Source organism: Triturus cristatus, chromosome 11 (assembly GCF_964204655.1).
Source record: "Triturus cristatus chromosome 11, aTriCri1.1, whole genome shotgun sequence".
Lineage (NCBI taxonomy): Eukaryota > Metazoa > Chordata > Amphibia > Caudata > Salamandridae > Triturus > Triturus cristatus.
Genome location: NC_140594.1, coordinates 81,298,534 through 81,442,712, shown reverse-complemented (window position 1 = coordinate 81,442,712; position 144,179 = coordinate 81,298,534). Strand labels below are relative to the sequence as shown.

Below are 144,179 nucleotides of genomic sequence, written 5' to 3'. Positions count from 1 at the left end.
TGCCTCGGCGAGACCTAAAAAACTTACAGTGGGCTTAGAGCCCGCCCATTGACTCCGATTGGTTGGCTTTGTCTCTCTCATTTGCTTGTTTCTAATTCAATTGGTTGCCTTTAATTTGTGTTTGACCATGGCAAATAAAATGAAAAAAAAAAAGCGAACATGTAATTTTGTAGGCACGTGCATGCATGATGCACGCGACTACAAAGTGAGAGAAAACGGCATTTTTCAGGTCAAAGCTACCAGACAGGTTGCAAAAAGACATCTTGTGGGCATTCTGAAAGCTTCCCTGGGAATGCATTCTGCCCATTGCTTACCATTGGCTTTGTGGTTTGTAGCTCACATTTTTTGTCTTTCTATTTCCTGGCTTTATTTGTTTTAGGTTGTCCAGCATGTCTTCCTCCCTCCAGTGGAGCAAACAAATCTTGTTCAACATCGCTACTTGTATTCTTCCACGACTCCTTACTTCCTGTATACAGGCCTTCAAATTTTGTTCTTATCTTGTCACAATTGCTGTGCGCTCAAAGACAGAGGTCAAATTAGTAGAAACAAATATTTCAATATGATCAAAACAAATCGGTACACTACGGTGATGCCATTTCCACACATTATCTTTTGTGCATTGTCTAGTTCTATCAGTGCCACTCTAGTCTCCACTCTACAACACCCTCCTCCACTCTATGCCCCAATACCCCACGACACAACACTCACCACACTCCACACCACTCTGTGCCACTTCACTCTATGACACTCTGGCTCCCCATCAACAAGAGGATAACCTTCAAACTCCTCACCCACGTACACAAGGCACTCCACAACACCGGGCCAGCGTACCTCAACAGCCGACTCAGCCTCTACACCGCCAGCTCCGCTCCGCAGACCGCGCCCTCACCACCGTCCCCCGCATCCGAAGAGTGACGGGCGCTGGCAGATCATTCTCCCACCTCACCGCCAAGACATGGAACAGCCTCCCCATCCGCCTGCGGCAGACCGAAGACCTCCTAACCTTCAGGAGACTCCTCAAGACCTGGCTCTTCGAACAGTAGCAGCGTCCCCCCCACCCCAGTGCCTTGAGACCCTCACGGGTATGTAGTGCGCTTTATAAATGCTATGATTGATTGATTGACACTCTACCCCACGACACAACACTCCCCTACACCACACTCCACACCACTCTGTGCCACTTCACTCTGACACTCTACCCCACGACACAACACTCCCCTACACCACACCACTCTTTGCCACTTCACTCCAGGCCACTATACTCCACGACACAACACTCCCCTCCATCACACTCCACACCTCTCTGTGCCACTTCACTCCAGGCCACTAAACTCCACGACACAACACTCCCCTCCACCACACTCCACACCTCTCCGTGCCACTTCACTCCAGGCCACTATACTCCACGACACAACACTCCCCTCCACCACACTCCACACCTCTCCGTGCCACTTCACTCCAGGCCACTATACTCCACTTTATGATACTCTACTCTATGCCACTCCTCTCCATGACACCCCCTACTCTATGCTACTCTACTCCACTCTGTGACACTTTACTCCATTCTGTGCTATGCCATTCCACTCTGCTTCACTCCACTAGATGGCACTCCACTCGAATCCACTCCACTTTACAACACTTTACTCCACTGTACGCCCCTCAACTTTATTCCCCTCCATTCTTGACACTCTACTTTACTCCACTCTACATCACTCTACTCCACCCTACAACTCTCCACTCTACTCTACTAGAGTACACTCTGACACTCTAAGACACTCCACTCTACTCCACTTTACTCTAGGCCACACCATTCAACTGTACGCCTCTCCTTTCTACTTCACTCTATGCTACTCCAATCTACAACTCTACCCACTCCACGCCACTCAGCAACACTCTATGCCACTCTACGACACTCCACTCTATTACACTCCACTCTATTATATTCTACTACACTTTATTGCACTCTATGCCCCTCCACAATACTCTACTTCACTCTACTCCATGACACTCGCCTCCACTCGTTGTCCCTCCACTCTATGCCACTCTCCTCTACGCCACTAACGTTTAGCCACGCTGAGCAGCAGTCACGCTGGTGTACACCATGGCTAAAACACAGTGGCAAAGCCAATGGATCCAAAAGTCAAGAACTATTGGCTTTGCCAAGGCCTGTTAATAAGGGTCCCTGCTGAGGTCATGAACCCAAAACCATTGTCTACCCCAAAACCATACTGAAGCTTGTGAATGTAGCGACGCTCTGTGTTTATGCGTGGAGATGCATGCTCTGGGCAGGGCCATAAGTGCAGCTCCTTCAGTGGAATGGACACGAGCGAGGCGTCGAAGTTCAATAGCTTTGTACAAGGAGCGCACAGAATACCCAGCAGTTACGTTTCCAGCAACATCTCAACGCCATGAGCCATCCGCATAATCCGCAGGTTCACGGTTGGGTACTGGCGTTTCAGTGATATGAATGCGGGTTTTCGTTACATGCCCAGTGACCACGAGGCAATCTTAGGGCTCACCCTGGTGATAGGTGGGCGTCGAAGAGGCTGGGCTCAGAGTGGGACAAGTGGCTAAGGTTATGTGAGGCGACGACCGCAGAATCCCGCATCAGGATGATCTGGCAACAGGCAATTGTTGCGTTTTGGTGGTAAGGAGTAAAGCAGCATCGGAGTGAAGAACATTGTGAGAAATTGGGTTGTTGGTTAAGGGGGTTACACCCTACTCAAGCAACAGCCACAATTCTTGTCAGTGTGAACCACAAAAGCCACTAAATTAACCCGTGCTAAACCCTCTGGTACCTTGGCACGAAAAGAGTCAGAATTAACTTCGAGACAATGTGTAAAGTATTTATGCAGCACACGAACAGTAATAAAGTGAAAACACAGCACAAGAAAAACAAATACATTTTTTGACAAAAAAAGAATAAAAATCCAATCAGTAGAACTGGAGATATGCACTTTTAAAGTCTTGGGTAAAAATAGTGCCTGAAAGCACAACGCACCAACTGTTGTTATCTGGTTGCCCCGTACCGAAACAGAGTCACAAGTTCAAGCTGACCGCAATGGAGCTTGGGCCGGACACAGGGGCCAGGGTAGGCTCGCTGAGAATTGTACCTAATGTCCTGAATGTGGGGTATTGTGGTGGTTCCAAGGAGCGATGTAGGGTCCCGGGGTGGGTTGGGTCGCACAGTGTTGGTTCCTATGAGGAGGTATGAGGCAAGGTCCGTGTCGAGTTGCATCATGCTCCATCAGTTCCAATCAGTGCTTGAAATGGAAAATTAGAAGTGAAGTTACTCTGTTTCAGAGTACCTGCTTGTTTCTGAGAAGTGTCAGTACACTCCAATTGAAAGTATTGCGTTTCCCTTGAGAAGTGCCGGTACTCTCCCTCTCAAAATACAAAAGTGCCGGTACTCCTTACCGGACAGTACCGGCCCATGTAAAGCTCTGGTTCTGATAGGGAGCAGCATGGGCTGCGATGCGAGATCCTGGGTCGGGTTGCGTCGCTCTGCATTGGTTATGATGAGCCACTGCACAGGCTGCGTTGGGTTGGGTTGTGCTGCATCAGTTCAGCTGGGCTGGCAGAGCACATTTATCCCCACCTTCAAGGGTCCAGGAATGGGGAGGCACCCCTTTGGAGGGGGGAGCCTACGACTCACAGTAGGCAGAGTCCAGATGAACAGTTCAAGGGTGTTGAAGCTTGTTGCGTCCCTGTAGCTCAGAACAGAAGCCCAGCCAATTAGCCATTGGAGGCACTCCGGTGGTCCTGGGTTCAAGGTGCAGGCCCAGTCCATCTTTCTAAGGTAGCAGGGCCTTTTAAATGCGACACACCCTGCCTTATGGGCTATTTAGGGCCTACACTAGGGGTGACTTACATGAATTAAAAAGGAAAGTTTGGGCCTAGCAATAGGTTTATTTACCAGGACGAAATGATAAATTTGAAACTGCATACACAGGCTGCAATGGCAGGCCTGAGACATGTTTTTAAAGGGCTACCTAAGTGGATGGCACAATAAGTGCTTTGGGCCCATTAGTAGCATTTAATTTAGAGGTCCTAGATACATGTTGTACCACTTTACAAGGGACTTACATGTAAAGTAGATGTGCCAGTTGGGTGTGAACCAAGTTCACCACATTTTAAGGAGAGAGCACTTTAGCACTGGTCAGCAGTGGTAAAGTGCACAGAGTCCCAAAAGTCTACAAAAGCGGGTTCAGAAAACAGGATGGTGAAGGCAAACATTTGGGGATGACCCTTCAGAGAGGGCCAAGTCCAACAAACACCCATAATCAAAGTTGAGCCCAACGCAATGTTCTCAGCGGTTTCCACAAGGTGGGAAGCGGCCTCCACAGAGCACAAACATGGGAGGAGCCCCGCCCCTGCAGGATCGAGAGAGGAGGAATAATCTGCAGCCCTTTTCTGAGCCCCATGATTGTGCACGAGTCCGCCAAAGGTGCACCTGCTTCTTTAAGTGCAATACAATGTAAAAGGGTTTACTGCAGTCTGGGAGCCCAATTGCATGTCCCTGCTCTACCTGCACATGGTGCCCACCTCCTCTGACCAATGCAAGTGCTCCAGGTGTCTTTCTTTACAAAATTCAGGCCTGCGAAGCCGGACCCATTGCTGACAGTGTCCAGCCATCCCCAAGAAATTGCATATCCAAGAGACAATTATTGGGTGGGGTAACTTACGTATAGCTTCTATCCCATCAGATGACAGGTGACGCTGACTAGCAAAAAATGTGTGACATAAACTGTGCACTTGAGAAAGACCACATTGTAATCTCCCTTTTGAAGCCCTATGTCCTTCATTGGCCAACTCAGTTAACATATATTGGGAGGTGCATGTGTGAGGGAGTGAATATGTGTGTGTATGTATTTGCCTGTGGGCGGGGGATGCCCGGAGGGGTGCCCATACCTGCACCTACTGCCACTTCTGAGTGTGAGATGGGGCATGGCAGTTCTCACGGGGCTGGGCTCAATATATCCCCGGGCCACCCAATCTCCACCTCTCTGGTCCCCCTCCCCACACAGGGGGGTGGGAGGGTCTGACCCCCGGGGGTTCCCCTGATTCACCACCATCCCCTCCCCAAGGGACGGCTGTCCCGGGGAGGACAGACATGCTCTGGTTAGTTGCTGCCGCTACTGCTAGTTGTTGAGTTGTAGTTGTGTTTTGCTTTGGTTAATGTATTACTTGATTTTTACTTTGCTCCAGGAATATACTCTCGCAACACAACATGCCTGCGCAATCACGCGCTGCAACTCGGACAAACATGGTTGGGATTTCTTCTGCCACTACCTGATGCAGGTGGCGTTGGCCTCATTTTCTGGAATGCTGCATTGACGTTCAGATCTCACAGATGGCTGTACTGGGCTGTATGCATTTGACTTATATGTTGCTGGCATGTACACCATCCTGTTATATTGTATACTGTGCGGTTGCTGAATAAAAAATAGGTTTGAAAAAAATATATATATAGAATCCACCTGGCATTGACTTAGAGTAATAAATGCAATCAACAAATTATCAGTATATTCCCCTGAGGAGACTTGTACAATCAGTTTATTCAGATCCTCAGAGGCACACAGGAATCACATTCAGTAAGAGACTTCTTTGACTCACAGAGAGCAGGCTTAACCTCTTCATGATATGGAAGAACATTCAAGAAAACACCATCATTAGTACAGAAAACAGAACGGATCGACTTACAAAGCAAGGCCCATCCTAACAGAGTTGTAGGGGATGAGACACTAAGTAAAAAGGCACTTTTGTTGGAGATGGGACCTAAGGTTACAGGAACGGAGGATGAACTGTGATGAGGAACCTTCTGGAGATGCCACCTGCATAAATGGACAAGTCCAAGAGAGATATAGATGGAAATTCAGAGGATATGAGGGCAGAGTGGTTAGCCCTGGTATCAATAAAACATGAAGTAGATTTCCTGTTAACAGTGCTCTTCACAAAGGAGCCATTCTGATCAACGGGACCATAGTATCCAGGATGCCGTCGGCGCCTCGTGGGCTGTCCTGATGCCGTCGGCACCTCGTGGGCTGTCCTGATGCCGTCAGCGCCTCGTGGGCTGTCCTAGTAATCTGGTTCCTGATCTTGGGTAATCTGGACACATCTGGGAGGGTTGGATTGTGCATGGGCACCAGGAGCAAACTCCGACACTCCCTTTTCCAGTGTCCCAACTGTCCACAATTAAAATATGATCTACTCGGGGAGCTTGGTCACTTCCACATGTGCCAACCCGGTTAGCCCGCCCTGCTCCTTTTCTATCCCGTGGCCTCCATCGTTTAATTCCGGATCTCTCTAGTTTCTTCCTCTTCCCAGTACTGTTTGCTGCATTTGTTTCACTTGCAGTTACAATCGTTTAGAGCCTTTTTATGCTCAGGGCTGAAATCCAATGGTTTGCTACAGCAACTAATTCAGTGAAACCCTTTGGTTGCCAGCCAATGCTCATTGTTTTCAACTGATTCTGCACATTCGGTGACAATCTCTGTACAAAGGCAGCGCCCACACCCTTCTGAGCTCTCTCTTTGAGGGGATACTAATGGTCGAACACATCCTTTAGCCTGTTTCAATGATCTTCCGTAGGCCACCCTTGTTCTGCTCTCAATGTGAAATGTCAGCCCAATCAGTTTAACTGGGCATACTGCCATCACTGTAGTTGCTAAAGCTTCTTTCTTTCGCATTATTCACAGCATCGTCCTCTTCGGGTCCCTCTCCCAGCCTGTTACTTTTCTGCACAAATCAGTCCCTCGCTTCATTCAGAACCACCAATCACAAAAAATTGATTCACATCTGATCAAATTCAGGTGGGACACTTCAAATCAAGCGAGCCATGCCTGATGTTACTTATTAGGGTTTTTGGCACATTGGAGAGCTCTCTCTATGTTCACTAAGACTGATGGGGACTATGTGATATGCATGATTCTTTTTCCTCTGGGCAAACATTGGATTAGGGGGCTCCTCCCCCCGCTTCGTTAGATGGTGGGGAGCTTCTATCATTCAATCACTCTATTGCTCGCACAGTGCGCCACATGCTGTGTTGCGCCTGGCATGAGCGAACCCCAAGGCCAGTTTGTGGGGTGACAAAGTCAGTCGCTTGCCTGGCACGCCGCGTACTGTCTACTTTCATTTGTTTCATTTCGCTTGCTGTCACAGTCACCGCGCTCACTTGAGCAGTACCTTCGTCTGTTCTCCCTGCCGGCGGAGCAGCTAGCGCTGCCCTGTTTTTGAGTGCGGCCGTAGGCGCACCACTGGCCCTTTCGACCAGCATGGGGATGTATGTGGGACTGTGAGACATCCAGCTTTTTGGGTTCTTCTGTCCATGTTGGTTTCTGGAATGATACGTCAGAAGGACGCAGGGCAGTGGGGATACACGCCCTAACATTGTAATTGTATTTATATAGCGCTTACTACATCATACCAGGTGTCGAATCTCTTTTCGGCGAGAACCAGAACCCAAAAGGATTAGTGGTGAATTAGTCTAGGGAAATATGAGTTCATTTCAGCGTCGGACATGTGAGTCTGTTAGTTGGATTGAAAAGGATAATGGAGGGATAGAAGAGGGAAGATTCTAGAGAGTGTTTATTGATATATCTTTGTCTCTCAAATGACTGACCGCGTATTTGAGTTTCTCCTGGTCCTCAGTTCATATTTTTGTTAGCTCACTCAGCCCAATTAAGAAACACTGGGCATTGCCCTGGATCTATTTTATTCTTAAGGTTCCATTAGTGTTTTCTTTAAATTAGCCACTCTTTCTAATTCAACAGTCCAATTTTCCGGAAAATAATTGTTTCCAGCCCTCACTGGGGAGTCCCATCCACTGTTTCAAGAATCTGCACGTTATTTTTCCATGTTGAGGGCTTTTCTTTCTTATATGTTTTATCTCACATCTCTGTTACTCTTTCACACTCAGGAACACACACAGGGACCTGGCAGCCTTGCGCTGCAGCTCATCCTGTGGAGAGAGGAAGGGTCATGGAAAGATGGAAACGGGGGTTCCTCACCTGGTTTCGTCCAACTGATCTCGTGGAAGGAGGAGGGGGCGTCTCTCTCACCCGTTGACCCCCCCCCCCCTGCTTTCAGCTTTCTTTTAGTTTACTCGAGCGAAGAAACCGATATGGCAGGACCAATGAGCTTCTTTCACACTCAGATTCATCCCAGGGCGTATGTGCTTGGGTTCCTGACACTCCTGCCTATCTTCGCCTTTCTGCACTTTTCTGGATCCCCCACACCCCCTCGCTCTTTACCATGGAAAACAATCACTTCACCTCCAGGGACGCCTCCCTTTTCCATACACCCACCCAGGCTATTGGGCATCACCTACCTGGACGACATCAGAGCGCTTCCAAAGCCACACATATAGCAACAACAATCACAATCACAGTCACAGTCAAACACAGAACAATCCCCGTCACAGTCAAACATAGAACAATCACAGGACAATAACAGTCACAGTCAAACACAGAACAATCACAGGACAATAACAGTCACAGTCAAACACAGAACAATCACAGTCAATCACAACCATAGTCAAACACAGAACAATCACAGTCACAGTCAAACACAGAACAATCACAGTCAATCACAACCACAGTAAAACACAGAACAATCACAGGACAGTCACAGTCAAACACAAACAATCACAGTCAATCACAACCACAGTCAAACACAGAACAATCACTGGACAATCACAGTCACAGTCAAACACAGAACAATCACAGTCAATCACAACCATAGTCAAACACAGAACAATCACAGTCACAGTCAAACACAGAACAATCACAGTCAATCACAACCACAGTAAAACACAGAACAATCACAGGACAGTCACAGTCAAACACAAACAATCACAGTCAATCACAACCACAGTCAAACACAGAACAATCACTGGACAGTCACAGTCAAACACAGAACAATCACAGTCAATCACAACCACAGTCAAACACAGGACAATCACAGGACAATCACAGTCAATCACAACCACAGTCAAACACAGAACAATCACAGGACAATCACAGTCACAGTCAAACACAGAACAATCACAACCGCAGTCAAACACAGAACAATCACAGGACAATCACAGTCACAGTCAAACACAGAACAATCACAGTCAATCACAACCACAGTCAAACACAGAACAATCACAACCACAGTCAAACACAGAACAATCACAGGACAATCACAGTCACAGTCAAACACAAGACAATCACAGTCAATCACAACCACAGTCAAACACAGAACAATTACAACCACAGTCAATCACAGAACAATAAAAGTCAGCGTATTACGATTGTTTGAGCTGGGCTATGCTGTCCGGCCCAATTCTTGAATCGGGTGCTGAGCTGCACTCCACCCCAGTTCCCATGGAGAATATAACCCTTACCTTTGGCACGTGGGGGTCATCGTGCGGAGTCTGGTCCAACCCCCTCTGTCCTTCAGGCCCAGAGTAAGCACATTCCGGTCCAACGCACCAGAATTGTTAAATAAAACTCACTCTCTCAGCTTACTCAAAGTCTGGAAAATGTTTAGTAACAAAGACAAAGAAAATAGTAATCCCCAAACAAACCAATGTAGCTTTGCTCTCCCAATGTTATTGAGCAAATGATGCTAACATGTCTCAAAATCGCATTTCTTTTATACATTTTCTTCACATAGACAAAGGAAGGAGTCACATGACAGAAAACAAAACTACTCATAATAGTAGGTGCACCTTGTTCTCATGAAAAACATTCGAAAGACCTTGAAACCAAGATAGACTCCAGAAGCTTCTCCGTTGAGGGAACAGGAATCTAACTTTCTCGCTTACAAGTGCGAGGGTGAAAGCGGGACGAGAAGGACTGCGCGTAGGAGTACGTTGTACATTAGATGGCAGATTTACAAGCCCCCTGCGCCACCAGTACATCACTTTTTGTGACGTATTGGTGGCGTATTTTACTGCTCCATATTTACAAGGACAGAAATATGGCCCCTTTACAGGCAGCACTTTGGGGCGTTCCATGGTGATGCCGTGGGTGTTCCCACGCATCACCCATGGAACAAGACACATTTCCAGATGTATAAGGAATCGTAAATCTGGAAATGCGTCTGAATGCTACGCCTCCCCGAGGGGAGGCATAGAGAGGCACAACAAGGAGAATTCTTTTTATTTCTCCTCATTTTTTCCTCTTTCAATGCGGGCTGCATTCTACAGCACGCATTGAAAGAGGAAAATGCCTGTAGTGATTGTTTTTGTGCAGGAAGGAATCCCTTCCTGTACAAAAACAATCTCCCCATGACGCAGGCATCCTTGCACCATGGTGTAAGGGTGCCTGCGCCGGCGCATGGCAGCTGTTTGTGTACCAGCGCAGGGGAGAGCAGAGGAATGTGACATATTATTATAAATATGTTGCATTCCTGTGCTTTAGAGTTGCCGCAGCGTGGCGCAGCCAAAGGGCTTGCGTTGCCGCGCTGCGGCATTTCCTCGTAAATCCGCCCCGTAGTTTCAAAACTACAAGGCTGATGCAAAGCCGCATTGTGATAACTATTTGTACACAATTGAAAAATAGGTACCCCTATATAATTTTAGGTCTAAGAGGAGGGGGAACACCAAATACTAGAATAGAACCTCTTATCCAACCTATATTACTTTAGCTGTGGCCTCCTATGGCTCATTGCCTAAACCAATCCCCACCTACAGTGTAACACACAGGGAATTATTTCAAAAATGTAAATTTTATTGTTTTTCTTTTTTCATATATACACAGTTATTTTTTTAAAGAATTTTTTAAATATAAGAAATATATACAAAAATACGCTGCAGTTACTTATTCATAAAACACACTATTTACAATTGCGTATCATTATTGCACAAATACATGGGAAATTGTCAGATTATGGATAGCCATGTCCACAATATGATAAGTCTCAGTTTTTAGATTCAAATAATGAACATCAAATTCAAAGGTAACCCCACATTAAAACTACACACCTGCGTTCTCACCTATCACACCATCACATTCATTCTATCATTCATACACAAGACAGTACCGTCCTGTAGGAGATCCTCTGAGACCTTTTCTGAAGGACCTATTGTCAGAGACTAATCAGGTTATTTTTAATGGTACACTCGTATCCAATCAATTTATTCCATTGTGAATGTCTCTGAGAGGAATCCCCATTTCTATGTTGCTGGTCTACGCACGTTTCGGTGGACCATCTACTCTGCCACCTTCATCAGGACCAAAAGTAGAGTAATATAAATCTCACATGGGGTGGGCGGGGGGTTATCTTATTGTAATCACTGCAAATGTTATGCTGTGAATTCGACCAACTCCTTCTTATTTTTATAACGCGAGAGGGCCTCTGAGTCCGTAAGGACACAATGATGGCGTTACCATCTAGCAAACTACTGGTATTTCCTCTATGGGTTCCAATACGAGGCTGTAGTTGTAATCATGTATGTACCTTTTATGTCTCTTTTACTGATGTCTATTTAATCAAGTATCTGTACCGAAGTTGCACGGAGACTAGAAAGACACTCTGGCTTCCGGCCCGCACTCTCACCTTGTTCCAACGGTAATAGCTATTTGTACATTCACAAGGGTTTCTGTAATTCGGTCTCAACAAGGTCCCCACACGCCACACTGTTCTAAGTGCAGCACCTCGCGATTTATGTGCTTCGGCTACAATATAAATGACACATGGGAGCTACCCTGCTGCTCCTTGAAGCTAGGACCAGCACTATATCAACTATCACAAATAAATACAATTAAAGCTAAGCTATCACCTCAAAACTTTCAAGACTGGGGCACAACATTCAGACAACCCATTGTTATATTTCATCCTTTACCTGTTGTTATGCACACCATGCTATTGTATGTTCCACATTCTGGTTCCACTCAGAATCCTTGGTTAGAACTGTTTGTATCTGAAGGGTCGGTTGCACTGAGCCTCAATGATGATCAGACTGCTCTATGTTGCTGTGCTGCAATTGATATTAAAATCTTAAATATATTATTCTGGATTGAATATTTCTTACAATTGGCGACGAGCTGAGGATCACTACACTCAACAAGGAGCTGCAGCACAGAAGTGTTCCTGAACCCAAAATTGGTACTGAAGGATTTTACAAGCTGTTTCTACAAAGGAAAAGAAGGAAGAAATATTTAGTTCTACAAGGAAGACCGGATCAGCGTACGCCCAACTGCATGGTCGTGCTGACTTTTGGAAAGATTAGCGCTTTCAAAGCGCACGGTAAGCGTTTACTATTGTGCGAGCGCATATTTCAAAAGTAATCACCTGGGGCGGGCACGCTGAGTCTCTGCGAGTCCTGGAATTTATCAAGAGCGCGCTGTTCTTTCTTCATCTACGGAGTTCCCTGGAATGTTTTCTTTTCACAAGTACGTGTTCACGCAACGTCACGAATTATAATACGTGTGACGATTAGACGTGATACACGTAACGTGGCGGCCATCTTAAGAGTCCTTGACAACGTGCATAGCAACCATCATGCGCTGATTTATTCATAACTCAAAAACAAATCTCATTGCCTACAGCGCACGATTTCAACTTTAATAACAAGTGTGTACATCCCGTTTGGACTTCAAGTAAGTGGAAGTTACTGAAGCTAACACACATGTACATCCAATTTGGACTTCAAGTAAGTGGAAGTTACTTAAGCTAGAATGGAGTGTGGGAATTCATTATAAGGAAATATAAGTTTAAAAATACTCAGATCCTTCTTTTTAAAAAAAAACATAAGTTACCTGAGTGTCATTTACCTTACTTCTTTAAACAAAATGCAATTTGAACCTTCTGCTAAATTTTTACACTCTAAAGGTGATCCTCCATTACCATGGTCAAGATGGAAGGAGGAATTCATTAATTACATAAACGCTATTGACGGTGAGAGAATGGGTGCAGAAAGAAAAAAAAGTATTTTCTTACTTTGCCTAGGATCAGAGGAACAGATGATTTTCAGAGCATTACCCCAAATTGTTATTGCAGAGGGTGGAGAAGCAACTAATGTTTACAATGAGGCTTTACTCCGGATGGAGAAATGATTTAAACCCACAAGCAAAATAGCTCTGAATAGATTCAAGTTTTATATGAGGATACAAGAGGAAAACAAGTCATTTGATGATTTTTTAACATCTTTGCGAACTTTAAGTGTACATTGTAATTTTGGAAACATGAGTGACGAAATGATAAGGAACCAAATTACCGTCCATGTGAAGTGTTAAAAAACTCAAGAACAGTTATGGGTGATGGGTGATCCTAAATTATCAGAAGCTATTTCCACTGCCAAAGCTTTCGAACAGTCAGAAAAATTGATGCATACTGTAAGGAGTGTTAATAACAAGTCGGATAAATCTGAAGAAGTCTGTGCAGTCAGACGTCCTGATGATGTTAAGAATGACTCTACTAACTCGAATATCAATCCTTCTCACAATCCTAACTAATAATTTTAAGAGATTTGATAAAAATGACAAGGGTTTTGTTTGTTACAGGTGTGGCAGCAAAACTCACATGGCTTCATTCGGAGTGTGCCCAGCTATCAACAGAGAATGTAGGAAGTGTGGAAGGTTAGAACATTTTTCTAATATGTGTAGAGATCAAAGGAAGTTTATTCCTCAAAATTGAGGTAGGGTTTCTTGTACGTTAGAGGGACCTGGAGTTATGAGATGTAACGGTGAAGCTGGTAATGCTTCACAAAACAAGGGCTTTGTTGTATCATTAGTTGAAAGTGTTTTAAATGTTAAAGATTCGGAACATATGCCTGTTAGGAGCCCTCCTATGTGTGTTGTTGAGATATCAGATGTAGATTTAAGTCTCATGGCTGATTCTGGTTCTCCATGGACTGTTATTTCTAAACAATATTTTTACGAAAATCTTAGCTTAGTATTTGATATAAATAAGATATAACACCAGAAAGCTACGATGGGTCTAATTGACATGGTAGGATATTTCAACACCATGTTACGTTTCAAAAGCAGAATGGCAAATATAAAGTTGTATGTTTCTGTCAAAGGGATAAATGTACTCGGTTGGAGGGATCAATGGAAGCTTGGCATAATGTTAAATCCTAGGTTAAAAGAGCCAGTCATTTTGGATGAAACTATGTGTCTTAATAGCATTTCGTTTACAGGTTGTGAAGACATGGAAGGATTCATAAAAGACAGTTACAAAGAAGTATTTACTGATTCCTTAGGAAAACTCAAGGAATACTCACATCATATTAAACTCAAGAGTAATGTTACTCCTGTCAGGCAAAAGATTGGATCAGTACCCATTAATGTTAGAGAGGAGTTAAATAACATGTTAACTGACCTTGTATAAGAGGGGATCATTGAACCAATTGACTCCTCTGAATGGGTCTCTCCCATTGTTTTAGTTCGCATACCTGACAAAAAACTGAGATTATGTGTTGACTTGAGAGCACTAAATTGAGAAATTGTTGTGGATTGTCACCCCCTGCCCAACATAAATGAGGTAGTTTCCATGTTAGAGGGTGCCAAAGTATTTTCAACTTTCGATTTGAGGTCAGCGTACCATAAAGTTCCTCTTACCGAAGAATCCAAAATGTTAACTGCTTTTATTACTCCACAGGGTTTATACCAATATACCAGAATGCTGTTTGGCCTAGCCTCGGTGGCATCAGTGTTTCAAAGAGTCATGTACAACATCTTCAGGGATGTAGACAATTTCGTCAAGTGTTTTCAAGACGATATATATTAATATTTTCTGCCACTGAGGAGGAACATCTTAAACATTTGTCAGAGGTTTGTTCTGGATTAAAACAAAATGGCTTGACACTTAAGGCGCATAAATGAAAAATGTTTAAAAAAAACTGTTGAATATTTAGGTCACACTCTTACAGGTGATGGTGTAAAATCCAATGTTGATGGCATCATAAATGCTCCTGCTCCAATTAACAAGTAGCAATTGTTGTCCTTTGCGGACATGTGTGAGTGTTACAGCAAGTTCGTGACTAACTTTGCCACGAAAATGGAGCCGTTGAGGAAACTTTTGAGGCACAAAGCTATGTTTGACTGGGGTAAAGAGCCGCAAGAAGCATTCACTATCATCAAAGAAGATATTGTGAATGCCCCCACTTCAAAACCATTCTGTATGAACAAACACTGTGTTATAACTGTGGATGCCAGCTTATACGGAATAGGGGGTGTTTTGTCACAGAAATGTGGCAATGAGGAATGGAATGTGTGTTTTGCTTCGAGAACTTTAAATGAAACAGAGAGAAGGTATGTTGTCATTGAAAAAGAGTTACTTGCATGTGTATGGGCAATTGAACACTATAGGAATTATGTATGGGGAAGCAATTTCACATTAAGGACGGATCAGAAACCTTTGGTTAATATACTCTCACGTGGGGGTGGGTGGAATTCTACTGCGAGTATTGCAAGATTAACTTCAAGATTACAAGAATACTGTTTTAAAAGTGAGTTTGTTCCAGGTAAAAAAAAGTTACAGCTGATTTCATGTATCGTCATCCATGTGAGGTACATCTGTCTAAAAAGGGAGATGATTCCGAAATTGTTACTACTATTCAGGATGTGGTTGTAGGGGCTTTTGCAGAAATTTCAGAGGAGAAATGGAGGTCCAGTGAAGAGGAAGATTCAGTATGGCAAACTGTTAAGAGGTACAATTTGTAAATGTAAATCAAATCACCCAAGATCTGTTGCCAACTTCTTGATGGTTAAAGATATCCCCTCCAGAGAACCATATTTGGACTTGATTCACAGTCCACATGATAGGGCATTATATTTTAAATTCAGGGTTGGGGTCTTACCTTTATGTCAGTTTACCTCTACCTGGAAACCACCACTGCAAACTGTACCCTATTGCCCATTCTGCGAGCTAAAAATCGAATCTGTCGCACACTTTCTATTTGAGTGTCGAGTCTATATGGCCCCTAGACGGAGGTGGTTGAAGCCTCTTTGTAGGAGCCTGGGAACTCGCTCACATCTGGAAGCTATAAGAATACTGCTCTCAGATACAAGACCCTTTTTTGCCATTTGTTTGGCTAAATTCCTAGGCTGGGCTTGGCGCATAAGATCTGCTAAACAACTGACGATACAGTAAAGTGTCCCTTTTTCATTTTTCATAAATTTTAAGATTATCCCGTGTAAATATGCAATGTTTTTAATGGTAATATGAATTGTAAATTGCTTTGTTTCGACCATTGTTTTTATGCTGTCATGTTTTGCTTTTATGATATGTTTCTATATCGAAATAAAGCTTTACTACTACTACTACAATTTGGAGGGTTGGCCAAGGAAAAAGAATATCAGTGAAGAACTTATGCCCATGTTCAATGTTGCAGAAGAGTTAGAATTAGAAGGAGATATTGGTTACAAAAATGGTAAGTGTGTGCCACCGTTTGGGGTGCATGATTTAATTCTTAAATTAGCTCATAATTCTCACCCAGGAATGTCTGCTATGAAACGTTTCATAAGATCTTACTTCTGGTGGCCAGGGATGGATTGCATGGCGGATCGCACAGTGAGAGAATGTGATGTTTGTATTTCCAGTGAAAAAATGCTTAAACTTAATGTTCCTCCTCTTAAGAGTACAGAGTGGCCAGAAGAACCTTGGAAGAAATTGGCCTTTGATATTTCTGGCCCATTTATGAATCTTCCATCTGATTCACGATATGCTTTAGTTTTAGTTGATTACCATTCAAAATGGCCAGAGGTCAGGTTTGTTCCTGTTTCTACCACTGATAGAGTTTTGGAGTTTTTCAAAGAAATTTTTGCAAGGGAAGGTTGTCCCTCAACCATTGTGAAAGACCATGAGGTACAACTTATTTCAACAGAAATGGAAGAATATCTTAATTGCCGCAACATAAAACATGTTACCACACCGCTGTATGCACCACATGAAAATGGTCAAGTGGAACGCTTCAACCGGGTGTTGAAGGGTTTCATTTCTGATTTTCTCAAACAGAGAGGTGATTGGAGAAATTTATTGAGGGAAAGATTATGGATGTATAGAATTACTCCCCATTCCACTACAGAAGTTAGTCCTTTACGCCTTTTGAAGGGCAGGGATCCTGCTTCGAATATATGCCCATGGTGGTTTAAAGAGAAATGCAAGAATAATATATGGAATGAGCATAATCTGCTTAATACTGGTGAAAGAGTTAAAGAAAAACAAAGTAAGCACAAAGTGTGGTATGATACAAGGTTGAATACCAAGGAGCATAACTTCAAAGTTGGAGACTGGGTGAGATTTAAAAAAACAGGTTTTATTGGTAAGTGTATGAGCAAATTTGGTAAACCCATAAAGATTACTAAGATTTTTAGAAATAGTCTGATCACTCATGATGGGAAGTTATGGAATGTCAGACGTGTTGCTAAGTGTCCTGAAGGTTTTAGGACCACAACAGAATCCAAAAAGGTTAGCAATTCTGATCTTAATTCCAATTTGGAGATGCGTACCACGTAACGTTAGGTACCACAAAATGTCACTGAATCTACATTTCCTCGCAATGACTCTGTTGCTTCTAGAGTTAAGGTTTCTAGTCACTCAAGATTTTTATCAGTAAAATTATTAGATTTTGTAACATAGTTATTGGTTCTCCCTTTCCCTTTGTTCCATATTATTTGATATCTTTTCCATAAAAGGGAGATATGTTATATTTCATCCTTTACCTGTTGTTATGCACACCACGTTATTGTATGTTTCACATTCTGGTTCCACTCAGAATCCTTGGTTACAACTGTTTGTATCTGAAGGGTCAGTTGCACTGAGCCTCAAAGATGATCAGACTGCTCTATGTTGCTGTGCTGCAATTGATAGTAAAATCTTAAATAAATTATTCTGGATTGAATATTTCTTACACCCAGGCGCTCATAGGAGGCTGAATTCTGCAATTCTGGGGAAGCTGATTGTATAGGTGTGGGCAGAACTTCCTTAAACAAGGGTGCCAAACCTAGGAAGGGGGCCCTTAAATTGATCTCACAGGAGCAGGTGCATTGTGGATTCATCTAATAAGGAACAAAAAAATGAGGCAGTCAAGTAGTAGATACCACATAACAGTAGTAGTAGAGCCATATGTAGCAACTCTACAAGACTTTGAGAATATCCCATCTGTCCAAGTGATGACGTCAGAGCAACATTCCCAAACAACCTGTTAAGTAGCTACCTGATGGTACTAGTGGGCTGGGGTGGGAAGGTCCTCTAAAAGGGTTACTGGATATAGACATACAGGATGTTTGACACTCTTTGATGGAGTGTGCCACAGATGTTGCAGTCACACCCCATGGGATGCTTGTTTGTGAGGCTGTGGGGGGGTGTCCACCCACATGTCAGGATCAGCACACCAGTCATAGTCCGCTCCCGTTCACATTTCATAGAAAGAGATATTAGGTAGATCTTACAAGGTTCATGGGCATTGGGAGAGGGATTGGGAACTGTGGAAGACAGGGCTGTGGAAATTAGGCATCCACAAAAGAGTAGACAGCATAACAGACTTGCCAAAGATTTACGGATTTGTATAGCGCGAACTCGACTTGAAGGTATTGGAGTGCTTTACATGAGCACCAGTTTCATTACAGAAGGACACATGCATTTTGGTAGGCACGGGGAGATTACGTGATTTTCCCAGAATCACAAAATGTTGAGCTGAGACTCGAGCCTGGCTTCCCAGCTTCAAAGTCAGCAGCTCTAGGTGTAAGGCCACATCATCTCCCCCGCTCCTCAATCAATCAATCAATCAATCAATTAAACATTTGTAGAGCGCACTACATACCTGTGAGGGTCTCAAGGTGCTGGGAGGGGGGTGGGCGCTACTGATCGTACAGCCAGGTTTTGAGTTGCCTCCTGAAGGTCAGCAGGTCTTGGGTCTGTCGTAGGCTCAGTCGGAGGGTGTTCCAGGTCTTGGTGGCGAGGTGGGAGAAGGATCTCCCGCCAGTGGTTGTTCTTCGGATGCACGGGACGGTGGCGAGTGCGAGGTCGGCGGAGCAGAGCTGGCGGTTGGGGATGTAGAAGGAAAGTCGTCTTGAGGTAGGCTGGGCCAGTCTTGTGGGGTGCCTTGTGTGCGTGGATGAGGAGCTTGAAGGATATCCTCTTGTTGACGGGGAACCAGTGCAGGTTAAAACACAGTAACAATATGAACAGGATTATGCAGCTTGATGTGACAATTCTCATTTCAAGCATTGAACTGGCAGCCGACACGTGTTTCATTTCATAGAAACTTTTTTAAGGCTTTAATCATTGTTTGCAAGGACAACCAAACAGTATATATGTCGAATGCGGAACGACTGCGCCGTGAGGGAGTCTTGATTTTAAAAGGGAGAAACGAATCCCCACGACAAGACTTGGACATGTTTATTTCACTGTTTGGTTGTCCTTGTCACATCAAGCTGCATAATCCTGTTCATATTGTTACTGTGTTTTAACTTTGTAACTCAATATTCTGACAAGTATTCATATTAAATTGATACGGCAAGAACGATATTGATGTCCTGCTGGTATTTTGATCTGATTTATTCAAATAACTTTATGAATCAACATAAAATTGAATAGGAGTGCCGAGGTTGATTTCTGTCTTATGTTTTCACTGGGTCCGATTGGGCTTCGATGTTTATACACCTTGGGCGGTGGGGTGCGGCTCTCTTAACCTCGAGGGGCACCAGTACTTGTTTGGTCATATTGAATGCACAAGGGGAATCGATGTGCTACCAATTATTCCACCACTGGATTTGTAAATATTGTTACTTTCAAATGCCTGTTGTACAAACACCTCTTGTGTTTGATTATTAGACTATAATGTTGCTCTATAGCAACCTGGGCCACCACAGGGTCAACTGTCTCGCCTTTTATTTCACTAATGGTTCATGTTTAGAAACTATCACTTTTGCGAAGTGCTCCTCAGTGCAGTGCTATAAGCTGACATATTGAAGTCAGAGCTTTCACATGATAAGGAAATATACTTTTTGAATCATATTTTACGTGATGTTTTTTGTATGATTACATAGCAAACATTTTTAGGACTCGGCTCGAGCCAAGACAGACCATGGCTCGGCTCAGGCTAGGCTTTCCCTGTTAATTTGTGGGGTCGCCCGCCTCTAATCCAATGCTTCCAAATGATGTCTCCCTATGCCTTGTGCTATTATCTCCCTATGCCTTCACATTATTTCTCCCTATGCTGTTTCTTCCCATCATGTCTCCTAGTCATATCTCTCTCGGTTCTCTCTATGTCCTCGTGTCTCTTTCGGCCTTTGCATCACATCTCCTGTGCCTTCACGTCATGTCTCCTCAAGCCTTTGTGTCCCCTCTGTGGCACGTCGCCGATGTCTCCACACTATGGGCCTCATTTACGAGGCCCCTTGCAGCACTTTTATGCTGTCAGAGAGTCACATTGTTGATGCTCCGGTGCCGCAATATGCAGCAGCATATTTAAAAGGCAGCATAAAGCCACTTTAAGTGGCTTTTCAAGGCCTTATAAATATGTGCCCCGTTCACGCAGAACACTGCATGAAAGGGGCATTCCATGGGTGTTGCTGTGGGTGTTCCCAACCAAACACTCATGAAATCTGAAGCATTCCCATATTTTATGAGGAATCATAAATCTAGGAATGCGTCAGAATCCTACGCCTCCCCATGGGTGGTGTTAGAGAGGCACAACGAGGAGATATATTCTTATTTCTGCTCGTTATTTGCTCTTTTCAGTGTGCTCCATTCTGCAGCACACATAGAATGAGGGAAACACCTCTCGTGATTGTTTTTGTGCAGGAAGGTGTCCCTTCCTGAATATAAACAATAACCCCAACAATGTAGACACCCTTTCACCATGCTGCAAGGGTGCCGGCGTTGGCGCATGGCAGCCCATTGTGCGCCCGCGCAGGGGGAAAGTTCAGTAATGCGCTGTATCTCATAGATACGGGGCATTCCTTCCCTTTTCTTTTGATGCAGGGCAGTGCAACACATCCTTGTAAATGAGGCCCTATGTCTCCCTATGTCTTCGTGTCTCCTTCGGTCTTTGCATCATATCTTCGGTGCCTTGACGTCATGTCTCCTCAAGCCTTCATGTCTTCTTTGTGGCACATGACACTGTGTGTCAGATTTATCAAGGTTTAGCGTCGCCCTTGTGCAAAGTGAGATTTATCAAGCCACTCAAGGCCCCCTTGCATGGCCCTGCAAGACTTGATGAATCTAGAGTAAGGCACTGCAGTGCAAATCGCTGCCTCGCATTGCTCTGCCCCAGGGAGGTGTTCAATGGGTGGCGTGTGGGCGTTCCCACGCTCCACCCATGTATTTTGGCGCATTCCCAGATTTACCATAAGTGACAAACCAGGGAATGCATCAAAATGCTACGCCTCCCTAGGTGAGTACACATACAAAGAGGAAAATGCCTCACAGGATTGGTTTTGCCCAGGAAGGGTGCGTGCATTGGTGCTAGGCAGCACATTGTGCGCCAGTGCAAGGAAAGGACAAGAATGCACCATATTAATTAAAATACAGCGCATTCCTGCTCTTTCACACAGCGCAGCAAGGTGGCTTGCTGCATGGAGTATAGATAAATCCGCCCCTATGTCTCTCTGTCTTTCCATCATGTCCCTCTATTTCTTTGTGGTACTTTCCTATGCATTCACGTCTATCAATATATTTCAATCATGTCTCCTATGCCTTCATATCATGTCTCTCTATGTCTTCACCTTACATCTCCTTATTTCATTGTGCTACATTCCCTACATTATCACGTCATTACTCACTGTGGCTTTGCACCTGCTTATACCTTTGCATCATGTCTCCTATTCCTTCATGTCACTTCTCACTATGTCTTTGTGTCACATCTCTATTTCTTCGCGGTGTGTTTCCTACACCATCATATTATGCCAGGGCTCGAGTGGAGGATAGACATGGGTAGACAACGTCTACTCACTATTTTCCAAGGGTAGATACCGTCTACTCTGCTATTAAGCTGGCGACGTTCAGCGGAGTGCCACGTTCCTTTTCTACTTCTCCTGGAATTCACAGAAATATGCTGAACTCATCCTGTAGTCGTTTTCTGACACATTCAGCAGCGCCTGCACATTGCCTGCTTTTGTTCCAAGCAGCAACATGCAGGCAGGGAGAGGGCTTATCAGATTCCAGCTTCACCCATAACAAAAGCCAGAGTTAAGGGGCCATGAGGCCTCTTTTTGTTGGAGTATCCTGGCTGGAAGCTATCGGGCCTCACACCTAAATGCAATGGAGGGGATACAAAGGCTCACATCTTATCACTTCACAGGTACTTAAGGGAGAAATGCTTTTGACTTTGTTCAGTCCCTGTATATAGGAGATTTGCGTACACTGTAAGAATGTCAGATGTGTTGTTCGCCCCAGTATTTACACCAATAATAATACCACTATTTTGTTTGATTTTTTTATGGCGCTTTAGCAATCCTCACCCCAATGCAGGGTGTCAGAGCGCTTTACATCACACGTGCAGATTATACATTGACAATAAATCATATGTGTGTAGATCAATGTGTAAATGTGATACCTAAGACAGTGAGGGTTTAAGGTTTTGCAGCCACATGTCCTTCATACCTGACTGTGCCATATTAGAAATATTAGAATTCATGAACTTTAAGTAACAAAAGGATCTCTGTGTTTAAAACAGTAACACACGTACCCATTTACATTAAATACAAATGTGCCCTCTGTGTGTTACATAATGTGCTTTACAGGAGACATATTAACCCTCTATGCTGCTTTGATTCAAAACTAGGATTAGGCAAAACATATATCTCTCCAGCAAATAGATTATCCTCCTGAGTTATTTAAACTTTTTGAGCGGACGAACACCCGAGGGTGTCTTGGTGCTGAATTTAAATGCAAACACAACTGAATGATGGCCTAACTCTTGAAAAGCCAGGTTTTAAGACTCTATCTAAAAGATAATAAGGAATATGCTTATCCAATGTGCAACAGGAGAGAGTTCCAAAGTTTTGCAGTTCCGTAACTCAGGTATCGACCACCCCAATTGGAAATACGGAACCTGGGCACAGTCATGAACCTAGCTTCAGTGGAACGAAGCTGTCTACAGGGGTGGTACCGCTTGGAAAGATTTCTTAAAAAATGGGTCCTGTGTTGGTAAGTGCTTTGTAAGCTAAGCACAAGGGGGCAGTTTCCCTGCGCCAGCCTTCAAAACCCTTGCACCACCATCGATGCACCTATTTACAATACGGCACACCATGGCACAAGGATTCACAGATGCGTCATAAATTCTGACGCATCTGTTGGCACAAAGGTCACACATTGCTGGAGTTGTGTCGCAAGCACGATGAAACTCCAGCAATGCATGTTGAAGCCTATACTTATTGTACTGCGTTACTCCTTACGCCTGCTTCAAGCAGGCATATGTTTTTGACGCAGTGGCGTCCTACATGTGGCACAGTGAAATCTACAAGATTTCACTGCATCACTTTTTACAAGGTGTTCCTGCGTGGGAACACCCAGCCTCCATACATTATACCCGGCGCAGGTATAATGTGACGCATGGCTTTACAACGTGACGCAGCTCCCTAGAAGCATCACATTGTAAATTGGCCACATATTTTACGCTGCCGCTGCGTGACGCAACGGCAGCATAAAAGTGTCGCAAGGGGCTTGAAAATCTGCCCTAAGGTCTTGTGATATTTGCCACCGGAAGCCAATGCTGCTTCCGAATTTCTTTGGAAACTGATTGCTATTTGGCCAGATTCAATAGGACACTTGGGGTTGCATTTTGTATCATCTGCAACTTTTTTAGGTTTTGACTTTGTATGTTTTGATACAGACCGTTGCAGTAATCCAGCTTTTATAATACAAGTGCAGTCACAACCTTCCTCCTAGAGTTGGTCGGGATGCAAGAAAGAATTTTTTTTATTATATATAATTTAGAAAAAGGAGGAAGAGACAATGGAATTTATTTGATTTGAGTAGGACAGTTTATTATCAAGAACAACTCCTAGGTCAGGGGAGCTAGTTCCGACACATAGATGTTAAAAAGTGACAGACTAAGAGAGGAACCCTGTGGAACCCCACAAGGCAGCAGATAAGGCGACGATTTAAAATGGTCAAGTGCAACTGATTGAGTTCTGTCCCACAAGAAAGAAGATAGCAGGGAGAGTTCAGAAACTTTCATGGCGTGATTTTTAGGCGCAGTTTCAGAAGGTTATAGTCTAAAGTGTCGAACGCTGCTGATAAATCAAGGAGAATTAGGGCAGCGTCCATCACTACCCTAATCTCATTGGTGGCCTTGATTAATGCAGTCTCCGTGCTATGTTCAGGACGTAATCCAAATTGAGAGGAATCAAGCAAGTCATTGTCATGCATGAATTGGGTCAGCTGGAGGTTCATCAGTTTCTCAACTAATTTTGCAGGCAGATGCAGCCTGCATATAGGACGATAGTTGCTAGAATTGGAGGCGTCCAAATTAGGGGGTAGATTTACAAGAAACTGATGCATCTGTAGAGATGCGTCAGTTTCCCTGCACCAGCCTGCGAAACCCTTGTGCCACCATGGTTGCGCCGAATTTGCAATATGGCACACCATGGTTCAAGGATTGACAGATGCGTCAGGAATTCTAAAGCATCTGTTGGCGCAAAAGTCACGCAATGCTGGAGTCGTGTCGCAAGCACGATGCAACTCCAGCAATGCATGTTGAGGCCTATTCTCACTGCACTGCGTCACTCCTTACACCTGCTTCAAGCAGGCATAAGGTTTTGAAGCAGTGGCATCCTAGAAGTGGTGCAGTGAAATCTTGTAGATTTCACTGTGTCACTTTTATGAGGCTTTTCTGCCTGAGAACGCCCACCATGCATACATATTACCTGACGCAAGTATAATGTGACGCAGGGCTTTACAACGTAACGCCTCTCCCTAGATGTGTCACATTATAAACTGGCCGCATTTTTTACGTTGCCGCTGCTTCACAAAAGTGACGCAATGGCAGAAAAAACGTGGATTTTAAGAGTGAATAAATATTGCTAGCAAAAGTGCTTTTAGACCCCAGGGGACGATTTAGAAGAAGGTCAGTAAAAGTTTTTTTCGGGTTAGTTTCTAAAAGTGAAATAAAGCGCTTCACAATAAGGGTTCAAGGCTGAGGTGAATTTAGCTCTGAGTTTTTCTTGGTAAATGATGGCAAGGCCTCCCCTCCTCTCAAGAAGTCTATCAAGACTAAAAGGCAGGAAACCAGAAGGTGCCGCTGTCACAAAGTCAGGGTCAGCCGCGGAGTCAGCCCAAGTTTCAGTAAGAAATAATACACCCAGCTGGTCATTTAAATGCATATTTATGTTTTGCTAAGGACCTGACATTGATTAGACCACAGTGAAGGTCCAACATCACTATAGTTGCTGGTGAGCTTTTAGCTAGCCTTGTGTTCGCGCTCCGGCAGGCCCTTACCATCTGCTCTTCTTGCATCTGGAAGCTGCACTTACAACTCTGAGACTGTTGTGGGTATACACCACCTAGATTAAAGCGGCAGCAGTTGCGGCTAAACGCCTTACAATTGAGGTCTAAAAGCTCCTTACTTGAGTACCTTATAGCATCTCTTCCTTCCGAACCAGGGTTCCTGGTGCTAGGTGTGTTCCGGCAGGGGACGGGTGCAGGCGGGCTTACCTTTGGCACCCGTTCGCCCTCCATTAAGGGGGCGTATCCAGAATAAGCGCTATAAGTGCGACTGTTAAAATGAGGGGAGCAAACAGTAGGTGCAAAACTGGGGTCCAGCCACTCCACGGACCATCACAGGCTCTCCTGTTTTAGAACCGCTACTGGAAAAACAAGACAAACTAAATAAAAAGTGCCCAAGGAAATCATAAAAGCAGTTAAAGTAGGGACTTGCTCCCTTCTAAGATGGCGCTCAAAAAGACCTACGGGAGTCAGGTACCTCCCAAAATCGGCAACCCAGTTGCCTACAAGGAAAGTAAATGAGCGATCCAAACGATCCAATTGTGCTCACATAGAGCTCACCTTTTGAGCCGTTACCTTACCATTATTATTAATCCCTGATATTTAGCTGGCACACAAACTCAGCAGCAGGTTTCTTAACCCCATTAGATATTTTCAAATACAGACATTGCAGCTGATTAAGCAGAACAGATTTACTGCCAAGTTTCTCCTTGTTGCCAATTTCTTTGTGGCAGGGTTAAAAAAAAAAAAAATGTATAAATTGAGGCCCAAATTTTACATCGGGGTTCAGTCAATATTTTGGCACAATCCCAATACTAAATCTAATTTGTTAAATATTGTAATGCGTTCAAATGTACTCATGATACACATGCTAAACATATGTGAGGTCTTAAGACCTAATGTCACTTCCTGTGAGGTCACGAGTTGTGATGACACCTGCAATATCACGTGCAGTGATATCACTTCCTGTGATGTTATTTCCTGTGGTCACACGCGGTAATGTCACTTCCTGTGATGTCACACGCTGTGATGTCACACCCATTCCGCTTAACTTGGTGAGTCCTCTCATTTCTAGGACTTCAGCCCTTCATCATGCTCCCTTTGCTTTCAGGTAATATTTTCCTGCGCCTTCACGTCATGTTCCCCTAGATTTCACATGATGTAGAGAGCCACCGGGGCACTCTATTACATTGTTGCAGTTCTACACATTACACGCAACCCTCGGGGCAGGGCGGGCTCGACCCGAGGGGATAAATAAACGGCCGGAGACCGCTCAGGGTCTTCCGGCCAAGAGAGTGCAAGTAATAGTCTCATGTGCCTTATTCCAGTGCTGCTGCGGCCTAAACACTTCCAGGCCCCGCCGCGCTACATTGGCGACGAGGCCGGTCGCACCCCACGCGTGCCAGCCTTCCTGATCGGCTCCTGGGAGCGTGCGGTGCCCACCTGTGTGGTCCTGCTCCCTCTGCTGTTGTGCTGCTGGAAGTGCCCTGCGAGGAGCTTGCGGTGTCCACCCGCTTCGCTCCGGTCTGCCCGGCATCTGCTGCTCCCGACGGCCCGTCCATCTGCGGCCTCGGTTAAAGCAGCATCTACCCGCATCGGATCGCTGTGGCCTGCGCCCGCCCATGAGTCTCCCTACCCAACGGGAGCACGTTCAGCCGGCGGTGCTTGCAGAGGCCTGCGACCACATGGGTAAGTGCCCGCTGCGCGAGTGCTCCGACACCTCGCTGTAACCTGGTCGCCCTGCATGCCCCCGCCTCCACAGAGCAGCTGTTCATCGTGCCAGCTCCCGCCCTCCTCGTGCTCCACCGCCGCGTGTGAGCTCCCCGGCCTGATACTGCTCTGCTCGCCCGCTCCTGAAGGCGAGGCCCCGTGCCTGGGCTGCCCCTTCCACTGCCTGAACCGGCTACCGCACACGTGCTACATCCTGCGCGCTCCCCCCCCCGGATCCTTGACTGGGGGCTGCCTGATGCCCAGACATCAAAGAGTGCACACTAGCTTTCCAAGGGGCGAAAGGAAAGGGGATACCTGCGCAAAGGCATATTTAAGAGCAGAAGACACATGAGGGAAGGTGCTGCCAATTCAGTAGTTCCAAGGACACACGTGCAACAGACATCAGTGCAGCACGTCTACAGGAAGAAGTGAAGGGGAGGACAGCTGCAGGCACTGGTGAGCGGGACAATAGAAAGGAAAAACACTTGGGATAAAGCCACACAAGCCTGCAGACAGTCTCATCTCTCTCTCTCTCTTTCTCTCTCTCTCACACATAGCTGCGCAAGAGGATCACCAGCCCGCCCTGAACGCACGCGGAGCCAACAGACGGCCCGCGAATCTGGAACACGTGCTAACGCACACGCCCCAGCGCTAGTAGTCCACGCGCAGGCCAACCCCCTGCACCGACGCGCCATCGTACAGCCACAATGAGCGTCCAACAGGCGGCTGTGGCTGCCGCCCAGCAAGACGGAGGACGCAATCCTGGTGGAGGTACCAATCCGCCACCCCCAGGATATAATCACACTGCAGTCGCTCCTCTGCCCCCCTTCAGTGAGGCCTCTGACCCAGCCACTGCTGTGCCAAGATGGAAAGCGTAGGTTGGACGACTCAACCACTATTTCAAGGGAACGAGAGAAACCGACGGCACCGTTAAACGCTCGCTCCTCATCTACTATGGAGGTGCGGAGATATATGACCTCTTTGAGACGCTCCCCAACACGGGCAATGATGACGACTACGACGCGGCTGTCGCTGCACTCAACAGGCACTTCGACCCGCAACTCAACCCCGATTTTGAGAAGTTAAAGTTCAAAAGGGCGTGGCAGTTGGACTCAGTCAGTCGACATGTTCTACGCACGGCTGCGCAGGCTGGCCAGCACGTGCACATTCACTCATCAGAGGGAAGAGATAAGGGACCAGATCATCCTGGGATGTCGTTCAAAACTCCTGAGGAAGCTGCTCCTTCGGCAACCCAGAATCTCGCTGGATGAGATCTTGGTCCTAGCTCGCTCCCACGAACTGTCGGACGTCCGAGCGCAGGAGATGGAGGCTGCTCTGCACACGCCGGTCGCCACATCGTCCGCATCCCGACATTCGTCGATCAAAGAAGAAAAGTCGAAGCCATCCAACAACGCCCCTCGGCGGCTCGCCATTCACCCAGACCGCAACCGCCACCAGTGGGACCGTGTGGATACTGCAGACAGGACCACCCCACGACGGCTGTCTGCGGGGCAAAAGGGAAGACATGCTCCCGGTGCAGAATGCTAAACCACTATGCCAAAGTATGCTGTGGTGGGCGTTTCAGACAAATGTCGTCAAGATCTAGGGGCATGCCACAACGGGTCCTCCAAATCTCCCTGGACGATCTGCCAATGGTCGCAGACAATCAGCCGCAGGGGCGACGGCCCATGTACAAAGACGAAGATGACGAGGTGTTTGTGGTGTCATACATTGGCAGAACAGACCGTCGCCGAAGACCACCTCCCGTGTGCTCGGGCCCTGTCGAAGGCACAGAAGTATGAGCCCTCGTCGACACTGGAGCGTCTGTCAACGTGATGGACTCGACACAATACACCCGCCTGTCACCTCGTCCCCCGCTAACACCCTCTACAGCCCGAATATACACATATGGAGGGACTGAGCCGCTTCCTCTCCGCGGGGTCATGCAAGCCAAAGTCATGAGCAGGAACAACTCAACAGAAACCCGGTTCTACATCACGGAGGGACAAAAAGGGACCCTGCTGAGCTGCCACACGGCAGAGGATCTAGGGCTCGTATTCTTTGTGAATCAGGTCCATGAATCACACGCGGAAGCAATACTGCAGGTGTTCCCGGCTCTCTTTGAAGGACTAGGAAAGCTCAAAGGCAAAAGGTTTAAACTTCACATCGACCCCTTAGTCAGACCAGTAGCCCTCAGACACCGGAGAGTGCCATTCCACCTTCGCCCGCAGGTGGAGGAAGAACTAAAGAAACTCAAGGAACGAGATGTAATCGAGAAGGTTTCTGGCCCAACCCCCTGGGTTTCTCCGCTGGTCGTAGCACCTAAACCCAAGCAACCTGGAGCCATCCGGCTCTGCGTCGATATGAGCCTGCCAAACACCGCCGTGAGAGAACGCCATATCATGCCCACGATGGACGACATAGTGGCCTACTTGAATGGAGCCAAGTGGTTCTCCAAGTTACATCTCAACGCTGGCTATCTTCAGCTGGAACTGGAGCCGGAAAGCCAGTATATCACAACCTTTTCAACGCACATTGGACTCCGAAGATACAAACAGCTCAGTTTTGGGTTGTCGTCGGCAGCCGAAGTTTTTCAAAACGCCATCCGGGAAGCGCTGACCAGGTGGCAGGGAGTAATCAACCTGAGTGACGACATCTTGGTATTCTCGAGCATGCTGGAAGACCATCACCTTCACCTCCGAGCTGCTCTGCAGAGACTCACAGACTGTGGCCTGACCCTGCACAAGTCCAAATGCTCATTCTATCAAGAGACAGTCGACTTCTTTGGGTACACCTTCACCCGGGATGGATTGCTAGTAGATCCCAAGAAGGCGCTGCCATCCGTGCCGCCAGCATGCCGAAGAATCCAACGGAGGTGAGGAGTTTCCTCGGTATGGCCACGTACTGTGGGCGGTTCATCCCGAGCCTTGCTGCCATATCAGAACCTCTTCGGACCCTCACATGCCAGGATCCCAGATGGGAGTGGACGGTGGCGGCCAACAAGGCGTTCAACGACATTGAAGTGGGACTACTTGACAAGACAGTGATGGCCTACTTCCATCCACAGAGGCGCACAGAGCTAGTTGTAGACGCAAGTCCGGTAGGCCTAGGAGCGGTCCTCCTGCAAGAACATGGTCCGGAGATCTGGAAGCCTGTTGCCATTGCAAGTAAGGACCTCACGGAGACGGAGACCAGGTACGCTCAAATAGAAAGGGAGGCGTTGGCCATCAAATGGGCATGCCAGCACTTCCATCTGTGTCTGTGTGGCCAGGAATTTCACGTCGTCACCGACCACAAACCGCTGCTCCCGCTGTTCGCAGGCTCATCCCGGCTGGCGCCCCCGAGGATAGAGCGGTGGGCGGTGCAGCTGCAATCCTACAACTTCAAAGTAATTTACAGTCCTGGTGCTCACAACCCGGCTGACTACCTATCCTGCCACCCGGAGTCCCCACAGGCATCGGACCTGTCAGAAGATGCGTGTCACACAGAGGCCTTTGTTAATATGGTGTCTCAAGGGGCATGTCCGTCGGCCATGACGCTGGAAGAAATCGGCAGGGCAACCCAGGAAGATCACACACTGTCCTGGGTAAAGAAAGCACTAGAGAACAACGGATGGACCCATTTCATGGATGGGGCCTTCGTCCGCCAGCCGGAAGTCAGTCATGCCCGACAGCAGCTGTGGCAAATACGCCACAAACTCAGCATGGGTGAACAAGGAGTAATTCTGAGAGGACATCTCATAGTGGTTCCGGAGGAATTACAGAAGAAGATCCTCACACTGGCACACGTTGGCCACCAAGGAATGGCGAAAACGAAAGCCAGGCTGCGGGCCAAGGTCTGGGTCCCGGCCATGGACTCCATGGTGGATGAAATGGTTAGGCAGTGCCATGCCTGCATGATCACCGGAGGCGATCCCGCACTGGCACCTGTGATCACGGAAGAACCGAGCACGACCCCCTGGACTCAAATCAGTCTCGATTTTGGGAGCTTCCCGGACGGACGTCACATGCTGGTCATTGTCGACTCCTTCTCGAAATTTCCTATCATGGAAATAGTTACGTCAACGGCGTTTCCACAGGTGAAAAGGGTCCTTGACAGAACTTTTGCAATGATGGGACTGCCGGAGGAGGTCAAGTCCGACAATGGACCCCCATTTCAAGGCCGAGAGTTCCAGGAATACCTTGAAAGCAAAGCAATACAGCACCGGAAGATTACCCCGCTGTGGACCCAAGCAAATGGGGAAGTAGAACGCCTAATGAGGACTCTCAACCAAGCACTGAGCATCGCTGTGGATGGTGAAGTCGCCGAAACAGCTCTCGATCAATTCCTGGGGGCATATCGACAGACCCCACACAGCACGATCAAGTGTGCTCCGGCTCATTTACTGTTCAAAAAGGCACCCCGAGACAGCATACTGTCTGACCCGAGGTGGATGCCTATGGAACGGGACAACAAAGTAGTCCAAGCAAAGAGAGAGACAACAAACCGAAAGGCCAGCAATGCCCGAAGGGCACAAGAACCTCAACTAAGAGTGGGCGATCGGGTGGTGATCAAAGACCGACACCCCAGTTGGAAGTTCCGGATGCCATATGAGCCAGAGGTTTCGGTCATCGTAGGTATCCAAGGGACTATGGTCACTGCTCAAAAGGGACAGTACTCTGTGACAAGAAATGTGTCCAGCTTCAAGAAGGCGAGCGATGGTGCACCTGGCCAAGAACCGTGCGAGGATCCCGAAGAACTTCTGAACTCTCCTCTCCCTGTGTCTCCAGATGAGCGGAGTCCGCCGGTAAGCCCGACCAGGCGGGTGAGCCAACTCCCGGAGCCAGAGGTATGGTCTCCGACCGAACCCGGCGCCAAGTCAGAGACCAACTTTTTTTGTATACTCGTCTCCATGAACTCCATGAACTCAGATTACTTGGTGGTCTGGAACGAAAAGAAAGGAGGGATGTAGAGAGCCACCCGGGCACTCTATTACATTGTTGCAGTTCTACACATTACACGTACCCCTCAGGGCGGGCTCGACCCGAGGGGATAAATAAACGGCGGGAGACCGCTCGGGGCCTTCCGGCCAAGAGAGTGCAAGTAATAGTCTCATGTGCCTTATTCCAGCGCTGCTGCGGCCTAAACACATCCAGGCCCCGCCGCGCTACAATCATGTCTCCCTACGCCTTCATGTCATGCTCCCCTAGGCTTTCACACAATGTCTCCCTACGGCTACGCCTTCGCGTCATGCCCTCCTATGCTTTTAAGGTCTCCCTGCGCCTTCACGTCATGCCCTCCTATGCTTTTAAGGTCTCCCTGCGCCTTTACGTCATGTCTCGTTCACTTGCGTCTCTTGCGCCTCCATTCTTTCGGTGTCTGACTCTCCTGTTCTTCTTGTCTCACACATTCGGGGAAACGCAGCCCTTGGAATCCTGCCCGGCTGGTGCTGGCGGGGGTTTCCGCATCCTTCTGACTGAAATAAACACGTTCAGGAAGAGTATTTGATGGGGCTGCAGAACAAGTGGGTTGACAGGTTTTTAACATTTTCTAAGCCCTTATGTCTTGAAGACTGCTCTGTTTCTTGATGGTTACGTCAGCCTGCCTACTTCTGTGCGTTTCATTTGTTTATTTTAGAATCTTACAAAAACCCATGTATTCGTTCAGAAAACGTCATTTAGCGAACAACCTCTATACACAATTTACACAAAAGTATTTTTTTTTAAAAAGAGCAGCATTAAATAAAAGGAAATTACAGAAGTATTTAACATAAACTCATTTTGATCAATATTAACTCCATTAGAAAGTAGTGTCGGTGACATCAGGGCCGGCTTTAGGGCGGTGCGACCGGTGCCACCGCACCGGGTGCTGACTTCCCATGGGGGCGCCTCTTTGCTTAAAAGCACCTGCTGCTGCGTTCCTGGCCTCAAGCAATTTTCAGTCAACAATTAAAATGTCAAGAAAACTCCAGTGAATAATGTTCTTTCAGGCAAGATCAGAGTTTTGTCTTAGTAAAAGTTTTGACTCCTGGAAGTTTTGAAGGTAGCGCAGAGGGTTAATATGCATGCTGCAAATAACATGTACCATGCAGATAACAAAGTGAATATAATGTAAACAGGTCAGTGGGTTAATGCTTTTGTCAGAGACTTCCTTTTGTTAGTTTCAGTTTACAGTGAGCTATTAACTGTCATCAAAGAACTGCGTGCAGACTTCAAGGTATAAATTAGAGCTATGGATTTTTTCATCCAGATCTTCATTATGGTAATGTTGCAAAAAGGGTTCATTTTGGGTACAAATCAGTTCTTGCTATTAAAGAGAGCCCCACTCCATTGTGTTACATTTTAAATTCAGAGTTTGTGCTTCTCCAGACCAAGTACTCTTCACAACATTTACTATACACTGATTTACAGAACTATGATTGATTGTCTCTGTGTAACGCGTGTGTTATCTAAAATGCTTTGACACCCTTCACTTTCATGGGTGACGCTATAAAATTTATTAAATGCATCTGAGAGAGAGGTTATGGAGACTGTTAAAGGGTGGTAGTGAGGGTATCCGTGACTGAGGTGGCCGTTGGGGGCGCCAAAAAACATTGTCGCACTGGGCGCCACCAGTGCTAAATCCGGCCCTGGTTGACATTGACATTAAATGTACTGATGAGCGTTCACTTAACACGAGTTTGCACAGGAGTTTGCCCCATCTGTGCAGAACGAGGTTGCTCCTCAGTTTTTGCCCTTTTGTAAATTTGCTGAATAATGTTTTTTTATTTTGTGTGTGCTCATTTTCACGGACCTTTGTGTTTCTGTTGGGTTCATTCTTAATTATTAAAGTGCAGCTTTGCACTTCTCCAGTGCTTAACAGGAGCATGAGGGTAAAACTGTCCTTGCAAGCGTTCCAGGTTCTGCACCACTGGGTGTCAAATGCAACATGTACTAACACTTCTGATGGTTGGAGGGGGGCAGATGGTACGGCTTGAGGATGTCCTCGAAGGGGGCTCCGAGTGAGAGCTGCCTCCCCAGCGCCACAGAGATGCGATGCCAAGTGGGGTATCTGAGTCTCCCCCCCGAGAGAGATCAGATGCTGGAGACATTCTGCCCATTGTGGGGCCACACTGAAGACCGCCAGGTCTGTGGGCAGGGATGCTCCAAGGTATTACAGGGTTCGGCAACCAGGCTGCAAAGCGACAAATACACCAAATGGCGAGAGGATAGGTTACCCTAAACTATTGTGGGTGCATGATAAACATACTTGGTATATATGTTTTGTTCATTCTAATATTATTTCTCATTGTTGAATTACCTCCTATTATGGTGATCATTTTAATACATCATATTTATTTACTGCATATGACATACATGACAATAGACAGTAATGCACAGGGGCGCTTCCCACTGCACAGCTATGAGGCTCCACAGTTACTCATGCTGTCCACAAACTGTCTGCTTTACTAACTGTACTCTCCTATCAAAGATCTGTTACTCAGCCAACCATGTATTCACTTCCATATTTACAAACAGATATATTTAAAATATTTCATAGCAGGGATTGCGGGGAAAAAGGCCCTAGTCACAGGCCTCACATAAACATGTATTCTTTTACATTTAAGAATTTAAGAAGATAGCAATTTGTAATGAGGGATAATATCATGGGAAACTCTCCAAAACAATTTCAAATAACTTCTTAAGAAACTCTCAAAAACGATTAGGCTCCAGCGGAAAAGGGCAAATTTACATATTCCCCCTATGTACCAGACTCCTCATCACACACCACTCATCCATACACTCATTCATTGGTGGGGCCCATAACACCAACACGCACTCGTCTCACTCGAATCTGCACACAGGAGAGAAAGCGCTGGACATGTGGGTACCTTATTACCTACCAGGATTACATTTCTTTACATTATATACATTATATACATCTGCACCTATGGAATCCTGACCTTAACATCAAGGCACTCCACCACTTGGTCGACGGACCAATTCGTTGGATTGGTTGATGGTGATTTAGAACCAGCTAAAACACAATTAAAGCCTAGGAAACATTTGATTAAGTTTGGTACTCGATTAAAGAATCACAAACTCATTTCTTATTAATCCAAATTTGTTTATCTAATATTAATTTGCTCTGCATTAGCATTTAGGAACTACAGAATATAACATAATTTGGTTTATTTCAAGAAGAAATCAATTCTTTGGAACATAAGCATAGATTTAGAAATGCGTTATAGTTACCAAATATCAAATGTTGGCGACCCTCCGATCACACAGAGGATTATTCCAAGTCTCTGCTACAATCTCCGGGATAAACTGTCCAACCCACAGCAATAATCAAACCATCAGATGAAATAACTTTCCCGAAAATCAAAGAAACCCAAGGTAAACCATGGAAATCTTCATCAGCTCATCGTAGACCCAACGCCACGGAAGATCAGCCCAGTGAACCCCCCCTTTGGGCGGATGAGGGTCTTTTATACCCTTTTTCCCTCTTACTTCAGATCAACATGCAACAATTTAGGGGTAGAAACTGTTCCAATTGGCCAGTCCGGGTCAACTTGCAATTTCTAAAAAGTTTCCCAGGACCAACTGGTTTTCCATGAGACTTGGCATAGCAATGCGCAAAATGTATTTTATTCTTCCGGGTCACGGGCGAAAGTTCCGAAGTAATAACAAGCAAGCATCCTTGTACAGGTCTTCCATTGTCCCCTTGGTGGTTCACACCGCTCATCACTTGGCAACCCTCCATGCTCCTATCCTTGACCAGGAACACGATGGTGCAGGGGCTGAGGTCACTTGGAGATCGCCAGAGCCTTCCGATTCTGCGCAGAAGTCATCGCGGTCACATGACGGCGGCTGCACAGGACCTCCATTTTAAGTACTGCGGCCTATCAGGCCCGAATGCCAACTTAAGCACAAACAGATATAACAGTAATTAATATATAGAAATGAAGATTCTAATGTTTATTCCCACTCTAATCCCAATGTATATTAGTATTTTCCTAGCTTATAGCAACATTTAAAGCAATAATATTCACCATCTTGCAGTACTGAAAGCACAAACCATCACAAAGCAACTAAATCATGCAATTCTCTATTTCACCACAATCGAAAGTTAGTTAGCGTACCACAGTTAATTAATGAGTTGTTCTGCCATGCAATTAGCATTTTAGTCCCACGTTTATCTTGTGTTTATCAAGGTGTAAGGGTTGGTTAATAATATCTCACTTCAAACTAATTAGTACGAGTTAATTTCTAGAATGATTATGTAATTAATTTCATGCAAACTAGAGGAGGTATACAAAATGTTGTTTTACCTGCTCCATCAATTATAAACACATTCACTATTCATATGATTAATACATTCAAAATAAAACTTTCAAGCAAAAGAAGGCACGCAATCTTCATGACTCACCAACAAAAATTCCATTTGCAGCAAATAATTATATCAAAGTAACGTAATCATTAACCAGCGAGAAATAAATAAAATGCTTATATGCAGAGGATGCTGAATTGTAACCTTAATGTAAATGATATCGTAAACGGTAAACTGAGAACAAGCCTCAGGGCACCATCATATACAGCCGAAATTTCATACTTAGTGTTGTACTTCTACAGAGAAAAATGTCATGCCAATTTATGAATATCGGGAGATTGTGAAAAATGGGAGAATTTTACCTTGTGGGGCTGACTTACTCGTGCTGAATGGTGTTCGTAGTGAGTGGCGTACACGGTGGGATGCTCCTGCTGTAGAATTTTACCTTGTGGGGTTGAGTTGCTCGTGCTGAATGGTGTTTGCGGTGAGTGGCGTACATGGTGGGATGCTCCATACCAAAACATCTATCAGAATCTATGGTTGACTTTGGCCATCCTCATCAGAGTATGGTGTGAGTAAGATCTTTTTTTCTTTCTTTAAGAATGAACTGATAGTAAATCAGCATCTGCATGCAGAAGAGAGAATAATCAATTCAGGATAGAAGTCATATAAACTGCCAAAGTAATGGCTCAGACTGAGTTTCATTCAAACCCTGTCAAGGTGATCATCACCATAAGGAGCTTCATTCAAAAGAAGGATAATTTTAGGGAAAGTAAACAATATTTGGTGGGTTCCACATGAGAAAACCTTAACTGTGAATGTCCTTTCCAGTAGTTCATCCAAGTGCCCCCTACATTTTTTATTACTTTTTGTCAAAGACACCCTACCCCAGTTTACGCATATTAGAATGAAAACATTTAAAACTTTCAAATTTGTACATTTACATCTTCAGTTTGCATACATTTCTAAATTTTGAAGAATTCGCAAAGCTAATGTGATGTGCAGATGGAAATGTATGCAAATCATAGACTCTCTAAGCTCATCATTTCCACTCCTATTCACCATGCGTACTTAATTTTATTTTCTCAATTTTATTTTACAATTGTTTTTCTCCATAGTGGAATTTTTCCCCAGTAGAGAAACCTCTTTCAACTATGGTGGAATGACTACCGCTGATGAAAGGTTTTAACAGGAGGGAATAGTTAATATGATTTTCACATTTTCTTCACAATTGTTTTTCTTCATATAGGAAACTTTTTTCTCGAGTGGATAAACCCTTTCTGTGCACCTTCATGAAATATGGGGGCAGGCCCACCCCTGAGGAAAGACCTCTCACAGGAGCAGATTAATGGGCATTTCCAGGGTGGCAATCTATATGAGAAGTGTTTGTACCCACAAGCAAGCTCGATTGTGAAAGTAAACATTTTTTTGTGCGGTCACCGCCCCCTATACCCTCCAAAAGCCTACTTTCTTGCAACTAACACTGTACCTACAAATTCCGAAATCTTTAATGGCAGATTTTCGATTATCATAAGTGAAATTTGCAATTTATTTTAAAGGTTTTATATAGCGCTGGCTAGACTCGGAGGTATCAGAGCGCTTTACATGGGTATCAGACCATAATTGCAGGTTACATCGTTACAAAGGTTACACAGTTATTTGAGCCTGGCAACATAGTGACAAGTAAGGTCCCAACAAACCAAAAGGACATATACGTAAGGGAAAAATCAGGCAAGGGGAGAGATTCAGGGGAGGGGAGGTAGGAGCAGGAGAAGTAGACAGAGAATGGAGGAGGGAAAGAGGATGGAAGGGTGAGAGACACAGCATGGAAAGAGGAGGGGAGGGTGTCGGGGACACAAACCAGCAGACGAGTCAAAGCTGCGTCCAAAGTCCAGTAAGCTGTGATCTCAGGGGAACTGGTATCGTATGAATTACTAATTACTTTTTGCTCATGCAAGCTACCCTCATGTGTGCAAAAACATTCGAAATTGGGCCCTGTATTTTAACGAGGATAAAGTAATAATGTATGAGGATTAAAAGGTAGAGCTCATCCCATCCTGTAGTAAGACAGGTGCCTGTGTAAAGCCAGTATGGGATTAGTCGACACAACCAACTGAATGAGGGCGCGAGCACCATGATTATTACCTACTTCGGCAGACCCTCATTTGGTTTAACAGAAGTTATGATAAATTGTCCAGAAACTCATAAGTACAAAAGACACCCTAGGCCGGCCAAAGCCCCATAAATGATTTGTAACCCTGAATCATGAATGCTTGGTCCACTTCAAGCGACTTTGAGTTTCAAGCGTAGGCCCCGCCCTCCCTTCGGCCTCATCATTACTTTCCCCAATGCGCTCTGTGTCATCATCGCCAAGATATTAATATTTCATTCTTAGTACTCAATCTATGGCTCGTAATGGAAAGCATTTCAAAGACAGAATAATAAACAAACTGTGGTTAAGGGTCTGGGCTGAGCATATCCCCGAGGACCAGGATCCATATCACACACCGGCTGCTTTTTTCAAGTCCATAAACAATAGAATTGTAAAATCTCAACAGCAATGAAAGAGCTCCTCCCTCAGAAGAACATTTATCAGAGGACTATGGACAATTGAATAATACATACAGCCAACATTTGAAACACCTGCATCGCTTCTTTATAATGTGACTGATGTTTTTACATTCATATGGTTTTGTATTTTCATGCTATTTATTAGTAGTTTGTTAATGTAATCCGTTAGCGTAGTTTGAGCATTGTTTCTGTTACAGTAGAACTGAAGTGTTGGTTAGCATAGATCTAACTTTTTGCCATGTTGAACAGCAGCCACGCTACTCTACAACATGGCTAAAAGACATTGGCAAAGCCAATAGCTCTCACATAGGTGAGACCTATTTGCTTTGCCATTGCTTGTTTTTTTTTTACAGTAGCTGCCCCCATACCTCTACTCCTTTTTAGTTATCGCCTGAGACAGTGAATGCGCTGTTTTGATCTAAAAGGGGCTTAGAACCCACCCATTGCTCACCATTCGTTGGCTTCATTGTCACTCTTATTTACTGGCTTCTGAATGGTCAGGACATGCCGGTTTCATTTGGTCATCCTTGTAATATCTTCCATGGAGCATTGACCAAGTATAGATTGCTTTTTTTATGTTTAGGTTCCTTCTGCTGTTCGTGCTGTGATTGGGGTCATTTTTTCCTTGTTCCCGAGTCATTCATTTTTATTTTTACAATTGCTATTTTTTATTGTCTACATCAAGTGGGTGAAATGGAAGAGCTTTTTCTACCAACTCTTAATTATTTTGCTGATGTTATCACAAATCTCAAAGGAGGAACTTTTCATGGTAATAATGCATGTCAGAGTTTACAAATAATGCAAGCGGATCGGTGTGTATTGGGGTAAAAATTGCCGCAACATGCTCATGTTTTGTTTTTGGATATAAGTGTGCACTAAAGCTACATATCAGACTATCATACAACAAAGTTATACCACACATTGCGAAACATAGGACAAGAAAGTGATAACGTGCCATATCACAGCATATAAAATTATAAACGTTGTGTTACATATGTGATGTAGCACAGTGCCACACTATATAAGTTTAATAAAAACTTAAACTAATGCACGTAACCTAATACTATTAGCACAGCAAAATAAAAGGAAGTTTAATGTTGTAAAATACAGACGGATTGGCATATTTACAAGCCCCTCGCACCACCTGATGTTACTTTTTTTGACGCTCCGGTGATGCAGAGTGCCAGTCTATATTTACAAGGCCACGCAAACCACTCTGCTTGCCTTTTCATGGCCTTATCAATATGGCCCCCTTTCACACATAACTGTATGAATGGGACGTTCCCATCCAACACCCATGGATTCTGATGGATTGCCGGATTTACTGGACAGACCGCCTACCCCTTTTTGGAGGTGGGACACAGCGCTTAGGTCCCGGGGCTTGGGCCCCTTCTTGATGCTGCAGCGTGCCAGCTAAGGGCAGTTTCCTGCCGCCTCACCTCGCGAGATGTGGGGTGGGGCAATGGGAAGTCACTGTGTCGAGCAGGTGTCGCATCATTTGTGCCCGCCATGGTGCTATATGAAGATTGCCTCCCAGTTGGCCTCTTTTTGGACCTGGCCATCGCAGTGCTGACCTGCGGCAAGTTTACATGACTCCACAGCAGTGGGCTCCTTGGAAGATTATCGGACCCCTCCAGGGCAAGACTGGGAACCAAAACTGGCCCTAACAAAGTGCTCAGCCGGCCCCCCGGGGTGTTGGTGGTGCGGCCGAGCTGTTTGCCACGGCCGGTTTCGGACGATTTTAATACAGTGACCGATATTGCAGCTATGCTGCAAAAACGGCCCTGTAACAAAATCGGCCCCCAGAGGCCCAAAACCAGCCAACAACCCTGGCGGCCCACTGGGGAAATGCCCAGTGCCCGCTACGGCCAGTCCGGCCCTGGCCCCCTTTCTGTACCGTTGTCCTTGCAGCTCGCAACCCTGCTTCCATGGCCCGGCGTGGCTGACCCATCCCTGCCCTTGTGTTGCCTTCAGTGGAAATACCCAGCCTCGGGAGCCAGGAACGCGGACCAGGTGAACATTAGGTAAGCGCTGGGGTAAAAGAGGTGGGCAATTTGGAGTAAACAGTGCACATACTATTGTGATTAACAACCCAGGCATTTTCTAGTTGCACTTGCTGTTTTACATGGTTGTGTCTGTACACTTACCTCTTGTTTGCACATCATCCCTTTCGGATATTTTGCGTTATCTCAGTGGTTTCTGGACTGTGCCTTGTTTGTGTTGTACCCCTTGGTAACTGTGTTTTTCAACTTATCCTTTTGGGAAATTTCGTTGGGAACCTCTTGACCACTTATGTATAAATGGCATCTCAGCCTAAAAGAGGCCGAGGGTGCAAAAGAAAGGCCAAGGATCCTGAGTTAGCACAGTTGCTGAAGTTAGTTCTGGCTTAGCTGGGCAATGAGGGGGGGTGCAGATACTTCAGGGTCAGAGTAGGAGCCAGAATGCTCCACAGGGGAGGAATGCCCACGGCGGTCCCATGTTACTCCATGGATGGCTTTCTCACTAGTTCAGTGCTGGGCCAAAATACCAGCGCATACCCCTGCTGGCAAAGTGGGGGAGATGGCACCTGCCACACCACTAGGTATGCCTGGGTCCCCAGTAACACCCATCCCATCTGTGGCGACTCAATTGCCACCCCCAATTGAGGGCCCAACAACACCAATAATGGCTATTTCTAACTCTCAAGCGCCGCCTTGTCCTGCAGTTCCCCCATAAGCGGCACACAGCCCCAATACTCTGTTACCCACTCTGATAGAGTCCCAAGGGTCTTATGCAGCCTGTCTCCAGGGCCAGTGGGACCTTGCGGTGAGCAATCCTTGGGTGGGATGGTGAACGCTTCCTTAACAACACTGCAGCATTCCTCCACCTCTGCGCCAGTCATTGGGCACCCAGTCAAGGGCTCCCGATCCCCTCTTCACAGGGACAGCCAACAGACTCACGAGACGCCACCAAGCAGGATTTGCTAGCTCTCTTTGCTCCTCGCCAGTCAGTGGGGCGCCCACTCAAGGGCTCCCGATCACTTCTTGGCAGGGACAGTCAACAGACTCACGAGACGCCACCACGCAGGATCTGCTAGCTCTCTTTGCTCCCCGCCAGTCAGTGGGGTGCCCACTCAAAGGCTCCCGATCCCTTCTTGGCAGGTACAACCAACAGACTCACGAGACGCCACCACACAGGCTCTGCTATCAGTAGCACAGTTACTCTACAAGCTGACCGCACCTGTGGATAGGGTTACCCCTCCTCCCTTCCCAACTATTCCCTGGGTCCCATCCAATGACATTATGGTAGCGATTGCAGATCTTAAAAAACAGGCATGCGCCATTGGCACGGCATGTTTTGGTGGTTAATGGGGCGCCCAGGATAAAATGGCGGGCGACGTCCAGATGTTGCTGGCTATGGAACCTCCTAGGGCAGACTCAGGTAAGAACACCGACCTGGGTGGGGAGAAGGCGGATTCGGCTCCTAGCTCTGCTGGGGGAAGCAAGGCACTTTGTTATCTAGACCCGAGAAGCTGGTTTTGCACGTCCCACTGGATGTTAAAGAAAAAATATGGAAAGGGGAATTTGTGAATATATTCTCTTTCATAAGAACCTAAAGGAGGGAATGTGAGCAAAAAGATAAAGAGAGTAAGGACACCATCTAAGGATAAGAAGCCTAAGTGTGGGGAGACAATCACAAATTGGTTATTTGGGTTCAATGTATACATGTCAGTCATGTTAGGAAAAAAGCCTGAAGTGGCGGCCTCTATGATATTTTACTCTAGCAAGATATTTAAAGAACACCATGTTTACAGGGGTACCGCTTGGTTAGATTATGACCGGGATTTCAGATGGGCAACAGTTGAAAATCCGGATATAGGGTGGGAACAGATGGGGGTCAATGTTTGGCTGGAGAGTATGAATAACGAGACTACTTTAAAGCCGCATTTCCACCAGCAAAAGGCAGGGGAGAGGAAGGGCTCATGCTGGGGCTACAATAGGTAGGTCTGGTTGTGTCCACTTGTGTCCAGCCGGAACCTGTAAACTTAAACACCGTTTCTCCTTTTGCGGTGACCCTTCCCATCCAGAATTCAAGTGCAAGTGAAGTCAAGGGATAAAGAGAAAGAGGGAGAGAAATCTTCCAGGTAAATGTGAATTGCCCACTCCAGTCCAGATTATCAGGCTGATTCCATGGCTGAACTTGTACCCGAGCAAAGGCACAGCTAAGTTGCTATATCTGGGTTTTACTTCAGGTTTATGATTCCCGCACTCTCTGTGCCCCCGTCCCTCACTGCAGCAAGTTACTGTCAGTGTAGGAGAGTAGGATCTGCTTCTTTGATCAGTGTGCTCAGCAAGTCTGAGGCCTGTATCCCTTGTGGAGATCGTGCAACCCGAACCCCTGGGCACCGCGACCATTTGCAGCAGCATATGCTTTTTGGCAATCCCTGAGGCTGTGCTTTGGGCTACTTGTAGTCCAGACCCCAAGCAGTAATTCCACTGAATATTACTGGCCTACACTCATCGAGTGACCCGTGGGCTGGTATTTAGTGATTCCTCTCAAGGTCTGTGAGAAAGTGGCTCTGTATATACTGTCCCCAAATAGGTACAGGGTGTACAGAGTCCACAGTCCCCAGAGGTTTGGCAGAGGCTAAAGTTAGATATAACCTTACTCTCTAAAGTGGTAGTTTGGTCGAGCAGTAAGGCAGTATCAGAGGACAGTGTAAAGCATTTGTTGCACACACTCAGCCAGCAAATGGTCTCACACACTCAATAACTGAACTATACGCCCATGGTTTATATATAAAAAATATATGCTTGTTTTATTTTAGAACCAACAATAGGTATTAAAATATACTTTCTCAGAATGAGTTGCTTTATATAAATACTTTTGCAATATGCAATTACCTTTTGTAGAAAGTTACAAGTGGTTGCAATAGGCAACACATTTTTAAACACAATAATGCATTGAGTTCAATGGAAGTTTCAAGTTATTTGCCACAGATTACTTTTAGGATTACTTTTGGAATTCCAGGACTGGATCCTAGATTCAGCCCTGGGTCAGTATTTGGAATCAAGTGATAAAAGTCGACTTAATTACTGTGATGATTTTTAGACAATATTTTGCTACTTTAACCTCTTCGATGACGGAACGGTTCCGTCATGCACGCCGGTTGGGCTGTGCTTATGACGGAACCGTGCCGTCATGGCCCCGCCCGCGCTCAGATCTTTCAGCACTGCGCGGGAATCCGCGCAGCGCTGAAGAGGTTAAAAGTTGACACCTCGAAAATATTTCATAGAAAACTGTCAATGATTTCCTATGGCAGAAAATTCAAGTTGCAGGTATAGTATGTTCTCGTTACTTTTGTAATCCAGTACTGGGTGCCTAGACTCAGTACTGGGACCTTTATCCAAAACAGGTAAGTAATTACGTTTTCAGATATTATACGATTTTTAAAGAATATTTAAAGATTGCTGAAATTGACACAAGAAATTTCACAGAAAAACAGTCAATGATTTCCTATGGGAGAAAATCGGGTTACTGGTAAGTACAGTTGTAAGTATTTGAGATAAACTATAATATTTAAAAAAAAAAAAAAAAAAAAAAAAATTATCCACACTCTGTCCACCCCGTGTGCAAATGGTGCCCGAAGGGCACCATTTGTGCATGGCTTATAAGAATTACGAAAAATTAAAATATTACCTTTCAAAACGAAGTGCATCATATGTCCTCCATGTGCGCACGGTGCGCGAAGCGCATTGTGCGTACATGGCCCATGTACGCACCAAGATCCAGCACTGGGAGCTCACCTAAGAGCAGGTGAGTATTTTCGTTTTCGTTACTATTTTTGGTGAATATTTTAAGTTTTGAAAAGTCCACACTTAGAAGAAATTTCAGGAAAAGCCAGTCAATGTTACCCTATGGAGAAAATTGAGTTATCGGTTTAAAGGGAAGTACTCGACTGGCAGAGTTAAGGTTCTGGACCTAGACTCATGGGTCTCCCAGGGTCAGGTAGGTACAGTTGGTTCACCCTCGGCGGCACAAGGGTGGCATGGTGCAGAGAGAGTTATGCCCAATGTTATCCTATGAGAGGTAGGGGGGCCTTGGTTGGTGGCTGCTGACTAGCAGGCCACGCAGCTGTGGGAGCTGGGCTCCTGGTCACTTACTCAGGGCAAGTGGGGAAGTAGATAGGTGTAGAGGTTGCACTGCCAGGGCCACTCAGGTGGCTGGGTGCAGGGTGCTTTTGAGCCTTCGGGCGCTCAATTGATTTCAATGGGAAATCTCCGGTTTAGAAAAAGATTGCAAGCTCGGGGACGAAGATTCTTCAGGTGCCACCACCACTTCGAGAGGTAAGTTAGATAGTTGGAGGATAGGTAGGTACCCCGGGATTGGGCACAGGGGGCCGCGGGGCGCCAGGTGCCGGGGTGCCTTTTGGTGTCGGGAAATCTTACCCTCTGTTGATTGCGGTTGGGGGGGGCACCTGGTTCTGAGGCTGCAGGCTTCTTCAGGAGTGTCGAGGGAGGTCCTTGGGTGCCGGACTCGGGGTCACAGTCGCCGTGGGGTCATCCTCGTGGTCTTTGTTCACTCCGGCACAGGCCAGCCTTGGCTGGTGCAGAGTGTGAAGGGTTTGCGGTTCCGGGCTGCTGCCAGGGATTAGAAGTAGGTTTTGAGTAGAGCCACTACTCATGGGAGTCCCAGGGGTTTAGAGTCAAAAGGTAGCCAGGTCCTCCGGGGTTTGTGAGGTTGCTGGCCACAAGAGATGCCGGGTTGGAACAGGAGCAGGTTCGAGGGTCGACAGGCCGGTAGGGCTGGGGCCAAAGCAGTTGGTGTCTTCCTCTTCTTAGCAGCTGCAGGGCAGGTCTTCTTTCTTCTTGCTCTTCTTCGGATTTTGGAATCTGGAATCTGGGGAAGGAAGGTTCAGGGTGCCCCTAAATACTAGATTTAGGGGCGTTACAGGTAGGTGAAGGGCAGGGACCAATGGGTCCCTGTCCTGGGGTGGGTACACCCCCTATCCTGCCTCTCTCCTGTGGGAGGGGGGCAGTAGCCTAGTCCTGATTGGGTAGGGCTTCCCATCTTCAAGATGTCGATAGCCCGGAGATGTGCTTTACCTCGCCTCCCCCACCTGAGGGGTGGGGTTGGCAGGCTGGCACATCCCCTGTCCTTATTTGGGGTTTCCGGCCAAGCTTCCCGCCAGAGTGGGGGGGGTTGCAGTGGCCTGGGGAAGCTCACAGAGGCGGCATGCCTTTGAAGCTTCCCCCTGCCTAGCCTGGGGGAGGAGATTTAGCACCTCACCCAGGATGTGCATTGTTGCAGACCCAGGAGAGCAGGGGCTCTCCTACACAGGGGTCCAGCAACATGTCTGCTGTGTGGCAGCCTAGGCAGCCTCAGAACAGACGTGGATTGTAGGTTAGGTTTAAGGGGGCATCTCTAAGATGCCCTCTGGGGTGCTTGGTACATTAAATCCCACACTGGCATCAGTGTGGGTTTAATGTGATGAGAAGTTTGATACCAAACTTCTCAGTCTTTAGTGTTGCCTTTATGGTGCTGTGGAGTTCACGTTTGACGAGCTCCCAGCACCATATACTCTTAAATGGCAGCACTGCGCTTACAGTGCCCAGGAATGGACCTGCGGTACAAAAGGGGCTTGGCAGTTCGGGCTGGACTGTTCCCATGAGGCACAGGGTCAGACTGATTTGCATATGGCCATGTCTGAACTGGGGTGGCAGAGTGGGCTAAAGAACGGTGATGGATCAAACCCAGATCTGTTGACTGGGTGTGAGTGTTTGATTGGTTCTGATGCTCCGTCCATCACCACCCCCTTTTGTACAGGAATGGACCTGGGCACTGTAGGGGCACAGGGCTCCTGCTCCTGTGCCCACACCATTGGCATAGGGCACCCAGCAAGAGGGGTGGCTGATGTATACCATGGTAGTGTAGGTGGTGGGCATGGCACACAGGGATGTGTGCCATGTCGACTCTTTGTTTTGTCTTGTACCCAGACACTCAGCCTGCAAGGGCAGTGTGTGTGTGTAAGGGTACAGGGCCTCTAAGGGTGGCACAATGAGTGCTGCAGCCCCTAGAGGCCTTCCCTGGTCACAAGGCCCTGGGTACCTATGGTACCATTTACCAGGGGCTGACATGTGGCTAGGGTTTGCCAATTTGGGTTTTGTGTTTTAGGGAAGGAACATAGGCCCTGGGCACCTGATTGGCAGGAGTCTCGGGCACACTTAGTCAAAGTACATTCAGCATTTCAGCAAAAAGTGGGGGCATACCATGCAAGAAAGATGGCACTTTCTCACAAGGTCCCTTCGCGATCCCTTGTCCGTCAACTTGTGGGTCCCTGAGAAGGGTACTTTAACTTTCCAAGGGCTTACCTGGTTGCTCCAGATGTGCCCTGACCCTCCATCACTTGGGGAGTCCCCAGGATCTTGCTGACCGAAGCATCTTTACTCTTCCTGCGTGAGTTGCTGTTGCCAAGGCTTGTTGTGTTCAATCCGAGCACCGACACCGCAGCACTCGACATCCTTCATGGGACAGCTTGAATCCAGCTCCTGGTTGTCATTGACGCTTCCTGGTCCTCGTGGCTGCAGAGTCAATCTTCACCTCTTCGCACCTGAAACACCCGACATCGGTGGGCATTCATCTATCATGCCCCTGGTCACTGGCAAGTGACCCAGAGTCTGTCCCCTCTGCTTTCAGGTTCTTCACATCTTCGATCCAGGCTAGGCCGGACACTTCTCCTTTCCTCTGCAGCAGCACTTTGCAGCACATCGCCATTGAAATCAACGACGATTCCCGACACCATTTGACACCTATGCACCCGGCTTCCCTGGGTGAGTTAACACGAGTACTCCGGTGCTCCCGTGGGTGTTGACCCTATAACTCTCTAAGTCTAAAGGGGTTTGCTCAAAGTCCTCTCCTAGGTCTGTTTATTCTTTAAAATTCCTACAGCGACTTTCCTATTGAATTGTATGGGGCTCGCGGCTGTGTTCTCACACTGCACCCGTCCTCCGTGGGTCCCCTTTGTCACTGCCTTGGGTGGTTCCTTGGGGTCCCAGCGATTCTACGTGCTCTAGGCACTGTGTTAAGTCAAGTGGTGGTTCTTATACCACTTTCTTAATATATGGTTTGGTCTCCCCCTGGGGCCTATTGTATATTGTGCTATTTACTGTCGTTTAATAACTGTGTAATTGTGTGCCTTGCTCTCTAACTTCATAAAGAGGTTAGCAGAGAGTGTTTAGAAATAAATACATATATTTTATATATATACCTTGTGTGATTCTTCTTTCATTTTAGCCATTCAGGAGGTTATAGACTGGTAAAACAAGCTGTTTTACACTGTTTGAAGACTTAGCCTGAAGTCTGCTCTCCATAGCTACCACTAGGATAGCTTTCAATAAAGGTTTTCTTTAACCTATCATCAATAAGGGGTTGTTTGGACTGGTGCAAGGTGCCCACTATAACTAGTGGACAGCATATGCCAGGCCAACTTCTCATTTTCAGCCTGCATGCATCATGATGTTTTGTCTAAGAAAATAAGAAAGGAGAGCGCCGTGGATAGGATAGCGGGCCTCTTTTCCTCCCTTCCCTTTGAGGAACCAGGGCGGTTTAGGTTGATACTTGCGCCACTGGGCGTCACTTTTTTGGATGCCCCGGTGGCGAAGTGTGCTGGCCCATATTTACAAGGCCACGCAAAGCCACCCTGCTGGCTTTTCATGGCCTTGTAAATATGGCCCCCTTTCATACATTATGTTGTGTGATGGGGCATTCTAGGGGTGTTGCTGTGGGTGTTCCCACGCAACACACATGGATTGTGATGCATTTCCCAGATTTGTAAGATTTCGTAAATGAGGAGAAATACCTTTATTTCTCTTTGTTTTTTGCTCTTTTTATGGGTGCTGCAGAATTCAGCACACAGAGGAGGAAAACACCATCAATGATTGTGTACAAGGCCATTCACCTCCCGTTATTATGTATTTATTTAAGAATATTAAATGACAATGTCATCTAAAACAGCGGTGTTCAAGATGAGCCATAGAGCGGTTTTTTAAAGATATTTGCTTCAAATAAATGTACAACTTAAGGAACACTCTTTTATGAACAATAGCTATCCTGTAATTCTGGTACAGAATCAGCACGGATGTAAATCTTCAATATCATCAAAGCGCCTTGACGCAGCTATCAAAGGGTTGTGGGAGCAGAGGGGCATATTATCAACAAGCGGAGTTAAAATTATCGCCGCTTTAGCAGCAGAAAACTGCTGCTAAAGCGACGATAATGGGCTTGATAATATGCCGTAGAGAATTCCCATAGAAGCCCATGTTCCGGTGTGAACATGGGCTTCTATGGGAATTCTCTGCGGCATATTATCAAGCCCATTATTGCCGCTTTAGCAGCAGTTTTCTGCCGCTAAAGCGGTGATAATTTTAACGCAGTGCTTGAGAATATGCCCCAGAGTGTAGCGTCGCGCTCTAGTCTTCACGCATGGCGTGATGACGTAGAGCGCGGCGGCCATTTTGGGTGCCACGAGATCGTGCGGAGCCAGTGAGCGGAGCGGACGTTTCCCCGGCGCTCTCCCCATGGAGGGATTTAAATATGTTTAAATAAACCTATACTTACCTCCAATAACCTTGGTATGGGCTGTTCTTCCAACCCTTGACCCCTACACTACAAATGGCGACGAGGGTCTGGGATCTGCAAGGAAAAGGGCCAAGAAGCAACTGACCTGGGTGAAACACATGGCCAGGTGCTCCGGAGTCACAGCCATCGACCAACAACAGGTACACATCCAGGGAGAGCGCGGCAGAGGGGACGCACGGCGCAAGAAGCAGCAAAACACGCGGAAACGCACATCACACTAGGCGGTGGTGCCCGGAGCTGCAGTGATAAGAGGGCCTGACCACGAGGCAGGGAGGATCGGCGCCATAGACAGCAGACAGCCCCGAAGCACACTAATGCGCAGAAAGTGCGGGCGCGGCAGATACACGTCGGTCCACTAAAGCGGAGTGAAGAGAGGCCCAGGAAAAACAGGCACCCAAGCGCAGAAACAAGGCCATTCACCTCCCAAAAGTGAGAGGAAGCGAGGGAGGCCCTGGCGGAGCAGGCGGAGCATAGCAGAGGGGGTGGAGCGGCGGCGCAACAGAGCCCCCCACGCCTGCAAAGACAAAGCGCGCCAGGTAGTCCGAGGGGAGAAGAGGAATCGCCGGGAGGAGAGCAGAAATGTGCGCCCAACCGTCCTCACTCACGACACCGATCCCCTTCCTACCCAAACCGGGAGATCCCTCGATGAAATGGGAGGATTGGAGGGAATACTTTATGAACTATCTAGAAGCCCTGGAGGAGGAGAATGGAGAAGCATTTCCCAGCAAAAGGAGGAAGAGGATATTCCTTCACAACCTAGGTCCGGAAGGCATCAGAGTATTCCAGAACATAGTTCCCACGCCAAGGCAGGCAGCGGATGACGATGTGTTCCAGCACGCGATAGATGATTTAAATAAACACTACAGATCAGCGGTGTGCACGTCCATAGACAGATACAACTTCCAACAAAGGAAACAAGCAGTGGGAGAGTCCATAGATGAATACGTAGCAGCATTGAGGAAATTGGCAGTCACATGTAAGTTCGATACATTACATGATGAATTCATCAAGGACGAAATAGCCATGCACACCACTAACTCGACGATACAGGACAAGCTATGGGTCAATGGAGAGGCGACCCTGAAGGAAGTCATAGCCATGGTAAAAAAGGCGGGGCTTTCGAAGAGATGTGCGGAGGCGGCGAAAAAAGAGACGGTCCCTAGGCCCATGGTGAACAAAGTTACGGAAGCAGAACCACCAGAGAGAGGCAAGGGAGCAACAGGGCACACGAGGACACAGACCAAATGGACGTCCAGACCAGCACCGGCGAGGAAACCAGGCAACGAAAGCAAGAACACGTGCTACAGGTGCGGCAGTCTGTCTCACCCAGCGTACGACAAGCGGTGTCCGGCATTCAAGGCCAAATGCATGTTTTGTGGGATAGTTGGGCATTACAAAAAAGTGTGTCGCCGCAAGCAAAAAAGAATAGCGTCAAGTATGTCGCACAAGAGGCAGAAGAGGAAGGAGAAAATGATGAGGATGACGACAGTGTGCTGTGCATAGACGGACACATACTAGGGATCAAATGCAACCGCTCCAAGAAACCCCTATGCGATCTAGTGATAGGAGGTATACCAATACAGATGGTAGCGGATTCCGGATCCCCCTACACCATAATACAACAAAATGTGTGGGACGAACACTTCAAGAGCCACCTGGGTTGCCACCAGAACCCCCGGACATCCGCCCGGTCACATTCACGGGAAACCCCATTCCCATGGTGTGATACCGTAGTCTTAAATTCGAATTCAAGGAACGAAGTGCAAGGTGCAAGTTATATGTGGCAGAGAAGAGAAGGGTCCTTCAGTCCTAGGGTGGATAGACCAAGGAGACCTGGGAATACAGTTGAACCCGGGAGGCATCACACAAGTCCTGATGACCTGTGAGGACCAGCGGCCAGATGTAGGAAAACTGAAGGAAGAATTTCCCACCGTGTTCGGCGGCAAGGTCGGCAAATTAACGAAATTCACACACAAGATAGAGCTCAAAGCAGACGCAAAACCGGTGTGCCACAAGGTGAGGAATATCCCGCTGGCGATCAGAGAACAGGTACAACAAGAATTACAAAGGCTGGAAGACAAAGGAATCATAGAACCGATAACAAGTGCGGAGTGGTTGGCTCCGTTGGTGGTCGCCATGAAACCGAACAGCAAAATACGCCTGTGTGTGGACCTGAGGGAGTTGAACAAAAACATAATAGACGAAAAGTTCCCTCTACCAAAAATTGACGAGATGCTAGCGAAAACCAAGGGGGTGAAATGGTTCTCGACCATCGATCTCACCTCAGCATACCACCAGATAGCACTGCACCATACCTGCAGGAAGTTGACATCATTCATAACTCCTTTCGGGTGCTATCAGTTCCGCAGGATGCCGTTTGGACTGGCTTCGGCAGCAGCCATATTTCAGAAACTAATGCACAAGCTATTCCGTCAAGTAGAAGGAGTGCAGTATTTCCAAGATGACATCCTGGTAATGGGCATGAACAAGGCAGACCACGATGCCAAGCTGTCGAAAGTCCTGGAACGCAATGGACTCACGGCAGAATGGGACAAGTGCCGGTTTGGTATGACGTCGGTCACATACTTAGGGCACGTGATCAGCGACCAAGGCATCACACCCAAACAGTCCATTGTCAAGGCGATATGTATAGCACCACCCCCAAGGACAAAGGAGGAAGTCAGGTCATTCCTTGGCATGGCCGAGTTCTATAACAAATTCGTACAGCACTTTGCAACAAAAACACACCACTTACGACAACTCCTCCGGGACAAGATCAACTTCGAATTGTCAAAACAAACACAAGAAGAGTTCCAGAGGATAAAAATGGACATAAGCACAGCCGTACCTCTGTGTGGATACGATCAGCAGGCTAGATCAGTCTTGACGACGGACGCGAGCGAGAGGGGCCTAGGAGCAGTCCTAATGCAGGAGTCGAAAGGAGGAGAACTGTCCACCCTCAGCTTTGCGTCGAGATCATTGTCTCCCACAGAACAGAAATATAGCGTGATAGAAAAAGAAATGTTGGCGGTAGCCTGGGCCATGGAAAAGTTCCGCCAGTTCCTATGGGGCACCAGGTTCAAGCTGAGAACAGACCACAAGCCCCTAGTCAAAGTTCTCACGTCGTCAGGACATGCTACGGCGACACCCCGCATCGCGAAGATGACGTTGAAATTATTAGACTATAGGTATGATGTGGAACACATTCCAGGACAAAAGAACAAGGTAGCTGACTACCTCAGTCGAGCATCAGCTATGGAGGAAGCTCCAAGCACGTCTGAAGAGGAGGATACCAAAGTGGCATTCATGGAAGATCACGAACGAGTGATAAGTGAACAAGAGTGGAAGGAAGCGTACGAGGCCGACGCACTGCTTACTAAAGGGATGGTCGGAAAAGAGGCATATGGAGGAGGCACTCAGGAAATTCTTTGAAGTAAGAGAGGAATTATCTGTTTGCGACCAAGGGATCTTCCTGAGGAGAGGAGAGAAGGTAGTTCCCCCCAACAAGTTGATCCCGCATTTACTGCCTCTCATTCACGAGGGACACCTGGGCCTCGTAAAGACAAAGCTCAGGGCGAAGCAGATGTACTGGTGGCCGGCGATGGACAACCAGATAGAAAGGCACGTGCGAGAGTGTGACCAATGCCAAAGAGTGGGCAAGTCCCTGAGCCTTATGCGACCACCCTTAGGGAAGTTTGACAACCCTGATAACCCATGGGTGGACCTATCGATAGACATTCTAGGTCCGATCTTGGATGGTCAGGGAATCCAGAAATACGTGTTAGTACTCGTAGACCGGTACTCCAAGTGGCCGGAGGTGGACGTGCAGGAAGACATGGACAAAATATTAAAGTTCCTGTTTTCCTTAGGGAAGGTATTCCACACTCGATCCTAAGCGACAATGGGCCTCAGTTTGTATCGGACAAGTGGAACGCATACATGGGAAGGAACGGCATAAAGGCCAAACACACATCCATATATCATCCGGCAGGAAATGGACTAGCTGAGAGGTTTAACAGAGTCATCATGGGGTCAGTACAGTCAGCGATAGGAACTGGAAAGGACTGGGAGAAGGAATTGAAGAGCATGTTGTGGGCGCACAGGATTACCCCGACCAGCACAGGATACAGCCCTTTCCAGATCCTAAGGGGTAGAGACCCATTCATGAACGACAATGTAGCATGGAAGGAGCGCACCATCACAAGCAAGTGGTCCCCAGCAGTAGTGCACCACAACCTAGAAAACGCGCAAAGAATATACACGGAACACTTCAACAAAAGAAGAAATGTCAAGGAGACGGAGCTAGAGAGAGGAGAGTGGGTTCGAGTTAAACTAGCCCAGTTAAGAAGGAAAGGGGACAGCAAATTCAGCGCACCCTTGCAAATGGAAGATGTATATAACCGGTCAGCCCTACTGAGCGATGGGAAAGTTTGGTCACAGGACAGGATGTCTAAATGCAACAAGATTCTGCGATGGAACGGAAGAGAAAGAGGACAGGTGATACCTCCCCAGACCCTAGAAGCGGAAGCCAACCCAGCCGAAGCAAGCACAGGAAACCCCGGAGAAAGAGAGAGAGAGATGCAGAAGCAGAGGTCGGGAACAATCCAGGTGCCTCGGAGCTCTCAGGAAAACTACAGTGGATCTCCGAGCACGGGACTCCCCTTGAGTACTGAAAGTGGTGAGGCGAGAAACTCCCAAGAGGGGACTGAGTACACTTATGGCACCCCAGTGAGACGCACCCGCACTGGGAGAGCAGTGGTAAGACCGTTGAAGTATAGAGACTTTGAGATGGGAGACGGGAATGAGTCCGCCCGCAAGTAGACTGTCAGATTTACCTTATGTGAAAAATGTTTATCCATAAAGAAGGGAGATATGTAGCGTCGCACTCTAGTCTTCACGCTTTGGCGTGATGACGTAGAGCGTGGTGGCCATTTTGGGTGCCGCGAGATCGCGCTGAGCCGGCGAGCGGAGCGGACGTTTCCCCGGCGCTCTCCCCAGGTAGGGATTTAAATATGTTTAAATAAACCTATACTTACCTCCAATAACCTAGGTATGGGCAGTTCTTCCAACCCTTGACCCCTACACTACACAGAGTGCGTCGGGATGTGAACTTCAGGTCATGGCGGCTCATTTCTCCCCTTTTGTGTGCAGCTTCACCCTGACTCTTTCCTTTTAACTGGTCCATGTTGGCTCCTGGCTCGGTCTCTTCTGCATCCCTAAGGCTACCACGAAGCGCAGAGTCGCCGAGAGGATGATGGCTCAGGAAGGATTCTTGTGAATGGACTCACTGGCACTTGTTGCTTTTACAGTGAAGCCGCCTCTTTCTCCTTTGTGGGACACAGCTCTCAAAATGCTTCTGAATACCCGCAAATATCTGCATTTTTCCAGAGAAACCGCCCCCATGATTTATATCTAAATGTGGGGCTTAGTTTTCAAATTGCTTTTTGTGCACCTAAGAAACCCTAAAGGTGCCGAAACTACTGTGAGCCTGGCGCGAGCTCTTATCTGCCCTCAACCCCCGAAACGTTCTGCCAATGCTGCTCACTGCTGGGCAGTTCGGCTGTTCCCATTGGGTGCAGGGTCAACACTGATTTGCATATGGCTCGGTCCAAACTGGAATGGCTGGTCAGCGAAAAAATGTGGATTTAACCTAGATCTCTGACTGCAAGTGAGGGTTTGGCATTGACCAGCACTCCGTCCTTCAATTGTTCTTTTTGCACTATTGGGCTGCAGCACCCCTGCCACCCTACCCCGGAGACCCAGAGCTCTGCCAATGCCCCTCATTCCTGGCTGCAGAACCCCTGCCACCCTATCCCGGAGACCCAGAGCTCTGCCAATGCCCCGCATTCCTGGGCTGCGGCACCCCTGCCACCCTACCCCAGAGACCCAGAGCTCTGCCAATGCCCCGCAATCCTGGCTGCGGCACCCCTGCCACCCTACCCCAGAGACCCAGAGCTTTGCCAATGTCCCTCATTCCTGGCTGCGGCACCCCTGCCACCCTACCCCGGAGACCCAGAGCTCTGCCAATGCCCCTCATTCCTGGCTGCAGCACCCCTGCCACCCTATCCCGGAGACCCAGAGCTCTGCCAATGCCCACATTCCTGGGCTGCGGCACCCCTGCCACCCTACCCCAGAGACCCAGAGCTCTGCCAATGCCCCGCAATCCTGGCTGCGGCACCCCTGCCACCCTACCCCAGAGACTCAGAGCTTTGCCAATGTCCCTCATTCCTGGCTGCGGCACCCCTGCCACCCTACCCCGGAGACCCAGAGCTCTGCCAATGCCCCGCAATCCTGGCTGCGGCACCCCTGCCACCCTACCCCGGAGACCCAGAGCTCTGCCAATGCCCCGCAATCCTGGCTGCGGCACCCCTGCCACCCTTCCCCGGAAACCCAGAGCTCTGCCAATGCCCCTCATTCCTGGGCTGAGGCACCCGTGCCATCCTAGCACTGAGACCCAGATCTCTGCCAAAGCTCCTCATTCCGGGGCTGCTGTAGGATGGATTAGGCCACGCCCTATTTACAACACTAAGTTAGCATAAACGCGATAATTGTTAGCAAGCCAGCTTGTCGTTTCTGCTGCGCTGCACACGACACTGTTGTTATGTGTTATTCATTTTAGAAATGCTGACTCGACTTTGCCTTACAGGATAACAAACTGTTGTTTCACATTCTTAACCGTGAAATGTGCCCTTGGTCTGTACATCATGTAAAGAACGAGTCTGGGTCACTAGAAGGTACAGAGTGTTGTGATTAGATTGATCGTACCACTTCTTAGACATATCATAAATGCAGCTGCCAATATCTGAAGGACAAGCGTCTTTAATATTGCAGAACAGTTTGGGTTTGCACACATTCGAACAGAAGAGCTGATGCATGAGAGAGCTAGCTGATCCTTTGATGTGATTCTACTAAGCTGATCTATACGGTATGGGGTCCCCCCTGTTAACCTAAGAGACCTTCTAATAGTCTAATAATAATAATGTATTAGATTCTAGAGAAAGGAGGGTGGCTGTATACCACTGTCATTATTAGTATGATTGCTCCTTTCATTCTGTATGGTATTGTAATAATGCTTATGGTTCTGATCTGTACCGTTAGTCTGCTAGTGATAGCCAAAGTACTGCATCTTAGGACGCGAGGTTTATAAAATAAACTCTTTAAACTTTACCGTGTCTGTATTATTATGTTGTGGACTAACAAATAGATACGAACAGGTATTTCGGATTCCCACCACTCCTGAGAAATATCTAAGTCGCTTGTTCTGGTTTGTCTATACATTGGGACCGCCTAGCTAGATCTAGGCTAACGAATGGGATACTAAGCTAGTCGGATAAGGGGTTCTGGGTTCTGAGGGGAGTTTTCTGGTACACCACAATTCTCTGAGGTCCTGGTCTCCTGCGCATAGTTCTGTGCATAAGCAGAATCCCTGCAACATGGAGCACCTAACGTTTGGTCTTATGATCTGAGACGCGTTAGTAGTACTTGTGTTAGTCCACAATAACCCTCACTCTCGTTTCCGGAAAACAGGAGTGACGCTTTAACCTACCTAGGTTTTGACTATAGGTTCTTACAAGCTTGAAAATTAAAAAGGTTATACATTTTGAGCCCAAGTGCTGCTGTGAGTATCGTTGTTTCTCTTTAGGGTGTCCTTATGGCGGTTAATATTCCCGCTCATAGTAGGGTTCCTCTGCGCACTCATTTGAGGGCTTATGCGGTACCTGATGACGGGATGGCCGTGGTCTTTGTGGTCAGTGCTGATGCCACCTACCCTTATGAATTGTTTTACTCATGGGTGACCTTTGAGGAGGTGGATACGGACGATAATTTGTTCCAAGAATATACAGCCACGCCCGTGCCTGCGGCTTATGCCCCATATAGGACATTAAAAATACCTATTTCTGCCTGGCAGCATACAATTTGGTTTAATGGCGCCCTCCCCCATGAGGTCGTATCGGCGAGAATGGGCCTGTTGTCGATTGCAGGGGCCACTTGGCCGGTACTGGCCGGATATACTCCACACCCACGCTACCTAACGGTGGGAGTGGGTGATTTACGAACGCTACACACAGCCCTGATTACGGTCCATAGGGCTTTGGTGCAGTATGTGTCACGCACTGTTCAGGTGGGAGCACCTGCGGTTGCTGAGCACGGGACGGATCACCATCACGCGGTGGTGATTAGCCCTGTTATGGTTAATGCGGTTGTCGGCAAGCGCCCCCTCAGTAAGGATGAATTTCCTTACTGGCTTGCCGGGAATTTTGATCAATTAGAAGCCGTGTTTCCAAACACTACACCTGTGGATAAACACAGGATACTCACCATTACTTTGCCGAAGGACCTGGTCCCTGAACTTGTTGATTGTGACAATTGGGGCAAGGTCTTTGCTGCGACCTATTCGAAGTGCTACGGCACTCCGTCTATGTCTGTACTACCCTCCGTCATCAAGAAAGTACAAGACAGTCATGGTGCGGAGGCAGCTATTGAGTTAGGATTAAGGCTTGTCGACAGTTTCGATGTGGTTTGTTCCATGGTAATGGGCAACCTCAAAGGAGATGCCATGCAGTTCCAAGTTGGTAATATGCTGGAACTTGTGGCTGATGCCGATAAACCCAGGAAGTCCGCAAAAATCATTGCGAAAGCCTATAGGATGGTTGGACGTAGTGCCTTAGGTGTGAAACCCACCATCAAAAGACACTGCCAAAGTAGTAAAATGGCTAACACAGAGAATAATCAAAGTAGATGTGCCTTTTTGAGAAGATGGTGTAGAATGTGCTGCTGCTGTACTGGATTATTAATGCTGTTATGGGGTGTACTAGCTTTACTAGTTACCTTTAGGGTTACAATAGATACTTTTGGAATACATGCTGAGAATATGACTAATATAGAGAAGAATTCACCGAAAATAGTTCCAACTAGAATTAGTAACATTTACATACATAAAGATAGGTCAATTAATGATTTTTCTAGCAATGTTTTTTCAAAGTTGTTGTACGAATACGTGAAGACAATGGAAGTTAGGGATTGCTACGTCTGTATGCAATTACCTGCGTCCGTTTCAGAGGGTGTTACTTATCACCATTTACCAGCTACGTATGGGATTTCATGTAGTGTGCTTAGTAGTGTTTTTTATTTGTTAGGGAAAATAGATTATGAGATGTCTAACAAAGATAACATTTTTGGGCAATTACCTATGAATGCGAAGCTGAATCCAGCTAAAGAAGCTAACATTTTTGGTGAGATTTTTATTGAGGCAGAAGAATTAACATTAGATTACATTTTTAGAAACAATTTAACTTGCAGTTTGAAAGAAGAGGAGAAGGCTTTCCTAGACATGGTAGAGAAAAGGAGAGTGAGCATGCATGAAAAGGCAGGGAAATATGAAGTGAGTGAGACAATATGGGATATTGAGATGGGAAAAGAATTGAGGAATGGGGCCAGTCCAACTTTGGCTTTAGATGCACCACAGAAGGGTAAACTATGCATTACCAGAAGGAAATCCCAATATGATAATTACTTTGTTGGGACTAGTGAGTGTCATGATACATACTTTATTGCAACAGGATGGGGTTTTAAAGGTGGAGAAGATCCAGTTTTCCCGGGAGTGTATTATATTTGTGGGAATAAGGCTTATTACAGGTTGCCTGACCATTGGTATGGCACGTGTTATGTTGTCCTGGTCTTTCCAAAGATTTTTCATATAGATAAGATAGAAGATGTAGAACACATTAATCTACTAACACGTTTTAAGAGAGAAACTTGGTCAGAAATTGTAGGTGATATCTTTGGAGCTTTAATACCAGCAGTGGGAATCTCTTTAAATGCATATGGAATTCGGAAACTGTCAACAGTGGTGGATCGCTTATCGACAAGTACCGCTGGAGGGTTTCTTTTGGTAAATACGGAGATGATTGCCGTACGTGCCATGTCTATGCAAAATCGACTTGCCCTTGATATTCTATTGGCCAAGGAGGGTAGAGTCTGTGGAATGCTGAAAGTTCAACATTGTTGCACTTACATTCCTGACAAAAGCAGAGATCTAAAGGTCTATATCAAAAATATTACTGATTTGCATGAAGAATTAGTACCACTGGAAGCTGAAAGTATCTGGACTAAAATGGCTAATAAGCTACTTGCTGTTAAGAGTTTTATTGCTAAGATAGGTAGTACCATTATTGGTAAAATATTATTTCCTTTGACATGTGTGATTGTTGCTTTATTGATGCTTAGATTAGGGTGTTTGTGTTGTAAAAACAGGGGAGGGAAAAAGAGAACAATTAGAGGAAATACTGCAAAGAAACAAAAGAGGTCAAAAAGAGACCCACAAGAAATAGAATTAGAGGAATTGAGGGAGAGTGTTTACTTGGAGTCGAAGAGGGATGATGAGAGAGAGTCTGGTGTGTAGTGTCGAAAAAAAAAGACATTTCAATTTCTCCCAAAAAATTGGGACTACATTTTTTTGGGGGGGTTGGTTTTTGTGGTGATATATATCACCAAAGGGGGGATTGCTGGAGCAGGGTTTTCTATTGAAAATTTATTGAGATTTAAACTCCAGTTTATGTTATATGTCATGATTCAAATTACTGATAATTAATTGATAATTATTAATTTTGTTAAAGTCTCTGACTAATCAACATTACTAATGGGAGAATTACACGCAGGAGTGCATATATGTTGCTTTATTAATACGTGAACTAAATTGGTGAGCAAATTAATTAAATAAGTGTCGCAAAAGTGCTATTTGTTTCGTGTTTGCGCTTTAAAATAACATGCTCTAATGCTTCTTTGTGTCGCAGACGGCTAGATAATTACATACACATAAGGGTATTAGTGGGTATTAACACTGTATAATCATTACGATATAGTAACGTTGTTTTATATTTCTTTTAATTAAGATGGTCCGTTTTGGCCTAATCCAAGATGGCCGATATTTACAGCCTGCACTCGAGTGATTGAAATGTGACGAGAGGCCTTGCTGAACATGGTTTGAAACCACCTGACTTCGGCCTCTGTCTGTATTAAAAGTTTCCGTGAGGACAGCAGCTCCAGGCTCGCTGCCAGTTGCCCTTGGAGAAGAATAAAGCCACAATGAACTCTGATAAACTTGCGGTGGCTTCACTATGGTTCCGAGGAAAAGCATTCATGAATGTATCATTTTTCTAGCTTGAGTTTCCTTCTTCCGTGTTTTTATTTTTGTGATTTTTCTGAGCGGAGGTTTTCTAAATGTTGCCAGTCAACATCCTTTCCTGCTCGCTCTGCTCAGCAGCTCAACGGACGTTTAGAGTTTGTTTGTTACTTTCAATTCGTTATTTTCTCTATAAATAATGTTAGACTAGAGAGGGTCTAAGGCCACTTCTTCCCAAACCTATGCTCGAGAGGATCGACGCTGATTGAGAGGACGGCGACTCGGGACACTTTACTGAGAGACCTGTCTTGACCCAAATGACACTTAGCTAGAATAGGTAACTATGAGAATAATGATTTTGCTATTGATTGACCTTCATTTGAACTAATTTAGATAAAATAACCTTTGTTCGAATTCCAGTGTCGGGTGGTTATTTCTTTGTCATTTATTGAGTTTCAAATGTATTTCCTATGTTTAAAATCATGACTCAAGACATATCTTTTAGGTCGCATTGACCGCGCATTAGATGCAGATTGGTTTAGGTTTCTCTCATATATTCAGTGTGGATAGAGTAATAGAATGAATGTTAGTGTAATGGGCCCTAGCGTATGATGAGTGTATGTGCGTGCGACTGTGGATTTACTCTGTCCGTGGAAGTAGGGAGAATTTATTTATATGCTCCGATCTGCAGCAATGTAGTGCAGCAAACTAAGGTGAGTTTGTCTACAAAAGACGAAAAGCCCAACTTTCCTAAACAAAGTTGGTGAGCCAAAAAACAAGAGAAGCAGCAACAGAAACAGGTTTCTCGTCCTGCCTCACCCGTACAGTCGTATAGTGAACGCACTTATGATTTGCGCGATCGTACTCGTATTAAGTCGCCTGATAGGTTTCAGGTTTCTGAACAACGCTCTCCTCGTTCTTCACAGGAAACATCGACTACACATACTGGTGATAGAGAGCGTGGGAGAGGATGGGGTACTCAAAGTCGAGACCAGCCCCGCCAGACTGATAGTAGAGGCAAGCAGGAAGACACTGCCAGACAACGTCCACCGTTACAGAAAAAGAAAGTTGCTGCTATCTCAGCGAGATATGCCTCAGATGGTGCGGACACAGCTTCGGAACCTGACATGGGCACTAACGCTGCTAGACAGTGCGGCGGAAGTTACAGTAGTGCGGCAAGCATTGCGTCCATTTCTGGAGGCGACAGCAACTGACATTTATGTGACAGTTGAAACTGCTGATACTCGCGTAGCTCCCCCAGAAAGATTATTTGAAATAGTCCTTAATATTGAGGGCGACATACAATGCAAAATTAAGGTGGTTTTTTGGGACAATCTTACGACCACCTATGATATTCTTTTGGCGGAGAAAGATTGGCCTCCGGCTTTCATTTTGGACGCTCCAAGAGGAGAGGAAGTAATTCTTCCTTCCTTTGGGCACGCAGTGCCCACGGATGAGTCTAATAGGTTAGCCGGGGAGTGGGCACAGGTGCTTGCACCTGCGTTATATCGTAATCAGGTTGGCTGGGATAAATGTTCTCCCAATCATGAGATTCCATTGCGGTCCGATCCCCAGTCTCAACCCCAATACCCCATGCGTCGCGAGGCAAGACCTCACGTCGCGTCAATCCTTGAACAATTGGAATATCAAGGAGTGATTGAGACATGTGTGTCACCCATGAATAATCCTTTATTCACTGTGACGAAGCCTGACGGGTCGTACCGCCTAGTTTTGGATTACCGGCATTTAAACTCGCATTGCCGGACGTGTGCGGTACAAAATACTCATAGTTCGGCTCTCGTCGATAGTCTTGTGAGAAAACGATTCAAAACCACGCTCGACTTATCAAATGGCTTTTATTGCCATAACATAGCCCCTCATAGTTATGAGTGGACGGCATTTACCTCAGGTGGAAAACAAAAATTGTTTAAGAGGCTCCCTATGGGCTATAAAAACAGCCCTGGAGTTTTTTCCGCTCGCGTGGTCTCTCTCTTGGAGATAGTAGACCCGGAGGCATACTCGTATGTTGATGACATCTATCTGACAGATGACGAGTTGCTTCCACACCTAGCTCGTGTGGATAACATAGTAACTATGTTTACAGACTTCGGTTACAAGTTTAACTTTAAGAAGTCCCACATTGCTGAATTCACAGTGTTGTTCTTGGGGTACGAACTCAATAATGAGGGTCGAGGCTTAGCACCGCACTTCCTTGAGAAATGCGCGCGCCTTCGTATCCCTACGACACTGAAAAAACTACAATCATTACTGGGCTTTCTGAATTTCGGTCGTTCCTACATTCCTGATTATGTCCAGCGTATCAAGACGCTTTATGCTTTGGTACAACCAACTTTTACCAGATCTTGCTGGCTGCCTGAGCATTCATCTGCATTGTATTCTTTGCAGACTGATCTACTTACTGCTAAATTTTTACAAACTCGTGATAACCACACCAACCTGGTCATTAGAATTGTTCCAGGCGCGGAAGGTTTCACGTACTTAACGTTCAATGAGGGCGACACAGTCCCCATTGCTTACAAATCTCATCTGTACACATCGGCTGAGCTGCGATTTTCTACTGTTGAAAAAGTATTGACAGCAGTTCAGATGGCGATCCTGAAAGAACGAGCGCTATCACAAGGAAAGCGCATGCTGGTGGTAACACCGTTTCCTGCTCTCGAAGCAGTCACTAAAGCTAGTGTGCCGAATTCTAAGGCTTTGCATCCAAGGTGGATACAATGGGCGACCTCCTTAGCTTCGCCGGACATCGAATACATCTTTGACGCGGCGTTGCAGACTCAGGAGAGTTTGGAGTATGAATTTGTTCATCCTGCTCCCCTGTCATTGCGCCCTATCGAGGAATACCATTGTGTCATATACACTGACGGGACGGCGCAACCCGCAACTGGATCAAGGCACGCTTATTCAGCGGCTTGCGCAATTGTAGTCGGTACTTTCGTGAATGGAGATTTCCAATCTGATGCAGTGCATACGCAGTCATTGGGTGATTGTACCGCGCAGTTGGCAGAGCTTCATGCTCTAGTGCTAGCACTTGAGTTTGCTGATCACAGGGCCACTACTCTTATAGTGAGTGATTCTTACTATTGTGTTCAATCTTACAACGACAATTTGCTTTTTTGGATTATGAATGATTTTCGTGATTCCAAAGGTGGCACTGTAAAGCATAAAACGCTTTGGGCTCGAGTGGCAGAACTTAAAGGGAGTCTGCCACTTGTGAATGTAATTCACACTCTTGGTCACCAACGAGTTGGTGTCCATGCTGTCGGTAACAGTTTGGCTGACGAGGCAGCTAAAACCGCAGTGGCGACATATTTAGTAGCAGCGGTTACAAGATCAAAATCTAAGATTGATGCTGACATCTTGGCAGCTATTGCTGCTTCTGAGACAGGGACAAACTTCCCTAGAGGTTTCCCTTCTCGATACCATTATCACTTAAGTCCTGATAAAGTCCCGCTAGTGAGGATTAACGACGTTGGTGATAGATTGATTCCCAACGCAGACTGCAGACCAAATTTGATAACGGCTGCCCACGAAGGTGTTGCGTCTGCGCATGCTGGAGTGTCGGCAACTGTGTCTCTTTTACAGCAGCGTTACTGGTGGTACGGTTTGTATAAACAAGCGCGGGCTTATGTACTTAGTTGTGACATTTGCCAGCAGATTAAACCTTCTTCTGTTGCGCGTCCGCCTCCAACGCAGCTGCATATATCTAATCAACCACTTGCGTGTGTTTATTTAGATCACTGCGGTCCTTTTACCTCTGATACTGCGTACAAGTACATCTTTGTTGCAGTGGATTCGTGCACACGTTTTCTGTGGGTGTGGCCACAAAGGAGTGCTGATGCCAGGACTGTCATCAAAGCATTGCGTGTCTTTATAGGGAGTTTTGCATGTGGTACCCTTCACTCTGATCAGGGCCCGGCGTTCGCCTCTAAGGCGTACAAAGAAGCAATGAGAAGTTTGGGGGTCCAAGTCAAATTTTCGTCTCCATACCGGCCTGAGGGCAATAGTGTTGTGGAACGGATGAACCGTGACCTAAAGCAATCGTTGACAGCCAAGGTATTAGGTACAGGCCGGAACTGGCTTGCCCACTTGTATGACATCCAACGTGCACTTAATAACCTCCCTAGAAGGTCTCTGGGTGGGAGGACCCCGTACATGATGCTCTTTCGAGTGAGAATGTTTGTTCCGGACCTTGACGGTCTAGACATGGCGGCGGCTGCCACGCCTTTTGACCTAGATGACCACTGTGCTGTATTGCAGAATCTACAAGAAGCAAGAGACACTCTAGCAAAGGAACACGTGCCCTCTACATCCGAAGAAGCGCTCCTGATTCCGGTAGTCGGCTGGCTGCCTCGAGTTGGTGATCTGGTCCGTGAGAAGGTGGAGAACAAGAAGGAGTTTGGCCCCTCTTATCGTGCACCAGTCCCGGTGCTTGGAGTATTGGGTACCCGTACAGTTGTTTTACCACCACTTCCTGGTCGCAAGGGTAACAGGTACATTTCAATTGAGAATGTCAAGCTACACAGGGTGGCCGATTCGCCATAGTATGACACCTTCGGTTTCCTGCCCTTCAATGCTGAGAAACTCTGTTGTGGTGCCACCCTCTATCATCATTCCTGAGGTTTCCATTGAGATGCTTCCAGTTACTGATCCGCCTGTGCCATCTACTGCTGGTGGTTTGCCTGATGATCCTGAGTATGCTTATCCTGCAGAAGTCCCTTTGCCTCTATTACATACAACAACACTTACCCAGTCACATTCTTCCTTTGAAACTGAATCATTGACTTCCACTGCCCCTTCCAAAATTTCTATATTTTTTGCCTGGTTCAAGAGACATTTTTTGGTTGCACCTTGGACTTACGTCTGGTTGGTGCTGATTTGTATTTTTTTATTCATGACAATTGGCTTTGTGGTAGTGTTTATTAGACTTATCAATGGACACTACCTGAATGAACGTTCTACAATTCAATTAATTGATGGAACTTTGGCCCCCCATTCCTCATCACACATCATGAAAAGGGATCAGACGTTTGTGAACATCACCGCCTGGCCTGTACGTGATGGGATTGCTTGGGATGCAGTGAACTTTCAAATTCATGGTCCCACTGAAGTTATTAATGTGCCAACTGTTTTTCGTGTTTCTATGGGTGATGTAGTTAAACAAAACATCCACTCAGATGATTGGGATGTACACGCAATAGAAGCACTGTTTTCTGATTTAAAATATTATGCTGCATTTGATACTGAAGACCAGTATTTAAATACTGCAAACTACGATGAGCAATTTTGTTTTCAACATTATGGCACACATTTCCTACATAGAGCAAATACTTTTCGGAATTTTGTTAATTTCACTCAATGGGAACATTGTCCTGTCCCTATGCCTGGCAGCTCTGCCACTTTATTGAAAAAATTCACATACTTTTCGGATTTTAGTGTGTCAAATCCTGATTCTTTTTATTTTAAGGTGGCGATAGAACCCACTTCTAAGGTCAGATTGACACACACAAAATTATTGTATTCCAAATCCTTTATGGATGAATTGGCTATTGGCGGTTATGACGTATGGAAAGCTACTATCGATCTTAAATCGGTTTGGGGAACTAAACCGTGGCAGGTACAAGGAACAGAAGCATTGCATCGTGCCTGTCTTATCCCTAACCATATATTGTTTTTGAATTCATCTATTTTTCAGACCACCTGTTTTGGATTGGCTATGTCTAAAAAATAAATGTCCCCCTCGGTACCGGATCTGGGCGCTTACCCTGGTTGGGAGAATCACTCAGATCTGTCCCTTACTATGTTGCAGTCCCTTGTTTCCAACGACACATTCAATATTTCAACATTGAATTCTGAGGGTTGGTTGGTTTGGCAAACAAGCTCAGATTCCTGTCAACTTCGGTTTCTGGAGCTGGATCCAGGGTATACACAACTTAGGGTTGACCCTTGTTTTACATCTTCACATACTGTGACTACCTACTCTGTAGGTAAGTTATGTCAGTCATGGCTACAACATTCCACGTTAACTTCTGTTAAGCTACATTTATCACGATTAAATGACAAAATAGATTTGAATGAATTTATTAAGGGTCCTGCAAATGGCAGGTCCAAACGATGGGTTTATGCTATTTACAATGAAATTTGGAAATTGTCGCAAATTGAAGCTGCTTCAAGGTTACGTGCTATTGACCAGGCCAATATGGAAAAAGTATTGGCTGTGATAGATAATAGTATTAATACGTTGTCTTCTAGAATATATACACTAGATAATATTGTTTCTTCTGTCGTAGACATTGTGCAAGATGATGTATCTGTGTTGTATCATGGCCAAAATCAGTTACGTTCAATTATGCAGTTTGCATGGACATTGCAAACGTTAAAGGCAGGGAAAGTCCCTTGGGATTACATGAATATTTCATCGTTGTTCCTTCCTTTTAATTTGACAGAAAAACAGCAGTTCATGTCCATGAAAGATGCAACTTATGCATTGCTGCACATTGAAAAATTAGAACCTTTACCTTTTTCTGTTGCTGAGTTGAATTCAGCTGTGTGGCTTATACACGGATTGGTCACTTTACCTTTTAGTTTGTTTAAATTTAGTTTGTGCATGAAGCATTATGCCATTGGTAGATATGAACAACTTGGTGATGCGTTTTTGCAGGAAGTTTGGTCACTTCCGTTCACTTACAGATGCGTAAGGGATGGCAAGGAGGTTTACTTAAAGGGTGAAGAATGCACTTCTGCTCCTGATCATTCTGTGGTTTGTAGACATATACAATTACATGGCGCTTGCAATATACACGGTCCAAATTTGGCTTGTGTCCTAAAGGGGATTCCAGTGCCAGTTATAACGTCTTCTTTTAAGCTGCTTGCCAACGGTAGTTATTTGCTTTTAAATAGTGAAGCTTGCTGTGGGATGCTAGTGGGTATTCCTTACATAGTCACTATTTCGCAAAAGGTGGTTTGCTGTAATAACGTCCTTTTCCCTCCCCCGCAAGGCCGACTCGATATATCCATCTGGCCTGCGATTCCGACCTTGAACGCAGAGTTCAATAGGATGAGCAGAATAAGGGCTCTTTTGTCTAAAAAGGAGGTTGCGTTGACTTCGTCCCGTGAAACATTTCTTCTTAATGTGGCGAACACACGCACTGAGGTACAAGCTCTTTTAAATACTGACCTCCCCCTCCATTTTGGAACCTTGATTCAAACTATCTTTAATGCCTCGTCTACGACTGGCCTTGTTCATTTTTTTAAAATTGTGGGCTCGGGCCTCGTGACATCTTTCCAGACTGTGTTTGGTGTAATCCCCACATTTTTACATTCTATTTTTTTGAGTGTCTTCGGAGGGTTCCCCTTGCTCCTCGCTTTGGTGGCCGGGATCCTCTTGTTGATTTGCGCACTTCGATATGGCTGCACACCAGGAGTTGCAAGACAGCATGCTCCGCCTGCTCCATCTTCGTAGCCGGATGCTTGATTATTACGGCACTTTCCCTTTGGTGGTCTTAAGCGTCAAGTATGGATTGTCTTTCCGGTTTCTCTTTTTTACCTGTGTGCAACCTGTCTTTCATTGCCTAGATTGTCCCTTCCAGTGGGCTCTGGACTTGTGCCTGTCAACCCTGGCGTCACCTGATCCGGATTTTTTTTTTTTATTTTTTTATTTTTGAAAGACCTTTATTGAGAGAAAAAACAAATACAAATCAACAAAGAGCCCTGGGGGCTCACACATACGGTACATTACAACTTACTGAAAGCACAGAGGATACATTACAGAAGGACTGAGGTCTAGTTTTAAAAGTTTTCCTTGTAGGATAGACATAAGCAGGATATCGTAGCACAACAAGTCAATACTGGTGTTGGACAATCAGGATAGATAATCTTATAGCAGAAGAAACACCAGAGTCGCTGCGTGGCACCCAGAAAGGAACGTCTAAACCCCAGGGAAGGAAAAAGGACAAAGAATAGAAGGCCCATAGAACAAAAAAGAAAAACAAAAAAGAAAGCAACCCCACCCCCCAAGTACCCCCCACCCTGCACCCCTGCAGCTGGCTACGGCCTGTCCCCCCCTAGCAGTGTGCCTGTCGCCCAAGAAAAGGAGTCCCGAAATATAGAAAGTAAGAAAAGGATAGAAGCCTAAGACTCTCATAAAATTGAGAAAGGTGGGGAGGAGCCCACTATTCGTCCCCCAGTTCCGCCATCGCGCACCAATAATAGCAACAGTAGTCTGACACCCAATAATAATAACATGCCCAATATGACGAGAAAACTGGGGTCACTGCCGCAGCGCACAGGGTAAGTAAGGCAGCAACACCCAACCGAAACATCCAAAATATCAACAAGGAATCTTCAAGCCATGATTGATAAGCGTAAGCCCCCGCAATAGTCTTCTAGCACCACCGATACATGTCCCGGTCACTCAGAGAAAACTAGGTCCCCGGCTGCCCCACTCGCCAGAACGGTGCAAAACATTTATCAACGGAGGAGGGCCAACCCATGATAACAAAAAATAATCGACAGGAGTGTATCCGGCCATCGCTTCCCGGACCCCTATGCAAACCATACCCAAAGTCCAGCTTCCTCGTCAGTCCAGCACAGTCCCAGGAATGTAGTGACCGGTATCAAGGCAAGAAAAAGACAAACTCAACCCTGACCCCTACGTTCCAGTGCGCCAGCAAAGTGAAGTTGCGGCGTAGCCCCGTAGAGTAGGAAGAGCATCCGATGTGACCACCTAGAGAGATGGTAACAGCCAGTAATCGCCATCCAAAGCAGGACAGTGTTATCCCCAAGAGTGCAGTACGGGCAGGCGTACAGTGATAGCCCACCGAAATTAGGCAACTCACTCCCGGGCAACATGTTCAAAGTAAGCAGAGCAATCTTGTCAGCAGCACCCGCTGGCGGTGGTAGTCCTGGCATCCGACGGCGAACTTCTAGTTTCCGTCCAAATATAGAATGCACTGTGTCCTCCATAGTTGCGACAGTCCGAGCGGCGGTGATGTTAAGTGCACTCACAGTCAGTTCCTCTACGTCTCCCCGGAGAGGCTGCACACGACTGCCGAGTCCTGGGCTCGGCGATCCGCTCCGCGCACAGCCGCCCGTCCGGTCAGCCAAGGAGAGAACGGGCACAGCGTCGTCCAACCGGCGCTCCAGGTCACGGGCGTTGGAACAAAAAGCAGCTCGCATAGCAGCCAAAGCTTCCAGGACGTCGCCGATGCTCACGGGCATAACGTGGGAGGAAGAGATGCCAGCTCCCTGTCCCCGGAATCCGCAAGCGTATGGCGACCCTCGAGCCCAGTCTTTAGCATACATGTCCAGGCGTTGTTTAGTAGGTCAGCTCCCAGAAAGACAGGGCCAAACCACGGGGACAGGGCAGCAACCTCTAGTCCAGCGCCACGCACAGGGACAGCACAGTGACGGTCCAACCAGGCGCCGTGTATAAGCGCCGATCACTCAATACAAATGGCCCCTTCCATTACACTACGTAGCGAGAAATCAAAGAGAAACTTCCAAAAAGGGGGATATATTTGTTGCATCGGTGGTAGTAAAGCAGCGTAGCGGCGAGACTCCAAAAGAAACTGTTGCGCCACTTCTGAGGATCTCGGTGGTTTGTCGCGTCTCGCCGGCGGTTTCAGATTCTCATGTAATGGACGCTGCCGAGAACAAAGGACCGGACCCACTCAGCAGCCGTCTGCAGGAGTTCAGGGCATTTCTTCATTCCCGGTGCAGGAGGAACGACGGGGAGCCTACCATCGGATGCAGCGTCGCCTCCCAGACCCGTTACCGCACAACAGGCACGATTCCGCAATCAGGAGAAGAAGCGGCACGGGAGGGAAGCGGACGAGTCGGCGGAGCCGAGGGCTCAGGCGGCCATCTCTGTTGCAGGCTAGGCTCCTCCCCACCTGATCCGGATTTTGATGAACTAATGTGTCCCTTAGTGGCTCATGATTTTGATTGTTCAGGTGTTGGGTTTATGGCTTTGGGTGCTGCACAAGGAGTCCTTGCTGACTGGGATATCGGAGAGGCGGCTATTGAATTCCTTGAAAGGAGTTATATCGAGGATGCTGACAGTTGTCCTATTGTGGTGCTGGATGCTCCGATAATTGATGAACACGTGTGTTCCTTTCCCTTGCTAACTTGGATGGCAGATACTTTTGTGGAACGCTCCAATGATTTCCTCTTGGAAGCTGTTGCAACTTACGGTGCATATACCCTTATGGATTGACTGATTGACATTGTCACTCCAAGATGCATCCGGGGCTGTTAATTTTCTTTAAAAATTTTTACTGATATTTTTAAAACATCGTTTTTCTTTTTTTTTAAACAAATTTTTCTTCCTTTTTATTCTCGTATTTTACACTTACCTTATATGGACTTATAGTTCATGCTCTTGGTTCCGTTCTACATCACTTGAACTCTGCATTCTTGATAAGTGTATCCCTATTGGTTAGTGCTCTGATCATGGGGGGGTGTAGGATGGATTAGGCAACGCCCTATTTACAACACTAAGTTAGCATAAACGCGATAATTGTTAGCAAGCCAGCTTGTCGTTTCTGCTGCGCTGCACACGACACTCTTGTTATGTGTTATTCATTTTAGAAATGCTGACTCGACTTTGCCTTACAGGATAACAAACTGTTGTTTCACATTCTTAACCGTGAAATGTGCCCTTGGTCTGTACATCATGTAAAGAACGAGTCTGGGTCACTAGAAGGTACAGAGTGTTGTGATTAGATTGATCGTACCACTTCTTAGACATATCATACATGCAGCTGCCAATATCTGAAGGACAAGCGTCTTTAATATTGCAGAACAGTTTGGGTTTGCACACATTCGAACAGAAGAGCTGATGCATGAGAGAGCTAGCTGATCCTTTGATGTGATTCTACTAAGCTGATCTATACGGTATGGGGTCCACCCTGTTAGCCTAAGAGACCTTCTAATAGTCTAATAATAATAATGTATTAGATTCTAGAGAAAGGAGTGTGGCTGTATACCACTGTCATTATTAGTATGATTGCTCCTTTCATTCTGTATGGTATTGTAATAATGCTTATGGTTCTGATCTGTACTGTTAGTCTGCTAGTGTTAGCCAAAGTACTGCATCTTAGGACGCGAGGTTTATAAAATAAACTCTTTAAACTTTACCGTGTCTGTATTATTATGTTGTGGACTAACAAATAGATACGAACAGGTATTTCGGATTCCCAGCACTCCTGAGAAATATCTAAGTCGCTTGTTCTGATTTGTCTATACATTGGGACCGCCTAGCTAGATCTAGGCTAACGAATGGGATACTAAGCTAGTCGGATAAGGGGTTCTGGGTTCTGAGGGGAGTTTTCTGGTACACCACAATTCTCTGAGGTCCTGGTCTCCTGCGCATAGTTCTGTGCATAAGCAGAATCCCTGCAACACTGCAGCACCCGTGCCATCCTAGCACTGAGACCCAGAGCTCTGCCAATGCTCCTCATTCCTGGGCTGCAGCACCCGTGCCATCCTAGCACTGAGACCCAGAGCTCTGCTAATGCTCCTCATTCCTGGGCTGCAGCACCCGTGCCCCTCTACCAGAGAGACCTAGAACTCTGCCAATGCTCCTCATTACTGGGCTGCGGCACCCGTGCCATCCCAGCACTGAGACCCAGAGCTCTGCCAATGCTCCTCATTCCTGGGCTACGACACCCCTGCCATCCTAGCACTGAGACCCAGAGCTCTGCCAATGCTCCTCATTCCTGGCAAGCGGCACCCCTGCCATCCTAGCACCGAGACAGAGCTCTGCCAAAGCTCCTCATTCATGGGCTACTGCACCCCTGCCATCCTTGCACTGAGGCCCAGAGCTCTGCCAATGCTCCTCATTCCTAGGCTGCAGCACCCGTGCCACCCTAGCACTGTGACCCAGAGCTCTGCCAATGCCCCTCATTCCTGGGCTGCGGCTCCCATGCCATCCTACCACTGAGACCCAGAGGTCTGCCAATGCTTCTCATTCCTGGGCTGCAGCACCCGTGCCATCCTAGCACTGAATCAAGAACTCTGCCAATGACCCTCCTTCGTGGACTGCAGCACCCGTGTTACACTACCACGGAACCATAGCTCTGCCAATGCCCCTCATTCCTAGGCTGCGGCACCCGTGCCATCCTAGCACTGAGACCCAGAGCTCTGCCAATGCCCCTCATTCCTGGGCCCTGGCACCCCTGCCACCCTAGCACTGAGACCCAAAACTCTGCCAATGCTTCTCATTCCTGGGCCCCTGCACCACTGCCAACCTAGCACTGAGACCCAGAGCTCTGCCAATCCTCCTCATCCCTGGGCTGTGGCACCCGTGCCATCCAAGCACCGAGACCCCGAGCTCTGCCAATGCTCCTCATTCCTGGGCCCCTGCACCCCTGCCATGCTAGCACTGAGACCCAGAGCTCTGCCAATGCCCCTCATTCCTGGGCTGCAGCACCCCTGCCACCCTAGCACTGACCCCCCAGAGCTCTGCAAATGTTCCTCACTCCTGGGCTCTGGCACCCCTGCCCCCCTACCAAGGAGACCCAGAGCTCTGCCAATGCTCCTCATTCCTGGCAAGCGGCACCCCTGCCATCCTAGCACCGAGACAGAGCTCTGCCAAAGCTCCTCATTCATGGGCTACTGCACCCCTGCCATCCTAGCACTGAGGCCCAGAGCTCTGCCAATGCTCCTCATTCCTAGGCTGCAGCACCCGTGCCACCCTAGCACTGTGACCCAGAGCTCTGCCAATGCCCCTCATTCCGGGGCTGCGGCACCCCTGCCATCCAAGCACTGAGGCCCAGAGCTCTGCCAATGCTCCTCATTCCTAGGCTGCAGCACCCGTGCCACCCTAGCACTGAGGCCCAGAGCTCTGCCAATGCCCCTCATTCCGGGGCTGCGGCACCCCTGCCATCCAAGCACTGAGACCCAGAGCTCTTCTAATGCCCCTCATTCCTAGGCTGCAGCACCCGTGCCATCCTGGCACTGAGACCCAGAGCTCCGCCAATGCCCCTCATTCCGGGGCTGTGGCACCCCTGCCATCCTAGCACCGAGACCCAGAGCTCCGCCAATGCCCCTCATTCCGGGGCTGTGGCACCCCTGCCACCCTGGCACTGAGACCCAGAGCTCCGCCAATGCCCCTCATTCCGGGGCTGCGGCACCCCTGCTACCCTGGCACTGAGACCCAGAGCTCCGCCAATACCCCTCATTCTGGGGCTGCGGCACCCCTGCCACCCTGGCACTGATACCCAGAGGTCTGCCAATGCTCCTCATTCCGGGGCTGCGGCACCCCTGCCATCCTAGCACTTAGACCCAGAGCTCTATCAATGCTACTCATTCTTGATCTGCAGCACCCGTGCCATCCTAGCACTGAGACCCAGAGCTCTGCCAATGCTCCTAATTCCTGGCATGTGGCACCCGTGCCATCCTTGCACCGAGACAAAGAGCTCTGCCAAAGCTCCTCATTCGTGGGCTCCGGCCCCCCTGCCATCCTAGTACTGAGACCCAGAGCTCTGCTAATGCTCCTCATTCCTGGGCTGTGGACCCCTGCCATCCTAGCACCCCACTGTGACCCCACAAAGAGCTCTGCCAATGCCCCTCATTCCTGGGCTGCAGCACCCGTGCCATCCTAGCACTGAGACCCAGAGCTCTGCCAATGCTCCTAATTTCTGGGCTGCGGCACCCCTGCCATCCCAGCACCGAGACCCAGAGCTCTGCCAATGCCCCTCATTCCTGAGCTGCAGCACCGTGCCATCCTAGCACCGAAACCCAGAGCTCTGCCAATGCCCCTCATTCCTGGGCTGCGTCACCCGTGCCACCCTAGCACTGAATCTCGAGCTCCTCCAATGCCCATCATTCCTCGGCTGCGTCACCCCTACCATGCTAGCATTGAGACCCAGAGATCTGCCAAAGCCCCTCATTCCCTGGCTGTGGCACCCGTGCCATCCCAGCACTGGGACACAGAGCACTGCCAATGCCCCTTATTCCTGGGCCCCGGCACCGGTGCCATCCTAGCACTGAGACCCAGAGCTCTGCCAATGCTCCTCATTCATGGGATGCGACACCCCGTGCCATCCTAGCACTGAGACCCAGAGCTCTGCCAATGCTCCTCATTCCTGGGTTGTGGCACCCGTGCCATCCTAGCACTGAGACCTAGAGCTCAGCCAATGCCCCTCATTCCTGGGCTGCGGCACCCCTGCCATCCTAACACCGAGACCCAGAGCTCTGCCAATTCTCCTCATTCCTGGGCTGCAGCACCCGTGCCACCCTAGCATGGAGACCCAGAGCTCTGCCAATGCTCCTCATTCCTGGGCTGTGGCACCCGTGCCATCCTAGCACTGAGACCCAGAGCTCTGCTAATGCCCCTCATTCCTGGGCTATGGCACCCGTGCCATCCTAGCACTGAGACCAGAGCTCTGCCAATGCTCTCCACTTCTAGACTTCAACCACGGGTCGAAGTGGGTGGGATCGGTGGGCAACGATGTGAGAAGTTGGCCTGGTATATGCTGTCCACTAATTATAGTGGGCACCCTGTACCAGTCCAAACAACCCTTTATTGATGATAGGTTAAAGACAACCTTTTTTGAAAGCTATCCTAGTGGTAGCTATGGAGAGCAGCCTTCAGGCTAAGTCTTGAAGGAATGTAAAGCAGCTTGTTTTACCAGTCTATAATCTCTTAAATGGCTAAATTAAAGACAACCACACCAGGTATATATATAAAATATATGTATTTATGTCTAAACACACCCTACTAGTCTCTTTTTGAGGCTAGAGGTTCAAACACATAAGTTACACTTCAAATATGACAGTAAAATAGCACAAATACACGTCAGGCCCTAGGGGCGAGCCAAACCATATACTAAAATAGTGGTATAAGAACCACGACTTAACTAGACACAAGGCCTAAAGCCTGTAGAATCGCTGGGACCCCAAGGAACCACCCAAGGTAGTAACACAGGGGACCCACGGGGGCTGTGAGCAGTGTGAGAATAGAGCCGCGAGCTCCCGTTAGCTTCTATGGGCGAAGTCGCGGTTAGATTTTTAAAGATTAGGGACACTTAGAAATGACTTAGGACCAAGCCCTCTTGGACTTAGGAAGTTCTCGGGTACACACCCACGGGAGCACCGGAGAACTCGAGTTACCTCACCCAGAGAAGCCAGGTGCATAGGTGTCAAATGGTGTCAGGTCGCGTCGTCATTTTCAATGGGAGCTGGCGAAGAAGTGCTGCTGCCGGGAAGATGCGAAGTGTCCGAAGAGATCCAAGCCTGGATCGAAGTCGAGAAGAACCTGAAAGCAGAGGGGACAGAGTCTGGGTCACTAGCCAGTGACCAGGAGCACAATAGGCGAATACCCACCAAAGTCGGGTGATTTCAGGTGAAGAAGGTGAAGCTTGACTCTTCAGCCACCAGGACCAGGAGGCGTCGAGGACGACCAGGAGCTAGATTCGAGCTGTTCCACGAAGGATGTAGAGTGCTGCAGCGTTGATGCACTAATTGGATACAATAAGCCTAGGCAACAGCAGCCCACGCAGAAAGGAGAGAGATGCTTTGGTGCAGACCAGCGAGATCTGAGGGACTCGCCAGGAGGTGGGGAGTCAGGGCACGTCTGGAGCAACCAGGGAAACCCAAGGAAAATCAGAGTTGCCTTCTCAGGGACCCAACAGTCGACGGACCAGGGATCGCGAAGGAGCCTCGAACGGAAATGCAAAAAGCGGGCTCACGGAACACTCGTGGAGTGTAGGCCCACAATCTTCGGTGCACATGGTGCTCGAGGTGGGGGCTACAAGTAACCCCAAGCACGACTTCAAGAGACGTCGAGAAGTCAATGCACTTGCAAATGTGCACGGTGACCAGGAGTTCCGGTTCCACGTTACTCACGAGGGCTGCGGGTCTCAGCATTGCTGGGTACTTGGGTCGGCCTGTGAGAATTCTGGATATCCTCTTCCTGGGCTGCAATTAATTCGGAGTCCGGCGGGAGCTTCGTAGATGCAGACTAGCAGAATGCTTCGTTGGTGCCTGCCAAGCAGGGGAGTCACTCCTTGACCCCAAGGGAGATTTCTTCAGTCCTCTAGTCTTGAGTAGAGAGTTGAAGTTCCAGGATTCAGCTTCAGAGTTTCGCCCAGGGATATCTAAAGTCCTGTTGCCAGGGGTCCCTTACTTATACCTAAGGAAGGGGTTGGACTAACACTGGGAACACCCCTATGGGAGGGTTTGGAAAGAGGGGTGGCTACACCCATGTCCAGTTTCACTCCAGAGCAGGGGCTGGAAGCCCCAGAACCGGTTTGAGCTGGACTATGCACAGGGACACCAAATGTGCCCCCAGTGCAGGATTTCAAAGCCCTCAGAGTGCCCCCACCCAGCCCCAATACACATCAGCCTGTCTGGGAGGTGGTTACACCTCCGTGTGACAGGAAACCTATTGCCCAGGCCTCCCCTGCCGGAGTTTCGGTCAGCAGCAGGAGGCCAGACCCATGTCTGTGGCCTGCAGCATCCATTTTGTGATGCCAGGGCTCAGTTAAGTTGGTATCGGGTATACCAGTGCTGTCATGTCTCTCCCTCTAGAAGGGTGGGATCATACTCACACACCAGTTACTGGTGTGAGGGTATGATTCCAAGGTGTTTGACACCAAACATGACATGTTTCCGTGCAGCCAGTCCAAAGTTAGCATTTACCGTTTGGTTATAAGACACTTAAGAGTATATGGTCAGGCTACACCACTGACGAGCCCGGAGAAGAGATTCCGAAGGCTGCAGAGGGGCTCAGCTCATGCCTGGGCACCCTCTCACATATAACCAAGCACCCTGCCTTCAGGATTGATAAGGCCTGCCATAGGGGTGACTGATAGGTTTCTATGTGCAGTGATAGGTGAGGTATAGTGAACCTATACCTCAGTAAGAGATGCATGCACCCCCTTACCCAGGCTGCAGTAGCAGACCTGTGGTGTCTATTTGGAGGGCTTTACAGGGGTGGCATAATACATGCTTCAGCCCCTGGTAGGCCTCTGGGGTACCTATACCCTGGGTACATGGTATATCATATACTAGGGACTCACAAGGGTACCCCAGAATCCAATCTGGAGTGTACCTAAAGTACATGGAATTAATTTAGAGAGGAAGCAGCTAGGCTGGGGCCCTGAATAGCAGGGTCCCAGCCAGACTAAAGTCGAAGAACAGTGAAACGCCAGCAAAAAGTGGGGGTAACCATGTGAAGCAGATCCTACTCCCCTACACAACCCCCCCCCCCCAACGCAGGGACATTAAACTAACCTTGACCAGTTGAGTCTTCATGTTTTAAGTGGAAATATCTGGAGAGTCCATCTGCATTGGCATGGTTACTCCCAGGTCTATGTTCCACTGTATAGTCCATCCCCTGTATGGAAATGGACCACCTGAGAAGTTTAGGGTTTTCACCCTTCATCTGTTTTAGCCATAAGAGGGGCTTATGGTCAGTCTGAACAATGAAGTGAATACCAAACAAGTATGGCCTCAACTTCTTCAGAGTCCAAACCACAGCAAAGGTCTCCCTCTCAATGGCTGACCAACGTTTCTCTCTGGGGGTCAACCTTCTGCTTATGAAAGCTACTGGTTGATCCTGACCTTCATCATTCAACTGTGACAGTACAGCCCCTACCCCCAACTCAGATGCATCTGTTTGTACAATGAACTTTTCGGAGTAATCAGGACTTTGCAGAATGGGAGCAGTGCACATGGCCTGCTTCTGGTCATCAAATGCCTTTTGACAGCTAGCTGTCCACTGAACCTTTTTGGGCATTTTCTTAGAGGTTAAGTCATTCAGGGTTGTCACTATTGATCCATACCCCTTGACAAATCTTCTGTAATACCCAGTCAGACTTAAGAAGGCCCTCACCTGGGTCTGGGTAGTTGGAGCAACCCAGTCCATTATGGTCTGGATCTTGGTCTGCAATGGTTGAACCTGGCCTCCACCTACAAGGTGGCCCAGGTACACAACCTTGCTCTGCCCTAACTGGCACTTAGTAGTCTTGATAGTTAGGCCTGCTTTTTGCAGGGCCTCCAAAACATTCCTCAGATGGACCAGGTGATCCTCCCAGGTGGAGCTAAAGACAGCAATATCATCAAGATATGCTGCACTATAGTATTCAAGGCCTGTAAGGACTTGATTCACCAATCTTTGGAAAGTGGCAGGTGCATTCTTCAAACCAAAGGGTATTACCACAAGTTGATAGTGCCCACTTGGGGTAGAAAATGCTGTCTTTGGCTTTGCATCATCAGCTAGTCTGATCTGCCAGTAGCCAGCTGTCAAGTCAAATGTGCTTAGAAACTTGGCTGAGGCCAATGTATCTATTAGCTCGTCTGCCCTTATAATGGGATGGGCATCAGTCCTAGTGACTGCATTGAGACCCCTGTAGTCCACACATAACCTCATCTATCTCTTGCCATCTTTTGTGTGAGGTTTAGGTACCAGGACTACTGGACTAGCCCAATGGCTATCTGAGGGTTCAATGACTCCCAAATCCAACATCTTTTGGACTTCTGTCCTTATACAGTCCCTGACATGATCAGGTTGCCTGTAGATCTTATTCTTCACAGGCAGACTGTCCCCAGTGTCTACTTCATGAGTGCACCAGGTGGTCTGACTTGGAGTCAGAGAAAACATATGTCTAAACTGGCTGAGAAGTTTTCTGCAGTCTGTTTGTTGCTGGGCAGTGAGGCTGCCTGCCAAGGATTCACCATCTACTGACCCATCATCAGGGTTCTGAGAGAGCAGGTCAGGGAGTGGGTCACTCTCTTCCTCCTGTCCCTCATCTGTAGCCATGAGCAAGCCCATGTCTGCCCTATCAACATATGGTTTAAGTCGGTTGACATGAAGTACCCTATGGGGACTCCTACGGGTTCCAAGGTCCACCAAGTAAGTAGGTGACCTCCCCTTTCTGTTCAACAATTGTATGGGGGCCACTCTATTTGTCCTGGAGGGCTGCTGGGGCCACAGGCTCCAACACCCACACTTTCTGTCCTGGCTGGTAAACAGTCAGTACAGCCTTTTGGTCATGCCAGGCCTTTTGTAATTCCTGGCTAGCCTCAAGGTTTTAGTTGCCTTTTTCATGTATTCAGCCATCCGGGAGCGGAGACCAAGTGCATAGTCCACTATGTCCTATTTAGGGGGTTTGAGAGGTAACTCCCATCCCTCCTTCACCAGACACAAATGACCCCTAACAGGATGGCCAAACAGAAGTTCAAAAGGGCTGTAACCAACCCCCTTTTGTGGCACCTCCCTGTACAACAAAAGGCAGGGCAAAAGGATGTCCCATCTGCGCCTAAGCTTTTCTGGGAGACCTTTTATTATGCCCTTTAAGGTTTTGTTGAATCTTTCAACTAAACCATTGCATTGTGGGTGATGGGGTGCGGTGGATTTGTAATTCACTCCACACTCCTTCCACATTGCAGTTAAGTAACTTGACATAAAGTTTGCATCTCTGTCAGATACTACCTCCTTAGGAAAACCCGCTCTTGAGAATACACCCAAGAGGGCTTGTGCCACCACAGGTGCTGTAATGGTCCTAAGTGGAATGGCCGCTGGGTACCTAGTGGCATGGTCCACCACCACCAGGATAAATCTGTGCCCAGATGCAGTTTGAAGATCCATGGGACCAACAATGTCAATCCCAACCCTCTCAATCAAAGGGAACCCCCACCACAGGTAGTGGTATCAGGGGGGCCTTTTTGGTTCCACCTGCCTTGCCACTGGCTTGGCAATTCACACAGGAGCGACACTACTCCTTAGTGTCTTCAGACATGTGGGTCCAGTGAAAGTGAGGGACAATTCTGTCCCAAGTCTTATTCTGGCCCAGGTGTCCTGCTAGGGGAATATCATGGGCTAGTGTCAATAGGAAGCCCCTAAACTTCAGAGGTATAACCAACCTCCTGGAAGCACCAGGCTTGGGGTCTCTATACTCTGAACAAAGGAGTCCATCATCCCAATACATTTTATGGGTGCCACTAGCATTCCCAGCAGCCTCGTCAGCAGCTTGCTTTCTGAGGGGTTCAAGAGAGGGGCAGGTTTTCTGCTCCTGGCTCAGATCAGCCCTGGAAGGGCCCCCAGTCCCCAAGAACTCAACCTGGTCAGGTTCAAGCTCCTCTGGGACAGTTCCTTCTTCAGGTTCAAGATCATCTCCCTCAGGAGGCTGATCTGTATTCTGAGTCAGGGGGGAAGGCACTGCCTTAACCCTACTGCTCCTCCTCTTGGGAGGCACCTGGTCCATTCTTCCAAAATCCAGGGCCTGTCCAGTGTTAGACATTTTGGCCTGTGACCTTGTCACATCAAAGACATGAGCAGGGATCCCTAACATTTCTACATGTGTCCTGAGCTCCACTTCAGCCCAAGCTGAAGTTTCCAGATCCTTGCCAAGCAAGTATTCAACTGGTAGGTCTGCACTCACCACAAACTTTTTAAAGCCAGTTACCCCTCCCCAGGAGAAGTTAACAACTGCCAGAGAATGGTCTGTTCTGACATTACTAGCATTGGTCACTTGGTACATTTCACCAAGTATAATCTGCCCAGGATTCACAAGATCTTTTGTCACCATTGTGACACTTGCTCCTGTGTCCCTGAATGCCAAAGCCTCTTTTCCATTTATCAAAGGCTGTTGTCTGTGTTTGCCCAAGTTACTGGAGCTCACAAAGGGGACATATCCATGCCCCCATCACAGATCAGGACAGCCTGAGTTGGAACTCTGACTAGGGCAGAGTCTATCTCAGAACCCAGGGTCAACCCTACTACACCCTTATTCTGAACATTACCACCACCAATTGTGGCTGTACTAGGGGGAACAGTTGCCTTAGGGGCAATGGTGGCTGGAGTTGAGTCTTTGGACTTGGTGCAATCACTTGTCCAGTGAGTCTTCTGTTTACAGATTTTGCACCATGGTTTCTTTTGGCCTTTACCTTTATTAAATTGGGATTCACCCCCTGAAGAAGATTTTGGGGGACCATGTGAAGACTTCTGGTCTTTATCATTCTCCCCACCCTTGTCAGAGTTTTTAGGATCTTGCTTCTTCTGTTCACCACCTTGGTTCTGAACCTTCTGCCTTACCCTGGTTCTAACCCATTTGTGTGCCTTCTTTCCCAATTCCTGGGGAGAGGTCAGATCTGAGTCCACCAGGTACTGGTGCAACAACTGATTTTGACAGTTATTAAGGATCTGCTCCCTCATAATCAAATTGTACAATCCTTGAAAGTCATGCACCTTGCTGCCAAGTAACCAACCTTCCAGAGCCTTAGTAGCACAATCTACAAAGTCCACCCAGTCTTGATTCTGTGCCTTTTGGGTATCTCTGAACTTTAACCTGTATTGCTCAGTGGTTAGGCCAAATCCTTCAATCAATGCACTTTTCAAACTGGTATAATCATCTGTCTTCTCCTCTCTAACAGTGAGGAGCTTATCTCTACCTCTGTCTGCAAAGGAGAGCCATAAGATTGCTGCCCACTTCTCCTGGGGGACCCTTTGAACTTTACAGGCCCTTTCCAGTGCAGTTATCCATTTGTGGATGTCATCCCCACTCTGGTAGGGAGGGGCAATCTTATTCAGGTTTTTATGGTCATGAGACCTCTCCCTATCTCTAGCGAAGTTGCTGCCACCATGGGACTCTAGTCCCATCTTTTTTCTAGCTCTGTAGAGCTCTAGAGCCTCCTTATCTAGGGCTACCTGCTGCTTTCTGATTTTGAGCTGTGCCTCCTCATACTTCAGCAATCTCTCCCTCCTCTCCTGGGAGGTTTCCCTCCTATAAGAAGAAATAGAGGTCCCTATAGATGAACCAGAATGGTTGAACTCCACTGAGGGATATCTAGACCTTCTAGGCCCACCACCAACTCTATCTGAAGGGACAAAGAGGGGACCATTGTGGCCCTCCCCCTCATCTTCCAGGGGAGCTGGATTTTCCAGCTCAAGATCATTGTCATCTTCCTGGTCAGCATTAGAGGTCAAGTCATGGGGAATTTCACCCCTAGGCCCTTCCTCATGTGCTGCCCCACCCACTCTGCCTACCCCTTCAGACACTATAGGTCTTCTGAGATCATCCAGCCTGAGTACCTCTATGAGATGCTGGGTGGTTGGGATTTTGCCTGTCTTCAGTTTCCTAGTAGTGCATAATGCTCTCAATTCCATGAGTGGGAGGTTATCATACTTGTAGGGAAGAAGCACATTGGCTTCTGGCAGGGACCCACTGGTTCCTGGCCTTGAAGACATCACTGGTGAGGTGTGGTGGATTGCACTACCTACTCTAGTGTGGCCTACTAAACTCTCTTGAGTTGTAAAAAGGGTGTGCTAAGCCTTTAACACACAATTCTAAGTTCAGTAGAACTTACTGTATTCTAAAGCTTGTATTATATGTACCTCAGGTACCTTTAGTGGTTTTCAGTTAGTCAATCAATTGAGATTATCTGGTAAAACAATAGCAAGCTGGAATCCCACACGCTGCACACCAATTTGAGAAGTTGGCCTGGTATATGCTGTCCACTAATTATAGTGGGCACCCTGTACCAGTACAAACAACCCCTTATTGATGATAGGTTAAAGACAACCTTTATTGAAAGCTATCCTAGTGGTAGCTATGGAGAACAGCCTTCAGGCTGTCTTGAAGGAATGTAAAGGAGCTTGTTTTACCAGTCTATAATCTCTTGAATGGCTAAATGAAAGACAACCACACCAGGTATATATATAAAATATATGTATTTATTTCTAAACACACCCTACTAGTCTCTTTATAGGGCTAGAGGTTCAAACACATAAGTTACACTTCAAATATGACAGTAAAATAGCACAAATTCACGCCAGGTCCTAGGGGCGAGCCAAACCATATACTAAAATAGTGGTATATTAACCACGACTTAACTAGACACAAGGCCTAGAGCCTGTAGAATCGCTGGTACCCCAAGGAACCACCCAAGGTAGTGACACAGGGGACCCACGTGGGCCGTGTGCAGTGTGAGAACACAGCCGCGAGCTCCCGTTAGCTTCTATGGGCGAAGTTGCGGTTAGATTTTTAAAGATTAGGGACACTTAGAAATGACTTAGGACCAAACCCTCTTGGACTTAGGAAGTTCTAGGGTCAACACCCACGGGACCACCAGAGTACTCGAGTTACCTCACCCAGGGAAGCTGGGTGCATAGGTGTTAAATGGTGTTGGGTCGCGTCGTCGTTTTCAATGGGAGCTGGCGAAGAAGTGCTGCTGCTGGGAAGATGCGAAGTGTCCGAAGAGATCCAAGCCTAGATCGAAGTCGAGAAGAACCTGAAAGAAGAGGGGACAGAGTCTGGGTCACTAGCCAGTGACCAGGAGCACGATAGGCGAATGCCCACCGATGTCGGGTGATTTCAGGTGAAGAAGGTGAAGCTTGACTCTTCAGCCACGAGGACCAGGAGGCGTCGAGGATGACCACAAGCTGGATTCGAGCTGTCCCATGAAGGATGTTGAGTGCTGCTGCGTTGGTACCCGGATTGGACACAACAAGCCTTGGCAACAGCAACCCACGCAGAAAGGAGAAAGAAGCTTTGGTGCAGACCAGCGAGGTCTTAGGGACTCGCCACGCGGTGGAGCAACCAGGGAAGCCCAAGGAAAATCAGAGTTGCCTTCTAAGGGACCCACCAGTCGATGGACCAGGGATCACGAATGAGCTTTGAGCGGAAATGCAAGAAGTGGGCTCACGGAACAATCGTGGAGTGTAGGCCCACAATCTTCGGTGCAGATGGTGCTCGAGGTGGGGACTACAAGCAACCCCAAGCACGACTTCAAGAGACGTCGAGAAGTCAATGCACTTGCAAATGTGCACGGTGACCAGGAGTTCCAGTTCCACGTTACTCACGAGGGCTGCGTGTCATGGTTCCAGCCGGGGGTGCTCTACTGCAGGAAACCGACTTCCGGTTTTCGGAGCACGCACCGCTTTCAGGTCAGCGGTCTAGTGCTCACGAAAACCATATGAAGCACTTCCGGGTGAGGCCGCATTTAACCGCGGCGGCCACTCCCGTCAGTGCTTCCAGTACTGAGACGTGTTGCTGCTTGGCCGCCTGCTTCCACCTATTGATTCACCGCCTCCGGACTCTCGTGGAAGAGAACCACGAACTTCCTACAACTCCCCCCGCAGGTATATGCCGCGTCACACGCAGGAAGCGTGGTCACGGGCTTTCTTGCCTCCCCTTCACCGCGCCAGAGCGCCTTAAATCCTGACTCCTTCTGTGACACACGCAGGAAGCGTGGTCACGGGCTTACTTTGCCCCCTCACCGCGCATGAGCGCAACTGTACCTACCTTCGTGACACGCACAGGGAAGCGTGGTCACGTATTTACCTACTTTGTCCCCTCACCGCGCAGGAGCGCATTTGTACCTACCTTCGTGACACGCACAGGGAAGCGTGGTCACGTATTCACCTACTTTGTCCCCTCACCGTGCAGGAGCGCATCTGTACCTACCTTCATGACACGCACAGGGAAGCGTGGTCACGTATTTGCCTAATTTGTCCCCTCCCTGCGCAGGAGCGCATTTGTACCTAACTTCGTGACACGCACAGGGAAGCGTGGTCACGTATTTGTCTCCTTTGCCCCCTCACCGCGCAGGAACGCGTTTGTTGGCTCCATCACATTCTGCTGTCCGGCAAGCATGTATGACGGCCCTTGACCCTCTGCACGTAAGACGTCGGGATCACCAAGACAACCCTCTATCTGGAGTACAACGAAGGGACCTAAAACCATCAGATGCCAGGTGACTATTGACTCCTACTACCAGCCCTGTATTATGGTATGGTTGTTGCGTCTGTATGTGTGATCCACGAAAGGAAAGCAGGTGCACTAATCATTGTTGTTCCTCTGTTTAGCTGGCGATACCCCAGAGAGCATCCCCGTTCTAGCGTGACTCCTCCTCTGATCCTCTTCGACAACATCTTTCCCCCGATCCCATTAGGCATCTTTCCCTGGTCTCCTCCGTGCCTGGGTCTGATTCTTCACCTTGATCAGGTAGGGAGGGGAACGGTGGAGGTTGCTCACGGCGTCCCTGCGAGATAGCTCCACGAGTACAACAGGAAAGACTTGTGGGGTCCTGACACTGCGGGTCTCAGCTTTGCTGGGGACTTGGGTCAGCCTGTGAGAAGTCTGGAAATCCTCTTCCTGGACTGCAATTAATTCGGAGTCCAGTGGGAGATTCGTAGATGTAGACCGGCAGAATGCTTCATTGGTGCCTGCCAAGCAGGAGAGTCACTCCTTGACCCCAAGGGAGATTTCTTCAGTCCTCTAGTCTTGAGTAGAGCGTCGAAGATCGAGGATTCAGCTACAGAGTTTCGTCCAGGGATATCTAAAGTCCTGTTGCCAGGGGTTCCTTACTTATACCTAAGGAAGGGGTTGGACTAACTCTGGGGACCCACCTATGGGAGGGTTTGCAAAGCGGGTGGCTACACCCATTTCCTTTGTCCAGTTTCGCGCCAGAGCAGGGGCTGTAAGCCCCTGAACCAGTTTGAGCTGGACTATGCACAGGGACACCAAATGTGCCCCCAGTGCAGAATTTCAACGGACTCTGAGAGTGCTCCCACCCAGCCCCAATCCACATCAGCCTGTCTGGGAGGTGGTTACACCTCCCTGTGACAGGAAACCTATTGCCCAGGCCTCCCCTGCCGGAGTTTCGGTCAGCAGCAGGAGGCCAGACCTGTGTCTATGGCTGCAGCATCCATTTTGTGATGCCAGGGCACAGTTAAGTTGGTACCGGGTATACAGGTGCTGTCATGTCTCTCCCTCTAGAAGGGTGGGATCATACTCCCACACCAGTTACTGGTGTGGGGGTATGATTCCAAGGTGTTTGACACCAAACACAACATGTTTCCGTACAGCCAGTCCAAAGTTAGCATTTACCTTTTGGTTATAAGTCACTTAAGAGTATATGGTCAGGCTGCACCACTGACAACCCCAGAGAAGAGATTCCAAAGGCTGCAGAGGGGCTCAGCTCATGCCTGGGCACCCTATCACATATAACCAAGCACCCTGCCTTCAGGATTGATAAGGCCTGCCATAGGGGTGACTGATAGGTTTCTATGTGCAGTGATAGGTGAGGTATAGTGAACCTATACCTCAGTAAGGGGTGCATGCACCACCTTACCCAGGCTGCAGTAGCAGATCTGTGGTGTCATTTTGGAGGGTTTTCCAGGGGTGGCATTATACAGGCTTCAGCCCCGGGTAGACCTCTGGGATACCTATGTCCTGGTTACATAGTATACCATATACTAGGGACTCACAAGGGTACCCCAGAATCCAATCGGGAGTGTACCTAAAGTACATGGAATCAATTTAGAGAGGAAGCAGCTAGGCTGGGGCCCTGAATAGAAGGGTCTCAGCCAGACTAAAGTCGAAAAACAGTGAAACACCAGCAAAAAGTGGGGGCAACCATGTGAAGCAGATCCTATTCTCCTGCACACGACGTGCTCATACTTTTTAAAATTTAACAAAAAGAGTTGCCCCACTTTTTGTTAAAAGACAACCGCTCGAGGGCACGTGGCTGAGCACCTTAAAAAACCAGTGGGGAAAAAGAATTTAATGTGTTTTAGATGGTCTGATTCCGCATGCTCCGCCTCACATAAATCCCTAAAAGCGGCCCTTACACAAAAACCAAGAAACAAAGAATTGATAAGATCGACTAGAAGGGCTTATAAAGAGGCCACTACAAAGAGGAAGCAGGAGTTGAAAAACCGGGCCTGGGAAGATCTAGAGAAGGCCTCTGAGTTAAAAGATAGTAGGCTCTTCTGGGAAGTAGTAAATCGCCCCCTGTTTAAAAGTGACATCAAGGAAAGCATAGTGACGCAGGTTACTGGTGAATCCTGGAAAGCTCACTTTGGTAAAATTTTTAATCCCAAAGCACTATTACTCCCGGATCTGTTGGATGATGCAGGGGTCTTGGTGGTACCATCTACAGCTTCGTTCCTTAGCTCTTCACTTACATTGGAAGAGGTTGAAGAAGCTTTGAGGAAAGGTATATCATTAAAAGCCCCGGGCCCTGATGCTGTCCCTTTGGACTTTTTTAAACACAATACTGAAGTATGGCACCATTATTGTTGAACGTCTTTAGGGCTGTTGTTCTTGGTCGTATCCCTGTATCGTGGAAGGAGGCAGTGGTGGTGCCGATTTTTAAGAAGGGTGATAGGTGTGATCCCCGATGCTATCGCCCTATATTCTTGATTGATGCATCATGTAAATTATTGGGAAGGGTTATTTTGGCCAGATTAGAAACATGGGCAGACTCTGTTGGTCTAATTGTGAATTCCCAGTATGGATTTAGAAGTGGGAAGGGGACAGTTGAACAGTGTCTGAATTTGGCGCTAATTATTGGCAAGTACACGAAGGCAAGGAGCTCTGCAATTTACCTTGCCTTCATGGACTTGTCAAGCGCATTTGACACTGTTTGTAGAAGTAAGCTGTGGCAGATGATGGACGACATGGGTTTTGAAGAACCCCTGGTGACACTTCTCCGTAGATTGCATGCAGCAAAGTCTGTGGCTATAAGATTTGGACCTGGGGGTGAAACAACAAAACCTATTCCCTCAACTGAGGGGGTGCGTCAAGGCTGCATTTTGGCGCCTTTTTTGTTCCTAGTATACACAAACGGACTGGAGAAGCACTTGTTGGACCACTGTTGTGACTTTCCAAAGGTAAATGGTAGGAGTATTCCCATACTCTCATATGCAGACGACACTGTTTTGATGACCCTCACTGGAAATAGTTTACAGGTGTGCCTAGATGCTTTTAACACCTTCATGCTGGACCTTGACCTGAAGGTAAATTTTGCAAAATCTTTTGCAATGGTCTGTGGTCCAAAAGGGTTAAAACCAAGGAAATTCGTGGTGAATCACTTTACTATTGAAAAGGTGGAAAATGTTAATTACCTTGGAAATCTCTTCAACAGCAAATTAAGTTGGGCCCCATTAATGAAGGCTCGAGTCCAGAGTGCCACCCGCTCCATAGAATGTCTTTTCCGTTTTTGTGGTAAGCTGGGTCAAAAACCTGTTGCGCACCTTAAAACCCTATACATATCCAAATGTTTATCTGTGGCCACCTACGGGGCAGGGGTATGGGGGACCGAAAATCCCTCAGTAATACAGGTGATGGAAAATAAATTCCTAAAACGGGTATTATTGATCCCATCGGGTTCATCAAACAGCTTTTGTCATAACGAATAACGAAATGGGAATGGCCAAAGTGGCTGACATTATCCGTCTGTCGCCCCCATTATTATGGGGCAAAATATGGTTATCTGATGATCTGCAGCTCTCCAGAGAAATTCTTTTAGACTGTATGAGCCTGGATAATGCAAAACAGATCCCCTGGTTGTCATATGTCAGGGACATGCTGAACAAGATAGGTTTGGGCTATGTTTATGAAAATCCTGAAAATATCCAGGGAAACATAAAAACCCAAATGAAAGCAAGTTATTGGAAATTTTTAGACACACCTTGTCTGGGAGACCCAACTAGTCATGTACCTAAGTTACAGCATCAGTTTTATTTAACTTTTACAACTAATGTCCAATGGCGGTTTTATTTCACGAGGTTTAGGCTAAATATCCTTCATTTTCTCTTCGCCTTTCCTAAACAAGGGGTTGGTGTGAGAGGCTACCCCCTTGTCCTTGCAATGACAGAGTTAAGCCTATCCTGAAGGGGCGGCAACCATGTACATATAAAGAAGGCTACGACTACTTGCTGTCATTATCTTCTGTTGAAACTTGCTGTGCTATGTTAAATTTCATACGAGTCTCACTTCAGATTAGGAAACGCTATGGATAATTTAGCTGTAGAACTGTATTCTGCCATGGGATTTGTATTTATGCTGTATGATGGATTCTCAAATTACAATCATTGTTTTATAGATGGATCATCTCAATTGTGTATTTTATGTTTTTTTTGGTTTTTTTTAACTTTGTCCTTTTATGATTCATTGTATGAATCGAATAAAGATTTTGAACCGAACCGACAACCGCTCGAGACGAGACACTCGAGATTCCTTAGCTGAAGTGAAAGAGGGGGAGTCTCTGGTGCTGTGATGCAATGGAGAGAGAGAAGGTTAAACAAGAAACAAGCCCTCTTGCCAGGGGTCTGCTGTCTGACAGAAATGTAAATGTTTGCAGTTGGTATATAGGCTGCTTGGAAGCCAGAACTGGATTTAACTAAAGGAGTCACTGACACTCAAAGCATCCTATGACAAAGATGCATTCTTTCTGAGAGAAAATGTAGCAGTGTTACCAGCTAATTTCTGAAGTACATTATTTTAAGGGACACTTATAAAAATGTTTCCACTAGGCACTGTCTAATTGCATATTACTAAAATCTACACTTTGAAAGCACATTTTTATCTTCAACGTGTAGATTTTTCAGCATTAGTGGCAGCCTGGTTTATTATTTTGTGTTTAAAGCAAGCTTAAAATAATGACATATATTCACAGTGTTTTCTGTCACCTCATCATAACATTAAAATGCAAAAGTCAGTATTCCCCACTGCACCAACCAGGAGCCTGTGGCCAACAGAGTTTTCATAACATAAAGTAGTTCATTACCCACTGATTAGTATAATTTGCATTTACTTTCCATTTGAGTTGTGTGCATTACCTGAAAGCGAAAGACCAACAACTAGTGACAGAATATTTTGTTCCTTTCAGTCACTCACTCACTCCTCACAGACCCCGCCCCCGTTGCAATCAGTTTCACAGTTCCCATAATGCACTTCGGCTGATGGCTGCAACATCTCTTTTCCTCCTTCCTGGGCTGCAGCACCCCTGAGGGCCATAAACTTTCAAAGTTCTGGTGCTGGAATGGGCAGAAGGGTAAGTATGCATTAGGTGGGGTGTGTGTACATACACACCCTCTTCTCATCAGCATCCACCCACCGCAGGAGGTGGGAGGTGAGGAGAAGTTCTGGTGAGATCAGCTGACAGGAGGCTCCTCCCCAGGTCACGCCCCTTTCTCGCTCTGGGCTGAGTCTGTTAGCAGTCATGCGGTGTCGCAAGGAGGAAGCTGATGAGATCAGCTGACAGGAGGCCCCTCCCCAGGTCACGCCCCTTCCTCGCCATGGGCTGTGTCTGTCAGCAGTGTGTCGCGCCGCGAATAACATGTTATTCCGAAAGTTTGGAGGTGAAAGGTCAAGCTCCTGTTTTGACGTGACTTTGCTCAGGAGCCTATAGACACCTCTCTCTGACGTCATGACTTGCGTCATTCGTTTCAGCGTGCGACGACAACGTGCCAGAATAAGGGAAAGACATAAGGAGAAGTTTAGAGACAGGAAGTGAGGGAAGTTTAGTTTACAATTAAACAGGATTTGGATGGACGGCAGTTTTAAGAGTGAAAGCTAAAATGTAATGTAAAAATGTCACTTTTTTGTCTCTAAACATTAGCCACTTATCTAATCAGAAATGTTGGCGGGCTCGTGTGACCCCAGATGAAAGCAGCAAGCGGCAATTTAGTTTCATCCATAGGAGGCTATTCACAACCCTCCATTCCACTGTTTGAGTAACTTTTCAACTTTTGGTTATTCACAAAATCAAGGGAGTAACCAGAAAATTAAAATGCTCCCCACTCTGAACCAAAGTGCCGATGAAACCAAGAAAGTGAAGCAAGTCAGAGCGGCTCCTCCTATAAGAGCTCCCTTATCTCTTCATTCTAAAGATCTGTCTTTGAATCCACCCTTTCACCTTTACATCCTGTCACCCATTCAGCCTTTCATTCATTCTTTCACCATTCTATCCATACACTTTTTCACCCAACCACCCTTTTGCCCATCCTGTCACCCATCCTGTTACCCATCCATCCTTTCACCCATTTACTCACCCACACTTCTTTCACCCATTCACCCATTCACCCCACCAACGCATCCTTTCACCCATCCACCCATTCACTCAACCTTTAATCCACATATCCTTTCACCCATTCACCAACGCATACATCATTTTATCCACCCACACATCCTTTCACCCATCCTGTCACTCCACATCCTTTCACTCATCCACCCTTTCATCCATCCACCCGTGCAGCCATATTTTCACTTACTCAGATCTTAAACCATCCACCGATCCTTTCCCCCACCCACTCATCCTTTTACCCATGTACCCTTACACCCATTCTTTCACCCACACATCCTTTCACCCATCCACCCTTTCACACATCCACCCTTTAACACATCCAACCTTCGACCTACCCTTTCAACCACAGATGCATTATTTCACCATTCCTTTCTCCTGCTCACCAATCCCTTCACCCAGTGCTTAATTTGTATACAAATATTCAAGTACCTCCCTCTATTGCTCCGTATCTTTTATATGTAAATAATGTGCACAAAAGGAATCTGCTGACCAGCTGTAGGCGGGGGTCATTTCGCTGGTTGATCTGCTTCCCTTTGGGCCAGTATTCTCCTGAAACTAGCCCTTGTGATGAATATTCACGCCAAACTATTTTGCATTTTGTTTTTTTCTGTCCATTTTATCTTCCATTTACTAGGACATTTTTATTACTGCTTCTGCGCAGATATCAATTTTCTAAGTGTAAAGTGGCCTTGTATTTTCTCTTGCAACTTAATGATTGTGACGTTTGCTTTGCTGTTGCGAGCTTTTTGAAGTGCACTCTAGCAAAGAGAAGGAGTGTGTTGTATTGATTTGTTTGGAATGCATTTATCGTTACTTTTTTGTACTTTGCATTTTGAGATGATGCACCTATGATGCACTTGTGTCTATTCTTTGCACTTTTGCATGTTGAAATGATGGCCAAACTGAGTCCTTTGTTTTTTTTTCATTCTTATGATCTTATCTGTGGGTGTTGTGATGAAGATTCCGCTTTTTGTAAAATGTGAGGATTGTTTTTACATAGGTTTTTATATTTTTATTGTGCTTTTATGGCAGTATGCCGAAATAAAGTTTTCAAATGGAATGGATATTAATGCACCTTGAGAGCTCCTGTTATTTATTGTATTTGTATTGCTGCTAAAATGCTTAATGTTACTGCTAACTCTTTTATAAGACTGATTTTTATATTTAATGCTATAGGATAATATTTGCTGCTATTTATGGATCTAGTTTATTTGCACTGCCACTTTAGCTAGGTCCAAATATTGCCTGCGGTCTTTCTTATTTTAAATTGAAATTGTGATTGTAATTTTCTTAAATGAGTTTGATTTTAATGTTGTTTGTTATTATGTGTACCTTTTATGACCTGTCTTCGGAAGGCCGAATAAAGAAAGAATTGAATTGAATTGTATAATAATAAGTGCCAGGGCTCTTGTCAGGACACAACTGCAGTTTGCACCACACATTGCCCCTGTCATGTTACAGGATTTGCCTGAGCGGCAGGTAACATTCTTTTTAGTGTATATTGATATAATAATTGACTGTTGTTGTCGTCATCTCATACAGTGCTACCTTGTGGCTCACTTTCACTAGCGCCAGTGTTGACAAGTAAGTGTCGGTGCTGAGTACCGGAAGCCACCGGCTCTAATTAAGCACTGCTTTCACCCATCCTTTCACTCACCCACGCATCCTTTCACCCATCCACTCTTTCACCCATGCTTTCACCCACACAAGTATCCTTTCACCCATTCTTTCTCCCACAAATCCTTCCTCCCACCCATGCATCCATCCCACCCTTTCAACCATCATTTCACCCACCCGTGCAGCATTTCACTCATCCTTTCTTTTAACCTTCCATCCTTCTTCTCCCTTTCCTATCCACTCATCTTTCTGTGGTTAATTATGAGCTTACTCCAACCTAGCTGCTCATCTACAAAATTAGGAAAGCTTTTTTTTTAATGTACTAATCTGAGATCAATTAATAAATAAAAAAATCGAGCAAATGCTGTTTTTTGATGTATCGCTACTGCATTTTTTTATTTTATAAATGAATCCGGGAATATGTTGGGGTTGGGGCGCGGATGGGGGACAAGGCAACAGGATGGAGGGAGGGCGGGAGAGAAGGATGCAGGAAGGCAGGAGAGAAGGATGCAGGAGGGGTGCGAGAAGGACAAACGAGACATGACAATAGGGAAGCACATGGACAACAAAGTGGGCAGGAGGGAATGGAGGGGATGGGTAAGCACGCATAGGAGGGTTGACAGGAGTGGATGGCAAAGGGTGGGGATACGGAAGCACACCGACAACGGGTGGGCAGGCAGGGATGGGGAAGCACATGGATAAAGGAGGGCAGGCGTGGCTGGGGAAGTACACTGACAACAGGTGGGCAGGGAAAGGTAAGCTCACTGACAACGGGTGGGCAATCAGGGATAGGGAAGTACATGGATACAGGTGGGCAGGCAGGGATGGGGAAGCACAGGGTCAGCGGAGAATGGGTGCGAGGAAATGGGGAAGCACGCGGTCAATAGAGAGTGGGGTGGGGAAGCAAGAACGACAAAGGAAGGTGCGTGGGCATGTGAGAAGGAAGAAAAAAAGTAGCACCTGAAAAGGGAGCTGCGGAAAGACACAAGTAATTAGTCAATGCTCCATGGGATGGACACACACCAGTAGAGGAAGCAAAGCCCATCCAAAGCTGACAAATAAGAAGCAATTAAATGAGGCTGACAGTAAAGCCAACCAATGGTAAGCAACAGGCAACCTTTGAGCCCACTGTAAGCTAACAATATGTCTTGCAGAAGACAGTGCATGCACTACCTAAGGCAAGACATAAAAAGAGGAGTGCAAAGTACACAAGGGAGACAGTGCTTAACCAAAAAGAAAAAAGTAGCATCTTAAAAGGGAGCAGTGGAAGGACACAAGTAATGAGTCTATGCTCCAAGGGAGGTAAAAACACTAGAAGAGGAAGGAAAGACCGCCGGAAGCTTGCAAATAAAAAGCAGGGAATTTTGAGTGACAATTGAGCTAACCAATGGTAAGCAATGGACAGGCTCTGAGTCCACTGTAAGCTAACAATAAATCTCGCAGCAGACAGCGCATACACTTCCTTAGGCCTGACCTAGTAGTAAATCCAAAAGGATGGGGTGGGACTGCACACCTATTTTTAAAAAAAGTATAAACGTGACGTATTTATTTAACACCAAAAGTGTAAGGGCACATTTTAGCGTGCTTTCACGTGAGGGGATGTGAGTCTACATCCCTGGCTTTAACAATGAACGAAGGAGGTTGTGGAAAACCAAAACCTGCATGAATCACTGCTTGGACCCGAAGGTCTCAATAAATATAAACAATTAGTACATTGAGTATACCAAAAAAATGTTGTCAATAAAAGACAAAGCAGTTGCATTTTTAAGAAAAGAGTACGAGTGTCAACGATGTTTCACAGTATGCTTTGTATTTCTAACAATTATCCATAGATGTATTGTTAACCTCACAATTCATCTAACATGTAAAATAAATGCCATGTTACACAAAAACAAAGTTTGATGAAAGATCCCAATGCATTTCGGGTTAATACATAACCCTTCGTCAGGGGTATGAATCACAATAAAACAATGACACGTTTTTTCTGTCGTATCTTGAGGACCTCCAACTGGGGCTACAACAAAAGACCATATAAATATACATTAAAGAGTCAGAAAAAACAAATTACTAGAATTTCTCATAGGATTTGCACTCAAGGAGTCAAAGAAGACGTGACTGAAAAGAATGTTAGTGAAACAGTGCCCTTCACCTGAGTGTAAAAGTGCTCAGCGTGCTCTGTGTTGCCAAAAAAGTGTTCAGTGCCAGAATGGTCTGCGTGTGTTGATAGACCAATAAAGTACCCGACAACACTTGTGTGTGTGCTTACCGCGACGTAATTTCACCTAAATCAAATTGGAGTTCAAGACTCTATGTATAGTAGCTTCTGCAAGATAAACAAGCAATCACTGACTTGTAATGTCCCAGACCTTCCGTCAGACCAAAGAACTCAAGAGGATTATCGAAAGTGACAAGAGCTTACCCTCGCAAATCATCTGTTGCCGTATGATACACCTTGTGTCTGTCAGTGGGTCAAATTACGAATCTAAAACCAGAAACATCGGGACTTACAATTAGTTGAAGCCACCAGGACTTCTAAACCATTTATCTCAGAACTGCGGAAAGTTTGTGAATGCAAAAACGCTTATGTGTCTCACCGTCAATGAGAAAGCAGCCGCCTATTCCCTGGGTTGCTTCCGGCAATGTTCGACGTGCTCAGAAAGCGCATGCGTGACGTGTAACAGCTCGTGTCTTTGTAACAAACTCTCGGGTAACAGAAATAAATAAAGGACTCACTTTAATGAGCGTGCGTGGTCTTGTCAACAGAGGAAAAAAAGGAACAATAAAGTGTGCAAATAGTTAGGTGCGATATAAATCGCAATAAATGCTCTCTTGGAAACTAACAGTGTAATTAATAAAAGGAATATAAATGAATGTGAGACTAACTGAATTACCAGAGTGAAAGAAGAGTATTTAGACGGTAAAATGTCATTATGGAGGACTCCGAGTGCAAATCCTGTACAGGAGAAATTGAATTATTAAAACAAGAATGGGGATGAAAATATCAAATGAAGCATAGTAATTCATAATGATCATTTAGACCTCCCGGAATGACTGTTCCTAAAAATGTAATCCAGTGTGTTTCCCTACATGCAAGGGCTGTGTTCATGTCAATGTCTGTTCGCATGTGAAGGCGCTCTAAAACTGTAAATCGTATTTGAGGGATTGTATGTGATGCATTAACCCAGTGTGTTACTAAGGAGGAATTCATGTTTCTGTTACGAATCCTGCTTTTATGCTCGATCATCCTAGTTTTTATTTTTCTGCTGGTTCTTCCAACATATACAAGTCCACAAGGGCACTTGATAGCATAGATCACCCACTCTGTATTGCAGTCTGATGTGTGCTGCAATATTATGTTTTGACCTGTGTGCGGATGTGTGAAGACATTGCCAAGAATTGCATTGCCACATTGCCCGCAATTATAGCATTTTTTCATGCCTGCTTTATTCAGACTTTTCGTGATAACATTTCTTTTGAGTAGTTCCCTCAGATTTTTAGACCTGGTGTGTGCAGAAAGTGGAGGATCCTTAAATAATCCCTGGAAGTGAGCTTCTTGTTCAATTATTTCCCACCGTTTCCGAATTATGGATTTTATCTGTGTCGATTGAACTGAATGCTTTAGTACAAAAACTTCCCGTTGAGAGGGCTTCCTTTGGGTAGTTGAAAGTAAATCATCTCGTCTTTTTAGGGCCACTTTTTGTTCTGCCTCCAAAAGTATATCTTCAGGATAACCTCTATCCTTGTATCTTCTCAGTTGTTCCTTAATGTCAATCTCACATTGATTGTGGTCTGAAGTAATTCTTTTAATTCTAGTTAACTGAGACACAGGCAAATGTTTCTTCAAGGATTGTGGATGTGCACTTGCATAATGTAGAGCATTGTTAACATCTGTGGACTTTCTGTACAACGTGGTAACTAAGCCTTGAGTGGATTTGTGAATCTCAATATCAAGAAAGTGTATTTTTTCTGATTGAATTTCATGTACATCGAAATGGCTCAAGATTCACGCAGGTTTTGGTTTTCCACAACCTCCTTCGTTCTAGTAGTAAATCCAGCACCACAAATGGCCAACCACTGGTGCTACAACACGCTCCCATAGAAAATAATGGAGGCAGGGACTTAATTGTTTAAATTAATAAAAAACTATAAATAGTTATGAATTGATATTAAAAATATATAACATTTATAAATATATACATTTTTACTTTTTATTTAAGCTTTCAAAACATTTCTAGATACTTTACCATGCAGAGAACTTTGCCCTGACTGCAGATTCTCCCTATGGTAAAGTATAAAGAAAATGTTAAAAAAATATTTAACACGAAAACAGTAAATATATTTATATGTTAAATATTACAGGAAATTATTATGTCTTTTTTTTAAATGTAGAATTAAAGAAAAAATGCTACAGCACTATTAAGCAGATTATTCTGAAATAAATCTTTAACATAAGTATTTTAAATTAAATTAAATTAAATTTACTTTTCTGAATTTTAAATGAAATAAATAAATTCCCACCCAAATTTAGGTAAGAGTAATGTTTTTATTGTGCATTATTCATTATTAAATATGATGTACTTAATAAAAATTAAGTTAAATATATTCAAATAAAAAATTGTTAAATTAATCTTTACATTCAAAAAGGTTATTGAATATTTTATAATTAAATCATAAATATGTACTATTTTTTAATTTTGTAAAATATTTCATTCTAATTATTTCAATTTTTTACTATTTTAAATAATATCATTTATTTTAACATTATTTCCTATGAGGTTTACATTTCAGTGCCTAACTCCATTCTTTTCTATGAGAGAGTATTGCAGTACCAGTAGTTAGCCTTGTGTGGTGCTGGACTTACTTCAGCTCTGGAGGGGAGTTAATCTTATTTATTTATTTGGCGTTTTCTATAGCGCGAAGATGACCCTGAGTGGGGTATCAGAGCGCTTCACATTTGCATATCAATAAACAGTTTTGTTACCAAGTCATCAGTAGTTGTACAATGATTTTACGAAAAACATTAAAGCTTAAATAAACATATATACAATACCTCAAAGAGGTTAATGTTCGATGAGAGGTAGCAGGCGTACAATCATGGTGGAACAATGATAATCGCTAGTCTGCTGCGATTATCGGAGATATTTACTCATGTAAAAAGACTTGGCTTCATTTTTTAAAGCAGAGATTGACGAAATTCTTGTAATGTTAGGGGGGAGAGCGTTCCAAATTCTAGGCGCTGACCAGAGAATGCTCGGTCATAAGTTCTTTTCTTACGCAATCGGGCCGGTTTTAGTAGTAGATCTCCATGGCTCTGGGAGACACGGCATCCTCCTGAGTGGGATTTTCTGGGGTAGGTACACTGGTGTTTTGTAGTGTATCGCTTTGTGGTTAATGCATGCCATTTTTAGTTGTATTCTCGCTTCGTAAGGCAACCAGTTAAGCGCTTTCAGATGAGGGGTGATGTGGTCGAATTTCCTGGAGCCGGTTATAAGTCTTGTGGCCGCATTGAGACAGGCTTTCAGCGGGGCTGTTGAAATCTTGAGGAGACCAGCTAGGGTTGTGCAACCGTACTCGATCCTTGATATTACTAGTGCCTGGACTGCTGTTTTAAGGTCTGACTTATTTAAGAAGTGTTTCAGTTTTCTGAGGTAGCTTAAGTAGAACCGGCGAATTTTTGCCATTGTGTTGATATGAAATAGCATATTCAGGTTTTTGTCTAGTATGATCCCCAGGGATTTGGTAGAATCAACAATCCTCGGTGTACAGTTCAGTGCCGTGATCAGATTGGTCCACTCTAGGATGTTCGTAGCGCTTTTCTGTGGGGAAATCAGCAGGAATCCCGTTTTATGGGGGGTTACGCTTCAAGTGACTGCTGGTCAGCCAATGGATGGCACTCTTTAGTGCTTGGTTCATGATATCTATCTCTTCTGTCGATGTAATCTTGATGCACAGCTGTGTGTCCTTTTGAAGCCTGCATCTGACCCCTGATGACGATGTTAAAGTGCGAACGGACATTTTGATTTGTTGAAGGGAGTTATTTCAAGCAGCTTTTGGAGATTTAAATTGCCTATCCAATGACACTCCATATGTTTTTGTTAAAATGTGGTGCCTTTTTCAGCCATTTGCTTACACACTTTTACATTCTGATGTAATTTCCTGTGATTTCTAATTCAAGTAATTAAAGAATCACGCTTTTTATTCTATGGGAAACTGTTTTTTGGTATGTATTTTCCTCCAGCCACATTTAGGTACAACTTTCTTAGGAGGTACTTTGTTTACAACGTGTGCAGGCTCTGTTGAAGGTATTTTGTATGCACCAAAATGGCTCTAGTGCCTGTATTTGCACCGTGTCTCTGGATGCCCGAGGGACAGAATGGCAGTGACACAGGCCCCAGGAAAGTGGTTAATTGCTAAGCAATTTGCACATGCTCTGGTTCAGCATCAATTTTGACAGTCTTTAGGGGACCTGCGTGGCTGCTGGCATTGTTGTTCAGTTTTTTCTATCGCTTGCACGTTCGTCCAGTTTCTTTACTCCTCCACCCCTTCCAGTGCAGTTTGTGTAGCTGTTAATATTACTGCTGCCTCTGTAGCCTGTTCCGAAGTGAAGTTCGCTAAGGTTCACACAATTTATTTAAGTCTGAGAAGCCGGGCTTCATCTCCTTTCACTTCCCACTTAACTAATGTCTTCTCTCAAAGTCCCACTGCGTTGACCCGTTCTATGGAAGCTCAGTGTGCGACTTCACACCGCTCCCCTGTATTGCTCGAATTACTTACTGGTGATCTTCATTACTCTAATTCTCTCTTCCTCGTCCCAGTACTTATGGCCCTTCCTCTCTCTCTTGATTTCTTGGTCTTCTCATCTGGGCTTCTTAAACCCTGCTTTGGTAGGGCCTAGGAGGCGCTGGGGAATAGGGAGGGTTTTATGGGAGGAGCTTGGAGGGATAATAGAAAGGGAGAAAAGACTTGGTTAAGGTGTGGACAAAAGGGAGTGGAAGAGGTAAACCTCATTTATTAAGGATTTGGAAGAAGATGAGATGGTAATGTATTTTGTGTCCCAAGGACATCCCATTACCGTATTAGTAAATCTACTTAGATTTAGGACAACCATCTCATTCTACGTGCATGGCTGATGTTTCTCAAATTGTGCTTTTGTAACTTGTAAAATGCACAATTATTTGCTTCTAGATGAGCAAGTATCTTGTTTTTGCATTCAAGTTGTATCGAATTGACCAGTTTTCGTCTCTCATGCATAACAGCTTGTTTGTGCCCAAAAATATGGTAGTGTAATTAGCCAGTTTGATGGCACACATGTTATCCAACAATGTATTTTTTGTGAATATTCCTTTTATTAATTTTTGTAGAGGCTTACAGAACTCCGTTTACAATTGGAGCATACAATGTCGCATAGCATCAATACAATATATCACCCTGTAATAACGTTGACAGGTGCACAAATACAATAACAGTGTGGTGTTCAGTGCTACGCCGTACATTCCATACCATAATTGTTCAGGAGCCAATTTTGCAGTCACTGCAATGTACATCAAGAAATATTGTAATTAACTGGTAAAGGAGGGCAAGGGTCAAAATATATATTTTGTGTCCATCTGTTTCCAAGTCGGTAGCTACAGAACTTCACTTTGCGTATGTGGGGTGGAGGTGTGACATAAGAGCACCAAATAATTCATAAATCATGATTATACCTTGTGTGGGGGGTGACGTTAGAAGGCGAAGGGTGGAGGGTGTAACAGGGCAGTGGGGCAGTCGCCATTTGATTGTACCCCCCAAACGTCATTTCTGTAGTTATGCACTATATAACCGGCAGTCATGCGCGAGCGCCAGTTAATTTTGTCTCAATTACTGTGAGGTAGGTTTTACAATTGAGGGGCGGAGGGGGTGTTGGGTGTAATCCGACGACCTGGTATGTTTCCATGGGAGATCTCAAGCTTGGTTATGAGGGCTCTACGCAGATCCGCAAGCCATGTTTGAGTGGGAGGGGCTAGGTGTGACTTCCAGCACATGGCTAGCCTCCGCTTAGCTAGTACCATGCCGGATCTAAGAATTTGTTTTAAGTCTTATGTTTTGCCGCAGCCCTGCCAAGTATCACGCATCAGGCGTTAGACTAACGCATTTCAGTGTGGTGGTCCGCAGCACCGCACTGAAATTTCGAAGTCACGCATATTAAGCGACTGTGACTGTCAAGTGCTGCTGCCGGAGCACTGCCTGCTAATTATTTTACTAGCACTAAGTTGAATGGTACAGGCAAGCGCCCTGCCCGGCGCGCTGTTCGGCAGACTTCTTGGGGGCTGGTTGAGCTGCTTAATGCTACAAAGTAGCACAGGATTCAATCACCGGCTCAGCGGCAAATATTTCACTGACGTGGTGACGTGAAGTACTATTCGTGCCTTCCAATGGTTAATACCGTGACATTGAGGAGTCCGTGTGAGTTTTGTTAACCACATTTTATAAGCTAGTGCGTCGTTACCCTCCAATGGCGCGAGCGGGTGCGGGTGCGGGTGGCTGTTGCGGAATTCAGAGTAATGGTTGCTGCCCGATGAACTCGCAGCGCCGCGTTAATGAATACAGCGGCGCGACCGACCAAATCCGATCAAGCTGGGCCCACCGCGGCTGACAAGTAACGCCGGACTCACACCACGGCGCCGGAGTGGTGCCGGGCTCAGGAAGTGGCGCGCCACACCCTGCACAGCGCTTCATCCCACCGGCGTTCCTTCAACTATAGAAGCCTGGGGTTGGAGTGCCGAAGTTACTGGAGGCGCGGATCAGCCGCAGCGCAGCGCCCTCACGAGAATCCGCATTGCGCCACCTTGCATGTTCATGTTGCTCTTCACCAGCTGGCGCCGCTCCACAGGTGTAGTGCCACTCACACTTTTCTGTGACGGCCGCAACTAGATTTTTGGCTTCAAGCGTCAAGAGCCTCCTACTTGGGGCAGGCGTGTTGGCATCGTTGGAACACCTGGTATTTCTACGTCATTGGATTCCGTAGGTCACTGAAGCCAAGTGAATCAATCTCCACTGTGAGCAATGAGCATGCTTAGTGTAAGAAAGGTAACTCGATGCCCCAAATCTGATTTAGATTCTCTAATTGCGACAGACTCTCTTTCTGTTCACTTTCTCTACCTTTATTCCTTTGACCATTCTTAATTTATTCGAATCCTGATTCACCAAATGAATGGACACATAGCTGCCAAGGTTTCAGATTGCTATGTGTGACGTTTTCATAATTTCATTGTAATTATAAGTCAGCCACTGCAGGCGTTTGCTGCAGTTTTAAGATCTTATTAGAGTTTCTCGTTGCTCAAATACGTGTCGTTTCTGATATTTTTATGTTTCCCTTGTGTTTATTGCTTGATTTTTGCTCGCAAGAAAGTTTCACTCATAGTCGTTGAAATGTCACTCATAATTACACTGACATTATGAAAATGTCACACATGGCAATCTGAAACCTTGGCAGCTATGTTGCCGTTCGTGAGGTGATACCCAGCAGACAGTGTGGGCTGCTCAGTGCAATCATCTCGCCTGTGGCCTCCGCGAGTGTGTCTGCTATTGTCGCCCAGTACGTCATCAGTCACGTGCACCACCACACCATGTGCATGAATGTGGCCTCCATGTCGGGGCATCGGGGACAGGTATCTGGCAACCAGGGTACATTCGTGCCAGTCTATTGGGGGTGAGATATGTGTGATGGAGATAGTTGAATTGTGTGTATTTGAGCCTAGATGAGCTTAGGAATGCCCAAACATTGCTCCCGTTGTTTGTCAGCCAATGTTGTCGAGAGTGCTGCATCCCAATAAGCCCTGAGCGCCATGAGAGGGGTCATGCCATCCAGTCCCATTGAATTATACAGCATTGTGATGGCCCGTTCGCCAGAGCCATGTTCGTGTAGTGTTTGAATGAGTCTAGATGTCTTTGGTTCATTGTGTGTCCTGCCCCATACCTTGTGAAGTTGGTGCATGAGAGATGTATATAGTAGAAAGGATCCGCGAGGTATCCCATAGTCATCCAATAGGCTCTTGAACGTACAGAGAATCGATTCAGAGAACAGGTCTCCCCATCAGGTGACATCCACCGTAGCCCAGCCCCCCGCCTCCAGGTGAGGACCCAGCGCCCTACAGCCGGGCATCACCCAAAGGGGTATGTCGGGGGTATAAGGAGCGAATGGTTGTTTCTTATACAGGTAACAGGGCCAACAGGAATGAGCCGTGGCCCTTAGAATGTTCCTCGATCTCTTTAGGGTTGTGGTCTCTGACCCCATCAGCCACTCTAGCACAGTATATTGACGTAGCCCAGTCGCCCAGCATCCTAACTCAGTGATGTTGTGGCTGGCCAGCCAACGCATTGGCCACTGAAGTTGTGCGGCGCAAATAGTATTCATAGTTAGGGGCACCCACTCCTCCTTCAGACAGTGGGGCGTAAAGTTTTGCAAGGGAAACTCGTTTCTTGTTCTTACCCCATATGAGGGATGTCAGCAGTGACTTGAGATCTCAAATGAATTTTCAGGGCAGTAGAAAAGGGAGGACAGCGGCAAAGCACAACAGTCTGGGCAGGAGCAGCATTTTAGAAATGGCAATGCGCCCCATGGGTGGGAGCGGTGCTCAGTCCAGAATGATGGAGAAGATCGGGCGTTGGCTATCACTTTGCCCAAATTTCCACCATGCAAGTCTTCAGTTGAATGGTACACCGGGACCCCCAGATATTTAAAGGTATCACAGGACCAGGGGAGCGGAGTTTGCGTTAGGTCTCTTCTCTGGTCGGTAGTCAGGGATGTCATAGGGAATAGGAGAAATTTGTCCCAATTCACCTTCAACCCAGATACCTGCCAAAATCATTCCAACAGCGCCATCGCCTCGGGCAGCACTGTCGCATTCCCAGGCAGTTAGATCAGCACGTTGTCTGTGTATAGTGAAACCTCATGCCATTGATTATATGCCCTAATACCCCATTCCGCCGCATGTTGTCATAGTGCACAAGCCAGTGGCTCCATTGCAGTGATTGGTGACAGGGGGCATCCCTGCCGAGTGCCTCGTTCTATATTGAATGGATCTGATATTATGGATCCAATCCTTACTCGTGCCATTGGTGGATTGAACAACAAGGAGATCCACTTTAAAAAACAGGGGACTGTCCCAAAGCCAGTGAGTACAGTATGCAGCCAGCCCAAGATGTCAAACGCCTTCTCGATGTCTAGAGAGGCGATCCAGGAGGGGTCGCCTGGTATGCGTGCCCAATCCATCAACAGGAAGAGGCCCTGCAAATTGAGGAAGGTATTTCTACCAGGTATGAAGCCATTCTGGACACTGTGCGCAAGAAGTTGGGTTACTGTGATCAGTATGTTAGCCAGAACTCTGCCAAGAATCTTATAGTCAGAGTTCAGGAGGGGCAATAGGACCCGAGAAGTAATGGGTCCCTACTGGTACAGCCTCCCGGAGAGAGGAGGGCAGTACTCTATTTTCATAGGCTTCAACATACACCCAAAGCAGGTGAGTGGCCAGCTGCATGTGGAAGGTCGTGTAGAACTCTAAGGGCCATCCGTCAGCCTTGGGGGACTTGCCCCTCGCCATCTGCTAGATGGCATCTACTATTTCAACTTCAGTTTTAGGGAATTCCAACTCTGCAAACTGCGTAGGTGGCATTTGAGGGATAGTAATACACTCAAGGAAGAGTTATACCTCAGTTGGGTCACTCTTCGGGGGGGGGGGCTTTGTACAAAAGGGCATAGTACGAGCGGAAGGCTGTATTCATTTCATCCTGAATATTAACAATGTGTCCATCTTTATTATGAATAATTGCACAGAATTAAGGAAACCAAACGACACAAGAATGATAATACATACTGTCAATTAGAACCCAAAACGACATTAATTGTAGCAAAAATACAAAACAATTTTTATTGTACATCAAAAATATATAAAAACATTATAACATTCTTGCAAAGACTTATGTATCCATCATACACACTTCCAATCATACTATCAAAAATACAAAAACATATAAAGATTTATTGACAATAATATATAGGTGATGATTGATATTATAGAAATTGCATAAAAGTTGTGTGGCACAATTTTGGTTGACTAGAATGTTTTCTTCGCGCGTTTCGGCACACAAGGGTGCCTTCGTCAGGAACCAATGGTGATTCTTGAATTTCTTTATGGTAAAGGACCGAATTCTTGTAATGAAGTATACTCAATAGATTTGAGTTCAAACCAGGGTAAACTTAAAAATTAAAGTCACAAGTAGTCTAGTAATTTTTCTAGTTTTGACAAGGGAGGTGGTTATAACATCTTGAAGAACAATGATGGAAGTTTGCTGGAGGTCTCTGATATGAAGACCAACAAGGAACGGAATTCAGAATTTGTAGGGGTGCGAGATAACGCAAAATTAGGGTAATCACGGCTCTAGATCGTCCGAAAGCTTCTAGGTCCACAATACTATGTTAGATCCATTGTTTCATGGTAAATTTATATTTGATAAAATCCGAGCCTACGGGGCAACGCTTACGGTATTGCGCACGTCTTTTCCTATGCTCTTTATAATGAATGCAGTGATCGGATTTCTGGGTGAGTTGGACCGTAGGAACCACGCCAGCAACCAACCAGCCTTGTCCCCTTCTGAGTGTTGTCTAGCCAGATACTCCCTGTGATCGAGAGTGCCCAGTTGCTCCAGTGTTGTTTTATGCTTCAATCTAGCTTTGGCCAGAGCGGCCGCAGCCAATGGGGTGGTTGGAAATGTTTGTTCATACTGACATCTCAGATTCCAAGGTGCCTAGCTCCTTGTGAAGGAGCTCCGTATACCGCTTTAACCATGTGTCCACGGACCACAACCTTGAACTCATCCCATTTTATCCCAACCCCGGATGCGGTCCCTTAACTATCTTAAAAGTCAGATGTAATGGTCTCCCAAAGGGAGGAGCGAAGTGGGGCATCACGGAGTGCCTCTAGTGGTAATCGCCAAGTTGGGATTTTGGGTTTATTTCTCCCCCATGAGAACTGCAACTGTAGTCGTCAGTAATCCGATAGGGTGCGTCCGAGATATTCTGCTTGGGACACCTTGGTAGTAGCATCTCGCGAACAGTACAGTAAGTCTATCCTGGAGTGTAGATCGTGTAATCCGCAGAAGTATGTGTATTTCCTAATGTCTGGGTGTAAGCCGCGCTATGCTTCCTATGTTTGGAGGTTGGTTGCCCATGTCTGTAAGTGTTGTGCAAGCGTAATTGAGTGGGCGACCGGGATGGGGGGCGTGAGCAGTCCCTATCCAAGTCAAGGGTGCAGTTAAAATCCCCGCCCCAGTAGGCCGTTGCAAATGGGTTTCAGAGCAGTGCTGGAGTCAGGGACTGCAGGAAGGAGGGCTGGTTAGTAGTGGGTGCATACAGTGACACCAGCGAAATCCGGAGACTGTCCAACAGCCACTCCAGCACCACATAGCGGCCCTCAGTATGAACACGAGTATGTAGGACTTCTAGCGGTGTTCCAGGAGCCACCCAGATCAGTACACCCCTATCGTAGCTAGAATACGTGGTCCCCACCAGTGTCTCCGTCCAACGCTTGCTCATGGAGTTCAGTATGTGTGAGGTAAGATGAGTTTCCTGCAGGAGTGCTATAGTGATTACGTCTCCGAAGGTATAGGTATATGCAATAGCGTTTGGTGTGCCACCGCTAGGCCATGGACACTCCAATTGTGGGTGAGCCGCATTCGCATGTCGAAGCCTTATTAATGCACACAGAATCAGCCCACAAGTAATAATAACCTACCCCGCACCCACCACCGAAATCCACCCACTCACTCAGCGTGTAAGGTCCCCCATGTAAAATGTATAAAATATCCTGCTTTGCTTTGTGAAAAATGAAACCTGAGTAGTAGCATTCCCCAACTCCCACTCTCAGACCAGTACACCAACAGGCAGCCGGTCATTGGCCCTTAAATGCAATAATTACTAATCAAGAAAAGTGTCTATATCAGAGGCACAGTGTAGTTGGGGGGGGGGGGACAAGTTCAGCGGCCGCAGTAGGCCTGCATGATATATAACACCTCCTGTGGCCTGATCTATGTGAAGTATTAAGGCAGTAGTGCATACCCAACCTTGTAATACTCTTATTCACCCATTCAGCCCTCCTCCAAACCTATTTAAAGTTCGTCACATCAAGTTTTTGGATGTTTGCGGGGTGACGGCAGGGCCCCTGCCCAGCACTTCTGCGAACTGTGAGTCTGTCATCACCAGTGTGTCATCTTGCAGGTTCTCCGCCTCCGAGAGAGAAAGTGATGTGGCATGCTTCTCCGCGTCACTCACCGCCTGGGCCCTAACCTTTGCTGCTTGCTCTTTGGTGGGACCCTGTGGTTTGTGCCTGTTGATTGCCCTGTGATGACTCTGCACTTGCCATGGTTGGGGGGAACCAGTTTTGTCTCCATGTGAGGGTGCGAGTCCTTTGTGCTCCAGCCAGGCCCAGGCCTCCTCTGGAGTCACACAAAAGGTGGTGGTGCCCTCACGCTGCACCCGGAGTGTAGCAGGGTACTGTAAGGCGTATTTCACGTTATGTTCACATAGGCTTTTCTTCACTTCAAGGAAGGAGGATCTGCGTCTCTGAACCTCCAAAGTGTAGTCCTGGTAGATATATACTAGGGTGTTTTCAGCTATCCATGTGATCCCTATCTCGGTAATTGAATAATCGCGCTACCACCGGACGCGGTGGGGTGCCCGGGCAGAGCGGTTCCCCCGGCACCCTGTGGGCCCTCTCTGCTGAGAAGAAGATAAACTGTTTTCCCTGTAGCATTGTATGAATGAACCAGTTTTCCAAGTAGAGTTTCCTGTTTAGGCCTTCTGCTCATTCGGGGAGGCCTACTATGCGTATATTGTTTCTTCGTGACCTCCCTTCCTGGTCTTCAACCAGGCCTCGCAAGCATTTCACCTCCTCCTGCAAAGCCTGAAGGCATTTGTCAAAGTCTAATACCGTGGGTCTCAGAGTAGCAAGCGTGGATGCAGAATGTTTATCCCGATCATTCAACTTTTTATGGGCCTCACGGACATCGCCCACCTCTATGCATCTATGCATAGGGAGTCCAGTTTTGGCCCCAGGGTGGATTTGATGTCCTGAACCGCTGAGAGTAGCTCCTCGAATCGGCAGGAATGGTCGGATAGTGTGGTCGCCAGTGTCTTGTCTGCATGAATACCATCTGCCAGGTGTTCTTCAGTCCACTGCGCACAGCAAACCAGAGCCTGAGTCCTGTCCAGCTGTTCTTCACCATCTTGACGGAGGCGGCGTGATTGGAGCAGCAGCGTCAATGTGGTAGGTGGCAGGGATCACAACTTGAGGATTTCAACTGCATCCAAGTGCCCGGCGGGTGGACAGGTAGCAGTGTAGTAGGTAAAGGCCACCCAGGTCTCACAGCCTCTGTTGGCGTCCTAGCATTCGCTCACCCAGGTCCTGGGCATCGGTCCAGTAACTTGTCTCTGGAAGAGACTGCAGGGAGATGGGCCAAGCTCGGAGGCAAAGGGCTCAGAAAGTGGATGAAATGCAGCTCTGTTAATCATGGCATGTTTGAAGAGTATAAGTGCCCACCGTGAGCGATACAGCGTTCACTTTTTGTGGTTGGAGAGGGTTCCTGGAAACAGGTCTGCATAGTTCCCAATGCTAAATGCTGTGAGGGTATCACATGGACTGAGCACTCCGTCTGTACATTATTGCCCTTGCAAGTTACCGCAGGGGAGTTGCCACCTGAATTTATGCTAGCTTGGTGCTTCTGCCTGTTGCGCCTCTAGGGATGTGTGTGTGAGGGCCGCATTGCCCTCCAGTGCTCCCTGCGGTGTTTCCCCACCGCACAATCACATCTGCAAGGGGTGTCAGGGAGAACGGATCTCAGTCAGCGGGCTCCCCGGCCCCCGCCGCGCATGACTGGGCAGTGCGGTCGCCAAACCGGGGCCCGCCACAATGAATCAAGTCCCGTTCATTACTGCAACCTCTTGGGATGCAGGCAGATTGCCGTGTCTCAGGCTTTAGCATACCGAGGGCCCCACTGCCCGAGGGGTGCACCCCGTCTGGCCCAGATGTCGCTCACTGTAGTGTCCGGCTCAGGTAACTCGGGCCAGGCAGGGTAGTAGAATCTGTTTGGAACGCGGCAGTCAGGGGCACTCCCCCGGGTACAACAAAGTCCGAGGGCGACCGCCCAGGGCGGGTGAGACCGCAGGAGCAGTACGGGCCTTCAGGCCCAAGATCTCAATCCACCAAATCAGTGGCCCCCTGAGCACAGCCACACCCTGCATCAGGGACGGGGGCTGCGCAGGCATGGGGGGAGCACCTTGTGTGCCACAGGAACAGTGGGAAGTGGTGTATTTTCAGGATTAGTGAAGGGCCTGCGCAGAGCTTTCTATCACGCCTTCACCTCGGTCCCCATCTTGGCCACGCCCCACATTTTATCCATTGATAAAAGTTAGGAATGTTTGTGCCAGGAATGTTCCTGCATGGATAACCCATGACTGACTGGGAGTCCTATCCTCTCCTTCAGTAGTAGGTGCCCACTCATAAGATGTTTCCTACTTAATTGGACCCTGTCAGTCTCCCTTCCCAAGTGGAGGACCCCTCCTTGACATAAACATTCTCCTGTTGATTCTTCTTATCCCACCACTGTAATACTGTTGCTTCTTACCCTCCCACCCTGTACTGCTGTTGCTTCTTCCCCTTCAACACCCACCTGCCATTGTCGTCCTTCCAACTCACCTGTTGTCCATGTTTTTTCTAACTTGAGTTTTAGCCATGCTGCACAGCCACTCTGCTGTTCAATATAGCTTAAAGACATTGGCAAAGCCAATAGCTCTCGAATAATCAAAACCTTTTGGTGTTGCCAATGCTTGTTGACTGTAGTAATTTTACCTACATGTGCGGAGACTCTGAAAATAGGGGCAGAGAATTCCCCACAGATAAAAGATAGAAGAGGCGGAAGAGGAAACTCAACACATAGGTTTGTGAATAGTATTTTGGAGTACGTTAGTAGTACTACGGTAGTGCTGCAAAATGCAGTTTGTGAATAGGCCACATTGACTGTAAGTCCCAAGCCCTGGAGCACAGTCTTTCTCTTTGGGTGATTGTACATCACGGTCTCGCTCCTGCCGTGTGAGTCTTGCACTTTAACACACACCCTCTCTCACAGAGAGCGCTAGTTTTCTTAATTCCTAGGAGTGAGAACCAGTTAACACATTGGTGATTGTTAGAAATTGAGGTCTTGGTTGAAGTGGGTGTGAGCCCTCTTCAAGCTAGCACAACAATCCCAGTCGAGGTGAACAACAATTGTTGTAAAATAAACCTTGTGCTTAACCCCTGGTAATGTGAACATAAACAGTCAGGCTTAACCTAAAAGCAATGTGTAAAGTATTTATGCAACACACAAACAGTAAAGAAGTGAAAACACAAGAAAGGTCCCAAACAGATTTAGAAAGATAGATTATATTTTAATAAGTAAAACAACGCCGAAACAAAACAAATCCAATCAGTGAATCTTGAGATATGCAATATTAAAGTTAAAGAAAAATGGCACGTATTACTGGAAAGCGCTGGGGCGTTCAGAGTCGGGCTGAAGCCTGTATGTTCAAGCCAGGCACACAGGAGCAGCACCGGCTTCGAGGACCAAGGTATGGCCAGTGAAAGAGCTACTTTCGGGCTGGGTGCCGACTCACGGTGATCGATGATCGGAGTCGATGTCTTCGGAGCCAAGAGGAACCGCAGCGTCAGAGTTGAAGTAGGCATCGGACCGGGGTCACTGTCATCGGTGTCTGACAAGAGCTGTTGAGCGTTGGAGCCGCTGGAACTGTGGATCGATGGCTGCATCGGGACCAGAGTTAGGGAGCCATTAATGGTCACTGTTGTCATCGGAGTCGGACAGGGGGTGCTGAACTTCGTAATGGTGTGTAGCCTTTGATCGGAGTCGGGGTGTTGGGACCTACAGAAGTCATCAATCGGAACCGCTTTGGTGCCGGACTCGGGGATCACTCCGCTCGGAGTCGATGAGCAGAAACTTGCAGAAATTGCAGGAAGGAGCATACTCTGACACCACCCAAGGGTCCTGGGCCTAGTGTCGTCATTGGCATCCATTGTACGCCCCTCCCAAATTATATATACAATTCCCAATAATAAGCACACAACACAGTTTGTTAGATTGGGTACAAATGGCGAAGGTTTATTACATACACCGTTATGTAATGGAGGGTTATCTTACGGGCGATCCAAGGACAGGCAACCAACTGGGCCGCCTGCCCGCCTGATGAGCCGGGCAGCACTGGAGTGAACACAGCATCTGCTGCCCTACCCGTGATTCTCTTACAGGATCACGTGACCGTTGGTAACTTCTTACTCACGCCCCTTCCAGGGCGGAGCGTCGCATAGCAACCCCCCGGTTGTTCAGGCCCACAACCGCCCAAAGGACTAGCGGGGTGCCGACACGGCATCCAGGACCCTCCCATGAGGCTCCACGGATTTGGCTCAGGCACCCCCTATGGTGCCGCGCAGAGGTACCCTTTGTACCGGCCTGCTTCCAGATCACCCTGCAACTCCACTTGCAATGAAAAAGGAAAACATTACAATATTCACTACCACCCCACCTGCCACCACCATGCCAGGTAAGCGGAAGGGAGGGATGCTGCGAGCGTGGCAAAGAGGGCGACCTCATGGCGGGGGAGGGCTATATAGCCTCCCCTTGAGCCACGATGCCCCCCGGAAGTGACGCCTATTGCGTCACACCCAGGGAGGAAGAGGGGGGACTCCCCGGAGTCCCTGCCCCGCCCCGAGGGGGGGGGGCGGGGAGGGGCTCTGGTGCCCAACTGACTCTAGAGCACCGACCGCTCTATTGGCCCCCTGTGGGTGCCGCGGTCAGCGGCATAGTGTCGTCATTGGCATCCATTGTACGCCCCTCCCAAATTATATATACATTTCCCAATAATAAGCACACAACACAGTTTGTTAGATTGGGTACAAATGCCGCAGGTTTATTACATACACCGTTATGTAATGGTGGGTTATCTTATGGGCGATCAAAGGGCAGGCAACCAACTGGGCCGCCTGCCCGCCTGATGAGCCGGGCAGCACTGGAGTGAACCCAGCCTCTGCTGCCCTACCCGTGATTCTCTTACAGGATCATGTGACCGTTGGTAACTTCTTACTCACGCCCCTTCTCATAGCAACCCCCTGGTTGTTCAGGCCCACAACCGCCCAAAGGACTAGCGGGCGCCAACACGGCATCCAGGACCCTCCCATGAGGCTCCACGGATTTGGCTCAGGGACCCCCTATGGTGCCCCGCAGAGGTACCCTTTGTACCGGCCTGCTTACAGACCGCCCTGTAACTCCGCCACAGCTCTGGAGGTGGCCGTCACCGTCAGGGCCCCCCACCACAGCTGTAGCCTACCTGCAACCTCTCATCTCTAGCACCTCGCTCAGGTCTAAAAGAAAAAGGTCAATGCCAACTAGTGACAAGTGCACCCCATCTTTGTCAAAGTAACCTTTCACATTCTTTTTGATCATCTCATGTCTTATGAAACCTAGGCCCCTCTGGTCCGCAAACTTGCGCATTGCCCCATTGCGACGCCTCCGGGAATGCTACACTGCCTCAACTGATTTGGGCCCACGCCACGTTCTGCGTGGAATCATCTCCGACCAGAGGACATCGCACTGCCCTACGTGCTTGCAGATCTCGCCTAGGTCCCTTTTCATGGCCTGCAGAAGAAGCCTTCTACCGAGAGCAATGAGGTAATTCCCACCCAGGTGAATCACTAAGATTTTGGGGGGAGCCCCCTGTGCAACCAGTCTCTGCTCCAGTCTGTTCCGGAGCCCGCTCCATCTCATGCCAGGGAAACCCATCAACTCAAACTGTGTCTGTGGGAAGCGCCTCATCCAGTTCCGGTGCGACGCCCATTGAGCCACCCTGGAGATAAATGAATGCCCGATCACCCAAACCGGTAGCCCTATTAAAACAAGAGACATGGTTTACACTCCTGAACATTTAATAACTGTGTAAAATACACGCACAATAAAACAATAACCACTACAACTCACTGCACACAAAGAATTGGCAAGATACATAACGGGCGAACGTATCGTTTATAGCAGTCTGACTTCCACCGCCCCACCTTCTTCACACTCCTGGGCTCCAAGCCTGCCTTGAAAGCAGCCATGGCAGCCCCGATCCTGAATGAATGGCTGGAATATCTCTTCTTGGGCTCAGCCAAACCTGCCCTGGACTAACTGGCCCTGATGATTCTTTCCATTTGATATCTGGTCAGGGGGGCCTGGTCCATATACATCAGTAGATAGCCCGGGTCAGGGGGACGGCACACCAGATATTCCCTGACCCAGTGGACCGGGGTCCCCGAGGGGCCTGAGGACCACGTCAATCCCTTGCCCTGCCTGGTCAGTCTTTGACCTCCGGAGTCAGATCGACAGGGAGTCTGTGATGGACACATCTAAAATGCCTAAGGCATCCCCTGAACTGTTGGTCTTGGACCAAGCCACCAGCTCACTAATTCGGAAGGCACCGAAGAAAGCCAAACAGAAAGCAGACGCGAAGAGGGTAGCCTCATACTTGGAATAGGTAACCCCCTCCAGCGCGCCCAGCGTGCCCATGAGGATGTTGAAATCAATGGGGGCCCTGTTGTCCGGAACCCTGGGCTCATCCCTAGCCCACCCCTTGAGAGCAGCCCTTATGGCGAAAGATTTCGTTGGGTCTATCCCCCCTGACAGCTTGGCGTCGTGGCTAACCGCCTCCAGGTGGCTACCCACCCATGAGTGGCTCTTCCCATGCTCCCTTGCCCACACCACAAATGCCCTGACTCTACCCTCAATTGGTGCAGCAGAAATACCCAGTGAATGAAACACAGTCCTGAAGGTGGCCATGTGTGCGCCATAACGCTTCCTGGTGCCTGGGGCCAATGATCTGGCCCCCATGGTTCTCAGTCGTTGGCCCACTGCAGGATTCTCCAAAGGTGCGCCGGGAATGGGGTCATCTGTGCTCTCGCCCGCGGCCAGGCCTCCCTGAAGCGGAGCCACTGAAAACGAGAAAGCGCATCAGCTGCCACATTTTTCACACCTTCAATGTGTCTTGCCCTGAATTCCACATTGGCGCGCAGGCACATCCTAACTAGTTCCCTCAGCAGGCATAGGACAAGATGGCACCTGGCTGTCTGCCCATTGATGTCCTGGACTACCGCCATGTTGTCAGACCAGAATAGGACCTTTCTGTCCGACAGGGTCTCTGGCCAAAGGTGTAAAGCAATCACGATGGGAAACAGCTCAAGTACAGTGATGTTCTTGGTGATTTTGCGCCTGCGCCAGGCGTTGGGCCACTCCTGGGCACACCAGTTCTCGCCCAGGATTGCCCCAAAGCCCTCCTTACCCAAGGCATTCGTGAATAGGCATAGCTCCTGACTGTCCACCCATGGTTTCCGCCATATCACCGTCCCGTTGAACTGGAAGAGGAAGTCCTCCCACATGGCGAGGTCCTGCTTCAAACCTGTCCCTAGTTTGACCCAGTGGTGCTTCTTTTTAACTCTTGCTGTGGCCCTCGCTAATCTACGAGCAAAAACCCTCCCAACGGGGATGACCCTGGCTGCAAAGTCAAGTTTTTCTAAAAGGCATTGGATGTCACCCAGGGTAGCCTTGTCTTTCCCCAGCAATGCCTGAATATTCTGACGCAAAGCCTGTACCTTGTCCACAGGGAGTCTGGACTCGCCCTTGACCGTGTCCAACTCGATGCCTAAAAATATCAGTACTTGCGCCGGACCCTCCGTTTTGCCAGGTGCTAGCGGCACACCCAGGTGTTTTGCCAAGTCTTGAAAACACTGCAGTGCTCTAGCACACTCCTGCGTGTCAGCAGCCCCAATAAACAAGAAGTCGTCAAGGTAGTGGGTCACTCCCTCAACCCCGAACTTACTTATTAGGACCCATTGAAGGAAAGAGCTGAACGCCTCGAAGTACGCGCAAGACACTGAGCAGCCCATGGGCATGCACCTGTCATAGAAAACTTTGCCCTGCCACTTGAAGCCCAGAAGGTGTTGGCTTTCGGGGTGGACCGGCAGCAGTCTGAACGCCGACTCTATGTCCGATTTAGCCAACCACGCTCCCTTCCCTGCCCTCCTGATCATGTCCACCGCCAGGTCTAGGGAGCAGTAGGACACCAAACACCTCACTTCCTCCAACCAAAAATTAACTGACTCCCCCTCCGGGTACGACAGGTGCTGGATCAGCCTGAAGGACCCGGGCTCTTTCTTTGGCACTACCCCTAGAGGGGAGATTATGAAATGCGGAAGGGGTGGGGTGCTGAAAGCGCCCCCACCCTCCCCAGGCCCACTTTCTTCTTTATTTTAGCCATCACTATCTCAGGGTGGTCCCTCGCTGATTTGAGGTTCTCCGCATCCCTGCTCACTAGGGGGCCTAGGTATGGGATACGAAAACCTTCCACAAAACCTTCTGCGAGGAGGGTGCCATCTTTGTTGTTGGGGTACCCATGGATCAGGGGAAGGAGGTTGGCAATGCTAATGGGGGAGGGACCCTTACCCGGAGTGGGAGGGGCCGGGTCCACCCCATGGGGCGTGGGGCAGCCTGTATTGCAGTTGGGAGGAGAAAAGGTGCTGGGTGGTGTGGTGGGGACTTGGGCAGGGCAGCGCTTACTTGTCCTGTCGTGCCGGTGGCTGACCCGAGCTGTCTCGCTTGGAACAGGAAGAGGCAGGGTGGAGGGCCCCACACTTACTGCAGTTGTGTGCGAACCTGCATTCTTTGCCCCATGAACAGGAGCCGGCGTTGAATAGCCTGCAGGTCCCGTTGAACAGTGATCTGTTGCCTGGCTTCCGGCCCCCTCTTCAGCTCCCCCGAAAGGGTTTCCTTGTCTGTCCCTTCCCTTCCTGCTTTGTGTCTTTGCTCTTGTCACTGTTAGAGGTGCTGGGCTTAGCTGTCCCTTCCACTGCGCGCTTACCCTTGTGCATGACCCAAAGCCTCACCTCTAATTGGTCCCACTCTAATTCCGGGCAGATGGCCCTCTTTTTCCTAAAGTCACAGTCATAGCGGTACCAGCCCATTCCCCCACTATTCGCGGCCTCTTCAGTGATAATGCTTGCATATTGAAATAGCCCTGGCCCTTGGTCCAGGAACCTTTCCATTATTACCGCCGCCAGAATGGCGAAGGCTTGTCCCCATGTGCCAATGTTCTTTTCCGGCCAGGTTTGAAAGCGCACTTTCTTATCATCCTCCTTGGCACCCATCTTCCTAGTGTCGACTCCCTCGGTCCCGTGCATGAGTAGGGTGAAAATGTCAATAAACTCTCTCCGCCAGATACCTTCTTTGGCTGCCAAGGGCACTTCCCACTCCAAAGAGCAGCGGCCGGATAGTAGCGGTGCCATAGTGACCAAGGGCTTTGGCACCTCAGCGAGGGCTGACACTGTTGGTGGCGCCGCCGGTGAGACCACAATGGGTGTGTTGGGTGCGTTCACCGCCGGGGGTAAGGCCGAGTTGGCTGCGGGGTTGGTCGTCGGCGGAGGGACACCCCCAACTGGAGGCTGTCCTCCCACGGTCAAGGGGATTGCCAACGCCAGTCCCACAACCTGAGCAAGGGTTACGCTAGACCGGCTGCCCGACATCCCCTAAACTTGCGTGGAAGCCGGTGGCGCCGGAGACCCCACGGGTGGGAGGGAACGGCGGTCCCAGCCACACTGGGCGGGCTAGCCTGTGCTAAGCCCGCTCTGACCTCAGACATGAAGCGCCTCAAAGTGTCAGAGAGCTTACCAAGATCTTCCGATGTAGCATAGGCTGCCGGGGGCGGGCAGCTGGCAGGTGTGGGCGATAGTCCATTTCCCATAGCCGGGCACACCTGGAGGGGGGGGTGGTGCGAGGGGTGGCCGCGGCACGGCTCCACACTGGCGGCTGCTCCGCCGGAAAGTCTTTGACCGTGGGTCTACATTTCCTCTTGGACCTAGAGGGGCCAGCCTCATCATTATGCTCCTGTTCCGCGGGCGGGACTTCGCTGGCGATTCCCGAGTCCTCGGGGTTGTTGGCTTTCAGCAGTTCGGTGGCCCAAGCCAACCCCTTGGCCTTAGCTAGTTCAAAAAAAGCTGCGATTCGTGCATCTTCAGAGATGCCGGTTGGGGTCTCCTCGACTTGGGACCTCATCGAAAAAAGCGGAGGGGATCCCTGACTATCCATGGATTTCCGAGCGTGGGCCTCCCAATCTGCAAGGATAAGGAAAAGAGTTTAGCCCAAAGCCCCTCACCGCGGAGCACCACTAGCCCAGGTCTTTGTCCGTGGTCCCAGCTCTGGCCCCCCATGGCTATGTACTTACTTACGACCGAGTAACATGGGCGGAACGTCCGGCTTGTCGGACTGGTCGTTTTCAGAGGCACTGTGGGTGGAGATGAAAGAGAGGTTAGCCGCTGCCCCCAAATCTCCTTACCCCCACCTCTGAGCCCCCGACCTAAACCCCGTGCGCCGCGTAGGACCAGGGCAGGGATTTCCCTGCTCCCCGGCAATGGTCACCGTAACTCGGGCGTGAGAGATGACCCGCCTCAACCCCCATACATGCAGCGTGCGTGTGTCCCTTTGTAATCCGGCATCAACGCGCTGCTCTTCTCCCGCCGACCTGCTGAGAGATAAACCACATGTGAGGCAAGGTAGGGCAGTGTAACACCTAAACAACTGGTGTGAACGAGTGTCCCCTTCATTGAACCATGGTCGGTCGCGAGCCTGCCACACCCTACGTGGCACGCCTCAATACACTAGTGGCCGGCTGGTTTTGGCCGCACCCACTTACGCCCCGGTGCTGCTCCTCCAGACCTGGAATCCCGTAGCAGCTGGAAAACAAGATGGCGGATACACACGTTAGCTGCAGGGCCACCCCGCAACCGTCCCCTACTAGGCAGCAAGTGCAACTGACATAGATCACGCGGACTGACCGCATGCAGCTGGGACGCAAGCATTTGTGGGCCTATAACATGGATACATATTGATACCGTGCGCTGTGCCCTTAGGCGTCGAGGCGCCTTACTTTAGCTCCTTCAATTTACCCCTCATTGTGCCCTGCCTTGCACAATTTCATCCACAACGTGGAAAGTACATCTGTTGCACTGGTCCTCAACAAGCATTTTTTCCCTTGCGATCAGGTTACTCGCAGTTTGAGTATGCCCCCTAGGCTTGCATGGTGCCGCGCTAACATGGCGGTAACATCCACTTTTTGAACTTACCTTCGGGTCGAGTTCGCGCAACGACTTTATCGTGGTGCATTGCGTGTGCCGATCATATGCGCATTCCGGCACGGGGAGCTGAAATGATTTGCAAAACATTCCAGGCTGCGTACGCTACCCTAAAACTTGCTCGGTGGATGCCATTCGAGGGAGCTCCCCGCAGCCACTGATGTAACCACATAGACTCTCTCATGGGGTGGGTGGGGGGTGTGTTTATGGGGGCCGGGGGAGTGTGGGGCGGTGGTGGGATTGATTGCGCGCACCCATACAGTTATCCCCACCCCCTGAACTCATGTGGTGCCGAGCTAGCAATGCGGTCACCTCCCTGATCCTTCGCTTTTGAATTTTGTATGGCATGAACTCGACCGGAAAGTCTCGGAGCCCATCAACCTGTGCTCTGGTTAATTCGCCCCTATCGCAACTGATCTTCAGCCCCCCCCTCCCACATGGCGCAAAACATTCATCTTTATGAGGAGATTAAAGAGTCACAGCCTGTTTGAGCCTCCATGCAGGCTCGAACCTGGTTCCGCAGACTCTAGGTAGGCCGCCCTAGCCGCTAAGCCACAGCCTCTGCGTCGAAATCGACCGGACCCATGTCGGAGTGCATCGCCCCGAGCTCCGGCTGTTTCCCATCTAGGAGCGGGGGGCTTGACCGATTTGCCCGGAATCCCCAGTTACGGTCGCAACCCTGAGGCCCTCACGCTGTCTACCCGCACCATTGTCTGCCGCAATGCCCGCGGACCCTGTCCTCCCAAGAAAACGTGTCCATGACCTTTCCGGCGCTCAGCCCAGAGCCCCGCCATTTGGCGCTAGGACCCGGGGGCCAGACATCCATCCGAGGCCTTCCTCCATGACTGCCCTCCCCGGCCTCGAATCGCGCCACATGGAGAAAAGCACAGGACGTGGGAGCACTGTTCAAACGTGCTGTGCCTAAAAACCTATAACTCCTCAATGCCCACACACCGCCCGAGTCGCCCCAAACGCCTGCAATCAGGCGCGCCTGTGCCCCCCAGGCTGGATCGCCGGCTCGCGGCTTCTCCCCTTAAGGCCCCACGTGCCTCGTGCTCGACCCCCCATGCAGTGGCAGGCAAGGGTGGCTGGGCCTAGGGCAGCACGACCCCTGGCCAAAAGAAAGGCTGAACTAAACCCCCCCCCCGGCCTGCTGCACTGATCGGCCGCCCCCCTCACCCGAACGTCGCTTGAATTCAGTCACGAATGATGCGGAGCTCGCGCCCCCCCACCCGTGGCAGTCGATGCCGACGGGCCCAGTACGACCTGGTACTGCCCAGGGACAGGGCCGGGGCGGGGGAGGCAGCGAGCGGCACTCACCGTTTGGACTTCAAGCAACCCGACGGACTGCAGCGCGACGGACGGGCGATCCCTCAGATGAGGTGAGCGATGCGGCGAGCATGGCAAAGAGGGCGACCTCATGGCCGGGGAGGGCTATATAGCCTCCCCTTGAGCCATGATGCCCCCTGGAAGTGACGCCTATCGCGTCACACCCAGGGAGGAAGAGGGGGGACTCACCGGAATCCCTGCCCCGCCCCCGAGAGGGGGGGGGCAGGGAGGGGCTCTGGTGCCCAGCCGACACTAGAGCGCCGACCGCTCTATTGGCCCCCTGTGGGTGCCGCGGTAAGCAGCATTTTTGACAGACAACCAGGGTCAGGACTCTTTCAGGGGCAGAAAAGCAGCAAGCAAGGACCAGGCCAGGGCAGGTCAGGGAAAAGCAAGTAAGGCTTCAGAAACCTCTTGTTCTGAAAATTCAAGCAAGGATCCAGCCAACTGATTCTTGGAGTCACTCAGGAGTCTTCGAAGAGAGAGCAGGTCCAGTCTCTTATGCTGCAAAGCAAACAGCTGTGCAGTCCTGTCTTCTGGTTTCCAGTCTAACAGTGATCTGAGGCATTCTCTGAGAACCGCCTTTTCATCCAGCTGCAAACTTTTGAAGTAGGGGGTAGCATTTTGACACCCAGCCCAGCCCTGAGCAGTTCCTCCACCCTAACTCACAGATGCCAAAATGTCTGGTTCCTGGTGTGTTGGTCATTGTGTGAGTATGAAGACAGGCTATTGAAATGTAAGTGGTGTGAGTGTCAGCTCCACCCCTCATACTGCCCCAGGTGTTCACCAGTCAGCACACCCAGTCCCTACTGTTCTACTGTCTGGTTCCAATTCACAACCCAGGAAGACAGTCATCAGCATGCGAGGCAGGAAGACTACACCCAGGAAAGGCCCCAGGGATCGGAGGCAGAAAAATATCAACTTTCTAAATGTGGTATTTTTAACATAAGGAACTAATGTCCAACTTTACTTTAAAGAGAACTTAAAATTGTAATGCAATAAAGTGTAGGAAATATTTCTGTAGCTGCTCCCATTCTGATTCTAGACTTTAGTGGATTGCACAAAGGTGAATCAGTGTTGGTCTGTAGGAGAGCCAGGCCTTGCAACAGTGAAAGTCGAATTTGGAAGATTTTCACTGTTAGGACATGTAAAACTTAAATTACATATGTCCTACTTTTTAACTACACATCACCCTGCCCTCTGAGCTGAAAGGGCCTACTCTAGGGATGACTTGCATTTAATAAAAAGGACATTTTAAGGCGTGGCATGTGTTTATCCTGCCAAGGCGACATGGTAGTTTTAAAACTACGCTGCAGGCTGCAGGAGTGCAGGCCCGAGACAAGGGTTTAGAGCTACAGCAGTGGGTGGCACAATAAGTGCTGCAGCCCCACAGTAGTATTTAATTTACAGGCCCAGCACACCACAGTGCCACTTACCAGGGACTTACCAGTAAATTAAATGTGCCAAACCGGTATATACCACGTGCATCGTGTTTAGGGGAGAAAGCACAATCCCTTTAGCACTGGTTAGCAGTGAAAGAGTGTGCAGAGTTCTAAAGCCAACAAAAACGAATCCAGCAACAAAACGACCAAAAGGCAAATAAAAGCTGGGGACTTGTTTTGCGCTGGATGGTACCCAAAAGTAACGCAAAGCAGCATGAAGCACTGCTGTGCATTACTTAGCACCATGAGGATGTTACATAGGTGGTACATCGGCATTCCAATGTAACCACCCATGTTTCTTGACGCTAAACCCTATCTACTAACATTAGTAGACAGGGTTTAGCGCCAAAAACTAACGCAGCTGAAAAGCAGGTGTTAAAAAGAGACATTTTTTCACTTCTCCTTGCTTTTCCGACTTTGCATGTGTGCTGCACTGTGCAGCAGACATACAAAAAAGGAAATGGTGTCAAGCTTGTCTAGCCATAGTATTTTCTACAGGAAGAGTACTCTTCCTGTACAAAACCTATGCTAGACTCAGGCACGCACCTAGCACTATGGCCCTAAGATTTGTGCCTGGCGCACAGCAGCTGAAATCAGTGCCGGCGCTGGGGGTAGGGGAGGAGAGAGCCATATCTCTGTGAATATGGTGCTCTCCTGCTCTCTCTCTGTCACGTAGCGCAGCACAGCAATTTTGGCTGTTGCGCTGCGTTCTGTGAATCTTTCGAGAATCTGGGCCTTGGTGTAATATAGCGCCTGATGAGAGTGGAACTTGGCCACCAAAAGTGTGCTTCATAAAGTTCAAGTGAGACTTGAGGTTTCTGTAATCGAGGGGAGCAGCTCTCAGATCGCACAGCACAGTCTCACTCACTGGACCAGAGCCTCACACGCTGGATGTGTGATGAATAGTCTTATGTGTGCCCCCCACACTTTAGTGCAGAGTCTAATTTGCCTTGTGTGATCCTCACACCCTTAGCATAGAATCTTGCTGACCTGCTGTGGGCATCTCATCTTACCACAGACACCTACCTCCAGGAGTAACAAGCCCACTAGTTAGAGTTACATCTCACACATTGAGACCAGTTCCACTGCCTGCAAGTCTCACACCCTAGGGAACAGTCTCCTGCAGTGGATGTGAGCTTTATACCTTAGTACAAAGTCTCACTCACTGGGCATGAATCTTACTCATAAGCACACATTCTCACTGATTTGTGCAAATTTGCACACTAGTATAGGGTATGAGCACATTTTCCCTCATTGTGCGTGAGTCCGGCACATTCGAGCACTACCATCTTCATTAAGTATGAAGCGATACCAACGGGGATGATGGACAGAGCGTTTGAGCAAATCAAACTCTCACACCCAGTCAACTGATCTGGGTTTAATCCATCATTCTTTAGCTCACTCCACCACCCCAGTTCAGACATGGCCATATGCAAATCAGTCTGACCCTGTGCCTCATGGGAACAGTCCAGCCCGAACTGCCAAGTCATGTCTTCCCTTGACCGGAAACAAGCATCCTGGACTGCTCCCATGAGGCACAGGGTCAAGACTGATTTGCATATGCCAGGTCTAAACTGGGGTGGCATGGTGAGCAAAATAATGATGGATTTAACCCAGATCTCTTGACTGGGGGTGAATGTTTTGATTTGTTCTGCATTCCGTCCATCAATTGTGTGTCTTTTGCTTGCTTGCCATAAGTGCGCCAGGTATGCCCAGACGTGGGTCCTGGGCTCACTGTGCCACTGGAATCAAGCTATCCTGGCTGAAGAGGGGTGAAACCCCGAAACCGGTCCTAGGATGAGTGTTTCCAGTCCAGGGAGGACCTGGCTTGTCAGTTCGGGCTGGACTGTTCCCATGAGGCACAGGGTCAAGACTGATTTGCATATGGCCAGGTCTAAACTGGGGTGCTATGGTGAGCAAAAGAATGATGGATTTAACCCAGATCTCTTGACTGGGGGTGAATGTTTTGATTTGTTCTGCATTCCGTCCATCAATTGTGTGTCTTTTGCTTTCATTAAGTATGAGGCTGACAGCTTCATTTACTGGAAGTTCTGTTCACAACTTCACACAAAGTCTTTTATTTTGAAATTGTTTCACACCCAAGAGGACTGTCTCACTCATTTTTTGCAAGTATCTGACCATGGGGCCCAGTTTCACTCACTGGAGTTGAGTCTGTACTTGCAGGAAACTGTCACTCATTATGTGGGTGGTTCTCACCTTACAGCAGTGAAGTTAACTTACTTATAAGTGTCTAATATCCATGGTCAGTAACTTTAAGTATCCCTCGAGGACGGCAGCACTTACTGTGCCACCACGAGTATGTCAAAGCACAGCATGACTCCCACCATTGCTGGCAGAGAAGTTTTAAACTGCAAACTCGACTCTGCCATTTAAAGTAATGGCAAAGCCCAAACCTTCCTGTTTAATATATTTGTGACTGCTAAAGCAGCCCTAACGAGCCCTAAGGCAGGGAGCTGTATAACATAAAGTAGGACTTGTGTTTTACATGTCCTGAAACCTCCCATTGTTTTACTGTAGAAAGGCTAGTAGCCCCATTGGCGAGTACAAGACTGCACACTGTAAAAGTAGTGCTAACTTCTGAATGGGACTACGAAAAGTGAATATCAACAGAATTGTTGCATTAAACCCGACTTGTTGCTCAATGTTGAATTTAATGTAACTTTTGTACAAATGGCAACTTTATCAAGTTGTCACTTTGTTGCCCAAAGCTTTCCATTGCCCGTTTACAGTTGCACACATGCTGTTCTCTTCAATATAACCTTCTGCCCTCCTGTGAGGAGGTTTTAACAACTCTCAGGAAGCAACGTAAAGGAGGCTTTAGCCAAAAAGATGAACTTCAATGGGGAAGCAACCCTTGAAGGGTAAATAGTACTCGCACATGAGAGGTACTGCTTTTTTGTTTTCAGCAGACAGGCTGGCATCTTCGACAGAGAGGGGAAAGCTGTTGCCAAACAGTTTTCCCTGTGAGTGTGTAGCCCTCCGGTACCCACACCTCTATGATGGGCTAGGGAGCTCCACATGCCAAGAGAAGGGTTCTGCCATGTTGGGAGTGGGCAGAATGGTGCATTCTGGGCTAGCTAGATGCTACCCTTCATAGGAAGCTGACACTAGGTGATAGTAGACTTGGTAGGCCATTGGCTAATAGTCCCCGCATCCCCGAGAGCAGAAAGTGGGCATGAAAGTGGCACCTCTGGCACTCAGACCTCAGCTCACGCCTGTACTGGAGCAAGGAATGAAGAAATACTGCCCTGCTGTTTCCAGGTCCCGGCAAAGAGAGGCTGCACCAAAGACTGAACTGCACCTGCTGCAGCTTCGGCTTGCATAAGGAAGGACTAAGCCTGTGGCGTCCCGCTCGAGGAAAAATCATCCCCTAGCTCCCTCCAGACAGTGAAGGTGATTCCAATGGTCAGTTGGCTGACTCCCTGTTACAGCTACAGGGCCATTAAAACTAAATAAGCCTGCCTTGACGGGTTGGTAGCTGTGAGAAACTGGCTTAGTATATGGCATACACTTACGTAAGTGGGCACCCTGCACCAATCCAGACAACCCTAGTAGCTGTGGAGAGCAGACTTACAGGCTTAGTCCAGAAGGAGTGTAAAGCAGCTTGTTTTACCAGAACATAATCTTATACGTATAGATTAAGTGAAAAAGAACCCCACAGTGTATTTATAAAAAATATGTATTTATTATAAGACACTCACTAACACATACAGATATCTCCTAGCCATAGATATACACAATGCACACAATACTTTTCAATAGAAACAGGTAAGTAGCACGAAATACACGGTGCTCACTGGGGGGGAGACCAAACCATATACTAAAATAGTGGTGTGCGAACCACGACTCGAGTCAAGACTATACCCAGAAGACATACAAATGCCGGAGAACGAAGGACCCACCTCAGGTAAGTAACCCAGAACCCCACAGAGGCCGTGTGCAGAGTGGGAAGAAGAATCAACATAAGAATTAAAGACTGAAGATTCTAAGAAACTTGCTTTGTGTTTTGGACAAATGGTCTTCTTGATTTATTTTGCTACTGTGGTTACATTGTTATCAACTTGAAATTCACGTATACTAGGGAATTTTGTAAATATCCAGGAGCATGGACTCCGAAGGTTGTAGGGGGTGTCCTACTTATGCATGGGCACCCTCACACTTACAACTGAGCATCCTGCCTTCAGGATTGAAAGGCCTGCTTTACGGGTGATGTTACCCCCACTTTTTGCTTGATGTGATGCTGTTTTTGACTAGTCTGACTGGGATCCTGCTAATCAGGACTCCGCCATATCTGCTTTCTCCCTAAATTGGTGTATTCCGTACTTGGGTACACCCCAGATTGGATACTGGTGTACCCATATACGTCCCTAGTATATGGTACCCATGTACCCAGGGCATAGGTACCCCAGAGGTCTCACATGGGCTGAAGCATGTGTTATGTCACCCATGGGAGACCATTTAAAATGGAACTACAGGCCTGCCATTGCAGCCTGTGTAAGTTGGTGCATTCACCACTTACTAAAGATATAGGTTTTCTATATCTCGAAGGGTCACTGCACTTAAAACCTAAAAGTCACCCCTATGCAATCCTGATGGCAGGGTCCTTGGTTCTAAGTGAGAGGGTGCCCCTGCATGAGCAGGACACCCCTGCAGCCTACGGAGTCCATTCTCCCGGGTTGTCAGTGAAGCAGCCATATACTATATAGAGGGGCACCACGTAATTAGGCGATGACCGTCTTGAAAAAGGCTGCAAGGAATCCAATAACGTATGGTATCAAACATGTTGGAATCATACCCCAACACCAAAACAGGTGTGGGAGGTATGATTCCACGCACTGGAAGAGCCCTCCGTTAGGCTCTCAGTGTTCTCGATACCAGCCTTCTAGACCCGGAAAGCAAAAAATGCTTACTGCCGATCAGAGACACATTTCTGCCTTCCTGCTGCTGAGCCAAGCTCGAGCAGAGGAAGGTGGAACAATAGGCATCCTGTCACAGGGAGGTGTGACCACCTCCCATTCAGGATTTAGTGTACTGGGACCGGGTGGGTGCACTTGCCAGTGCCAGAAAGTCTGCATGAGGGGCACACTTGGTGTCCCCATGCATAGTCCACTTCAAACCAGTTCTGGGAGCCATTGACTCCCGCTCTGGCACGAAACTGGACAAAGGACATGGGAGTAATCTCCCCCTGTCCAGACCCTACCATGGGAGAGTCCTATGAATCTTCCCAACCCGTTCCCTAGGGTACTTAAGGACTTACCTGGGTGTAGATCCCTAGATAAGTTGTGGGATAAGATTCAGATCAGACACCACTGCACTTCTACCGTCTGGGCACTCTGGACTTTGCTGGAATTTGTTTGGGCCCTGACTTAGTCTCCCTTCCAGTCTGCTGCATCGTCTGTGCCTGTGCATCATACAGGAACCTTCCAAGGCCTGTGAAGCATCAAGACAACTGAAGTAATCTCCCTTGGAGTGAAGGAGTCCCTCCCCTGCATTTTCAGGCACCGCAACTAAGTTGACTGGTCTGCAGATCCTGACCTCCTGTGGACTCCGTGGGCTCCGCAACACAAGTGGTGGTTTTCCTTAGCTCCCAAGTCCTGCTCTACCCTCTCACTAAATTTGAGGCCAGTATCTCTCGTGGTGGTTGCAATAACTGAACCCCTGTGTACCACGTCCAACTTGCAGTTGCAAAGTTTTGTTGGCTTCTTTGCAAGAAGATCCTCGGGCTCCAAGTAGCCCCAACCTCGAGCACCTCCTGTGACCAGAATCTTGAGCCACACTGCATTGTGTGCATTGTGGCCAGCTTCTTTCGGTGAGCTGCTTGAGGTCCTCTTGCGACTCCAGTGCCTCCGGCCTGTGGGTCCACTTGAGGGTCACACTTGTTGTCTTTGGGGTTCCCTAATTGCTCGGGGCCTGCCCTGACTCCCAGACCTTTCTGGTCCCGAGTTTGCTCCTTCTTTGATTCCTGAGTGGCTTGCCTTTGCCAAGGCTTGTTGGTGCTCCCGCCGGACACCGACCACTCGACATCCTTCGTGGGACAGCTCGTGCGTGGGCCTTTCCGGTTTGTTTAAAAGAACGACAATGGCGTCAGCACTCTGAAAATTACAAGAATGAATCTGTGAGCATTGAAAGTGCCTAAACTGAGAAATCTTACGGAAGATAAGAAGAAGTATATCCCTTATATTCTCTGTGGAACTGTTTACTGTAACCACCTAGATGGAATCAAGATAGCCTCCTAGAAAGCGTGGCCTTCTATCGTTCGTATTTCTTATCAGAAAAATAAGAAAATAAGAAGAATTAAATACCTAACAGATCTATACATATTAATACTTGCACAAACTACCTTAGGATAGGAGCCTAAACCGACGAGCACTTGCGCACATGTTGCAAGTTGAAAAAAGGATCAGTCCTCTTTGAACCAGAGAGTATTCTACGCTATACTATACATAGAGAACCCCTCCTTATCGCCGCACAGACGATAAAGAAATTCTTATAAAAAAAATGTTTTGGTCCTGAAGAAGGAGACGTGAAATCCATATACAGTCTCCGAAACGTGCGTAGAACGACCAGCGACCACATATCTGGGAGACCCATAGCAAAACTATATGTTAATGCTTTAATCAAAATCTTTTATGAATTTTTCAAGAATCTTACCAACCCTTGGACTATAATTCAACAGGATCTCACTCCAGATGTGGCTTCTATTTTAAAAAAAGAAACCTCTTTGTGGTATGATTGATAGTATGCAAGAGTAGAGTGATAGGTGAGAATGATTATGTGATGGTATGTTTCATGGGGTCTCTTTCTTAATGTTTTTCTCAATTGTTTCTTTAAATTCAAATAATTGAACCAAAAAAGTTTTTTCTCTTTGTGTTTGTTCACAGACTGTTGTCACCCAATTTAATGTGGAAATATCCTTATGGAAATATCTACTTTGTATATAAACTACATGTTAAAAGAAATTATATAAATGATGTGCTTTAAAAAAATAAATTAATAAAAAGACTTAAGAGTAAGTTGTCATTAAAATATATTGTCGCTCTGGGGATTATCAAATGTATGAATAATTATCATTGATAACTAAGATAGGTTTGACAAGAGGTTGTTTTCCTTACTTGTGTTCCTTCCCCTCCTCTTGAACCTAAAAGAAACTAGGGGAACCCTTCCTTCCACATACAGACATGGCTCCTGGTGTTCCCGAGCGTCGCCTGGTCCTCACAGCTGCAGAGTCAAGGTCCTCGTCATCCATCCTGAAGCATCCGACTTATGGAGGGCATTCATCTTCCAAGTCTCCTGGTCACCCCTGATTGACATAGACTCTGTCCCCTCTGCTTGCAGGTACTCCTTGTCAAGAAGCCACGTTTGGATTCCCACAGACACTTTCTCCTCTTCCAGCAGCAGCACTTTCCTGAAGTCCTCGATTGGGCTCGACTGCGGATTCCGACACCACTTCACACAAATTCACCCAGCTTCCCTGCTGTGGGTAACCTGGGTACTAGGGTATCCACGGGTGGGGTGGCTATCCAACCTTCTGTCTTCCACGGGGTTTATTCAGGGTCTACTGGGAAGGGTTCTTAATCTTTAAGAATCCAGTCCAGTACGGAGCATGTGGTCGTGTTTGCAAACTGCACACACTCTCCGTGGGATCCCTATCTACTCATCTTGGGTGGTTCCTTGGGGTCCCAGCACTTCTACGTCCTCTCAACACTGTCTTGACTCGAGTCGTGGTTCTTAAACCACTTTCTTAGTATATGGTTTGGTCCCCCCCTGGGGCCACTGTGTATTCGTGCTATTTACTGTGTTTCTTTGCTAAAGTATTGTGTGCATTGAGTTTATCTCCGTGTTGGAGATATTGGAATGTACTAGAGAGTATTATTTAATAAATACATTTTTTTATAAATACTTGGTGTGGTTCTTTTTCATCTAATCTATACGATACGATTGCATTCTGTTGAAACAAGCTGCTTTACAGTGCTTCTGGACTAAGCCTGACGGGCTTCTCTCCACAGCTACCACTTAGAGAGCTTTCTAAGGTTGTCTAAAACCTCTTAAATCACCGTACGGGTTGTCTGGACTGGTGCAAGGTGCCCACTTCCATTAGTGGACATTATATACCAGGCCAGCTTCTCACAGGTGACTTATATTTTTTAAGTGCAGTGACCTTTGACATATAGGGAAACCTATATCTTTCATAAGTGGTGCTAGAACCAGCTTACACAGACTGCAATGGCAGGCCTGTAGTTACAGTTTGAGTGGTCTCCCATGGGTGACTTAATACATGCTTCAGCCCTGGGGGGACCCCTGGTGTACCTATGCCCTGGGCTGGGTACCTTTGTACCATATCCTAGGGACTGATAAGGTCACACTAGTATCCAATCTGGGATGTACCTAAGTACATACCATAACCAATTTAGGGGAGAAAGCACAGAGACTGGAGTCCTGACTAGCAGGATCCCAGTCAGACTAGTCAGGAACAGCATAGCGCCAGGCAAAAAGTGGGGGTAACCATAAAAACAGATCCTACTTTCCTACATTAGCCAAGAGCACTTGACCACCACTGACCACCAAAGTGCAGCCTGGCAGAGTGAGTCCTAACCCTCAAATGTGGCACCAGACAAGTTGTTCTTCTTTATATTGTAAATACTTATCCTATTTCTGTTATTCTGTTAGTGTAGCCTTATTATTGCATTATGAATTTTGGGATTTTGATTTTGGTTTGTCCTGTCTTTTCCCTCGACTTTGAAGCTGGGTTCTCAGTCACTGTTACTCATTATATCTAAAGTAAACTTAACTGCAAGGCAGTGCTTCATTTGTAAAAGAAAAAGTGCTGGGGCCCAATGCTTTGCTAAAAAGCCAATCAGCGGTCAGGTGGCTCAATACCAAGGCTGTGTAGTTTTGATTCCACCTCATATCTCTTTAATCCACCACCAGACACTCCCTGCCTATTTACCTCAGTACTTGCAGGTTCTTTTTCATCCCTGCTTTTTCCATTTGTCACTGTTGTTCCATCCTCATTCTTCTTTCCACCTTTTGTGTGTTTATCTCTCCTGCTCTGGGTCAAAGTCTGATGTTGAAATAAAGTGCTGGTCCCCAAAAATAAGTACAATTGGGCCCACCTGCAACCACTGGCTTAATCTAAGCACTCAAATGAACCTCACCTTGCAGCTGCGGTGTGAGCACGTACACTCTTTAGTAGATGCAAGTTATTCTCTAATGTAATCTCCAGCTTCAGCATGAGTCACTCTCATCTCCCTAGTTAACCTCCCAACTGTAACTCTAATCCCTGTCAACCTTAGACTCTTCTAAACACACTGATACCTTTCTCACTTTGTCTACGCTCTGATCCTTAGGAGCACTGCAAGGTAAATCTTAAAAACTGATATATACCCCAGATTCCACACTTTTCCATCCTCCACTCTCACTCCTTTAGAAAGGACTTTTCCAACTCTGATGGACCAACATTCCAGCATCGCTTCTGGCCATCTGGCTTTCTCTTTCCCTTAATAGCCTGCCAACTTAGTACACCCACTCAAATGTTTACAGTAATTTCCCCTCAGCCATTGTCCATTAATGCCTTTATTTTCGCTTAGTTCTTCCTAACTCTAACCCTCCCTCGGAGCATCACTCTTGTTCCTCTCAAGCCACCTTAATGCCGGGTTTGCATTCTATCGCCAATTTGAGAAGGAAAACTCCTGCATCAGATTTCAGCATAAGTGAAGAATGTTGCCTACAATGCTTTTGTCCAGTATATGCCACCTTTCGCAGTCAACTTGATTACACTTATAAATGTTTCAGCTTAAACATTGGATTCAGGGTGGTACAGGTTATCATTTTGTGGTTGATCCTGCAACTCCTCGGATACACATTTTTTCATTGGTAAATTGAGGTCCTTGGCTTCATAGCACATCCTCTATGAGCTCTCACATCCCTCACTTTATTGACCATTTGCACTACTGACGAGTTCGAATGATAGTCAAAGAATCAAGGAAAAAGTTTCGCTTTTTGAAATAGTAGCAAAAGGGACCATAACATCAATCACAAATTTCCTACAAGGATCTGGGATTAATTCCATTAGCTGGGACACCACTACGCATTCAATCAATCAAGGATTTATAAAGCACTGCACAGCACATCACCCGTGAGGGACTCATGGTGCTGGAGTTGCTAGCTGCTTCGTGGTGATCTGTTCATTCAAACAGCCAGGTCTTGAGTCCTTTCCTGAATTCCCTGAGCAATGAGGATGCCCCGAGGTGCAGGGCAAGGTCGTTCCCAGCTTTGGCTTCCAGGTCTAAGAAGGAGCGTCCTCTGCTGTTGCCTCGGTGGATCCGGCGAGGTGTCTGCGAGGAAGAGGGGGCGGATCGTAGGTGTCTGGTTGGTTGGTGGAAGGTCAGGTGTTTGTTAATGTCAGCTGTTCTATCGTTATGCGTGGATCAGCATCTTGAACTGGCATTGCTTCTGGATCGAGAGACAGTGTAGCTCCTTGAGGTGCGGTGTGATGTGGGTCTGTGTGGGGAAGTTGCGGATGAGTCTTGCCACTGAGTTGTGTATTTTCTGTTGTCACTTCAGGAGGGGTGAGGTGATTCCTTCGTAGAGTGTGTTTATGTAGTCCAGCCTGCTGGTGATGAGGGCCTGCGTGATTGTCCTTCTGGTGTTGACTGGGGGCTACCTGAAGATCTTGCTGAGTATACGTAGGGTGTGGAAGCTGGTGAATGAGACTGCATTTATCTGTTTCTTCATAGCTAGCTTGTTGTCTAGGATGATGCTGAGGTTGCAGACGTGGTCTGTCGGAGGCGAGGAGGAATGGGCCGAGTTCAGCAGGCCCCATGCGTTGTTCCAACACAGGGTGTTGTTCCCAAAGATGAGGACCTCCATCTTGTCCGTGTTGAGCTTGAGGCAGTTGTCCTTCATCCAGTTGATGACGTTCATCATACATCTGTGGAAGTTGGCCCTGGTGGCAGAGGGTCTTCTGACAGTGAGATGATGAGCTCGGCGTAGGAGATGATGCTGAGTCCGTGTGATGTGATGATGTTGGTCGGGGGGGTCATGTACGTGTCGAAGAGGGTGGGGCTGAAGGACGATCCTTGGAAGATAGTGCAGATCTTCTTGGGTTCTGAGGTGAATGCTGGGACACCGTACTTGAGCACTTTTCACTCACCACCACCACTTCACCCTCAAAAATTTAAAAAAACAACCAGCTCCGCTGTAATCAGGCGTCGAAGCACGCCCTGGAAACATTCAGTGACCAGGGTGGGAACCCTATGAGGAAGCATGTCACCTATCAGGTAGGTGAGTGAGGGTTGTTTTACAAAACCTTAGGTTTTCCTTGGAAGTACACACTCCTGGTACATCCACGTAAAGTTTAGGGGCAGATGTGTACCTCAGTACTAGCCATTCTCATTGTTTTTTTCAGTCTTCAGGAAAGAAGGCAGCGGTGATGGAGGTGTTCAGGACTTTCATAAGCTCGTTACCAATCACCTTGCTCCTGTGGTTGAAGATGTGGTTGGGACAGGGCTCCATGGATGCTCCTAAGTGCACAGAGCTCATGATAATGACTGTAACTTGAGTTGTGAGAAGGTCCCAATGGGTGAGCAGGTGCTCAGGGCTTGTGTTCATAGGTGTGAGCAGGCTGATGCTGTCAGTGGTCGGGGGTTTGAGTTTGCAGTTTTTGTAGATCATAAATAAACCATAAATAAAACATAGGAGAGGAATTTGTGAAGTGCACATCCTGAAGTAATATATTTCAAGGTCTCCATATATGTGATAGTGAAGAAAAAGGAGGGTACGTGAAAACAATTACCTAGGATAATGCAATTTGGTAAAGCGGGGAAGCCGTGATTGTTTGTGGTTTCACATTGTGCAATTCAGTCACTAGATATATATGCTTTGCTTCCCCTATGCCCACCATACAAAAAAGACCGCCACACCAACCACCCTGCCGTGCCCACCACCCTGCTGGCATCAATGCGGCCCTCGGTCACATTACAGACCAAACATTTTGTGTGCAAGCACCCATGGTCCAGACGAGCAGAGTTCTTTAATATAGAGGCAAAAGAATTGTGTCTAGTGTTGGCAGGCCCATGCCACCATTTTTAGGATTGCGGCCGAATGACTTTATCTCGTGCACCTCAGAATGGGAGTATTTCCTGGGACGCATACTCACATGTGATCGCAAGATAAGACCTGTTATTGTCTTCCTGGATGTGGGTGAATGGCCGGCTAAAACCTTATGGATTACAAATGTGTTCTTCATATTTACTCGCAGGAAGAAAGGCTCTGGGGCCATTTACATGGGAGGTTAAGAAAATCCGCACACAGTCCCCCAAAGAGAGGTGATCTATCAGTTGAGGCCCTCGCCACTGCCCAAGCAGGAGCTTGTCAAACCAGAACAATTGAATGTACTGACCAAGCCAAGCTAGCGAGGAGGGAAGCAGGTAATTAGGGTCACGGATCTAGCCAATGGGACATCAGCAGCAAAGCTCACCCTGGAATCTACAGCAGTGATTCCTCAAACAGAGCTTACTTTTCTGTGCCTCCTGCAGGTCTGGCTGTTTGCGCCTATTGATCCCCTACAGACACACTGGTGGGTGGCCTTATCACTGCTCCCCGACCTCCCCCCCCCCCCCCCCCCCCCCACACACACAAACCCATCCATCAAGCACAGCATCCATTCCTAGCCACCAGAAATATTCTTGTGTGCTTTTTGGTCCTTGAAATCCGCAGATGTCCTTCATGGCTTTCATTAGTACTTTCACATCTGCCAGAGTATGGAAATCTTTTTTTTCAGAGTTTTTATATAGGGTGAACTTGACCAGAAGGATTCAGGTATCAGAGCGCTTTACATGAGCACCAGTTGCGTTACACAAAGACACTTTCATTTTTGTTAGGCACGTGGAGATTAAGTGATTTGCCCAGAATCACAGGATGTTGAGCGTTCCTGCCGAGACTCGAACCCGGTTCCCCAGCGTCAAAGTCAGCCGCTCTAGCCGTAAGACCACATCCTCTCACCAACTTACAAGGGGATGACTAGTACCCAAAGCTATCTATCCCCAGTTGTGCAGGGTTTAACAGGATCATGTAGCCTACCACCACAGAAGCTGGTGGCAGGTATTAGAATATGGATGTGAAGGACTGCCCTCACACACCACCAGGTGTCATGCTTCATTATCAGCAGTCCTCGCTCTCTAGAAACTGTGTTTGGTAGAGAGCGGGCCTACACCTGGAGACAGGGAGGCACTTTTAAGAACTAAGTCGGGCCTGTGATAAAGTGAGAGGTTGAAAATCAATGCAAGCACCAAATACAATTTATTTGATAGGTGTTTACTTGATATTAAAAAAATCCAGTGTGGAGAAATGGGGAACTAGTACTCCATCCCCATCAGTGTCGTCAACATGTTTCTGCTGTGTAGGCCCTGAGGGTCCGTGGCATTCATCAGGACGCGATATAAGGGCTCCTATCTAATCTCCTCTGATTCAGATATAACCACCATGTAGGATGACCTTGGTCAATCTTTACCTAAAGTTGGGATTTCCTTGAAACCCCAAGTCAAAGGCAGAAATTGCCCCATGGGAAGGGGGGTGTGAGGGACAAACAAAACCAGGAGTGCAGTTCTTCTGGGAAAGGGGGGGGGCGAGCGATTAGTCTCTATAGAATGCCCTCACACACCTAGCAAGGTGTCATGCTTCATCATAGGGCTGTGCTCCTCGTCGGGCCGGCGCTGCAATGCCCGACGGGCTCCCACGGAGGGGCTCTTTTTCAGGGATCTTTTTAGAGACAGCCGTATGGGTGCGTGGGGGTAGATGCGACAAGTGTAGTGAGTGGTGGTGTAGTGAGTTAAAATAGGTATGGTATTGCCAATCAAGGAACAATTTTATTCTGGTGGTATACCAGCCTAATTAAAATCGGTGACCCCCGAGGGGATTATAATGCTCCCCAGGGAAGTAGAAAGGTCGACATGTTTCTTGCCCTATGCCCAGTACGGGTCGGGGGCAATTCTTCAGGACCAGGTGAGAAAGTGCTAAAAAAAAATACTCTACTACATAGTGGGTGATAGTAAAATTAGTACATCACCAAAGAGAGTCCATTGGGTCCCACAGGGGGGGTGGACGCACTGTTGCGACACCTAAAAGAAAAGAGAACAGGACAAACCAAAGAACAAATTCAGCATTCGTCATAGGTGCTGGCTGGCTACAGTGGGCAACTGTACAGCGGTGTGGTTCATGCTATTATGGCCGAATAGGTGCTACCAAGGCTATCCATCTGAAAGACTACTCAGGTAGAGTTCATGCTGCATAAAATATGGATTACCAACTACACACATACAATAAAAACACCATAAGTGCCAAATACTGTGGACTACTTCATGGAGTACTGCGTGGCGTGAGACCGCAATAAGTGGGCGAGCAAGTGACGGGCAAAGTGCAATGGAGGACTGCCGTCCTCAGATCTATAGGCTAATTTGTGAGCGAGGTTAAGATGGCAAAATGCGTGTAGCGCCACCGCCCCCAAATACCGGGTCGTGGGTGGCTTCTCAAGTGGTGGAAGGGAGGAAGCCTCTTGCTCCCAGTGCCAATGGCTACAAAAGAGGGGGCCCCAAGAGGGGAGACTCACCCCCTGGGGTACAGAAATTGCTGTACGGGTTCGCCTAAAAAGCCGGAAAAAGGCTCGCCCTAGAAAACGTAAAAGAAAGCGTTGATTTACCTTAAAATACCGTGGGCGGCATGTCAAATACCGGCATAAGGCCACTTGTACTCACGAAATTTGGGCGTGCACACAGCCGTAATCCTACTGAGGCTTTGGCTTCCGTGACGAGCATAAGGAGGTGTGTTCAAAATAAAGGAAGTGCTCGCACGCAGAAGGGAAACGACTAGACCGTATGTTTGGACGGCCATTTTGGGGATGAAAAAAACTTTATTGCGAGGTCAATGCGATGACGGGAGCATAAGTTGATAATGTTCCCACAGGGTAGATTTAAAGCACGAGTATCAGAGTGCGTGATTGCATGTACAGAGGTATGGTTATACGGGGTATATAATGCAATAAAGCATTCGGGCGGGCGTCATTTGGCACGTAAGTGGTATAAGAGTGCCTCGTAGTCTTAATTAATGTTGGACAAGGATGATTAAGCGAAATACTCAACATACACGTACAGAGGAGTAAGGTGGACCTGTGGGTATGGCCACATGAGTCAAAGATGACAAGGTCAATGACTGTCATTATTACTCGTGGGGTGTCATCTGATGGAATAAAGAGCACCCCCTGTGAGTGGACCAGGGGTATATCACAACGATGTCGTCACCATCTTGTGAAAAGTATACATGGGGTGGAACATGTATTGTTAAGTGTTGCCCATGGTATATCATCGTTGAGGCCGATTGTGTGGCTAGAGATTTTGAAAATCCATTGTTGTTCTTTTCGGAAAAGGGCCTCCTTGCTGATCACAGGAAAGGCTTGCAAGATTGTCCACGTTAGGTCATTGGCCGTGTGGTTCTTCTCCAAAAAATGGGTGCACATTTTGGTGTTTGCCTTTTTGCACCTAATGTTGCTCCGGTGTTCGAAGATTCTGATCTTGACTGGACGTGCCGTCATGCCAACATACATAAGGTCACATGGGCATTGAAGTAAAGAGATGCAGTTACGTGTATTGCAGTTGGTATGGATTTTTTGTTGCCAAGTTAGCGATTCTGAAAATTTGATATTCCTACTTGCTTTTGTTACATTGACCACATGGGTAATGGCCTGTCACAGGTGGTAGGCCCCACAGTCGCTGATTGGACGGTGGTGGTAGTCTAGGTCTTGTACTGATAAGCAGACTTTTCATATTGTCAGTCCTTTTGAAACCAAATCGGGGCTTGGGGGTTTGCCAGTCTCCTACCGACAGCAAATTCCAATGTTTTTTTGATGAATCTTTGGATGGAGTTTGATTCTGGCGTGAAAGTGGTTACACACGTGATTTGATCAGTTTTGATTTTATCCGTGGAGGTCAGAAGGGCATCCCTGTTAGTATTTCGTGCTCTTTTGTAGGCCGTTTGAGTAATCGCCCTCGGATATTCTCTCCTTGTTAAATGGCCTGTGAGATCATGTGCCTGTGTTTTGAAATCCTCCAATGTACTGTAGTTGCGTCGGAGTCTGAGGTATTGTCCGTATGCCAAGTTGTCGCGTAAAGCCTTGGGATGGAAACTACTAAAAAGTAGTGGAGTATGGCTATCTGTAGGTTTTTTGTAGGTTTTTGTGTTCAGGCCTGTTGGGGTATTGAAAATGAGCAGATCCAGAAAGGGAAGTTCATAGACTGATGAATTGGCCGTGAAACGTAGATAGGAGTTGAGACTGTTGACCCATGACACGAAAAGGGGGATGGAGTTCAAGTCCCCTTTCCAGAAGATGAGAATGTCATCAATATACCATCGCCAAAGGGTGACGTTCTCCTTGTAGATGTTGGTCTCAGAGAAGATGTAATTGGCTTCAAAATGTGCCATATAGAGGCATGCCAGGCTGGGAGCAAAGGTGCTCCCCATCGAAGTTCCCTGGACTTGATGGTAAATAAGGTCTTTGAATTGGAAGTAGTTTTTTGTCAGGGCAATCTCTGCACACTCCATAATGAAAGAAATGGGTGTGGGCGAATCCCAAGTTTGTGCTCGGAGTACTTCTTCCACAACCTCCAAGGTGGCCCTCTGAGGGATGTTAGTGTAGAGGGCCTCTACGTCCAGGGTTATCAGTGCGTCCACACTGGTACCAGTTTCATTAAACTGTTTGATGATGTTGAGGACATCTCTTGTGTCGAGTAGAAAGGTTGGGGTCTTTTGTACCAGGGGGCATAGAAAATGGTCGCAGAACCGTGAGAGAGGTTCCAGAGCAGAATTGATACCTGACACAATAGGCCTCCCAGGTGGAGATAGGACACCTTTGTGGATTTTCGGTAATGTATAGAAATACGGTATACGAGGATCATTGTTCATAAGGAATTCTGATTCATTTTTTGATATCCAGCCTTGTGTTAGTGCACTAGTGACTAGAGTTCTTATTGTGATGATCAGTTTCTTAGTGGGATCCTCTTTGATTTGGGCGTAGTACCGTGTGTCACTGAGTTGTCTTAGGCATTCTGTTCTGTAGTCTGAGGTGGACATGATGACTATAGCTCCCCCCGTGTCCGCCTCTTTGATGGTAATCGTTGTGTCATTGCTGAGATTAGTTATTGCCAGATTTTCCAGGCGGGAATTGTTGTGGAAGGTTTTTTTCACTTTCATAGCACTAATGTCTTTGATGACTGCTTTTTCGAAGGCCAGAATTTCTTGCAGCACCATTGCAGAGGAGGGCGTGAAAATGGAAGGTTTCCGCATGCCTGAGTCAGATGGGGAGATGAGTTTTGGTCTTTAAAGAAATTTCTCAGACGGATTTTTCGAAAAAGGTCATGGATTTCGCAGTGAGTCCTAAAATCATCGGGTCGTGGTGTGGGTACGAATCCAAGCCCCTTAGTAAGGACTTTTTTTTCTATCTGGTTCAGTGGCCGATCTGATAGATTCACTATCAGTTTTTCTTGCTTCTGTGACTCCTGAGCTCCATCGGGCCTGGGTCTGTTTGGTCCTGCCAGTGGACCTGTTTTTGCTGGTTGTAACCGCCTCTTCTTCTTCCTCTGCCCCTGCCCCAGCCTCTGCCTAAAAAAGATTGTGGAATAAAGGGGTTGAATGGTAATGGTCCTTGTTGGAAACCAGGTGGTTGCCACATATGTGGACCTGGGAAGGGGGGCATCGTGTAGGTATACTGTGGATTAGGCGGACCATGTTGCTGGTAGTGTTGTTGGCCTCTCCAGCTGTCGGTGCTTGAATTACTGCTGTTGGAAGTAGTTCTTCGACGGGGGTGTGAGGGACCCCTGTAGTCACACTTGCCTCAATGTGCGTCCCTCGAAGATATCCTAAATGCGTCCTCTCCTCTTCCCCGTTGGAGGTCACACAGTTCACTAATCCTTCTCACTGCACATGACCACCCTTCCACCCCCACACTGTTCCTAAACCTGTGATCTTTTACTAAAACTACCCGACCCCCAATCCCCGTGCTGACTCTACTCATTCCCCTCCCCCTGCTGCCTTATGGCCTAAATCCCTGCCCCTTTACTTATACAACCCCTGACCCCCAGTGCTGTCCCTTAAACTTCCCCAGCCCCTTCCACTGTCCTGAAACCTACCCCGACCCCCAGCCATAAAAACTACCCTGACTACCCATTCCCCTCCTACTGCCATAAGGCATAAAACCCTGACCCTTTAATACAATACCCAACCCCCCTGTGCTGTCCCTTAAACTAGCCCAACTCCTTCCACTTCCCCGAAACCTACCCTGACCCCCCCCCCGCCAGCCCTACTCACCTCACCACAGCATCTTCCTGCTTCTGTCGTCACTTCCTTCCATTTGGCCGGCAGCTAGACCGCGTTCTGCCTTAACCACGAATTTGCATGGTTAAGGCAAGCGTGGTTGCACTTGCGTAGTCGGAACACAGGTGGTTAAGACCGCAGTGTTCCGACTGTTCCCCGCTGTTGAGTCATGCTGCAGTGTGTTGGTCCTGGCTGTGCTTTTCTGGATCTGGAGCTCCTAAAAAAACCTTCCACGATCCAAGTTCTTGATAATTGTCAGAGCGTTCTGGCCAGACCCCGGATGGTCAAAGCTTGATAATCTCACAAGATCCAAAATGGTTGCGGACAGCCTAATCCTTTAAGACCCAAGGTGGCCTCCTCCTGTTCTTGGTCCTGTGAGACCCCGTGGGAGTCAAGATGGCTGCCGCCATGTGTTTCCAGATGTAGACATCTTTCATGGACCTCAGAGGCTGGCACAGATGACAGGCGTACGGAGATGGGTGTGGTGCTCTTCTAGGAACCGTGGCAGCACTAACAGGATGAAACCCTGCAATGGGCCTTTCAACGCTTTTCCATATGCTTCTCTGGAGTTGGCAAGTTAGGCCAGACGCAAGAGTTCTACCACTAGCCCCAGGCCGGCTCAGGCCCCTGACGTTTTATATTCTGTCTCAGCAGAAAAAAGTGGAACAATCTTACCCAGCTTCATTAAAATTCCAGCTTCCAATGCCAACTCTTTCTGACTCTTGTGAAATTCCATTGACTTCTTCATATCATTTTCTCTCCTTTGGCCATCTTTCTTCAATATATTTCAGTCCTTCCATCAACATGGTGTCCCTGTTTGTCTCTGGATCAAGCTCCCACCATGTCCGATGCTGCTGAGCGCATCAGTCTTCGTATGTGCCGCATCACGTTCGCTCTCCCACTCAGGCGTGTTGCTGTCGTCAACTGACAGCATGCAGTACATGCACTCCGCATGTACATTGCACTATTCCCGGTACTGGGGAGGCTCCCGTTTGGTGGCGACATTTCCAGACAAGCTGTGAGCGCTCCACCACCTCCTGGAGTTAACATGTGTGTTAGAGGGTTGTGCATCACAAAGCTAGCCGCACTCGGGCCGGGGTCATTTTGTAATGTTGTACAACCCAAGTACATGCAAGAAGTTCAAGCTCAGTAACAGAATAACTGCATTCGGCTTCTCAAAGTCTTCTCGAGCCCCCTCTCATTCTTGTGCGTTTGTAATAATAGAGCTCCTACGCCTCAAGCGCCTGGATACCCTCTTGAGTGATTAGTGTGCTATACAAATCAATATAACCTAATATAACACCAGAACTGCTGGCACACACTGCCTCTGTACATTCCTCCTCAATCTCACCTCCGAACAGCTGAATTTTCAAGGATAAACATTTCTCTTCCAGCAGCCTCCAGATCTTGTCTGAGCTCTGATCATGCTCTAGCTGGTGACCCTCAAAGTCAGAATGTCATCTTGGAATGCAATGGCTCCCAGACCCTCCTTCAAGTATTTGCACCATCAACTTTTAAACAAACTGAAGCGGGGCTTGTGAGTGGAAAGGCATCCATCCATGTTGCTGCATGACATCTGGTATCACAAGCACCATCCAATGCTTGGACGGTTCATGCAGTTCTACCTGGTGGTAAGCACTTGCTGCTAACACTGGCGGTTGCTACAAATGCCAAAGTGTAGAGCGGCCCGGTGTACTGACCAAATAATGAAAAAAATATATAAAACAGTACTTCGCTGCCGGCTGCCACCTTGCTCCTCTGCTCCTATCCCAATTCCCAAAGGCAGCCCACGGGCTGCTGCACACTGCGCAGGCTCCCAGATGTCAATCCAGACACTGCTTTTATGCTGAAAATACTATTACCCAGCATGAGATAAGCGCCGGGATTGGTCTGAGTGGCCTGGTTTGGAGCTCAGACGGGGCCTGGGAGCCTGTGTCTGTTCTCCATCCAGCTGTGCAGCACAGCTCGAGTTGGAGGAATGCTAAGTGCGCATGTCGGTTTGGCCGTCCTTAGACAGCCGGCCAAATCCACATGTGCACTTATGGTCCCACTCCTCCCTAAGCCTGGGCTGGCTCTGACTCAGTGAAATATAAAATGAAGATAAAATTGTTTTATCATCATTTTACTTTTCACATTTGCCTCTGCTGACTATCAGCAGGGGGGCGACGCTCCTCCGCCATAACGGAGGAGCCCCCGCTGCTTGCTAACGGAACCATGCCTGTCAGAGATGACACCAATGCATGCATGTTTGCAACTGTGTGATGGTCAGCTACACTTAGAGAATTGTCAATACACAGTCTCAATACCCCTGAGACCTGTGACAAAACCACCATAGGAGCCAACCATGAGGGTGACTCAGTTGGTTTGATGGCGCCCTTCTTACAAACACGGGTACGCGTTCCCTTTGATTGGTTTCTGTATCTTGCGGGCACTTTCTTCACTTCATGTGGGGCTGGGATATCATTTTCCCTTAAGATAATGTAGTGTTTAAATGACTTATGTTTCCCTAAGTCTGCAATCAATACTTTACAATACTTTGCTTTCAATGCAATTAAATATCCCTTTCTTGGTGTGCATTGTAAAATACTTTTCCTTCACTTACGGTCCAGCCCTTAGTTGTATCTATAGCTGTTTCCTCGCAATCAGTCACACAAACTGCAGGATCAGCTCTTGGGTCCAGCCTGATACTCGATTCTCCTCGGTGGCCGGGGAACCAAATATGGGTTCACCCCTTTCAGCTGCATACACCTTCCCTCTCTGCAGGAATCCATTTCTGCACAGACGTGTGCCACTAAGCTTATCATATGCCCTGTGTAACCACCAGATCGTATATTAGTAGGTAACTTCCTTCACCCCATAGTCTGTTCACCAACAAAATGCCTAGAATGGTGTACCAGGTGTAGGAGTCTACAATGACATCTTCATCCTGAGCATCCATTTTGATTGTGCAGTGTGGAATCCCTCTGCATTTGTTTTCACTGACACTCTTTGCCGTTCCTCTCACAAATGTTCTTAACCTTGACAGGTCTATTTTCAGAGGAATATCCATGCATGCCTACAACCTGGGGCGTTGGCAGAAATATCCGTGCACGCCTACAACCTGGGGAGTTCGCAGACATATCTGTGCACGCCTACAACCTAGGGTGTTCGCAGAAAGATCCGTGCACGCCTATAACCTGGGGCGTTCGCAGAAATATCCGTGCATGCCTACAACCTGGGGCGTTCGCAGAAATATCCGTGCATGCCTACAACCTGGGGAGTTCGCAGAAATATCTGTGCACACCTGCAACCTGGGGCGTTCTCAGAAATATTCATGCACGCCTACAACCTGGGGGGTTCGCAGATATATCCATGCACGCTTATAACCTGGGGCATTCGCAGAAATATCTGTGCACGCCTATAACCTGGGGCGTTCGCAGAAATATCCGTGCACACCTACAACCTGGGGCGCTCGCAGAAATATCTGTGCACGCCTACAACCTGGGACCTTTGAGGAAATAGCCCTGCACGCTTATAACCTGGGGCGTTCGCAGAAATATCCTCCGTACACGCCTACAACCTGGGGCATTCGCAGAAATATCTGTGCACGCCTACAACCTGGGACGTTCGCAGAAATACCCGTGCATGCCTACAACCTGGGTTGTTCGCAGAAATATCTGTGCCCGCCTACAACCTGGGGCGTTCGCAGGAATATCCGTGCATGCCTACAACCTGGGGCGTTCGCAGAAATATTTGTGCACGCCTACAACCTGGGGCGTTCGCAGAAATATCCGTGTACGCCTACAACCTGGGGCGTTTGCATAAATATCTATGCACGCTGCTAATATGGGGTGTTCAAAGAAATATCTGTGCAGCCAAATCCTTGACTTGTACCTTTTTGGTCTTAGTTCTCATTGTTTGATCTCTAAATCCTTGGTCAGAAGGAGCCCGGCAGCCTATTCATCAATTGTTTCCCATCTTCTCGATTCCTCAAACTGAATATGTGCTTTCTTGTCACTGTATTCATTTTTCCCTATCCAGTTTCTTCCATTTATCTGAGTGCATAATTATGAAAAGAAAATGAAAGCAGCAATTGAATTTGACAAAAATAACAATTTAAAGGAATAATTATAGCCATCATGGGCTTATGTTTTGGACAACCGCACGTAGTAAGTCCTTTCTTGTGTTCAGGAGATACAAAATTGAAGTGCCCTAAATTCAGAACCACAGCAAGCGCCACAGAAATGTCATGCTTGTAAGTGTTGCTATTTATACACTAATGCATATTTAGACACCCAAAGATGGGCGCATGCCCGGGATCACACAGTTTAAGTGTGTGTCATCTTACCCGCCTGGTTCCAAGATGGCTGCTACAGACACACTCGGGCCATATTTACAATAAAGTGACAGAGTGCGACGTTAGCCTTCCGGGCTTAACGCCGCACTCCGCTACTTCAGAAATGCAGAGCTGCACCTTATTTACAACAATATGGTGCAGCCCTGCGTTTCCTCCTGCACTGCCGCTAAACTTAGCAGCCTAGCGCCAACGTAGACACCCTTGTACCATAGTGCAAGGGTGTCTGCTTTGAGGGGTAGACATTCCTGCATATAAACAATCTTTAAATTACTTTTTGTAACGTTTATGTGTGCTGCTTAATGCAGCACACATAG

The 144,179-nt window shown here is 47.4% G+C and overlaps 1 long non-coding RNA gene across 1 annotated transcript; it reads right to left on the bottom strand.

Annotated features, from left to right (window-relative positions):
* Window positions 1-35,169: 35,169 nt before the first annotated feature.
* Window positions 35,170-95,822, bottom strand: LOC146783276 (uncharacterized). The gene is made up of 4 exons (XR_014970562.1): window positions 95,752-95,822; window positions 95,577-95,639; window positions 36,768-37,012; window positions 35,170-35,979 (listed from the first exon to the last, which is right to left on the bottom strand). It is a non-coding gene; the product is annotated as an uncharacterized LOC146783276 (long non-coding RNA).
* Window positions 95,823-144,179: the final 48,357 nt, after the last annotated feature.